General features: G+C 42.6%; 1 protein-coding gene across 5 annotated transcripts; it reads right to left on the bottom strand.

Moving 5' to 3' along the window:
• Positions 1–41,295: 41,295 nt before the first annotated feature.
• On the bottom strand, positions 41,296–128,038 carry PIK3R1 (phosphoinositide-3-kinase regulatory subunit 1). Of its 5 annotated transcripts, none has more exons than XM_042987730.1 (16): positions 127,838–128,038; positions 117,099–117,819; positions 70,798–70,890; positions 70,282–70,356; positions 63,608–63,739; positions 62,590–62,791; positions 62,303–62,382; positions 50,152–50,254; positions 49,361–49,459; positions 49,078–49,258; positions 48,742–48,867; positions 47,874–48,016; positions 47,494–47,670; positions 47,327–47,395; positions 46,519–46,689; positions 41,296–45,605 (listed from the first exon to the last, which is right to left on the bottom strand). In XM_042987730.1, exons 2-16 carry the CDS (start codon positions 117,433–117,435, stop codon positions 45,416–45,418), a joined length of 2,178 nt encoding a protein of 725 aa, XP_042843664.1. In that variant the 5' UTR covers positions 117,436–117,819; positions 127,838–128,038; the 3' UTR covers positions 41,296–45,415. The 5 variants fall into 5 exon arrangements, with proteins under 5 accessions (XP_042843664.1, XP_042843667.1, XP_042843666.1 ...); XM_042987733.1 differs by lacking the exon at positions 127,838–128,038 and adding an exon at positions 127,408–127,607; XM_042987732.1 differs by lacking the exon at positions 127,838–128,038 and adding an exon at positions 126,958–127,352.
• Positions 128,039–144,179: the final 16,141 nt, after the last annotated feature.

Below are 144,179 nucleotides of genomic sequence, written 5' to 3'. Positions count from 1 at the left end.
GTTAATCAGAATACTTTTAGAATTTCATTAAAACCCAAAGCACATTCTTTTGGCTATCATCACAGAAGGGAAGTCCTTATCTTTTTGGGAAAGGCTTACTTCTGTAGGTAACCAAAGATCATCATGAGTCAAGTGTTGCAAGAAAAGAAATGATCAGCTGAGTAAGAACATTTTTGGTCAAACAATGACTAAAATTGATTTCCTGATGTGGCTCTAGAGCAAAGTGACCATCCATCCAAGTTGCCCAAGACTGGGTTTTTGCTGGTTATCCCAACTAAATTATTAATAGTACCCACTGTCACTCTCAAGGTGCCCCAGAGTGTGTGATGAATTATGATATCCTGTCCTGAAAGCAAGTCCAAGTAATAAGTCACAAATGTGTAAGCAGTGTCAAGATTTCAGGACTGAGAACCCAACTTCCTAATATGACTTTTAAAAAAAAATTTAGAATTAGAGAGCAAATGGGGAGAGGGGCAGGGGCAGAGGGAGAGAGAATCTTAAACAGGATCCATGCTCAGTATGGAGGCCAATGTGGGATTCGATCCCACAGCCCTCGGATCATGACCCGAGCTGAAATCAAGAGTTGGTTGCTCAACAAACGGAGCCACCAGGTGCCCCCTAATATAACTACCTTCGAGAACACATTGATAGAAATGTACAAATTCTGATGTCTTTGCTTTAAAAACAAACACAGGAACAAATCAATCACCCTGTACATTTTTCTTGGCTTTTTTGGTAAAAAACGTGAGCATGCAAATAGCAGGCAAATAGAGCTGACGTGCGACAGTGATTGGCAGCAAGCCTCCCTCCTCCCCCCTCACATGCCATCAAGATGAGCTTGCACGACTTTTCCTCCTGCAGATTGCCCTTGATATTATTTACTGTAAGTAGAATTTCTCTCGGTAATAGCATTAAGAGAAAATGAAAGGGCTCATGTAGCATAATGTCCTGGGTCCTGCAGTCCCACAGGAATGGCCTTGAAGGCATGAGTTTCTTTTTGGAGCCAGGATAAAACCAGGAGTGTGCTGATCCGTAACACTGTAAGGCAGAAAGTGTGAGAGCCGTCGCTCTAGGGCGGGGGGGCTTATTCCCATGCATCGCCAACAACTTAATTCCATACCCGCTCTCTCTTCCTTCCATTTGGGGGAGGGATACACTGGCATCCCTGGCATCCCTTCGTAACTATGACCTTACTCATTACCGTAATACACTTTCCCGTAAGCTGGAGAGGGCAAAAAATAACTCGTGGAGACTTGTGATTATTGCTGTAACATCATAAAATTCCGTTAGAACCATGAAGACATAATACTGACACTTCAGACTATTTTGGGCTAAGGAATGTAAATAGACAATGTTTCAAATAGAAACATCCCCAACCTTCTGATATCAAAAATAACAACTTTGCAACAGGCTATCTATCTACGGGTTCTGGCAACGAAGAATCTCAGGGTGGAATCACAAACCATAGTGATGAAATGCAAGAATCAAAATAACACCATTTCATCTATTTTGGGAACACTTTTCTCCCAAGGAGGTCAACATCATCAAGATGTTTGATCGTTTTCCCAAGCCGGCTTTCTTTCAGTAGGTGGTGTAGGCGGGACTGGGTCAGAGGAGGGGTGGGAAAATCAACAATTAATTGATGAGCAAATATTTATTGAGTGACTGTTGTGTGCAGAGCACGGCACAGTGGTTAAGCACATAGGCATTACATCTGCCCCCACGACTTACCAACCTCCGGGGACCTGCCTTAGTTCTGTCTATCCCCTGCTCTCCAACCGAATGTGGGGCTAACGACAGGACCTGCCTCGCAAGTGTCTTGTGAAAATTAACAATTTTAGGCATTTATAAATTGTAATTAGTCATTTATAAAGTAAGGGGCACAGAGCAAGCACTCAAACGTTATGTTTAGGGGCAATAAAACATTTGTAGGTAAAAAATACAAGCGCCAAACAAGGCAGCAATGCGATGGTAAGTAACTACAGCCAATCAAGAGAGGGCAGATGTCCGTGTGTTCGGGTGCACGGATTCCTCCGGGAGGAAGTGGGGTTTTCCATAGCCCTGATGTTCTTTAGGAGAGGAGGTCGGTCATAGGGAGCACCACGTGCAGCATGGAGCAGGTGAGAAGGAGATGCGATCAACAGGGCATTCTGGCTGGAGTAGAGGGTTCATGCAGGAGACATGAAAGGAAAAGTGGTAGATGTGGTTTGGGGGTAGTTTGGGAGACTCTTGGATTTGAGCCCCAAAGGCTTTTCGGACAAGCTCTTGCTTGTGCAACTGATGCCATTGGAAACATCATCAGGTGGGGCTGGCTTGCCGGCCGGGACGAAAGACAACCTATAGGATGCAGTACAGCGGGTCACGTGAGAGGGCCTGGCGTGGGGGAAGGCGGCCAACAGTATCAGTCTCCTGCGCATTCGGCCAGAGGCAGAGGCTTCTGCCTAACTGGAGCTAAACTGACCCCAGGGTTCTCGTGGTGCTCGGGGCAGGCCGCAGGTCACGCAGGTCAGCCTAGGTTGCTAGAAAGAGTGACTGGTGCTTGTACTTTCTTTTTGGTGTTGGACAAGAATATCCTCGGAGTAACAGTTCTCTTTCATCACAAAACAATGTCGGGTAACATTCAGAAGAAACACAAAACGAGTTCTCTAAGAACCCTGAGGATCTCACAACCAGGGTAGGGAAGGGGAGAGGACATGTGTGGGGAGAGGCATTTGTTCAGAAGAAGGCCAGTCACATGGCTTCTGTGTGTTCCAGAATCGAGTCAGTAATGTGAGTAGAGTATGCTCCTGAAGGTCAGAGGGGATTTCTTCAGTCACGGTGGTTATAGAAGGCTGATTTGATGGTTTATTTTATTATAAATCAAGATAGTTCTCATTTTCGAGAGGAAAAGACAATCTTATATTTGGTTAAAGTGGAGAGCAAATTAGGGAAATAAAGTAAAATTCAACAGTATCGCTTCTGTCTTTGCTCTTATGAAGCATTCCATCTGGCTCCCAGACTTGAATGAGAAAAAAAGAGATTTAATAGTAATAGCTAACATTTATTGAATGGCTACTTGGTTCCGGGTGCTATGTGATGCCATTTACGTATCAGCTCATTTAATCCTCACAAACTTTACTAAATAGGTCCCCGTTTTTTTAAAGATTTTATTTTATTTTTTAAATGTTTTTATTTATTTTTTTTAGAAAGAGAGAGAGACAGAGCAAGTGGGAGAGGGGCAGAGAGTGAGAGGGAGACACAGAATCCGCAGCAGGCTCCAGGCTCTGAGCCGTCAGCACAGAGCCTCACGCGGGGCTCGAACTCACAAGCTGTGAGATCATGACCTGAGCTGAAGTCGGACGCTCAACCGACTGAGCCACCCAGGTGCCGTAAGATTTTATTTTTTAAGTAATCTCTACACCCAGGGAGGGGCTCGAACTCACAACCCAGAGCTCGAGAGTCGCATGTTCCACCGACTGAGCCAGCCAGGGACCCCACGTATGCTTTTATTATATGCCTTTTTCAAATGGGGAAAGGGCTGCGTGGAGTCTACTTTGTTCTCCAGATTTGCTTCGCTGTCACATGACCCCCATGATTAGACTCTGACCTGTCCCGTCCTTTGTTTCAGCCACCGTTTCCACCGTTTTTATGAGACTAATAACCTTATGTTTGGGAAGCTTCAACTGTGGGGACCCTTAAGCTCTAGCCGAGGCAGATTTGTGGATTCCCTCTCAGTGTTGTCACCCCATAACTGTCGTGGATGCAGGTGTGTTTGGGCACTTGTAACGGTCTCTGCTGCCAGCGCCACCCTGCGGCGCTCCCAGGCCTGGTCACCTGTGTGCTGCCAGGGACACCCGCGTGCAGGTCAAGAAGCCAAGGGGTGGAAGTCGCTGAGGTCTGCGTGGGTCCTGTGCTTCTTCAGCTCTTGTGATCATTGTTGAAAATGTCAGCAGCGCATCATATTTCAGTCACTTCCCGTTCTTCCACTTATTGGCTGTGTGATCTGGGCAAGGTATTCAACTAACCATCACTTTCCCTACCTTTCACACGAGGATGAAAATGGTACGTCCCTCGTAGCGTTGTGTGGTTAAGTACGTGACCGTAAAGCACTTAGAATAATGCTTGGCACATAGCAAGTGCTCAGTCGGTGTTTGTTGATTACTACTTCCCGAGCTTCCTCAGTGTTTGTGGGGGATACTGGGTGGGTTCAGGCACTGGAATCAATTCATGACTTAGGAACTGTAGATAATTATATGCAAGAACAGGTTGTCGCGTGGTGACAGAACAAGACTGCCAGTTAACTATTTTACGAGTAAAGTACCTTGGGCTGCAACTTAAGTTTCTTTATCAATCAGGAAGGAGCACAAAAGCGAGGACAGACAGCACTGTAAGGAGAGCTTGGTACCTCTGATTTGCGTGTGATGAAGGTTGTCATAGTGCTGATCAGAGTGAAGTCTCTTGCCTGGGTACTTCTAAAAAGGTCAACTCTTGGATCCTGCTGATTCAGAAGCCCTGGGAATTTCTTTCTTCTCTGCGTCTCTCTCTTTATGCCTCTGTCTGTCTGTCTATATCTTTCTCTCTCTTTTAAACAAGTACCCTGGCTGATTGTTAGGCGCTTGAAAGTTTGGTCGTCATTCGTCCAAGGATTAAGAAATGGCATCTCACCAGGTTCAAAGTAGTCATGCAGCTGGGCAAAAGCAAGCCTGAGCCTTGAAGTTTGACAAAACGATCCCAATTCCTGGGCCTTCAGGACATCAATTGACCAGAAAGATAATAACAAACTGGCCCTGTGGGACATTTATTGAGTAAAGAGCATTGATCATCTTATGATCCCACCTTGCCTGATACCAGCTCTGTAGGACACCCAATGATCAAGGGACATGGGGCTTAACAATAGCTGAGTCACAATGACTTAATCTCCTCTCAAAACTCATCCCGTTAACAACAAGAATTACAGGCAACAGCAACACTGTCATCCACATTACTAGAACCCAAATAAAACCCTGAAATGTGAGATACGGGGACAAAAAGAAGACAGAAACTTGGTAAATGACTTAGCAAAACAGTATAGGGTCGAAACTAAAGGTCTACAGAGGAAGAACTAAATCAAGTCAATTCACCTCTAGGACTCTGGAAAGCCATCAAAATTGGAGATACCAGGTATTATAAAAAATGGGAAAAGATTGGGTGGGAAAGGCTGAAAAAAGATGTGGGGGCTAATAACAAAATATTAGCAGAACAAACCTGTTTTTAAATAGATACATTAACCAGGAAGCTTCATTCTCTCTCTCTCTCTCTCTCTCTCTCTCTCTCTCTCTCTCTCTCTCTCACACACACACACACACACACACACACACGCACGCATACACACATGTACACACATAGTTCCTTTTTCTCACCCTCTCAGCTCACAGGAACCACAAGCCATGTGGCCTCCTTTTTGGGATCCCCTGAATTCCAAATAACTACCCTACCCACTTTGCCTGGAAACTATTAGAGGATGTACTGACCAAAAGAGGGTATAAACTAAGAAGGAGGAAGACAGGCTTTTAGGAAACAGGAGATCCACACAGGAAGAAGACGAAGGGAATTCCCTGGATGATAGCATGGGGAAGTCCCTGCACAACAGCTGTGCAACAAGAACAGAGAACAGCCAGCCCAAAGCGGAGCAGGAGAACAGAGGACTCTGGGAGGAATGTCTCCAGGGAGGGGTATTGAAACTTACAGTTATCTGAGGGGGTTGGGGATATGAGAAATGGTATTGAAAGCCATGGTGCACAGCTACAGAGACACATGGAAAGATTTTGCCATTGATTAAAAAAAAAAACTAAGCAAATAAAAAATTAGGTAATAATTAACTTCAGGAAACACAAAAAGTTATACAGTCTAGGGAATGTAAATAGTGTACATTATTTGGCTTAGAAGTGAATAGTCATCAAAAAATGAAAACACTGAGTATGAATTTAACCAAAAATATGATTATAATTATATTGAAAGAATATGAAGAGTGAAAATGCTCATTGTGAGAATTACATAGATTTTCCAAAATTAAAAACCAAGAGATAGAATTATATGAATATCATTTAGAACTACAGTAGTAAATATCCAAAGACACACCCTCAGAGAGTTAAAAGTAGATGCTTGTGAGGAGTAGGACAATGAGGAGAAAGAGAGTGTGAGAGGGAGAGAGAGTTAGGAATCTGCTGCTTTTTTTTCCAAGACTCTAAACTCTAAACTTTTATTTTAAACTTTCTTGAAGCAGAATACCGTAATATTAAATGTACTAATGCCAGAGAAAAACTGTTGAAGTTCAAATTCTAATGCCACTGCTACGTAGCATGGTGACCTTGAGAAAGTTACTTATGATCTGTGTGCCTGCATTTTCACATCAGTACAATGGGAATGACATGACGCGGGGGGGGGGGGGGGTTGAGAATTAAGTAAGATAATGCTTGTAAAGTACCTAGTACAATTCTGGCATTCAACAACACACCCCTATCCATTATCATTTCACTTTTTAAGTGACATTCATGTCTTACTTTGATAAGAAAAAAATTTTTTTTACAAGCAGATAAGACACACAGAGATTCTTGACAAGGGAGTTTGGAAAAGTCTTTCTAGCCACCCCGACACTGCACCCCTACTGCATCCTGATTCACCATGCCGAAAAAGGAGACTCCATGGGTTGTGCTTCCTGTGAGCTGACAGGGAAAAAGGAACTCCATGTTTGTGCACGTGCGTGTGTTTGTGGGTGAGAAAGAATGAAGCTTCCTGGTTAATGTGCCTGCTTCAAAACAGGTTTGTTTCACTAACGTGTTGTCATTAGCCTTCCTCTCCTAAGTCTTCACATGTGTAGAAACATGCGCCCTCCTAGAGAGTAGGAAGGAGAACAGTCTGGCAACTCCCGATGAATTCGCTCAGGCCCCGGCATGGTCCTGCCGTTTGCCTGTGGTGGGCATGTGCAATTCACAGGCCTGGGACAGTGGGGTTTCTTGTGGTGCTGTCTCTCCACTTGTCTAGCTGGGGAAAATGACAAGTGAAGATTGGAGATAGGCCGAGCTCGGGGTTGTTTTCCTGACTGCTGCTACATCAAAACAGCTAATTGGTACCTTTTGCAGCTCACTCTAGGTGCAATTGGCTGAAAATCAACCATAATAGCTGATACAGCTGGAACTTCATTTTGTTTCTCCTGGAGAGGTCTGTCTGCAGGGCTCTTATTAGGAGCAAATAGTGTCTGCTGACTCACTCTGCTCTAAAGTTTTTCAGGCCCGCACCCCCCACCCCCTTTAAGGCTGTCCTCCTGGGGACCCATTACACTGCAGGTGTCTGGAGAACAGCTTCTCTTACTCATTACGCCCTGCAAAGAGGTTCATTGACGTCCATGAAATGCCACCCTTTCACAAAACTCTTGTCAGCCCTGACCACTGGAACGGAGATAACTTCTCACTTCTTCCTGCCCAGGCTTGGAACTGTGGGCCCTCCTCCCTCGCCACCCCCAGCTCTTCAGCCTGGCTCCTCACCTTTCCTGCACTTATCCTTGATTTAAATGGGCCCATTCTTTTTTATCTCTTCAGCATTTCATGTTTAGGTTTAATATGTCGTAGCTTGTCCATGTCTTAGATTGTGAATGCCCAAGGGTCAAGGACTGAATCTCTGCAATTCTCTCCTTTGGGCAGTTGACACGGCAGGAAGGTGCTTCTGTGGCTGCTTTTGTAAATGGGGAGAAGTGGAAAACTTTGAAGCTCAAAGAGTGTTTAGAAGAGTAAGACAAAGTACCTGACTTTTGGGTAAGAGAACACGAAGACCGAGGTCAGGGACCAAGTGGCATTGTGCATTTGGGCTCTTTGCAGTGCCTCCATGCATGTTGAGAAATTCTCGTCAAATAAGGCATCAGGCCGGAGCTGCTGAACCCCTTGCGGGGACAGGTCAGGCTTGGCTACTTGCCGGCCTTCAGCAAGTCCCTCGTGTCTCTGTCCTTAGGTATCCTTCCAAAAACGTTCCAAGACCAGTGGCCAGCTGTAGAGGGTGAGATCAGCTTGAGGAGTGTTTCTGAGGGCCCCTGAGCACGGAGGGTTTAAACCTCCGCAGTGTCATGATTTGGCAAGTAGGAGAGAGAGGGGAAAGTGGAGATTAACTCAAAGGTCGATAGAAGTGGGGTTGCATTTGTGGCTTCAGCCAGGGAAGCTGGGACACCAAGCCAGAGGAAGGCTGGAGGGGGCATGGGAAGTGAGGAGTCCTCCTTTCTGCCATAGAAATCCAGAGCAGAAGTTCCTGATGCGCCATCATATGTCCAGACGAGCAGTAGACACTCCCTTATAGCTCATCACCTGGAGGGGCACAAGGAGCAGCCTTCTGATCCCTGCTGTCTTCGTCTTTCCATAGCTGCTGTAACAAATGACAATAAAGGTAGTTATCTCACAGTTCCGGGGGTCAGATCACAAACAGCTCTACCGTCAAGGGAGAGCTGCCTTCAGGAAAACCTGGTGGAGAACCCATTCCCTTGCCTTTTCCTGTAAAGCCATCCTGCCTCTTTGGCTTGGGACCCCGCCTGCCCATTTCTCTGACCTCTGCTTTGTCCTATCTTCTCTTTGACTGTGGTTCTTCTGACTCCCTCCCTCGTATGAGGACCCTTGTGGCCACATTGCTCCTCTCCCCCAAGTCATTCATGCGAACCTTCCTATCTCAGGAGCCTTAACTTAATCACACCTGGAAAGTCCCTTTTACCAAGGAAGGTAAGTATATTCAGAGGTCCTGGATGATGGAGTAGAAATCTCTATTATGTCACCACACTCCCCAGGGAAGCTCATTCCCTTCATTAACTAATTTTTTTTTTTATAGTGGTAAAACCATGACCCTTTACCAATATAAAATAAACATGTCATAGATGTTATTTAACTCACTAATTAATTAAGGAGCTGGTCACATGACATAACTGTTGCAAAGATTAATTAAAAACCCATACAATAGGGACTCCTGAGTGGCTCACTTGGTTAAGCATCTGATGCTTGATTTCAGCTCAGGTCATGATCTCATGGTTCGTGAGGTCAAGACCCACACTGGGCTCTGTGCTGACACTGTGGAGCCTGCTTGGGATTCTCTCTCTTCCTCTCTCTCTTAGTCCCTCCCCTGCTCTCTCTCTCTTTCTCAAAATAAATAAACTTAAAAAAAAAAACACAGAATATACATAGGCCCTCAGGAATCCTGAAATGAATTTAATCAATTGATATAAAATTGTCAATATAGAACAATAATTGAGTACATCTCCTCATAATCTGCCTGTACATTCTTTCTATGAAGAAAATGGTTTGTATCACTATTTGTATTCTACAATTGACAAGAGTTGTGGTTTCGTTGAAAGGCAGAGATAACCCAGTGTACTATCCCAGATACCCAATCACCTTTTTTTGCCCATTTCCATCTTTCCCACTGTTTCCTGACACCTCCTACAACTGAAAAATTCCCTGTGATCCTCAAAGAAACATGGGGCAACCCCAGATAAGACTTGAAACACCCATGGTGTGGCATCAGCACCTCCCGTCTCCCAGCTGCATAGAACTTCTACCGCCTTCCCACCCTTCTGAAATGCCTCTGTTCTCCCCACCCTTGTGTCACTAAGCCACCTCAGGGACAGGCATTTACAATGACCCAGTACACTCCTGAGCGAATGTAAAACAAACAGGACTTCAAGTATTGTAAATCGAATGCAATAAAGTTGAAAGTGTAGGCAACAGGTTTCACCCTAGTCAGAACTACCTAGAAGATTTTTTTTCTTTTCTGAGTGCAGTGCTGGGATGCAACCTTAAACCAACTGAATCAGCATTTCTGTGGGTGGGCTTGAGCCCTGATAGTCTATTAATCTCCCTGGATGGTTTTCCTGTGAATTCTTACGCGAATCACTGATGTGGAGCTCTGCTAGTTAAAGTGTTGTCCGGACACCAGGGCATAAGGAACTAGAAGTTCATTAGATGTCTCGGGCCTCACCTAGACTTTCCGAATCAAACCCTACAGATTAACACACTGTTAGGTATTTTGTACGTAGGTTAAAGTTTCAAGAACACTGGTGTTGACCAATGGTTCTCAAACTTTAGCCAAGCATGAGAATCACCCAGATGGCTTATTATAACATTGATTGCTGGGTCCCATCCCCAGAATTTCCAATTTGGTAAGTCTCAGTGGGGTCCAAGAATGTGACTTTCTTACAAGTTCCTGGAGAAACACATTTCGAGAACCACTTATATAGAGCACGAAAAAGTTCTGAGGAGGCATCGCTTCTTCCAGGCAAACCACACCATGTTCTTGGCTTATCTATTCCGTTGAGCTAGTTGGTTCTCCGAGCAAATAAATGAATTCACATACCCCAAACTCTTCCGGGTGACCCTAGAAATTGTTGCAAAGCCAGGCAGGGAGATGGTCCTAAGAGCAGGAATGTACAGAATGAATCTTGGGCAGAATTTACTCACCTTCCCCTCTAAAGTCCTTCCATGTCCGTCATTCTTTAGGTTTTCTTGGAAGTAGAAAGCCAATGTCTTCTTTCCCCTTAGGCTATAGTGTAGGAATGACTCCACTTACCTTGCAGTTACCTTAGGGGCACCTGGGTGGCTCAGTCGGTTAAGCAGTTACCTTAGCATTTTAAAAACATTTCTTCGTTCCTTCCTTCCTTCCTTCTTTCCTTTCTTCCTTTCCTCCCTTCCTTCCTTCTTCCCTTCCTTCCTTCCGTCCGTCCTTCCTTCCTCCCTCCCCCCTCTCTTCCCTCTGCTCCACTTCTCTCTTTTTCCTCTCTTCTACTTTTTTGACCACCAGAGAGTCCTAGTTACATCAGAATGGCTTGCAATTAACTGCCACCTTGTCCTGTGGCAATCTCTTTCAAAATTTTCCTGATCCAAACCTCTTCCCTGGGATAACAGCAGCCATAAGTCTCATTTTATAGATGTGGCATCTACGGCTAAGTTACCTGCCCAAAGTTACTTTGCAAGTTGGTGCTAAGGCCTGGTCACTACCCACAAATGCCCCTAAGGGCTTTTCAACAAATAAGCCATCCATTCAGGCTTGCTTGCTCCAGCTGTCCTCCTGGGAGAAAATGTCACTGAGGTAAGTGGAGGAGCCTGGAGTGTAGCTTGCAGAAGTGGGCAAGGAGGAATGGGATTCTGCATGCTTCCAGGCTGGAGCCCACAGCTGCCCCTGGCATCTGTCTAGCAGCCCCCAGGGAAGTGGAATGCTAAGGCTGAGAGAGAGTGAGTGGGGAACTCCAAAGACATGAGGGCCTGTTGGTGGGTCCCAGCCCAGTGACTGCTTTCCAGAGAGCCTGGTAATAAGTGGGTAGCTCAAGGATTTCACTGCCATCAGTCGTGCGTGTTTCCTTTATCCCTTCCTTCTTCTTCACAGAGCTTACCTAAGGCCACCTTCTCAGGATGGTTAGGAGGATAAAGGCTTTCTTCCAGCTGCCCCGGAGAGTTAAAATGTAAACGTGTCAGCCTGGTTCTCCGTTTCTTTTCCCCCTCTTGTTCATTTGGTCTGCTTGCCTTCTCCCACCTGCTGGCTGCTTCCTCGGATCCTCCCCTTACAGGGGCCTCTCTTTTCCCCTTGGTCTGATCTAGCCCTCTTGTAATATTGTGTTGGCTAGAACAACTTTTGATAAATGCTCTGAGTAATGGCTCTTTGTATGACTCTTCCTCCTGGGCACATCTTCACTACTCCACAGAGATGTCTTCTCCGTGTGATTGTTTCTTATCACTGCTACAGTCCCTGGCCACTCTCTGCATGCCAGGCACTGAGCTAAGTTTGTTTGTTTTGTTTTTTTTAATTTTTAAAAAATTTTTTTACCTTTATTTATTTATTTTTGAGAGACAGAGAGAGACAGAGCACAAGCGGGGGAGGGGCAGAGAGAGGAGACACAGAATCCCAAGCAGGCTCCAGGCTCCGAGCTGTCAGTACAGAGCCCGATGCGGGGCTTGAACTCACAAACCGCGAGATCATGACCTGAACCGAAATCCGACGCTCAACCGACTGAGCCACCCAGCCACCCCTGTTGGTTTTGTTTTTTAAATTTTGTTAATATCTATTTATTTTCGAAGGAGAGAGAGAGAGATAGAGCGTGAGCGAGGAGTGGCAGAGAGAGAGGAACACACAGAATCCAAAGCAGGTTCCACGCTCCGAGCTGTTAGCACAGAGCCCAGTGTGGGGCTCAAACCCACAAGCTGTGAGATCATGACCCGAGCCAAAGTCACATACTCAACCAACTGAGCCACCCAGGTGCCCCACTGAGCTGTTTTTTACATAGTTTTGTTTGTTTGTTTCCATTTAATTCTCCTCACACTGCATGAAACAGGGATTATTACTGAACCCATTTCACAGATGAAGAAGAAATCAGAGGGGTCACAGAGAGTTTAAGTGACAGTTTTTTAGTAAATGTGTTATGTTCCAGAATGTTATAGCAGATTCCCATTGAGGAGGTCCTAAGGGTAGGTTACTCCCAAACTTTCGTGTGGTCAGTCCCCATACTGTAAGCTTCAGGTAGAGGGATGACAGAAAAGGAGCTATTCCGAGTTATCTGTTGGCAAGGTGAGTAGGTTATAGGGAAGGCCATACCATGTGTGGGGAACAAGCACAAGACACAGTGCCACAGGCCTCTCGTCAACCCCAGATGTGTCTTGTTTAGTAAAATGCAATGGTTGAGCTATATTACTTCCAAGAATGCGTCCAACTATGAAAGCCTATAAATATACAAAAGCTTTAGAAAAGTAGAAGTCCCGTTTGATCTTAGCTGCTCCCCTTTTGTGTTTGTAAACAGGGAGTCCAGCCTTCCTGTGGACTAGTAGACCAGTGAGGCATATGGCCTTGAGTGACACAGAGGGTGTGGCTGATCATTCTCTGCCATGAGGGGAGTATCCAATGGCAGAAAGGAAAATTTAGCTGAAATGGTTTGCTAACACTCCACTCAACTAAATTCCTGTTTTATAGTCCTGCAGACAGGGATGCTTAAAGCTCTTACCTCTATGTGCCTTCTCTTTTTGCCATGGTCCAAACTGGGAAAACATGTTTCACATCCAAAGCCTTGAGAGCTGTCCTCTAATCAGGGGTTTACAAAGTGTGAGCCCGATCCTGTGGCCAAGTGCCATTTCCTATCTCCTGGAAACTGGGTTCTTCTGGAAATGGAGGTAGCATTGGAAAGAAGCTATGATGGGGAGAATGTGGAAAAAAGAAATCATAGAAAGCATGGGGGCTTCTTCTCTACCCAAAGCTTGGCTCCAAATAGCTGGGAAGCTCTTGAACTGGGTGAGAATGGCATATTCTAATGGGAACTGTGAGCTAAGAGGAAGCAACCTGAGTCATCATCTTTCCGTCTGACTTCAAAACCTTCTCTGGAGAGAGACAAAGATGTCCAGTGGAAGGCTGAGGCTAAAGAAGGAGAAGGAAAAGAAATTTAATTTGGAGATAGCATGTACATTTCCATCACCTAGCTCAGGTAGCATAGCTCCTGTGCTCAGGATGCCCAGGGCAATAGGTGAATTATCTGTGATCCCAGTGAGAGGCTAGAGATCTAAGCTGGTGTCAGCTTGAACCCTACTCAGTCTAGTAGTTACGCCAATGATCCATTACTCAGGGGCAGGGAATGAAATGAAAGCTCTGTTGCTACTCACCTTACACCCCACTGGTTTAACAGGGGGCCAAGGTAGAAAATATCCCAAACTAGAAGTCAGATGACCAGGGTCCTTGCCAGGCACTATCATGCATTAGCAATGTGATCCTGGCCATCCTGCCTCGTCTCTCTGAGCCTGTGCACGCTCGTTTGTGAAGTGTAGATTGTTGTACCCATTCTTCCTACCTCTTATCAGGTGGTTATGAGGTTGAACTTGAAAGGCTGAATATTAAACACTGAGAGAATGAGTATGGTAGTGTCTTAGGATTAGTGGCTTCCAAAAAACAATAAACGTTTATTGTAGTATGCCAGAAATTTGAGGGAAGTTAAGCTGAGTGGCTCAGGTTTGAGGATTCTCAGGAATTTGCAGTCAATATAGCTTCCAGGGCTGTGTCATCTGAGGTTTGACTAGGGCTTGAGGATTTGGTTCTCAGACAGTGTCCTCACATGGCTGGCAAGTTGATGCTGGCTTTTTTTTTTTTTTTTTTTTTGGACAGGAGGCCTTAGTTCTTCACCATATGGACCTCTCAGGGCTACTTGAATGTTCTCGTGACATCCAGCATGTTTCCCCCAGTGCAGACTTCCCCTGGTTACATGGGTCAGCCAGATTCAGTGTGGAAGGGACTACCTAGGACCATAAATACCAGGGGTCAAGAATCCTTGGAACCATCACAGAGGCCATTCTGTAAGCTGGCTACTGCCATTGTCATCAGCTTTATCACTGAGAATATTGCTGTAAGGTGGAACTTTTCCAGCTTACGTGTTGACTTTGGCTAAAATTCAGGCTTTCTTTCAGCACAGCATTTCTTTCTGTTCACTGAACTTATGACTCCAAAATGTATTTTTTATTTATTTATTTTTCAAAATGTATTTTTTAAAGGCCATTTTGAGAGCAGGGGTGAGTAGGGAGGCAATGCAAAGGATGGGAAAGAAAAGGCAAGGAAGTATCATGGATACTTAAAAAGAGCAATGACTAAGGATTGGGTAAAGGGGCTCAGAAAAGTTTCAGGAATGCTAAGTCAATATTGTCTTTGTGAGCCTTCACTGTGCCTACCCTTGAGACAAAGCAGTAACAGAACCAACCTTAACCAATAGTTTCAATTTCCACCCCAGCAAACCTGTGATTAGTTCTGCCAACAAAAGACAAATGCAGGCTTGACTTCCTGCGGTGTGTCCAGCGCAGGCTCCGTAAGCGGTCAGCCATCATGGAAATGGTTGGCAGAAGTGGCCAAATCAGAAAAGAAAGCGTTAGGTTCAGCAACCTCCCTTCTGCTCTGAGAATTGCATGGTTTTTTTCACAATAGTGAAATACAATCAAATCTTGATGGGGGCGCCTGGGTGGCTCAGTCAGTTAAGCATCTGACTGCAGCTCAGGTCATGATTTCACAGCTTGTGAGTTCGAGCCCCGCGTCGGGCTCTGTGCTGACAGCTCAGAGACTGGACCCTGCTTCAGATTCTGTGTCTCCCTCTTTCTCTCTGTCCCTCCCCTGCTCACACTCTGTCTCTCTCTCTCTCTCTCTCTCTCTCAAAAAATAAACATTAAAAAAAAATTTTTTTTAAATCTTGATGGAATTTCTCAAAGGTTTCCTTTCACTTTTTGTGTCTCAATCAAAATGTAAAAAAATAAAATGTCAAAAAAGAATACTCCTTATATTTGTAGGTATTTTTTTAAACTTAATAAATGAATTTCACAGGTATTTATATGATACCACTAATGTGCCCGAGGCCTTTGTGAGAGTGGGGAGGGGGCACAGTGAAGAGAGAATTAAAAACACTGCCTTCATGAAATGTATGGTGTGTGTGGGAATGACAGAGGATTAAACGAAAAGAGCTGAAAGGGACTATGATGCCACAGGGGCAAACACCATTGACTGGCTGACCCAGGAGTCAGTCTAGTACCTTCTCCTTGCCCACCTTCCACTATAGATTAAGAAGTGACGTACTCTCTTTCCTGGCCTCACTGGAAGCTGGGAATGTCCACATAACCCAGTCTTGGCCAAGGAGATATAAACTCTGCTGAAGGCATTTGGGAAAGTTTCCTTTTCCTTTATAAAAGGGACCCAGTGTAAGAAGAGGGCTCATTCCTTCCTCTCCTTCCTGCCTTGAATGTGGATCTAATGGCTAATATGGAGGAGTTATCTTGTGACCATGCAGCATCAAAGATGAGGCCAAAAAAACTATATGTAAAGCATGAAAGGAACCTCAGTCATGGATGGCATTGTTGTATCACCAAACTGACACCAACTGCCTGCCTCCAGATTTCTAGTAATATTTATTTAATCATTTTTTTAATATTTATTCATTTTTGAGAAAGAGAAAGAGAGTGTTAGTGGGAGAGGGGCAGAGACAGGAGGAGACACAGAATCCGAAGCAAGCTCCAGGCTCTGAGCAGTCTGCCCAGAGCCCAAGACGAGGCTCGAATTCATGGACTATGAGATTATGACCAGAGCTGAAGTTGGACGCCCAACCAACTGAGCCACCCAGGCGCCCCTCTGATAATATTTATTGAAGCCACTTTTTAGGTGGCTTTTCTCATATTTGAAAATTATTCCTAACTGAAATGGAAGATAGAACTTAAGGCCAAATGAGAGTGTTAGAAAGTAAATGTAATGAAAAATCAGTGAGAAGGAGTGGAGAGTAAAGGGAGGGCTGGTTAGAGGAATCGGAGTCCATGGGGAGCACTTGGATAGGTGGAAATGTAGCTCAGGGACGAAGAATGGCATTCTAGAATGGATGCACTGAAATCTGTTTACTGTTGTCACCAAATCTGTATCTTTGCAGACGAGGTTGTTGTGAGTCCCTGTTCCCTAAGATGTGATACACGGCTAAAGACATTTCATATAATTGAAGATAATACAGGCTTCTCGTGTCTGAACACAGGCTCTGGCATGAGGTAGACATGGTTTTGGGTCCCAGCTGTATCACAAACTGGCTGCATGAGTTTTTAACATTCTATACAGCCTTGTTAAAGCTTCAGCTTCCTCATCTGTAAACTCCAGGCAAAAAAAATTAAGTAAGGTAACACAAATATGGCACATAGAGCTCAGTACAAAGCAGTCAAGACAATGAGTGGCAGTTATTATCATTACTGTGACCAGATATTATATTGTCCTTCTTTACATGCCATCATAGGGATGCTTTCTTTTTTTTTTTTTCAATATATGAAGTTTATTGTCAAATTGGTTTCCATACAACACCCAGTGCTCATCCCAAAAGGTGCCCTCCTCAATACCCATCACCCACCCTCCCCTCCCTCCCACCCCCCATCAACCCTCAGTTTGTTCTCAGTCTTTAAGAGTCTCTTATGCTTTGGCTCTCTTCCACTCTGACCTCTTTTTTTTTTTCCTTCCCCTCCCCCATGGGTTTCTGTTAAGTTTCTCAGGATCCACATAAGAGTGAAAACATATGGTATCTGTCTTTCTCTGTATGGCCTATTTCACTTAGCATCACACTCTCCAGTTCCATCCACGTTGCTACAAAGGGCCATATTTCATTCTTTCTCATTGCCACATAGTACTTCATTGTGTATATAAACCACAATTTCTTTATCCATTCATCAGTTGATGGACATTTAGGCTCTTTCCATCATTTGGCTATTGTTGAGAGTGCTGCTATAAACATTGGGGTACAAGTACCCCTATGCATCAGTACTCCTGTATCCCTGGGTAAATTCCTAGCAGTGCTATTGCTGGGTCATAGGGTAGGTCTATTTTTAATTTTCTGAGGAACCTCCACATTGTTTTCCAGAGTGGCTGCACCAGTTTGCATTCCCGCCAACAGTGCAAGAGGGTTCCCGTTTCTCCACATCCTCTCCAGCATCTATAGTCTCCCGATTTGTTCATTTTGGCCACTCTGACTGGAGTGAGGTGATATCTGAGTGTGGTTTTGATTTGTATTTCCCTGATGAGAAGCGACGTTGAGCGTCTTTTCATGTGCCTGTTGGCCATCCAGATGTCTTCTTTAGAGAAGTGTCTATTCATGCCCATTTCTTCACTGGGCTATTTGTTTTTCGGGTGTGGAGTTTGGTGAGCTCTTTATAGATTTTGGATACTAGCCCTTTGTCCGATATGTCATTTGCAAATATCTTTTCCCATTCTGTTGGTTGCCTTTTAGTTCTGTTGGTTGTTTCCTTTGCTGTGCAGAAGCTTTTTATCTTCATAAGGTCCCAGTTGTTAATTTTTGCTTTTAATTCCCTTGCCTTTGGGGATGTGTCAAGTAAGAAATGGCTGCAGCTGAGGTCAGAGAGGTCTTTTCCTGCTTTCTCCGCTAGGGTTTTGATGGTTTCCTGTCTCACATTCAGGTCCTTTATCCATTTTGAGTTTATTTTTATGAATGGTGTGAGAAAGTGGTCTGGTTTCAATCTTCTGCATGTTGCTGTCCAGTTCTCCCAGCACCATTTGTTAAAGAGACTGTCTTTTTTCCATTGGATATTCTTTCCTGCTTTGTCAAAGATTAGTTGGCCGAACGTTTATGGGTCTAGTTCTGGGGTTTCTATTCTATTCCATTGGTCTATGTGTCTGTTTTTGTGCCAATACCATGCTGTCTTGATGATTACAGCTTTGTAGTAGAGGCTAAAGTCTGGGATTGTGATGCCTCCTGCTTTGGTCTTCTTCTTCAAAATTACTTTGGCTATTTGGGGCCTTTTGTGGTTGTAGGGATGCTTTCTTAACCCTCTGGAACCTGAATGTTCCATCTATCAAATAAGAATGCCATCTCTCACCCTTTCAAAGTAACACCAGCATTCTTCACAGAGCTAGAACAAATAATTTGTATGGAACCAGAAAAGACCCCAAATAGCCAAAGCAATCTTGAAAAAGAAAACCAAAGCAGGAGGCATCATAATCCTGGACTTCAAGCTATACTACAAATCTGTAATCATCAAGACAGTATGGTACCGGCATAAGAACAGACACTCAGATCAATGGAACAGAATAGAGAACCCAGAAATGGACCCATAAACGTATGGCCAACTAATCTTTGACAAAGTAGGAAAGACTATCCAATGGAATAAAGACAGTCTCTTCAGCAAGTGGTGCTGGGAAAACTGGAGAGCGACATGCAGAAGAATGAACCTGGACCACTTTCTAACACCATACACAAAAATAAACTCAAAGTGGATGAAAGACCTCAATGTAAGACAGGACGCCATCAAAATCCTCAAGGAGAAAGCAGGAGAAAACCTCTTTGATCTTGCCCACAGCAATTTCTTACTCAACATGTTTCCGGAGGCAAGGGAAACAAAAGCAAAAATGAACTACTGGGACCTCATCAAAATAAAAAGCTTCTGCACAGCAAAGGAAACAATCAGCAAAACTAAAAGGCAACTGACAGAATGGGAGAAGATATTTGCAAATGACATATCAGATAAAGGGTTAGTATCCAAAATCTACAAAGAACTTATCAAATTCAACACCCAAAAAACAAACCATCCAGTGAAGAAATGTGCAAAAGACATGAATAGACACTTCTCCAAAGAAGACATCCAGATGGCCAACCAACACATGAAAAAGTGCTCAACATCACTCATCATCAGGGAAATACAAATCAAAACCACAAAGATACCACCTTACACCTGTCAGAATGGTTAACATTAACAACTCAGGCCACAACAAATGTTGGTGACGATGTGAAGAGAGAGGATCTCTTTCGCATTGTTGGTGGGAATGCAAGCTGGTGCAGCCACTCTGGAAAACAGTATGGAGGTTTCTCAAAAAACTAAAAATAGAACTACCCTACGACCCAGCAATTGCACTACTAGGCATTTATCCAAGGGATACAGGTGTGCTGTTTCAAAGGGACACATGCACCCCCATGGTTATAGCAGCACTATCAACAATAGCCAAAGTATGGAAAGAGCCCAAATGTCCATCAATGGATGAATGGATAAAGAAGATGTGGTATATATATGCAATGGAGTATTACTCAGCAATCAAAAAGAATGAAATCTTGCTATTTGCAACTATGTGGATGGAACTGGAGGTTATTATGCTAAGTGAAATCAGAGAAAGACAAAAGTCATATGACTTCACTCATATGAGGACTTTAAGAGACAAAACAGATGAACATAAGGGAAGGGAAACAAAAATAATATAAAAACAGGGAGGGGGACTAAACAAAAGAGACTCATAAATATGGAGAACAAACTGAGGGTTGCTGGAGGGGTTGTGGGAGGGGGGATGGGCTAAATGGGTAAGGGGCATTAAGGAATCTACTGAAATCATTGCTTCACTATATACTAACTAATTTGGATGTGTATTTTAAAAAATAAAAAAAAAAGTTAAATTTTAAAAAAAGGATGTCATCTCTCAAAGGTGCATTAAATATTCATGAAGGTCCTTGTGAAATTGTGTGAAGCAATTTTGCCTATATATAACATGAAATTTTATTTTATTTTATTTTATTAAGTCCTTTAAATACACTTTTGAGCTAAAAATCACTATGTGATTTTTTTTTTCCCCAGCAGAAGATATAAGAATTAGACAAGGAGACAAAGATCAAGACTTTAAACAATGACCTTTAGATTCAGTGAAGGTTTCAGGGTTGCTATAGTCTGAAGTAAACTGTCTTAGATATTAACAGTTTCTAAAGGAGTTTGGACCTCAAGGCATGCTCTGGAAAATTCCGGGTCATGAAGTTGTCTCTTTTAGTAAGACTTTCTTGTATTGTATCCGGGGTTCACTGTTAACAAAAGATGAAGGATATATGGGGAGATTGACAGTAGGAAAAAGATGCCAAGTCAAGAAGAAACCTGGAAGCTGCCATCTGAATGTGCTTTTGAATTCTTGAAAACTCTCCAAGGGTTTCCAGATGATGGTTACTCAGGTAAGTGATTGAACCCTCTGAGCATTAACATGAACAAACGCATACATTTTCTCATCTCCACGCATTTCTTCCACTTCAAACTGGGTGCCTTTCAAAATTTTCCCCTCCTTTATCCATGGTGTTTCTTAAAAGCCTGTATGACACCCCCAATCAAAATGTACTACTTTTGTTCTCCCTTAGATACTTGCTTTTCACATTTCAAAATCCCACAGGTATTCCATGCTCCCTGAAGGAAAATAAATAGATTAAAGAAGACAAGAGATAAAACACCAAAGGCAGTATCCCTCAAATAATTGATAAATTCGGCTTCATTAAAAGAAAAAACTTCTGCTCTGCAGAAGACATTATCGAGAAAATACAAAGGGAAGCCACAGACTGGGAGAAAATATTTGCAGAAGACATGTTTGATAAAGGATTATTATCTGAAATATACAAAGAACCCTTAAAACTCACCAATAAGAAAGCAATCCAACTAAGAATGAAGCCAAAAACCTTACAGACATCTCACCAGAGGAGATATACAGATGGCAAGTGAGCACGTGAAAAGATGTCCCACGTCATATGTCATCTGGAAAATGCAAATGAAGGCAACAATGAGATGCCACTACATGTCTGGTAGAAAGGCTCTTTGCGACTGCCAGCGGTTATGCTGGAGCTGACTCAAAACTCAACTTGCTGTATTTTCACTTATTTCGCAAGCTGGTTGTTCTACACAGCTGTTATTAGAAATTGAAGGATACAAACTTAAAATCAGATAAATTATAATCTTAGGTAACAATTAAATCATATAAACTTATAACCAAATAAATATCCAACGCTCATCACTTCCCCAATGTTTTACTATATGTTATTGTATGTGACCTTGAGGGCATTTTTCACGTGGAGTATCCGTATGGTGACAATGCTCTGTATTAGTGTGCTGCTTTTGCGTGTCTTCCCTATTCCACATTCACTGACATTTGGGAGAGCTGATGGTTGAATATTTTCCATCATACCCTGCTGACCTACCCTTACTTCTAGCCTCAGTTTCTCTGAACTGGGGAGGGGTGGGATATGTTGTGGAATTCTGTTGAGGTTCGATAGCCACTTCATTCCCCGAGACACCTTTCCTTCTAACGCCTTTAATCATAGGCTGGTCAGAACCTCCTTCTACCCTATCCTGTACTCAAAAATTTTTACCAAAATTCTTCAAAAGTTCTACGTATTGATGAAGGCTCTCTCCCCGAACCCTGCCCCCCACCACCTCTCCAAGGAAAAGACCAGAATACTTGGACTTCCAAAGATTCAGGGGTGTTATTGAGCTAAAATGTATCATTGGCATCTATGAGAGATGAAGTAAAAAAAATAATAAAGGTGACGTTAAAGATGAACTGGAACTAGGAAATCCCATGGGAGAATGATGAACAGAAAGTAGCTGCCTGTGGAGGCAGGCTCCAAACCAGACCAAGCTGACGACTAGATAAGAGAAGGCAGTGTCTGGTTCCCCATAGCTTTGAGACCTGCCTCAGCCACAGATGTCACAAGGACCTCTTGAAAAGTTGCATTAACTTTCATTTTGCACTAACATTTATTCCCCATGTGCCAAAAGTAATGTTAATTGGCAAAAGAGATTTACCACTGAGATTCTGGCCTGGAACAGTCTAGGGAATGAGCTGTGGTCTGCAATTTTGTTGGCCTTTCCTCTTGAAGAGCTTTGCAGATCAGCTTTTTCAGGCATGTTAAAGTGAGTGCTGCCCAAGGGTGCTAGGAAATGGACAGGTACCATGAACAGGGTTTTAGAGCCAAGCCAGAGGACCTCCTTTCTAGATGAGCACCAGGCTTCTGCCACAGTTTGAATAAGAAAGCACTGTATGGAATAGTTCTCAGACATTTTTAAATCAAGAACATTGTGTAAGAGCTACTGTGGTTTTTACAAAGGTCCCGTAGGCAGATTCCTCTCAAGTATTATCTGGACAAGGCAGATGCTTAACTCACAATGAACTACAAGTTCCTCTTATTGGAGCATTAAGTCTATGAAACCATAGCATGGTTCTTTTTTTGCTTGGCTGATAGGAAGCTCTGTTTTCCTTTAATTATTGGAACTTTCCTTAGACATGATTTGTTTTTATTCTTAGTAACTTCTCCCTTCTCCTCCTCCTTCACTACTTGTTTTGTGTCTATTTTATGTTGGCCTTTTTTTTTTTTATCTTGTCATACTTGTATTTGTTATATGTTAAATGTTATAGAATATTTTTAAAGGATAATTACGTAATAGAACGGCCAATGGATCAGTGAAGTTAGTGTGTTGGATTATGAGTAATCCAATGTGGGTACCTAAGATCTAATGAAAGTAAAACAATAAAATATTTTTTTGGAAGTCATTAAGGTTGTAAATAAATACTTTAGAAGCTAAGTAAACTCATTTTCAATGGTCTACCGTATGTCCAGCCCAATGCTAAGAATGATAGTAAATCGTAAGTTGTAGATACAGTTTACTGAGAATCTAATTTTATTGGATGGGGAAGTCTTACCAACAATTATAATTATTAGCTTCCATTATTAGATGCCAGCCATGTTCCAGGTGCATTCTAGACATTATCTTATTTACTCTACACCCTCGAGATTCTATTTCAGTAGGTCAGTTTTCCTATTAAATCGCTACCTACAGGCGGAACTGAGAGTTTCTAATCCAGAATAAAAGGAAAAGGTGTAACTGCATGCACTTCACATCCGATGCCAGGCAGAAGCCAGTGAGGCCGTGACATATGCCCATGAATGGAGGACAGCAGCCTGCCTGGAGAGAGGAAAGTATGAGGTCAGCTGATGGAACCCCAGATGGGAACATTCAATTCTGGAGGAGAACTGGGAACGAAGATAATGCCTGTGACAGCACTTAAGGAAAAAGCAAAACCACTTCACCTTAAAAGTGATTGTACTAAGAGGCACTGTGGCCTTGCCGCAAAAATAGTAGCTCTCCTGAAGGCTGGAGAGGAGTGTTAAGGGCTGAAAACCCTAGCCCCCATTGTGATATTTGGAGATGTGTTGCAGACTGAGTCTCGAGTTCTCTCTTGTCCAGCAAGAGAGCGGACACAGAATTGAATAGGGGAGTGCGGTAGGGTCCCCACCCTAAGGAGAGGAAAAAAACCCCCAAACCCTCAAGGCAACCTGGCTATATGCGTAGGTGACAACATCCCTCACAACATTGTAACATGAGACCATTTCATCAGGCTGCATGTTTGTGTGTTACCATATAGGGGAGACAAAGAAATAGAAAATGTATAAAAAAAAAACCCATGCCACATGGCGTTCAGGGCTCACTTCTTTGGGTACAAACCCAGCTGAGCCGAGCTGGCAGGAATAAAGTTGCTTCCTGGAAAGAAAAGCCTCGGTGTCACGACTCTCTGTGTAAGAATCCTGCTACAAGAGAGCCTAATGTCCAGGAGGAGACAAGAGCCCCAAAGCGGGCTTTCATCTCCATATTTATTGAGCTCACAAGATGTTACCCACATGGTGAACTTGAGGAAAACAAGATCTTACACACGTGAACGTGGAGAAAAACAATCAGACAGTAATCATTAACTTGTGTGTGTAAGCAAAGGGTCGGGGGGGGGCGGGGGGGGGAGTGGAGTTTGTGATCAAGGTAGATTGGCGCCAGGTGGAGGGTAATTTCCTGCAGGTGATGTAACAAGTTACTCGTCATCCCATTATAGTATCTCGATCGCTAACCTCAGGCGCTTTCGCCCCATGGTGGCAGCTTTCTGCCCCAAGCTTTTTTCTAACCCGTTTATGTAAGTATAAGGAATTCTTGAACCTATGTCCCCACAGAGATGGACTTTTGGGAGGTAATTAGGGTCAGAAGAAGTAGGGAGATACTCAGGTAGGTGTCCTTTATATAGAGAGACACCTCAGCTTTTGCTCCCTATACCCACGCACACACGCACGCACACACGCATGCGTGCAGGTGCAACAGAGGTTGTTAGAGCATGTAACAGAGGCTGCCTGCAAGCCAGGAGAGGAGGCTTCGTTGGAAGCCTACCTTGCCAGCCTCTTGATCTTGGATTTCCCAGACTCTGGAATGGTAAGAAATACATTTCTTTGTTCTCTTATTTATAAGCTACCCCAGTTATGGTGTTTTGTGATGACACAGAATGAAGACAGGGAGTTTTCCTAAACTAGGTAAGGTTTCAGGTATCTCCTTTCTGAACTTTTGCCTAACTCTTTTCTCTGGCCTCCTGTAACTTACTGTTCATTCCTCTCCACTACGTTTCTTACCATGATGATAGAGTTTGCTTTCACTAGCAGCAGACTGAGATCTTTGATGGCAGCCACCTGTCTTCTTGGTCATTGGGCTTCCAGAAAGCCCAGTGTCCTGAATAAAATAGGCACTCAATAAAGTTTGTCAAATAAATCAGGAAGCCCTCATTAGACCTCTCATCCTCGGCAGTGCAAGGAAACAGATCATCACCATGCCAGCAAAACCTATTTAAAGCCCTAAACCACGTGTTACTGGGCCTCTCATAAGATGACAGAAAATCAGAAGTAAAGTGACCAACACATTTTCTCCAGTGTGATGAAGTTATCCATACTTTTTGGTCTGGAAAGGCTTGGACTATAAATCACTGAACCCTGAAATAAACTCGTAAATAAATTGATTCCAGTAGGTTAGTCATAGAACGTATGGTATATTTTCCAGTCAAACCCATAATTCTCGTGAGCAGTCTTGGTGATGAATGGAGCTGTCCTGTAACTTTGCTCTTAAGGTGATGACGGTTGGTAGTTGGAGGTTGATTGTCCTGTTCTCGTGTTATAGGCCAGACCTCTACATGTGTCAAGCTAGGTGTAGCTTTAGAATTTTTTTATTTAACAACAAGCTAAGTCTGAGGTCATGCTTCAGACAGTTGTGATTGAGTGCTACACAAAGCAGAGAGAATTTCTAAATTTCCTTCTGGAGAGCAAATGCACGTAAGCATGTCGGTGATTACTCATGTATCCCCCTTCCCTACAAAGCCTCTTAGTAGTTTTCTGGGGAGCTGATTTATGACAGCAGTATCAAGCTGGAGAGAACAAAGTTCTCTTGTTCTTCTGTCTGAAGTTTAGATGGTTATCAATTGTATCTATTTACACATAAACGAACACACCAGGATTCTTTTACTGTTTTAGTTTTATTGAGATATAATTGACACATGGCACTGTATAAATTTAAGGTCTACAGCATATTTTGACTTACATATATTATGAAACAATTGCCACAGTCAGTTTAGTTAACATGCATCATCTGATAAAAATACAAGAAAGGGGCGTCTGGGTGGCTCAGTCCTTTGAGCGTCTGACTCCTGATTTCAGCCCAGGTCATGATCCCACGGTGGTGGGTTGGGGCCTTGCTTGAGGCTCCCCACTGAGCATGGAGCCTGGGTAGGTTTCTCTCCCACTTCCCCTTCCTCTCCCCCTCCCCCGTGCTCTCTCTCAAATATATTATATATAGATAATATATTTTTCCTTGTGATTTAATCTTAGGATTTGTTCTTCGGATTTATTCTTCTAACAACTTTGAAATATACCATACCTTGTTAACTCTAGCCATCACATTGTACATTACATCCCTAGTACTTGTTCATTTTATAACTGAAAGTTTGTAACTTTTGACTACCTCATCCAGTCATCCCCCCCCCCCTTCTCTAATAACCTTTCAACAAGTGTGAGGTGATTTTGTGGTTTTGATTCGTATTTCCCTAATGACTAGAAATGTTGAACATCTTTTCATGTACCTATTGGCCATTCATAGATCTCTTTTTGGAAAAAATGTCTATTAGGTCTTTTGTACATTTTCAGTTAGATTAATGATGTTTTGCTATTGAGTTGTGTGGGTTTTTTTTAATATATATTTGGATATTAACTGCTTATCAGGTATATAGTTTGTAAATATTTTTTCCCATTTCATACTCTTTTTTTCTTTTGTTGACTTTCTTTTGCTCTGCAGAAGCTTTTTAGTTTGATATAGTCCCCTTGTTTACCTTTGGTTTTGTTGCTTATGCTTTAGGGGTCAAATCCTAAAACCATTGCCAAGACCATGTCAAGGAGCTTTTTTCCTGTTTTCTTCTAGGTTTCTGATGGTTTTCAGTCTTAAAATTTAAATATTGAATCCATTTTGAGTTAATTTTTGAGTGATGTAAGATAGGGGTCTGGTTTTATTCTTTTACACATGAATATCGAATTTTCCCACCACCATTTATTGAAGATACTGTCTCTTCTCCATTGAGAGTCCTTGGCTCCCTTAGGGTTCTTTGTGGGCTTTCATTTCTGTTCTGTTGATCTATTTGTCTTTGTGCCAATACCATCATATTTTGATTACTGTATCTTTATAGCATAACTTGAAAGAGGAAGTATAACATCTCCCACTTTGTTCTTTTTCAGGAGTACTTTGGCTATTCAGGGTCTTTTGTGGTTCCATATAAACTTTGGGATTGTTTTTTTCCATTCCTATAAAAATACCTTTGGAATGTTGGTAGGAATTGCATTGAATCTATACATAGCTTTTGATAGTATTAATTCTTTCAATCCATGAACACTGATACCTTTGCGTTTATTTTTATCTTCTTTGCTTTCTTTCATCAATGACTTGTAGTTTTCAGACAGAGTTCATTCACCTCCTTGGTTAAGTTTATTCCTAAGTATTTTATTGTTTTTGATACTTTTGTAAATAGAATTGGTTTCCTTATTTCTTGTAAGGACAATCTGTTGTTAGTATATAGAAAAGCTGCTGAATTGTGTATGTTAATTTTATATCCTGCAATTTTACTGAAATCATTGAGGAGATAGAGCAATTTTTTGGTGGAGTCTTTAGGATTTTCTTCATGTAAAATCCTGTCATCTGCAAATGTAGGCAATCTGACTTCTTTTCCAATTCTGATGCTTTTTATTTCTTGCCTAAGTTCTCTGGCAAGGACTTCCAGTATTATGTTGAATGAAAGTGGTGAGACTGGGCATCCTTGTTTTGTTCTTGATCTTAGAGGAAGAACTTTGTACATTTCATCATTGAGTATGATGCTAGCTGTGGGTTTATCATTTATGCCCTTTATGTTGAGAGATACTCCTTCCAAGATATATATTCCAAGCTTTCTGTTGGTTACCATTTGCTTGAAATATATATTTTTGTCTCTTCACTCACAGTTTATGTTAAAATTAAAGGTTATGTTAAAGTTAAAATGAGTGTCTTGTAGGCAACATCTTATTGGATCTATTGTTTAAAAATTGATTCACCTGTTTCATGTCTTTTTATTGGCAAATTTAATCCTTTTATGTTTAAAGTAATTATTGATAAGTAAGGACTTACTACTGGGGTTTTTGTTATAGTGATTGAACATTTCTATACAGTGCTTATCATGATGTGTGTACTGTTAATCCCCTTTATTTTATCACCCCTCCCCCAACCTACCTCCCCTTTGGTAAACATCAGTTTCATCTCTATAGTTAAGAGTCTGTTTTTGGTTAGTCTCTTTTTTCTTCATTTGTTTTGTTTCTTAAATTGCACAGATGAGTGAAACCATACAGTTTTTATCTTGCTCAGACTCGTTTCACTTAGCTTTCTACTATCTAGATCTCTCCATGTTGTTGCAAATGGCAAGATTTCTTTCTTTTTTATGATTAATGTTTCATTGTATATCTGTGTGTGTGTGTGTGTGTGTGTGTGTGTGTGTGTTTGTGCGGGTATCTATCTGTGGGCACTTGGGCTACTTGCATAATTTGGCTATTGTGAATAATACTGTAATGAACAGAGGGGTGCATATATGTTTTTGAATTAGTGTTTTTGTATTCTTTGGGTACATATCAATTAGTGGAATTGTTGAATCATGTGGTAATTTTATTTTTAATTTTTTGAGGAACCTCCAGACCATATTCCACAGTGGCTGCACCAGTTTGCATTCCCATGAAAGTGTAAGAGGTTCCTTTTTCTCCACATCCTCACCGATACTTGTTTTTTTGTTTTTAGTTCAGTCATTCTGACACGTGTGAGCTGATAGCTTATTGTGGTTTTGATTTGCATTTCCCTGTTGATTAGTGATATTGAACATCTTTTCATGTATCTGTTGGCCATCTGTATGTCTTCTTTGGAGGCATGGTCTTCTGTTCATTTTTAATTGGATTATTTGGTTTATTGGTGTTGAGTTGTACCAGTTCTTATATATTTTGGATGCTAATGCTTGGATGTGTCATTTGCAAATAGCTTTTCCCACTCAGTAAGTTGTCTTTGAGTTTTGTTGATTGTTTCCTTTGCAGGGGGTTTTATTTTTTTTTATTTAAAAAAAAATTTTTTTTTATCATTTATTTATTTTTGAGACAGAGAGAGACAGAGCATGATCGGGGGAGGGTCAGAGAGAGAGGGAGACACAGAATCTGAAACAGGCTCCAGGCTCTGAGCAGTCAGCACAGAGCCCGACACGTGGCTCGAACTCACATACCGCGAGATCGTGACCTTAGCCGAAGTCGGACGCCTAACCGACTGAGCCACCCAGGTGCCCCTGCAGGGGGTTTTAATTTGATGTGGTCCCAATAGTTTATTTTCACTTTTGTTTCCCTTGCCTCAGGAGACATACCTAGATAAACGTTGCTGTGGCTGTGTCAGCGAAATTACTGCCTGTGCTCTCTTAGAGAATTTTTATGATTTCAGGTCTCAAATTGAGGTCCCTAATTCATTTTGAGTTTATATTTGTGTGTGGTATAAGAAAGTGGTCCAGTTTCATTCTTTTGCATATAGCTGTCCAGTTTTCCCAACCCCACTGTTGAAGAGACTGCCTTGTTCTTGTTCCCCTTGTATATTCTTGTCTCCTTTGTCAAAGATTAATTGATCTTATAATTTTGGGTTTATGTCTGTGCCTCTATTCTGTTCCATTGATCACTGTGTCTACTTTTGTGCCAGTACCATACTGTTTGTATTATTATATCTTTGTAGTACCTCTAGAAATCTGAGATTGTGATACCTCCTGTTTTGTTCTTCTTTTTCAAGATTGTTTTGGTTATTTGGGGTATTTTATGGTTCCAGACGAATTTTAGGATTGTTGGTTCTAGTTCTGTGAAAAATGTTGTTGGTGTTTTGATAGGGTTTGCATTAAATCTATAGATTGCTTTGGGTTGTTTGGACATTTTAACAATATTTCTTCTTCCAGTTTGCGAGCATGTAACATCTTTCTATTTGTGGCATCTTCAGTTCTTTTTATCAGTGTTTTTCAGTTTTCATAGTATAGGTCTTTTACCTCCTTGGTTAATTTTCTGTATGAGTGTTCTTTCTTGTCCAATTGTATATGGGATTGTTTTCTTACTTTATTTTTCTGCTACTTTATTATTAGTGTATAGAAATTTAGTGGATTTCTGTTACTGATTTTCTATCCTGCAATCTTACTGAGTTTATCAGTTCTAATAGTTTTTGTTGAAGTCTTTAGGGTTTTCTATATACAGTAGCATGCTATCTGCAAAGAGTGAACATTTTATTTCTTCCTTAACAATTTGGAAGCCTTTTATTTCTTGTCAGCTTGCTGTGGGTAGGACTTCTAACACTATATTGAATACAAGTAGTGAGAGTGGACATCCTTGTCTTCTTCCTGACCTTAAGGGAAAAGCTTTCACTTTTTCACCATTGAGGATAATGATGGCTGTGGGTTTTTCATAGATGGCCTTTATTATATTGAGGTATGTAACCTCTAAACCTGTTTCGTTGAGGGTTTGTATCATGAATGAATGTTGTACTTTGTCAAATGCTTTTTCTGCATCTATTGAAACAATCATATGGTTTTTGTTTTTTCCTTATTGATGTGATTTGTCACATTGATTGATTTGAGCATATTTAGCCTCCCTTGCATTCTGGGAATGAACCCTACTTGATCGTGGTGAATAGTTTCTTTAAGGTATTGTTGCATTTGGTTTGCTAATATTTTATTGAAGATTTTTGCATCTATGTTCATCAGAATTATTGGCTTCTGGTTCTCTCTTTTTTTGTGGTGTCTTTATCTCATTTTGGCTTCAATGAAATAGTGGTCTCATACAATGAATTTGGAAGCTCTCCTTCCACTTCAATTTTTAGAATAGCTTGAGAAGAATAGGTATTTACCTGTCTTTATTTATTATTACTAACTTTTTTAGAAGGGTGAGGGGACTGAGGGAGAGGAAGAGGATCCCAATTAGATTTCACGCTCCGTGCAGAGCCTGATGTGGGCTTGATCCCACAACCCTGGGCTCATGACCTGAGCTGAAATCAAGAGTTGGACACTCAAAACTGACTGAGCCACCCAGGTGCCCCAATACTTAATCGTCTTTAGATATTTGGTAGAATACACCTGTGAAGACTTCTGGTCCTGGACTTTGTGTGTTGGGAGTTTTTTGATTATTGATCCAATTTTATTGCTGGTAATCATTCTGTTCAAATTTTCTCTTTACTCCTGCTTCAGTTTTGGTAGGTTGCATGTTTCTAGGAATTTATCCATTTCTTCTAGGTTGTCAGTTGGCATATAATTTTTCATAATATTTTCTTATAACCTTTACATTTCTGTGGTGTCGGTTCTCTTCTTTGATTTCTGATTTTGAATACTCTTTATTTTTTTAATGAGAATGGGTAAAGATTTATCAATTTTGTTGATCTTTTCAGAGAACATACTATTTACCATTTCTTTTTTTTTTTTTTTTTTAGTTCCTGGTTTTTTTTTTCTGCTCTAATTTTATTTTCTTTCTTCTGGTGTTGGATTTTGTTTTGTTTTTCTTTTCTAGATCCTCTAGGTATAAGGATAAGTTGTTTGAGATTATTCTTCTTGAGTAGGCCTATATTTCTCCTTTAAACTGTTCTCTTAGACCTGCTTTTTCACTGCATCCCAGAAATAGTGGACCATTGGGTTTGCAGTTTCGTTTGTCTCCATGTATTTTTTGATGTCTTCCATGATTTTGTGATTGACCCATTTATGGTTTAGTAGCATGTTATTCAACCTCTACATATTGGTGTTCTTTCCAGGTTTTTTTCTTGTGGTTGATTTCTAGCTTCATAGCATTGTGGTCAGAAAAGATGTATGGTCTGACTTCATTCTTTTTTGCTTTTGTCAAGACTTGTCTTGTGGCCTAATTTGTAATCTCTTCTGGGGAATGTTCCTTGCGTACTTGAAAAGAATATGCATTGTACCATTTCAGGATGGAATGTTCTGAATATTGGTTAGATCCATCTGGTCATTCAAAGGCACTGTTTCCTTGTTGATTTCCTGTTTAGATGATCTAAACGGATTTACTGTTTGATGGATGTAGAGTGTTAACATTCCCTACTATTACTGTATCACTATCAATTACTTTCTTTATGTTTATTATTAGCTGCTTTATGTATTTGGGTACTTCCATGTTGGGTGCATAAATGTTTACAATTGTTGTATCTTTTTGTTGGATTGTTCCCTTTCTGATTATATAGTGTCCTTCTTTGTCTCTTGTTACAGTCGATTTTAAATCAGTTGTGTTTGTTATAAGTACTGTTACTTTTTTTTCTCTTCCATTGGCATGATAAATGCTTTTGCATCCCTTTACTTTCAATCTGTATGCGTTTTTAGGTCTGAAATGAATCTCTTGAAAGGAGCGTATAGATGAGTCATCTTTTTTTTTTTTTTTTTTAATCCATCCTGTTACTCCATGTCTTTTGGAGCATTTAATCCATTTATATTCAAATTATTTATAAGTATGTAATTACTGTTTTTTTTTTGTTTCTAGTATTGTTATTTTTGTAGTTCTTCTCTGTTCCTTTCTCATGTTTTGCTCTCTTTCTTTAGTGATATACTTGGATTCGTTTCTGTTTTTGCATATCACTCTTTTTGATTGGTTACAGTTAGATTTATGTATAACATCTGCTTGAAGCAGTCTATATTAAATTGATGGTTGCTTAAGTTTAAACCCATTCTAAACCCACCAAATTTTTACTCCTCAGTCTGCTCCATATATTAAGTATATGGTGTCATAGTTTATATTTTTTTATTTTGTGAATCCCTTGATTGATTTTGTTTTTGTAGATACAGGTAATTTTACTGTTTTTGTGCTTCCTACTTGTCTTAATCCTACTAATGACCTTTTCTTTCCACTCAAAACTTCCCCAGTAACATTTCTTGTTGGGCTGGTTTAGGGGTCATGAATTCCTTTAACTTTTGTTTGTCTGGGAAACTTTTTCTTTCCTTCTATTCTTAATGATAGCCTTGCTGTAAAGTGTATTCATGGTTGCAGGGTTTTTGGTTTTTTTTGTTTGTTTCATCAGTTTGAATATATTATGTCACTTCCTTCTGGCTTACAAAGTTTCTGCTAAAAAATCAGCTTACCACCTTCTGGGGTTTCCCTTCTATGTAACTATTTTCTTTTCCCTTATTGCTTTAAAAATTCTCTTTATCACTACTTTTTGCCATTTTAATTACTGTGTGTTTTGGTGTAGACCTCCCTGGGTTGATTTTATTAGGGGCTCTCTGCGCATCCTCAATCCATATTTCTGCTTCCTTCTCCAAATTTGGGAAGTTTTTAGCTATTATTTCTTCAAATAAATTAAAAAAAATTTTTTTTACATTTATTTTTGAGAGACAGAATGAGACAGAGCGCAAGCAGGGTAGGTTAGAGAGAGAGGGAGACGTAGAATCTGAAGCAAGCTCCAGGCTCTGAACTGTCAGCACAGAGCCCGATGCAAGGCTTGAACCCACAAACCATGAGATCATGACCTGAGCTGAAGCCAGACGCTTAAGTGACTGAGCCACCCACGTGCCGCATCTTCAAATAAATTTTCTGCTTCTCTTTCTTTCTTCCTCCTGGGATCCCTATAATAAGAATGTTATTATGCTCGGTGGTGTCACTGAGTTCTTTTAGTCTATTTTCATTTTTCACTATTTTTTTCTCTATCCTGTGGAAGTTGATTGCCTTCCATTACTGTGTCCTGCTAGTCACTGATCCATTCTTTGGCTTTCTCTAGTTTACTCTTTATTCCATCTAGTGTATTTTTAATTTCAGTTATTGCATTCTTCATCTCTTACTGGTTCTTTGTGTTTTCTATCTCTTTGCTAAGGATCTCACTGAGGTCCTCCACTCTGTTCTTAGGTCCAGTGAATATCTTTATGACAATCAGTATAAATTGTCTATCAGGCATATTACTAATCTCTGTCTCATTTAGCTCTCTTGCTGTGATTTTTTCCTATTTCATTTGGGGCATATTCCTCTGTTTCCTCATTTTGTCTAACTCTCTTTATCTGTTTCTATGTGTTAGAAAAGTCAGCTACATCTCCTACTTTTGAAAGTAGTGGCCTTATAAAGAAGAGTTCTTGTAAAGCCCTGAAATGCAATGTCCCTAATCGCCAGAATCTGGTGCTTTAGGGGTGTCTCCTGTTTGTGTTGCATGCACTCTAATGTGGCTGAGCCACTTTTTCCTTTATTCCAGTCATTTGCAACAGCCCACTTTGTTATGGGCAGGGTTTGGTTCCTTTGTTGTTAGTGGGCTAGTCTGGGGCCACGTTGGCCTTGAGTTGTGTCAAATCGGCCATTTACCAGAGATGGAGTAGCATGTTTTCCCTTGAGATGCTTTTGTTGGTAGGCAGGCCCTGCAGTCACATTAGATGCATGCCACCATTCCACTGCTGGGGCTGCATTTGGACTGGTGTGTGTGGTTTTATTCCCTTCTCCCCAGAGTAGGAGTCACTTTGTAGTGTTTTTGACCCCTGTTGGGGCTGTTTGCACCGCCAGGCTTGTGACACTGCTTTGGATGGGCTCCAGCCACGGGTGCACTGGAGGGGGGAAGGTTTGCAGGAGAACTTGGGAGCAGGGTGGCAGTGTTAGCAAGGTTTGCCCAGGTCTGCTATGGGAGGGGACCTGGACCAAAACCCTGGCTGCAGGGGTCATGGCTGCAGGAGAATGGCAGTGCAGGGCACTATTAACAAGCTAGGTTAAGAGTGTTGATGTTGCACTGGTTCCTGTAGATGTCCATGTATCTAGGCTGGGAGGTAGGGTAGAAGAAGCTCTTTTGTTTTTGGAGAAGGCTCCCAATGATCCCTGCCCCCTCCAGCACATGTTCTCAGATTAGTAAACACACCTTCCTTTCCTACATCCCAGTTGTCAAACTATTGTTTCTATGTTGTACTTCATCAAGACTGTTTGTTGTGCTATGTCTTGAAGGGCAGGGACTCAGTTTCCTCTCACCCCTCAGCTGTCCTAGAGCTGAGACCGCACAATTTTAAAGTTCCTTGTGTTAAGTCTGCGGATGGTAAGAAATCCTGCATGTTGGCCCCTCTAGTTTTCAAAGCCAAATGTTACGGGGATTTGTTTTCCCTGTGCAGGCTCCTCGTGCCTAGGCCCCCTGGTGCAAGTGTTTTTTTTGTTTCTCTTCCCTGCATCCACAATGCCCTTTCCTTCTGTGGACAGTCTCATGGCTCTTTTTAGCTCCCGATGGTGTCTCTGCCCTTCCTACCCACTTCAATTTGGCCTCATCTCTACATGGGAGCTGTGGAGAGTCTGTTCTGCCAGTGTCCACTTTTTTTTCTGGGTTATTTACACTGATGTGGGCATTATGTATTTGTATCCATCGGATGATATGAGCAAGGATCTTCCTACTCTGCCATCTTCCCAGGGAGTTTCTTGTGAAATTACTACAGGTTTTTCCCAAGTTACCTTGAGGTTTACATAAAATATCTTAAAATTAACACTGCTTTATTTTAAACTAATAACAACTTCAATAGAATTCCTAAGCTTTATACTGTTAGTTCTTCTTCCCCTCACATTTTAAGTTGATGTTACAGTTTACATATTTTTTTTAATTTTGTGCAATAACAGACTTTTGTACTTAGGGTTACTTTATTGTATTTGTTTTTTAACTTTTAAATTAGAATTATAAGTGAATTACACACAACCATTACCATATTATGGAATCTAACTTTGACTATGTTTTTACCATTACCAGTAGGTTTTACACTGCTTTCTTAGATTTTTATGTGTTAAATAACATCCCTTTATTTCCACTCAAAAAACTCCATTAGGATTTTTTTAATGTTTATTTTTGAGAGAGAGAGAGAGAGAGAGAGAGCGAGCGAGCGCCCAGCAGGGGTAGAGAGAGAGAGGGAGACCCAGAATCTGTAGTAGGCTCTGAATTTGTGCTTATAGCTCAGAGCCTGATGCAGGGCTTGAACTCACAAACTGCAAGATCATGACCTGAACCAAAGTTGGATGCTTAACTGATTGAGCCCCCTGGTGCCCCTAGCATTTCTTGTAAGGCAAGTCTATTGGTGATGAATTCCTTCAGCTTTTGTTTAGGAAAATCTTTATCCCTCCTCCATTTCTAAAGGACAGCTTTGTTAGGTATAGTCTTCTTGGTTGGCAGGTTTTTCCTTTCAATATTTTGAATATGTCATCACATCATATCCTGTCTAGAAAAATTTCTGTTTAGAGAACTGCTGATAGACTTAATGGGGGCTTCCTTGTCATTCTTTTCCTGCTTTTAAAATTCTTTGTCTTTGACTTTTGACAATCTAATTATAATGTATCTTAATGTAGCCCTATTTGGCTTCAAACTTTTTGTGGTATTTTTGCCTCTTGGATCTGAATGTTTATTTCTCTCCTTATTTTGGGAGTTTTCAGCCATTATTCCTTTAAATATCCCTTTTGTCATTTGCCTTGTCCCTCTGGAATTCCCATGAGAGTAATGTTGCTTTGTTTTTAAAGGTTCTGTAGGCTTTCTTCACTCTTCTTGGTTCCTTTTTCTCTTGGTTCCTCCGACTGGTTAATTTCAAATGTCTTACATTTCAGATTGCTGATTATTTCTTCATAGTTGGGTCTGCTTTTGAAGCTCTTTGTTGAATTCTTCAGTTGAGTAATTATATTTTTCCACTGTAGGATTTCTGTTGGGTTTTTTTTTTTTTTTTGATGGTTTCTATTTATTTGTTTAACTTCTCACTTTGTTCATGCATTATTTTCCTAATTTCATTTAGTAGTCTACGCATTCTTGTAATTCATTAAATTTCTTTAAGAGGATTATTGTGAATTCTTTGACAGTTCGTACATCTCCAATTCTTTAGGGTGAGTTATTAGAGTTTTATTAGTCTCCTTTGGTGGGGTCATATTTACCTAACTTTTGATGATCTTTGATTTCTTACATTTGTATCTGCATATTTGAGTGAGTGTTTTCCTCTTCCGGACTTCACTGGTTCCCTTTGGCAAAGACAGATTTTGACAACCCAGTTGAGTTTGGGTTCTGGGACATGGCTGCCAGTAACGTTCTTGGGCAGATGGGGTCTGGTATTAGGGTCTATTTTGGGGTGAGGCAACTGTTCAAGCTCTGAGGTCATCAGGAGGAGTGGGAGGGATGGTATGACACTGAGAACAGTTGTACAGGACTGCTGTTTTGGTTCCGTGCCCAAGTTAGGCTACAGGATGGGCCCCAGAGTTGCCTGGATTTTTTGGTCAGGCTTATTCTACAGTTGGATTGGGTACTCTACTCAGAAGTTGGTGGGGCTGTGAATTGGTTTCCCTGGCCTGGAAGAGCAATAGGATCGGTCCCAGGGCCTGTTTGTCTCATTGTTTGGGGATCCAAATTAGGCAAGCATGCACACTGAATATCCTGGCCAGGTGGGGCCCTGGTGTTGTTCTATAGACCTAGAAAGCCATGAGTTACGCTCTCTGTGCAAGTCCAACTGTAAGCAAGGCTCTTGGATGGGTTATGCAGCCCCTGATGTGTTTTGGTAAGGTTCTCTGGTCAGGCAGGCTGTAGACTGTATACACCAGAAAGACGGTATATGAATTAGTTTTTCTGCCTAGTGCAGTGGGAGGAGGAAGTCCAAGGCCACTAAAACTCTTTGTGGTCTTGATTTAAGTTGACCTATGCCCCTTGATCCCAATCACAACCCTGACTTTGCTCTGAGGGTGATCAGCTTAACTTGCCTATCTCCTGGCTTGAATGATGCTGGATTATACAGCCTCCAGGTGTTCTCATCAGCTCTTCCTTTCAGAGGGGCTGAGGGCCATGCTCTGCAGTGGATGGGGCTATGACTTAGCCTTTCTGCATAGGCAGACCAGACTTCAGAGCTGGTGAGACCTCTTGTTTGAGAACTCTAATCAGGCAGACTTGCACCCTATTAAGTACCTTGGTCAGACTACACTCCGGCTTGGTTTTGCAGATGAGCAAAACTGCTGGTTGGGAATGACTACTTGGGCTCTACTGTTAGGAATCTGGTCTGCCAACATCCAAGTGCTGGTTGATGGAGTCCCCTCCCCTTTTCTCTGTTATGATTAGATTCCCAGTGTTTACGTCCTGTAGAATCCCCTGTGATCCCTATGGGACAGAACCAGAATAGCGGCTCTCAAGAACTGCCCCCAGTGCTGCAGGGCTGGATGTCACCCCTGGGCTCTCTTTTTCCACTGGAAGAACTGTAGGCTCAGGGGAGATCTCTTGACATGCTGTGGTGCTGGCCTAGGGGAAGGGCACTGTGGTCAGAAGGTAGCTGTTCCTCTTACCCTGGTAATGCAGTCTATCTTGTTCTCTGTGGTACTTGGGGTGCTTTAGCATTCTAGGATTCTTTCAGTGCTGTTTTGTTCATGAATAGTTGTTAGTTGTGACGGGGAGCAAAATGAGGAATGACCTATGTCCCGATCTTGGTTATGTCACTTGCTGATAATAGCATTTCACACTTGTTAGAATAGTAATCTCATTGTGATTTTGATTTATTTCCCTAATGATTGGTGATATTGACCACCTTTTCATGTGCCTTCAGTCATTCATTTGTCTTCTTAGGAAAAATTTCTATTCAGGTCCTCTGCCTATCTTTAAATTGGATTATTTGGGTTCTTTTTGCTATTAAGTTTTATGAGTTCTTTACGTATTTTGGACATTAATCCATTCCTTCTCATATACATAGATTGCAAACATTTTCTCCTATTCTGGAAATTGTCTTTTCACTTGGTTGATACTTTCCTTTGCTATGAAGAAGCTTTTTAGTTTGACGTAGTCCCATGTTTATTTTTTACTTCATTGCTTGCGCTTTAGATGTCCTATCCAAAAATGTATTGCCAAGACCCATGTCAGGCAGCTTTTTCCTGTTTTCTTCTAGATGTTTCATGGCCTCCAGTCTTACATGTAAGTCTTTAGAAAATTCTTATTTTTAGGCAGACTTGAAGGGAGAAGTTCAGAAAAAAAGTTTTTAATGTGTTGAGACGGTGTCAGTTACAACATGACTATAGTCTTGGCACGTCCTAGAGGATTTGGTAGGCCACGTTCTCTGACTCAGTGCTTCATGCTTTGGATAGTCAGTGTCATTTCCCAGTACGGTCACCTTCACGTTAGTGAGAACTTAACTTCCTACTTGGAGTCACCTGAAGTGTAACCTTAAGACTTCAGGTAAATGGACCCAAATTTTGCTAATGCATTCTTGGCCATGGTCACTGGCAACACAAGGGGCCAGTTCTCAGTAAACTTCAGTGATCTGCAGTCACCATTTATGTTGTGGGTTAACGGAAAACCAGGGGATTGAATAGTCTCAGTCTACTAAATCACACCACAGTCTCTGGGACTCCTTCTAGAGCATATTTAGACTCACAACTTTATTTTACAGATGAGGAATTAGAGGCCTACACAGGTGAACTGAGTTGACCAAGTTCCCACAGCTAATTAAAGACCGAAGACAAGACTAGATCTCCTAAACTGAAAATCAGTCTATTTTCTGTATAGACTCTATGCTATGAATGTAAATTATATCATAAAGTAAAAATATGTTTCTGTCACTCATTAATAATAGCAGTGGCTTCTAATGAAAATACTGGTAGTACTATTTCGACAATCGGGTGATGTTAACTAGTGATTCTCACACTTGAGTTTGCATTAAAGTCAGAGAACTGGAGCACCTGGGTGGCTCTATCGTTTAAGCGCCCGCCTTTGGCTCAGGACATCATCTCATGGTTCCTGAGTTCAAGCCGTATGTTGGGCCCTGTGCTGACAGCTCAAAGCCTGGAGCCCGCTTCGGATTCTGTGTCTCCTTCGCTCTCTGCCCCTCCCCCACTCGCACTCTTTCTCTGTTTCTCAAAAATAAACATTGGGAAAAAAACCTTTTTTAAACTGGAGAACTTGTGGAAAAAGGTTGCTGGGCCTACTCTCCGTTAGTAGTTTGAGGGTGAGAACCTCGAATTTGCACTTGGGACAGGTTTCCAGGTAGTGCTGATGATAATGCTGTTGGTCAGGAACCTCTGGTCGAAAGCAAACCTTTGCCATTTCCTGCCATTCGTTACTGGTCCCTTGTGCGCTGTCCACCAGTGGAAACCTCATCTTCAGCGCCTCATCAGGAAGAGTGACCCGTAAACCTTTCTTTGAACTTCCTAGCATTTCCCATTGGAAGGCTGTGACAGCGTGAGGAGCTTTGGCTTGAGTCACACGGCTTAGTGCTCCACTCTTCTAATTGTTGCATGATCGGAGTAAATCATGTAACATGTCTCCTTCAGTTTCTGATCGTAGAATGGAAAGCTTGTCTTCAAACTCACAATTGTGGAAGGATTATATGAGATGATACATATACAGTATTGAATGGAACTTACATGGTTTATCAATCAAAGGTCAGCCAGGAAAAAAAAAAATCTAGCTGTGATAGGAAGAATTGAATGACGAGAATAGGTTACTCACATGGTGGAAGGTCTCAGAAACCAGACAGGTGGGGGTGAGAGAATCCTGAGGATTAGCAATAGCCGATAGCTGCCACCACCCCTGGGGCCAGACTAAACATGGCAGGAGGCACTGAGGCTCTACGTAGCTCAGAAGCCAGAGGCTTCTTCTGAGAGGCAGAGCATCCTGGGGCCCCTCAAACCTTGGTTGGGAGGGTTGATCTGGCAAGAGTTAGTGCCGCGGGAGGACTCAGGATCTAGAAGCCAGATGACAAGAGACCCTGGGAATGTAGTTCTCTGGGATACGGAACCGAGCAGGGGAAAAGCAGGAAGGGAATCAGAGTTCCTGCCATACTCTGTTAGTCATTGTTGCCATGACTGTATTTACGTGCCCCTCTCATTTCCATTACTAGACCACGCCTCCACATCCAGGACCCTTGCTGTGCCTACATGGTGAATGAGTGCCATATACATGCAAAGTAGCATCGCTGTAAATTCACTCAGCAATAAAAACAAATAGGAGGGGCGCCTGGGTGGCTCAGTCGGTTGAGCGTCCGACTTCGGCTCAGGTCATGATTCACAGTCTGTGGGTTTGAGCCCCGCATCAGGCTCTGTGCTGACCGCTTGCTCAGAGCCTGGAGTCTGCTTCAGATTCTGTGTGTCCGCTCTCTGCCCCTCCCCCGCTCACGCTTTGTCTCACTCTGTTTCTCAAAAATAGATAAATGTAAAAAAAAAAAAAAAAATTAAAAAAAAAAACAAATAGGAAAGGTATTGCAGATTAAGAATGGTTTGTATGTATTAACTAGATGCTACAATGAGAAACCTCACTCTGGAGTGTAGCTTTGCTCCCTAAGCCTCACGCCACATCCCGTGTCACACTTAGGCGTGTTGAAGAGTGCCTCAGGCTGTCCTTGTCCTGTGGGTGTTCAATATATGCGGACTGCAGAATAGAGACAAAACCAGCAGGCTTAACAAAGTGGGATGGATGGATGGGGAAAGAATTGAGGGACAGTGGCCATTATAGCAAGAACATGCTTTGCAATGATATCACATCACCTAGAGGTAACTTCTTTTCATCCCTGAGAATATGGTGAAGTTACACCAGTAACACTAACCTATCATTCCTGTGAAGTGGTGTCTTGCGATAATGTGGTAATAGGATGAAAACGGAGGTGGGAAGCCCTGGGAACAGCAGTGATGTTTGTTAACCAGAAGAGCAAGAGAGCAATTTTAGAAACGCTTCTTAGGTGATCACTGAGACTTCAAACCATAACTTCAGTTTCAAAACAACCTTTATTCTGTTTGAAGACCTAATACAATGCATCAAAGCAACTTAAAACAACAAGACATAGCTCCATTGAATCTATAGCTTGAACAAAATGTCAAGGAGGCACACTCCCCCCACCCCCCCCCACCCCCGTTGCCTTGTAAAGGCAAAATTACAACTGACCATGACATCCTCCCTCTCGTCAAAAGACCAACTTTATTTTAACAATGTCATATAAACAGATTTGTAAAAACATTGAACAGATCGTAGCTTTAAAAAATACACACATATAAATGAGTTTTTTTTGTTTTGCTTTTTTTTTTAAATTTTTTTTCTTTTTTTTTTTTTTTCTTTTTTTTTTAATAGCAGCATCCCGGGCAGCTAATGCTATCGCATGGTGACAAGTTTAACCTTAAGTTGAATAGTGTTTCCAATGAACCCAATTCTGTTCCCTTGCTACTCATAATACTAATATTTTATACAACTAGATTTTTAAAAAATAAGAATTTGGTATTTTCAAACTTTGTCCCATGTGAGGCATTGTGCTTTAAACTGCCCCTTTCTTAAAAGGCCCCAAACTCAGATTTCAGGGTCTGTTCTCCAACTACTTGGATACCATGCATAGCAAAAGCACAGGTGTTAAAACCAGCAGAGTTTTTCTCCCATTAAGGAACATCAGTAGGACTCCCAAACACGTCACTAGTTCATAACCAGCTATATGACAAAGCAATTGATTCCCCACAGTGACAGCTCACATAAACACATTGTGACTCGACACACCGAAAATGAGGATTTCCAAGTTAAGTGAGTCATCCAGACCAGCTCCCCCAAAGGAGTAACTTTTAAAAGCAGAAAAAAAGCCAAAGAATTATGAACTTCTCACTTCACTTGCAAAGTTTTCACCTTTTTAAGACAAAGCAACTTCAAAGGAAAAAAAAAAAAACAAACCACCCATACACATACACAAGAATTGTACTAGACATTTGCTTGTTATGTACTTGAACTCGATGACTGTGGATCTGTTGTGGCTGAAAGGTGTACTGGAAACAGTCCATGCACATATACATATATACATATATCAAGGGCCGTGAACTTGTCAGATGTTGCAAACACATGCTTTTTGCCTTTTCACACGGTTCTGATTTTTCTTCCGTGTGTACGATCAGGTCCCGGTGCTCCCACTTGTACAGCCCTATCCCAGCCTCTCTGCAGCTAGCTTAGCGTCTGGCTTTTATCTTTAGGATGTTACATTGGGTGGGGAGAATCAATGCATGCATAAAAGCATGCTATCAGGAATGCCTCTGCTGTATCCATTCATACTCACGAGCCACTCAGCGTTATTAGGAGAAGACTGTCTGATTGAACGCAAAGAGCCCTTCTGGTCAAACATCTATAAGGACGAATGTGGTGGGTATGCTACATGCAATTAAAAAGGCGTTTGGCAGAGATGTAACATCACAGATCTAGTGAGTTACGACATAACAGGGAATGATGAATCCTGCCTCTGCTGTTCAAAGAGAAACTTTCCTCTTGCATTTATGTTTGCGAAACGCAAAAATAAGGCAGGTGCCTGAATACCAGGCCACCTTGCCAGAGTGTTGAACCAGAAACATTAACCAAACTTGGTATGAAACATTCCATCTTCAATCTTGTATTTCAGATAGTAAATGAAAATTATACCTAACAGCATACGTGGATGTGCTATCAAAAAAACCCCACCAAAATGCTAGTTGATAAACCACTCTTAATTAGTCGTCAGACTTCTGTGTGAAGGGGAAGGGTGTTTTTAAAGTTGACACTTACAGACTACACCCAGGGGGATCCTCAGTTGTGTGATGAGAGGGAGGCGGTCAGATCAGTACAGTCAAGTGTGAAGGCTGACAGTCTGGCCGTAAGACTGACTATTGCTCTTGGTATGGATAGCATCATAGCATCATGTAAAGAAGAAAAAAATACATTCTACAGTTGATGAAGTCAGCGGCTAGACTGATTATTTTCAGAAGAATTTCTAAAAGGAACAACACTGAAAACCAAAACAAAAACCCCTCCCCAGTGTCAGAAAGCAAGCCGTGGCTGAACCACTCCTGGGAAAGGAAAACTGTGATTTTTTTAAGATCCTGTTTGAACCTACCCGGAGAGGGACCGTCACACTGATCCTGTGCTGCTCCCCCCGCAAACGGACAGTTTCCGTGGAACAGAATGGACTTTGCATATGTCAGTCAGGGAGAGAGACCTCTCCCTCTTGCTCAGAATTGGAAAGAACACTCTAAAACCTCTTCCTTTCCCCACAGTGACGTGTAACACACACAGTGACTCTGATGAATGAGAAGCACTGTCAGGATTCCTGAAGCGGCCAGGACCTTAACGAGCTCGACACAGCCCAACGCGGTAACGGTGAGGATCCTGTTTATTTGCTTTATGATCTCAATTGAATGGAAAGCTAGGAAAATAACACATGGGCGGATTGAAAATAGTTTTTCAGATCATGCTTCTTCCAAAATGAAGCTTTATGGTTGCAATGGGTAGTCTAACGTTGGAGAGACACATGGTCTAAATGCAGCGACGATACCTTGAAAACAGTGGTCCAAACAAAGGCGGACACTGCCCCAGGAGGCTCCCTTTCTTCCTAAGAACTAGATGCTCTGACCTGCTCCATGGCGTTAGCGTTCCAGTAGGTCTTGTACTTGTAATTAATGTGTAATAACTCGCAGATCCAAGTGGGAAAAGAGTGAAGTAGTTACTCATTTCTCTGTAATCAGGAGAAAGTGCAAACCATCCTAGCCCTCCCTCCCCCCACCTGTACATCCCTTTGCTACCTCTCCCCCCACCCCCACCCCAGATTCAAGAAGTTCACAATTTTTAATGAAGCACACATTACCTGGTACCGTATTTTAAGAGTTTTGAAACAACATTGTTGAACTCAGCAATACTTTGTCATATTCATATATCTTTCTCTTTTTTTTATTGAATAAAGCAGCTTTGAAGCTTATCAGGCACTGCCCAACAAAACATTTAGTCCACAAAAATCTGTTATGAACTTTTTAACCTTGGGCTAACAGCCAAGTACTCTGTACAAGAAAAAGTGTAAAATAATTCATAGTTTTAATTCTGAAGCCATTTTTGTTTTTTTGTTTTTTTGTTTTTTTTACTGGCATCCTGTACACATTTCTTCTTTAAAAAAAAAATCACAAAATGAATATTAACAAAAAAAAATTAGGGACAATAATATTTTCAGGCAACAAAAATTGGGATGGGGTAAGCTTATTCTGAAGGTACATTTAAAACCGAGAACAATGAAAATTAAGAATTGCATAGCACTGTGAATTTAGTCTTCAGGAAAACAAAACAGAAGCTATTTGGTATTGATACAAATCCATCTATTTGATAGTTAGTCATCCATTGTTATGTACATATTTTATATAATGAATGTCCTTTAAAGTCCGGTTTTCCAAGCTCCATTTTTCTGTTGGTGTGGTGGTTTTTAAAGTTTAAAGGAAACACTTTCTGGCATTCAGCTACAACAGAATTTCCTCTGAACGTACGTGAGCGGACGTTCTCCCAAAACGTCTCTGGTGAGCCGAAGTGCCTTTCTGCTACATACCGTTCATTTGTTAGAAAATGAAATAATCCACAGTGCGATGTGTCTGGGTCCACCGTGCACAGCCCATACCCAGGCTGAAGCAGCCCGGCTCGAGCGTCCCCAGGCCAGGGCTCTTGAGCCCGTCCACCCTCTGGTCTACAAGGTCCCAACTTTGAGCTGGTAAAGCTTCAAAAAGCATTAACAAGCACCATGGTTAAAGGCCTCTTTGTCCCTGCACGCAGAGATTTTTGCATTTCTTTTTCTCTTTGTGTTGTGTGTCCTTGTGGCTTTAAATTAAACCAACAAATAAAAAATAAAAAAAAAAAATTTAAAAAAAAGGACAAGGACTCCAGAAACGTGTGGTCCTGGCACAGTGCTAGGCTGTGTATCTTCCCCTCTACTTTTTTGTCGAAAGCTCGAGTCCCATCTGAAGGCAGATGGCTGCGTTTCCTCAGCTCAATTACAGGTCAGGCTGCAGAGGAGCCCTGTGCTTTCCAGAGGCCTCGGGGTGGTTGAGCTCCAGGAGAAGGATCAGAGGACAAGTGCTTCATCGCCTCTGCTGTGCATATACCGGGTAGGCTAGTGTGACGTTGAGGGAGTCGTTGTGCTGCACGAGGGAGGTGTGTTGGTAATGTAGCACCAGCTCTTTGAGGGAGCTGTACAGGTTATAGGGCTCGGCAAAGCCGTAGCCAGTTGCCGTTTTGTTGATGACACAGTGCTTCACTTCGCCATCCACCCTGCAGAGGACAGAGAGAACACGGTTTTCAGAAAAGGGTCCTCGTGAAAAAGTACCCTCTGCGGGCCTTGCTCCAGGAAGGGAACACTCCCAGGGGAGCTACGGGCTTGGGCTGCTACCTCAGCTTCCCTGAGCCACTGTATTCTCATCTTGAAGGTGGCAGACGTGTCACAGGGTGACTTTGAGAAACGAGATCGGGTAGAGGACACGCGCACTACCATCACCGACGGCCCCGCCATGCGAGCAGGGCTCTACGGTTAGCACAGGCATGAATTGCATTCTTGCAGACCAGCCTCTCACGTTGCATTTATCCTCAACTCTCTCCCTCCTGTTCAGTAGGAATAGTTCTCCGGTTAAATGGAGGGAGATGGCTGGGTGCAATTTTCAGAACCTTTCTGTCCCAGAGGATACTCGCTTTTCTTAACTCATAGTGATCCGAAACTTAGTGTTCACAGTATTCCCCAAACACATGGGACATAAACGGAAAACGTGCCACATGCCAGAAAGGTCTTCTCTTGGGTACACTGATCTCAAGGCCAATGACCTCTCTCTCTGGCTGTTGGGCCCTGTTCCTGGTGCAGACTTGACCTGCGGGTGGAGCTCTCGTGTGAATTCCCTCATATTGTAATGCTATTAACCTCAGGAAGTAAAACCCCCCCACCCCGTGTTGCTACTTCCATTTTAAAGATGAGAAGATCGAGACTGCTCATGATGAGATGAAGTAGTTGGTGAACTGAGACCCAAACCCCAGTCTTTGAACTCAACAGCAGGTTTCTATGCTTCTGCCTAGACCTGAAAAACGTTGTATCTTTTTTACTTCCTACTCTAGGTTATGGCACTGTGAGGTTCTTCGAAGCTTGGTTGACTGAATGAAACACGTCCGCAGCTGTCTGACAGGAGAGAAAGATACGTACACTACCGAGCAGGCATAGCAGCCCTGTTTACTGCTTTCCCGGACCAGGAAGGTGCCATCTCGCTTCCCCCGGAGTAGGTTTTCAGCCTTGTTTCTGTTGCTGCTGCCGACATTCCATGTCTTCTCGTCGTGGTGCGGCAAATCCTCATCATCCTCCACCAGCGAGTATTGGCTAAGGAGGCAGGAGAGAAAGGTTTGACATGAAGCCCTGGGAGAGGTCACCTCTCCCACCGAGCCCGTCAGGCCAGCCACCGCGGCTCTGACTCAGGCGGCACTTGGCCGTGGAGCTCAGCCTTCCATGTGACCTCCCTGGACAAAGAGCCCCAGTAGTAAGACTCTTCCTCTTTGTAAGTCAGGAGCTACATGTAGGCAGCTGGGCAGAGGGGAAGGTATCAAACGATCCTGTTTGTCCAGTTCAGATCAGGAAACCGACTGACTAGGAGGACTGCCAGTTTCTCCTGTAATTCAAACAAAACCTAGCCTTAAGCTTTAAAGATACACTGAACAGAATTGTGTCCTTTTTTTCCTCCCGACTGTTCCAGAAACCCACTGGGGATTTTTACAGGTTTGGGGCCTTCCTTCTAGACAGAGTCACTCAATTGGACTGTGGGTAAAAACTAACTCTGCATCCTTCACTAAACTTTCCTTTTTTGTAACATTCTGGATAATGCAATGTGGTTTACAGAAGATGTTCCAAACTCCGTGAAATTCCTCACTTGGTCTGCAAACAAAGCAAGTCACGAGTTCTCTTACCATGAAGACCCCCCCCCCCCCCCCCCGCCAGCCTCCCACCTACGGTGAGTACTCACTCTTCAGTGTTCTCATTGCCCAGCCACTCGTTCAGCTTCTTCTGCCGAACACCTTTCTGAGTCAACCACCTGGAAGACAGTTAGAAAAGGAAAATGCATTAATCATGGATCCTTGGTTTTGGCAACTGCCGGTCATTTGCTCCCAGGGTTCTGCCTCGAGGACTTACATCAAGTATTGGTCTCTTGTCTTTCTCAGCTGAATGAGGTCTGGTTTAATGCTGTTCATGCGCTTGTCAATCTCCCGATACTCAGCTGCCTGTTTCTTCAAGTCCTCCTCCAGTCGTCTTCTACTGTCCACAATTTCACTGATGCGAGACTTCAACTTTTCATAATTATGCATAATCCTATAGGCAAGAGTAAGGCATCGGTCATGACCTGCTTCACCACAATGGTTTCCCACAGCTTATAGAAAGTCAGAAAGAATGCTTTCTCGTGCTGCCATTTTTAAAAATTATTCAAAGGGCAGAAAGCAAGATCATCTTTCAACAGTTCTGGAGGATTTGCATTATTATCTTGAGCACAGGGACAACCCTCATGGTTCACCAACCTTTGTATTTCTTTCTCATTGCCTTCCCGTTTAAATTTTTCTATGTATTCTTTGCTGTACCGTTCTTGGCTTTGGCACTGCTCTTCAAATATTTTTATGGTTTCATTAAATGCTTCAATAGCTGTTCTTTTCATCTGGATTTCCTACAACACAATGTTTAATAAGACAATGTCATATCTTTCACAGAACGGATAATTTGTTATTGTGAGACACTGCCAGGACATTTGATGGTATTCCTGTCTAGCATGGAAGGGACTCTGTTAGCAAGGAAGGCCTCTAATTCATAAAACCCATTAAAATAGTATCACAGAAGCACACATTTCCTTTGGGAATTTTCCCAGTCTATGAAAGCAGACTGCCTAACAATTTCCTATAGTTTTCATTTTAAAAGCCATTCCCCTTTATCAGCAATTTAAGGAATCCATGTTGCCTTCTACTCCCTCTGGTGGTTCTAGATACATCATAGCCTAGAGAAGATTACCTCTCCAGGAAAACACTGCCATAAATGGAGCTTCTATACTTTTTTTTTTTTTTTATTACAGGGCATCAAAAAGTTAAATATTCATTTTGGAGGTCAGACAAGTTTGTGGAACTTTGAGTTGTTACATCAAATCCACTTGAAACTCCCAGCGACCTCTGCAATTATCATCACGAGAACTTCTCATTCTGACACTTACGAGCTTCATTTAAAAGGTTTATTAGAGATGCTATGAATATTAAACAATGATCTGCAAATACATGATCTTTCCCCCCACTTGATGAGCAAAACCTCAACTTTACTTTCTTTTTCCTAAACCGAACTGACACATGTTCGATTCTAGTAACTAAGAGTTCTGAGATTTTAATTTGATTTTAGCAAAAAACTCACCTGGGAAGTACGGGTATAATCTTCATATAATCTATCATATTCCCGACTTTTTTCTTGAAATTGAGTGTTATATTCATGTAATTTTTTCCCTACAGCTTCAATATTATCTTCTTTGACAACTTGATCCTGGAAGAATGAGAGATGAGAAGAGAGAAAACTTCAGTTCATCAGCTATGCAGTCCAGTAACTGGCCATACTCAAACTGTAATTTTGTGACCACAGGTATAAAGTTTTTGAAATTTTATTACATGCAATTCACCTGCTTCACAATGTTTTCTAAGTATTTGAAAGTGTCTTGTCTAAACATTGTAATGTGAGCATTTCAGTTTTGAATACCTGTTGGTATTTGGATACTGGATAAAGTAATTTCACGTCCAGTTTGGGATTATACTGAGCTAGGGACTCATTCCGGTAGTGGTTTATTAGTTCAACCACAGAGTTGAAGGTTAGTGGGTCAGAGAAGCCATATTTCCCATCTCGGTGAAATATTTTGATTAACTTGTTATTTCCTCCTTTCCTGTAAACACAATAAAATAAAGGGCATGATTACAATCTTCTTTAGAAATGTGTTCCAGTGTCTACTTACACACCTCAAGCGTTGCTATGTTCCCGGACTCACCTTAGTGTAAGAGTATAATCACCGTGCATTTTAGTAGATGCATCTCGTACCAAAAAGGTCCCATCAGCTGTATCTCGAAGTTTTTCATTCACTTCTTCCCTGAAACGAAAAGGACACAGGACAAAGCTCACCTTGAGGATTTTTTTAGAGTTTTAGCTTCACAGCAAAATTAAGCACCAGCTATGTAGAGAGCCTCTATCCCCCCCACCCCTTTATTAATTGCATTTTCTGATTATATGTATTGTTTATATAGAAATGTAATAAATTTCATCTCATTACAAACTGGGAGCTAAAAGAAAAAAAAAAACAAAAAAACCTTTCATTACTGGTCTATCGGTGGTCCAAACACACTAATCACTCTGGCCAATGAGCTCACAAAGTCATGATCCTGAAAAGGACTCCTTCCTCCCCTTCAGAAAAAAAAAAAAAAGCTACGAATAAACAGGCCTTTTTCATACGTACAAGATACTAACATTAATTCTTATACTTCTGCCTAACAGAAAGCGACCCTGGACCCTCCCTTAAGGCAGTGGGCCACCTCACCCTGGTGCTTTCCTGACCTCTCTGTCAATAATGAGACTTCTCGAGTATTTAATTTCCTGTGGCATCCAGCACCCAACAGTTCCCCAGTGCTCAGGGACTTCTCTGGTCTTCTTTGGAAGACTACCAACTATGCTTCATGCTTATGTTGGAGGATATCCTAAAAATGGAACTCAGCAAGCTGGTGTGTTTCTTTCTCTAAAACCAGAGCTCTGTCTCTAGCGAAAACTCCAGAGTTTGTGGAGCCTTACCTTGAGATATCTCCCCAGTACCATTCAGCATCTTGTAAGGACATATTGTTATTCATACCGTTGTTGGCTACAGTAGTGGGTTTGGGTGGTTTAGGAGGCAATGCTGTAGATTAAAGAGAAACAAAAAGTTGTTTGCGATCCCAACTACGGTGGAAGGTTGCAATGAGAACTAAGTTTCTTTACAATACTATGAAATACAGCAGTAATTCACAACTCCATGAAACATGATCGTTTGCTTTAAAAAAAAAAAAAGCATCTCTCAGAGCATGGATCAAAAAGAAAAGGAAGTGAAAAAGAGAGAACGGCTTAGAGATGAACAAATAAACCCGGCTGGCCATGTGAGTGTATTTCAGAGTAAATCCTGAGTCCCGGCATTCTGCTTCTAGGCTCTAGTTATATTAAAGTTTCAGGCCTGATCAAATCCATCTAAAATAGGAAACCATGAACATATGAGCAGGAGGAATCACATGGGTTGGCTTTAATTTCCTCCTCTTATTTAATTATAAAAGACAAATTTGGTTTCTGTCCTCCACAAATGCTGTTGCTGTAAGAAAAAAGCTCATCTACAGCAATATGTTTTAAGAGGAGGAATTGGGTTTCTCTAATCTTAGTATTTCAGGCCCTCTTTTGCCAAAAGCCACTTTAAGAAACTCATCTGTGACCTAAATCTCTTTAGCATTCATGTTAATATTCTAGTGGATAGATTGTGCTCTATATGCCAAGACTGATTAAAAACCATATCCCTCTTCCTCAATGTCAAGTGTTTCTGAATTTCTTAATTGGGAGCAGGGCTAATACGGGAAGAAAATTTGGGAAGCAAAATAAGGCTAGGATTTGTAAGTGAATTCTAAGTCGTTAAGTTTTAAAGGACAGTATTTCACGCAAAAATTATTTCAGGAGTCTATCAAGAACACTGTATAAGGACTAGGATGAAATAAGGGCAAGCCAACTCCTTTTCTCAATATAGTGTCTCAATATAAGAGTAGGCAAAGTCTCAGCGTCTGATTTAGAATAGTTTCAGGTCACCTACAACTGAGTTGTAATCACTGCTACATTCTACACGCCTTCTAAAGTACCAAGTGTTATCACTGCAAAGTACCACTATTCCCATCCACTGTCAAAAGAGAAAAGCAGCACAAAGGACGCATCATTTTAATTAAAGGAACAGTATGAAAGATACACAACAATACAACACAAATAGCAAAGGACCTCGATTAACAAAAGACACCAGTGAAAAACTGGAATTCAATTCATATCTATTCAAGTAAGAAAAAAAACCATTTACCAACAGACAGCCTGATCTGCTTGCTTCCACAGGCAAACGATTTAATGTCCAAGCTATGATCCAACTAATTTTTATTAAGTTACAACAAATTAATAAAAAATAGAAAACTCAAGAGGATCGGTTTACAGTAGTTGTCAACCTCCCCCCTCCCCAAAAATCCGCAAAATTAACTAGCTTTCTAAAAGAATACTGCAGTGTTACCTGGTGGATCCATTTCTATATAAAACATCAAGTCTGTGCCACAATTTATATCTGTCTTAGCATATTCTAAATCCAGGTCTTCCATATTCCAAACAGTGTTGTACATTTGTGCGAGAGTTTCCTTGGCTGAGCTCAGTTATAAGAAAAGAGTCCGGCTTTCTTTGTAATGGTGTCTTGGAATTCATTTTAAAACCTATAAGGGGCTGCACTGTAACCTATTACATCACACACCCCAGCCAATCAAGTCAGAAAAATGTCACCAGACCACTCCTGCTCCATCATTTCTCTTCTAGATCCAGTCTTAACACAATCCCAGCCTCAGGAAGAACCCACATTTCATAGAACTGCAATGTATACATGCTCATCGTTTCAAAAAGGTGTTTAATTTGACTCTTCTCCTCCAGCACTGAGTTCTCTAATTCCTTTTTTATTACTCCTTGCAGCATGGTACGCTCCGCTGTTGGCAGGTTGACAAAAGCTGATATGCTGCAGCCCGGAGCTTTTTTTTTTTTTTTTTTTTCCCTAGTGCATCTGGGTTTATGGAGAGCCTGGTCATGCCTTGGTTTAAAAATCTTACAAATGCATCACAATAGTATATTTAAGGTATATTTTACAGTCCTTAAATGCCTCCTGTATATATTAAAAGCAGAAGGGATCAAGAACTCAGGATGTTTAATTTCATTCCTGCATAACTCACTGACAACTCAGAACTTAAACACTGTTACAAACGTACCACATTAGAAAGCACAATTTAAAGAAAAATCTCCTTCTACCAAACATACTAAAGTTAACACTAGCCACTAGGGAATAATAATGCAACATCTCAACAGGAATGAAGATCTGCCTATTATCAGCACACATTTAATGTTACTGTCTAACAAGACTAGTCCAGGTAAGTTACGCCTTCCAAAAAGAAAGGGGCCATATATATCAAGAATGCAGAGCAGAGGTAGGGTTATGTTTGCAAACTATTTGTCACTGAAAAACCCATCCTCCGACTTCTTGTGCTAATACTGCTTGAGGGGAGAGTGATGTAATCACTTTTGGTTGTTCGCCCCCCCCCCCATCTCAAATGCCTTACCCTGGGGACTATTATTCCTGGTTAGCAATATTTAATGTAAAGAAATCAATTCCTCTATAAATCTATTAATTTCAGTTCTCTACAGCCATTCTGCATATAGTCTTCCCATCCTCACTAGAGCTTAATGTACATTTCCATTATAAACCACCTCTTTACATTTACACTATTATGAAGAGGTGAGGAGGAAAAGCCCCCATCCCCAATTAGTAGCTGATTGAAAAAAACTATAGTGGGCTTGTGATCAATGCACTTATGTATGTCACATATTTGTGTGACCATTTAAAGAACACAGAACCCCTTAAAATTTATTGTTAGACCCTCTATCAAATTTAGAATCATATAAAATAGTAGAGCAAAGGCATGTCATTTCACTGAGCACTCTGCTTGAATCCTGTCTAGCTGGATTTATTGTCCCATTGATGAGGAAGGCAGTCTCAACCTATACCCTCCCGCAGACGGCCCGGGCCACTTTTCTATTCCTAAATTCAAAATCACACGCACAAAAATGGTCCAAGTGGTTGGGATATGTCCTCGACTGAGGGTCAGAAAAAATTTTTTACTTTAATAAAAACGTGTTTTCTCTCCCCCAGGAGGAGTCCCGCCAGCAGCTGTGGACAGGCTAACAGCCCAGAGGGCTACCCCATGTCTTTGGGAGCACTTGGTGCAAACCAGTCCTGCTGCTGGATCCCATGTGGCAAACGGACCAGGGGAGGAGGGGAGGGAGACAGGTGATTTTCCACGTCTCTCCAAAGCCTGGCTGGGCACCAACTTCCAGCCAAGCACTTTGTAATTACCTCCTTCCCCGTTTCCAGCCTAAAGCCCATCTTTTCCGCACACTGTGCCCCTCCAGGAAAGGGGGGAGTGTCTCCGCTAATCTCTTATCTGCCCTCCCCAGACAGCACTTCGTCTCACTGACACACCCGCAAAGACAAACTACAGAGGGGAACCTGGCACACAAGCACAAAAGCAGGGCAGTGGCGAAGGGGGTACAAGTTAAAGGCAACTTACTTTGCAGGTTATGCATGTCTGCAGTTTCCCGCGGCCAGGCCGGTCTCCGACAATGCGAACGCCGCCCCCGGCTCTCCCCGCCGCCCCCACGGTGGCGCCCACTCCGCGGCAGCGCTCCCGCCCGCTGAGTGCAGGGGCGGCGGCGGCGCGGGACCCTCGGGCTCGCGCGGCGCAACACGGACGTCGGGACGGGACCGCCGCAGCAGCGCCGCTCACCGCCCGCTCCCCATGGACACAGCCACTGGCTGCCGGTGGTGCCGTACGCGGGAGGGAGAAAGCCCCGGCGCTCGCACGTCTCGCAGATAAAGATCACGGCTTCATGATTAACTTGGGCAGGTTCAAATATTTGCTGAGCTAGGGATTTCGGGTGGGGGAGGGGAGCCCAAGTCAAAGTCAAAGTTGTCATCGGCTAACAAGTGGCCACTGCCAGCCCAACTCGCTCATTTTCGCCAAGGAAATGAGAAGGCCATTGTGAGGGGACCTAAAATAGTCTCTCTAACTGGCTGCGGCAGCGCGCGGGGCTCAAGTGGCCACAGTGAAGCGAGGCACTATGCACGGCCAAACACAGGAAGTGGCTGAGCTAGTTCAGCAAAAATAGAATCAAAGCCTTGCTTGTAAAGGCCTGAACCTCTCCGAACAGCCCAGAACACCGTGCCTTGCTCGTGTCCACCTCCTCCCACACACCAGCACAGACAGCCCCGCAGGTGTAAGAGGAAAGCCCTACGGAGGAACTGAGCAGGGTACAGGGTTGAAAAAAACGTTTGATCCTGGGAGGAGAGTTTGGTGGGGAAGACGTAGATCCCATACGCTCCACGACCTCATGAAGAGGAGCAGAAAAACCCTACTCTGCGAGATACTTTTATGAAGCCAATTTCCACTCACGTTTAACTGGCCCTAGAAGTGTCTGGTAATTAAAAGTTGTGTCTGCATGCAGTTCATGTGACTGCTAAATGGAGCAAAGGAGAGGGCAAGGAGCCCATGAGCCTTTCCAGAGGATCTGTGTCCTTTGAGAAAGTGCTAATGGACCACACTAAAATTTGATCTAAGAAAATTTTCACTCTGCATCAGCATAGATGGATGGCTTTACTAATATCCCAAGAACCTTAACAATGGAAAATCACAGAATCACTAACTTTAAAACCAGAAAGTAATCCAAAGACCACTTCGAGCAAATCCCTCATGCTATACACACACACACACACACACACACACACACACACACACACGATCCTGATCCAGAGGGATCGAAGGGGTTTGCACAAGATCAAAGCTCCGGGGCCACAACCTAGCCTTCTGACATTCAGTCCTAAACTCCTTTTTCTCCACCCACTGGCCCTGTCTTTACTTCCCTCTGCCAGATAAAGTTAAAATTAACAAGTGAAACTTAAGTTAATGTCTTAAAGGCCACATGTGAAAAAATTCACACCTATAACAAAACTGACTTTTTCTGTTCTCTATTTTTAGCTTATTTAAAGGTTTAAAAAAAAAAAAACAACACCTTCTAGTTCTCTTCGAGGCAACAAGGATCTGTCTGTAAGACCCTCAGACTCTGTACAGGAAGGGAACCCCAGGGTCATATGTAGAGAGTGCTAAAGGAAGATCTAGGTGGGGACCATAAAGTCCACGTAGGCAAGGGGTCTTTACAAACTTGCCTTTGGTGTGACTGATAAAGCATGAAAAACCTACTTGCCAGTGGGAAGAAAAGAGTCTATAAGTGAATCTCGCAGCTCCTGCCTGCTGATCACAGGGACGTAAGGCGAGTTCAGAGAAAACCTTTGCATCCTGAGCTGCAGAATCTTGGCCTACTTTTAAAAATAGTCTCTCTAAAGCTAGAAACCTTGGAAACACCGGTCTCTTAAGCATCTGTCTAAATTTACATGATGTTCCATGTCAAAACTTCCCCAAGATTAAAATATTGACTAGTCCAACAGTATTCTGTCACAGAACACTGACCACTGGAAAGCCTAACAGCTTCGACTTGGAGAGATTTGAAAACTCTGCTTCTAATGTCTCACGATATGTCCAATCCTCTACCACAGAGGTTCTATTACATTACTGAAAGTGTGAGCTGAGTTTTTTCCCCGGTTCAATTTCAGTCTTTGAAAAGTCATGAGCGAGACACATACTGCTTCTTTATTAGCTTAAAAAGGGAGCCCTCTGCTGGTAGAACAGAATCAGTAACTTCTCCTTGGGAGAAAAGGATCAACTTTCTGTGTACTGTATTTCATTCATCTCCCACTATGTCCAAAGTATCACACAAACGTAGGATTCACTTACAAATAATAAATGGAACACACAGATGTTATAACAGCTTAGGAAATGTTTTTCACTTTCTTTAAGCCCTTTTTAAATTTTTTTTAACGTTTATTTTTTAATGAGAGAAAGAGAGAGAGAGAGGGAGGGAGAGGAAGGGAGGGGCAGAGAAAGAGGGAGACACAGATTCCAAAGCAGGCTCCAGCCTCTGACTTGTCACCACAGAGCCCCATGTGGGGCTGGAACCCACAAACTGTGAGATCATGACCTGAGCCAAAGTCGGACACTCAACTGACTGAGCCACCAAGGTGTCCCTTCCTTAAGTCCTTTTTAAAAAAAACTTGTATTTTAATGCCAACATTTATTGGAGACCCAAAGACTCAGCCACACTGCAAAACTTACACATGTAACTGAAAACTAACTTTACCTTGTGGAGTCTTCAAAACACTATGTCTTACTACTTTTCCTTTCCTCAAAGTTTTGTAAAACTCATTTCAGAGGCAAAAAGAGGCCACATTTCATTTCTCAGCAGGTGTGATCTTGTCAGGAAAAATATCCTTAATCATTAAAATACGTTTGAAAGAATAGACTGAACACTATCTCACATCGCCATCAGACAGCGACTATCCCACAACCAGCTTGCACCCTGCACAACTTCTTTAAAAAAAAAATGCAGTGAGAAGGAAAAAATAAACGAACCCAAATCTTCATTTAAGGGTTAAATGAATACCTCCCTTCATAATTTTAACTTAACACGAATTAGGACAGAAGAGCCTTTCAGTATGATGCAAATTCTTTACTCCATATCCAGTGCTCTTAATGACCCTGCACTAAGGAAAACATCCATTTGAACTTCTAAATAAATCCAGATTTACATACGATACATTCTACGAAATGTATAAAAGGTGGGACCGTTGCTCAGCAGAATAAAGTACTCCTTCCCTCTCAGATGCTGTCCTTGCAGAGAAAGAGAAGACAGCACTGTGAAAACAAAAGTTGACCTATACCCCACCAATATACACACCCTGAAATGGGTTTCTTTTTCAGAGCACAAACAAAACTTCCTATTTCATGATAAAACCTAGTATGGCTTGCCTCTCTGTTTATTCCAACCCATCTAAATATATCAAGTTTTTTCAAGGTTTCATTTCTCACCTTTGAAACAACCCTCTAATGTCAGACCACATTTTAAACCCAATAAAAAATAAATCAGAGAAAAGTAAAACTCTTTGAAAGTCATTTCCCTCTACCTTAGTGCTTGCTTTAGTCTTGGTTGAAAACCAAGCCCAGTGCATTTAAAACAAGATTTATGAATCAGGCTCTTCAGGATGAATGTTTTGCAATGCGCCAGTGGTTAAACATTAACTCTGACAGGTGTAGAAGGGGCAGGAGGGAAAAAGAGTCATTTATTTTCCACTCCGGGCTTGAGGGTGCAATATTAGACTTCAATTATGCTGCATTAATATTTCTGAATATATCCATGAAATCTGAAATATGTAAATACACTTATAATGGGTTTCATTCAAAGGCACCCTGTGTTAAATGGTCCCAATTTTACCCTAGCTGCCCTATAGAAAGCTGCTTTAGCTACCTAAATATTAGTAGGGTAAACATAACACGTAATGATTCAAGAAAACCTGCTGTTCAGCTTTAGGTATTTTTAAGACTTTTAGTAACAAAGGGAACAGCAGACTATCAAAGTTGTGAGAACTTACTCTCTGTTCCACCTTTCAAACCTTAGTTTCCCTCCAAACATAGGGAAGATCCTTGCTTCAGTTTTGCTGGATGCATTCAATGAGTGGGTGTGCCAAAGCGTGTTGAAAGTTGGTTAGTTTATCAAAACGTTTTTACAAATTTTATTATGCTGTGCTTCGTTCTATGCTAGGAGGAGCTCAACAGGAGAAGCAGCCTTTGCCCTTGAGGAATGTAGCTGAGCAGATGAAAAGAACAGGAAGCACCACAGAAAAGTGAAGTTTAAGAAGACAAGGTGTTAAGGGCAAAGACCTATTTGAATGGGTTTACACTGCACACCCAGCAGGGAGAGACCTACTTGTGAAATGAAGTGGATGGGACTGCTGGGGGCAGGGCGGGGGGGCTGTGTTCAGTTGTGCGTTCTGTGCACTGCATAAGGGCATGTGGCAGGGGGAGCCGGTACTGAAATCCAGGCCCCTCTACTCACCAAGCCGCACACAGTGGAAAGGGCATCATACTAAATAAGGTACCTTCCTCCCGCCAAGCAGTGCAGCCATGGAGCAGCAAATGCCAAGGGAGAGGGTGTCTTTTGCAGATTAGCAGTGAAGCCCAGGCAGGTACCTGGAGGCCTGGCTCTGCTGGCTGGGAATGGGGGCTCAGTGGACAGAAGGGCATGACAGGACTCGGGAGCTGGGGCTGCAGAATGGGGGTGGGGGGGAGGTGCTCTGAGAGGTCCTTAAAAACCAGAGCTGGGCAACAGGAGAGAGAGGCTATAGGGTGGTGAGCAGCAGTACCTATCACCTCATTTACATCTCACAACCACCCCAAGAGAGAGGCATTATTCCCATTTCACAGACTAGAAAACAGTTTGGAATGGCTAACTTACTTGATAGGAACTTGGCAAATGAGTAGCAAGAGCTGAGTCAAAGCAGATCTATTTGACTCACTGTTCTTACCAGTGCAAGGCAGACGGAGCGATTCTGAGTTTTAGCCCCCAAAGCTATAACAACCGTCGTGGGGCTCCCCACTATATGGGGACCCATAGAAGCCAGTATCATCTATCTTTAGTTTCTTTCTTACTGGAAACCTCAGAGGACTTGGGACTAGACACTAAAAGCAGTCCCATTGCTCATGAAGCTTCTCAAAACCCAGGAAGCAGGTGCAGCACCAAGCAGCAGGCTGGGGTGCAGGACTAGGTCCCCCCTGCAGACCTAGCTCGGGCACACGTTACTTGGGTAGCACCAGGGAGAGCTCTCAACCTCTGGGGGCGCTTCAGTTTCCTACTGAGCAAATGAAGCGTTGGACTATGCCTTTGGCTCTAAAATGATGCTTTCCATGACACTGTCATTGAAAACATTTACTACCTCGGGGCGCCTGGGTGGCTCGGTCGGTTAAGCGGCCGACTTCTGCTCAGGTCATGATCTCGCGGTCCGTGAGTTCAAGCCCCGCGTCGGGCTCTGTACTGACAGCTCAGAGCCTGGAGCCTGTTTCAGATTCTGTGTCTCCCTCTCTCTGACCCTCCCCCGTTCATGCTCTGTCTCTCTCTGTCTCAAAAGAATAAATAAACGTTAAAAAAAAAATTAAAAAAAAAACCAAACATTTACTACCTCTTCAAATCTGGTGTATCCAGCCATTATTTTTGTACTTTGCAACTTATTTTGATTAAACTTCTGAACCTCGTCGAACTGGAATACTATTTCCTCTTTCCCTTTTCAAACTCTAGCAGTTCTTCCAAGCCCGTTTCAAGTCCTATTTTTTTCTACAAGCCTTTTCAGTCTACTCAGTTATCCTACCAAGTACCCATCACATTTCTAAAATTCTTTTTATATTCAGAGTAAGCACCCTAGAGCCTAGCACTTAGATCCTGTGTGCTAATGGTCTTATAGGAATTGACACGTTGCCTCAGTCATCATCAGTTTTGCCTATCACCTCAAGTTTTACCAGGTAAAAACTACAAAAGATGCCTATCTATTACATGATAGCCTTGCTTCCCTGTCTCCCCCTAAAATCATTCAAGTACTTCGTTCTTTTTTTTTTTTTTTAATGATTATTTTTATTTTTGAGAGAGAGAGTGCGAGCAAGGGAGGGCAGAGAGAGGGAGACACAGAATCTGAACCAGGCTCCAGACTCTGAGTTGTCAGCAGAGAGCCTGACGCGGGGCTCAAACTCATGAACCTCGAGATCATGACCCAAGCTGATGTTGGATGCTTAATCAACTGAGCCACCCAGGCTCCCCTCCAAGCACTTATTTCTATTCACAACAATAAAGGCAGTTCAAATGAATGATTTAAGACTGTTCAATGGAGATGCACTGGTGTTGCGTTTCCAGACCCCTCTGGTAATAGCACACGCTGGGGCAATGATGAAGGACTCGAGGAAAATGTCGGATTCCCACCAGGCCTAAGAAATCATTTCTCTAACCAAGAGTGCCCTGCCAATCATTTGCGGCAAAGCCACCCCTGAATACAAAGGTGTTCAGGACGACGTTCTTCCTGAAGTAGGTGGTGTGTTTCCACAAGTGAGGGACGACGAAGCCTCTATTTCATTCCAAAGGGCCTACACATTCCTTACAATAGCTGAGAGATACCACACAAAGGGAAAAATAGCTCAAACTAGGGTTTAGAGATTACTCGGGTTCAATTTTCTTGAAGAGGCTGCATGAATCTTGGGATGGTCTCGGAAACATTCAGTGCAGTGTTCATCATTCAACAGCGCTGACAGAACGAACCCGCCTGGGAAACTGGCACACCACTTTCTTGGAAGAATGTACCAGGGTCTATGACACAGCAGGCGGTCCGAAGTGCGCATAACGAAAATGGATGAACGTGAATGCTTTCTTTGGTGGAATCGAACTGAAACGGATAAGGACGTTTAACCAGCTTACACCAGACTAATTAAACTCCACCCGTGACTCTCCCAAGTATGTAGGAGATACTCTTAAGATACTCCGGTTAAATTCACTGGTGGGTATCTATCAAACCTTGTCTGGCTGTTAGCTTTCCTACCTCCCCGTGTCCAGAGGGGCGGGCACTGAGAAGAGCGGCACCACCTCTGGCCCTTTCTACAAGCGGGACTCAGCTGTCCCTCCTCTGAGACAAACCTCCACATGTACACCATGGGCCAGGAGGGAGTGGGAGAGCACAGCCCCGCCCGTTGGCCCAGGGTCCTGTTTTGTTGTTACTAGTCTTCTCCATTCCCCACCCATGTGTTTAGTCTGGGGTGGGGCCTAGTCAATAAAGGACTCAAGTGCCATGTTTCACACCTGCCCCCTGTCCCCGCATCACAGGGTACCTTTAACAACCGACCATGGACTCTTTCATACTGAGCCAAAAGGCAGCCTCTGAACACCAACAAAGAGTTCCCAAATCCATTAACAAGTGCCCCAAGTAGTTACATGAGATGAACCTTCTGGCCACCCCCTGGGCTAAAGTCCTTGGCTATTGTTGACACACTGCTCTGATGCCATTCACCTACAATTCAGAGTATCCCCACTGAACATCCTGCTTGTTGTGATCTGGAACATTTGGAACATACCACACTTGCCCTATATACTATTTTTGCTGCCTCTCTTACCTTTGGATACCATATCTTGAGCCTGCCCACAGCAGCCCTTCCAAATACTTGCCTCGTGAGTGGTTACCTACGCCATCCTTCAATCCTCACATCCTTCAATCCTTCAAGCCTAAGCCCTGCCTCTCGCAATCTGCACCATCCCACTGCGAACAACCAAGCCTGGCTATTTAACACCTATAAAAGCACAACTTAATTTCCCCTTGTTTAATTAACACTGATCAGTGGGTCCCTATGCCTGTTTATCCAGAGATAAATTTGGTAATTTGTATGAGTTACCTATAACGAAGAGTAAATGCATGGTGTTTTATTTTAACTCTGGGCATAAATTAAGATACAAGCCACATTTCGACTGGTCCTGAAACTTCACTTACTGGACCCGAATCGTTATGCTAAATGACCAGCTTCTGTTGGCTAACTTCTAATCAGTATACGGCAAAGGAAGGTTGTTTAGACTTTCCACAGAAGAAAAATACATCAGTTTAAGTTAAATCCACTGCTAACATGGTCTACATTTCCTGCTTTGTTAAATGGCTAATTGAATGCCAGCCTGCTTTCAAAGAAGTGTCTGGCTTGCTCAAACTTGCTGCAGTGAACACCCTGGTTTCATACTGCTTGCATTATTGAAAATGTTTATTTTGACAGACATTTCTCAGCATACCTGCTTCCAAAACACACATTCCAAAATACTTGAAATTATACAGTAATTATAAATCCCCTACTTTAGAAGTATTAGAAAGAAAAACAAGAATGTCAACAACTAAAACGAGCCCCGTAATTTATGCAACAACGGGAGGCATCAAAGCTGACGGGAAGGGGGAGCACTCCCAACAACCCTCGTCTAAGACGGAGGTCACCTAAAATCCACAGACACTGAAATCCAGGTAACATTTACCATGTAGGATACCACTCAGCCATTCTGTCTCTAAATCCCAAGGCAAAACGTTATGGATCTCGTTCTACAAGAAACTTCTGTTACTCCACAGGAGTTCTAAAGCCACCATTTTTCAGGCTCTAAAAAACGAACCACGAGAAAACTTGAGAAGTCCGAAAGGCATTACCTGGTGCAGGCTGTCGTTCATTCCACTCGGTCGAGATTAAAATTTCTATAACTTTTATGAGGTGTTCAGTATTCTCAGAGCTACAAAAACAGAGAGCTTGATTAGAAACCTTTTTTTCTCAACAACGAACTCATCTTCATTTCTACACATTCAAGTCAATGTGTCTGGTGTAAATGTGCCCATGAATCTGTGAGCGAGTAATCTTCAGAATAAGGTTAATGATCAATCGATCCCCTCAGGACTGTCCCCATCACCCCAAAATACATGCTTCTCTCCTTTCGCCTTACCTGGCTGCTGGGAATCTGAAAAGCAGAGGGCTGAAAAGTTCAGAGAGTACTCTTGCATTCAGAAGATTCTTGCTGGAGATTTGAGAGAGCTTGAAGAAATGTTTTAGCAAATACTGAAGCGTAAGCCAATACTGATGAGGTATGTTAGGTGCCCTAATGAGCTTCTTCAACAGCTGGATATATTCTTCAGGGCTTTGTACTTCTACAGAGTTTAAAAAGAAAAAAAAAGAAAGAAAGAAGCAAAAAACGGTAAGAGACTCTAGATCTCAGTAGCTCAACACCTAGAACGTTCTTCTGCTCTAGCTACAGAAGACAAAGTCCTTTAAAACAAAGTCATCAGGAGCAGCAGACAGCACATTTGTTCTCATTACAAAAGGCTTTGTGAGAAAGGAGAAATCTCAAGTCAAATGGAAATGCAAGAAACTTTTGGTGTAAAAAACCACAAGAGGATGAGGGTGTGCTGGCAGAGATCTGCCCTCTATTGAGCAGCTCTCAGTGTGATTGGCTAATTCAGAGGAGCATCAGATAAGTATCACACGGTTTAACTTTGAAGGTTCCGAACCACAATTTCCTGTCCCCAGAGCACTTGAACTGAGCATTAGGCTCCTAAGCCTAAGAGCCCTCCTCTCTCAACACATTTTGTAATGGCCCCTCGAGGAAAATGGTAAGAACATCGCTAGTCAACGGTCCTAGTCCCTGGTTCCCTGAATCCCAAGATGGCACTTGGAACACTGTGGCCTTCAGTGACGTAGTGAACTTTGTTAGTACTGATAAAAGGTTAACAATTAGCCATTTCAACATGTGGACAGCCTTCCTAAGCAAACGAGAATCTGGGTCTTCCATTGGACGCCCGGGTAAGGGAGGGAATTTGTGCCAAAGGAGAGGGTGTCAGGGAAGCGGCAGATTCCTACTAATATTTTCCAAAACAGCTCTCTTTACAGGCAGCGTTTCATAGAGTTTACATGTGCATCCACATCTCACTGTATGTTCAATGAGGTTTTCAGAACAGAAAACAAACCTTGGGCTAAATAAAGCATCTCATTGTAAACGGCTACTGGAATGACAGGATTCGGTAAGTCCGTAAGATAGCGTTTGAAAGCGTCTCCTAAAACTTGCACATCGATCATTTCCAAGTCCACGGAGGCGGCATCTAGGACAGAAACATTTTAGAACGCATTTCAAACATTGTATGCATCGGCAGGGCCAATTTTCTGTATGTGTGACTAAACTGTGACACATGAAAAGTAAGCAGTATGAGGACAGATGTAAAAGATTTCAGTGGTTATCAGCAGGGTTTCTCACAGGGGTTGCTCCTGGCATTTCAAACAGAACAATTTTTCTTTGTGGAAGTCCGCCCCTTAAGTTATAAGCATTTAGCATGATGGCCTCTCCCCAGGATGCCAGGGGCACAGGCCCAGACTCTGGGTTGACAACAACAGAAAAACAATGTCCCCATTATAAGCTGAATTCATATGCTGAAGCCCTAACTCCCACTATCTCAGAAGGTGTATTTCACGATAGGGCCTTTATTTTTTTTATTTTTTTTTTAAGTTTATTTGTTTTGACAGAGAGCAAGCGGGGGAGGGGCAGAGAGGGGGGAGAGAGAGAATCCCAAGCAGGCTCCACAATGTCAGTGCAGAGCCCGATGCGGGGCTTGAACTCACAAACCCTGCGATCATGACCTGAGCTGAAGTTGGACACTTAGCCGACCGAGCCACCCATGTGCCTTCAGACGGGCCTTTAAAGAGGTGGTTTTGTTGAAATGAAGCCATTAGGGATGAGCCCGGGAGGGGCGGAGAGAGAGAGAGAAAGAATCCCAAACAGGCTCCACACTGTCAGTACAGAGCCTGACGCGGGGCTTGAACTTTCAAACTGCGAGATCATGTCCTGAGCTGGAGTCGGATGCTTAACTGACTGAACCACCCAGGTGCCCCTGGTATCCTTGTAAGAAGAGCAAATTTGGACACACAGAGATGCCAGGAGTACACGCATGGAGGGAATGCGGTGTGAGGACACAGTGAGAAGGTGGCCATCTGTACACCAGGGAGAGAGGCCTCAGAGGAAACCAAACCGGCCTTGATCTGGGACTTCTAGTCTCAAGAACAGTGAGAAGACAGGTTTGTGTCTAAAGCCACCCAGTCTGTGGAAGGTTGTCATGGAAGCCCTGGCAAACTAAAGTAGCCCTGCAAATATTTCCAAATACCTTCTGGAGGGTGCTTCTGCTCTGAGAAGAGTTCTGTCTAGGGATGGCTAATCACAGAGTAAATGCTTCCTAAAACCTCCACAGGAAAGCATAAAATGCACATCCATTAAATTTCCTAAATTTCGAGTCGCTAAATACTACATCTCACAATTAATATATATTTAGCTCAACAGAGTGAACAAACAGTAAGATATACAGAATTTTAACAGTCAATCTCAAGAATAGTCATAAAAATATTTATAACATTTTTAGAACACTCCCCCCTAATTCTGACAGAGTATTCTGATGAGGATATGACTCATCTAACCTGTGGGCACTGACCTAGCTCAGAATAAAGAGAAGACAAGCACATCTGTCCAGTAAATTCCTCAGCTGGAAAAGAGGTCAGGCAATTCAATAACGGGGTGATACTAACCCAAACCACTCTGAGTACTCAGGGTAGAAAAAGGTACCATGTCCAGCAGAAAGAGGGGATGCTGGGGCAGGAAGGACCACAGGCATCTAGATCTGAGGAGAACCATCTAGCTGCTGCTGAAAGACTGCACACCCAGTGATGTGACGGCTACCTTGAGGAAGAGTGTCTGGAGATGTGTGTACTCAATGGGCAAGAGGTAAGCTGATGAGCAAAATGCTACATTTTTCAACAGCTTTATTAATTGTGGTGTTAAAAAGAAGTTGGAAAAGGGCGCTGCTGGAAGTGAAAATAACACTTCTGGTAATTCCAATTTTAACGGTTAGAAATGTGTGAGACATGATCAAGAACTAACATAACCTGGTGACTGACTGGATTAGGTTGTGGCCTCGGAGAGAAGGAGAAGGAATCCACTCAGTCCAAGGTGTTCAAGCTGGAGGAGAAGGTGGTGTCCTGGAGAGCCATGAAGGGAGTGTGATACTATCAATCACTCCGGGTTGAAACTGAAGTTACCTAAGGTCTTTAGGCACATCGTTATCATAGACCCAACGCGCCCCACTATGTAGGCAGAACTTACAAAAGAATCACGCAACACCAATGAAGCTAAGAAAATTCCATCTGGTAGAAAATGTGGTAGGGGAAATGGCGGAAAAGAATTATTAATCTCAGGAAGTGGAGAGGTAAAGGCTTATATCACCTAAGTGTCCTACAGAGAACCACCTGCGGACTTACCGCATCTCTAAAAGGGTGGCAGAGACAATATTACGTCTTTGCATAAAGGATCCACATTAGAAGGAACGCAACTACTAGAAACTGTGTGCGCATCACTCGAGGAACATTCCACAGCCTCTGTCCACTTCACAAGCTGCTGGACCCCACACCCTTCACACCCTGTACACTTCATTTACTAGGTCTCTTTGCCCAGAAAATTAAAATTACTTAATTTGCTCATCATAAAGAATGCAATACCATTTGGCGATGTGCTATAAGATAGTAAGATGTTCAGGATTCTGCAGGGCCCTCCCTCAAGGGAGGGCCACGTCTCTTCCATGACACTTCCCAGACGGTACGGTAATTAAATGTCTCCCTGCTAGACTGAGAGCACCTCAAGGTCATGGGCTGCGGCTCTTTCCTGCTCCCCTCAGGGCCCAGCACATAGGACGTGCTTGCTCAATGTTTGTGGACTGAGCTATAAAAAACCTTAGAGTAATGTTAATTCTCCTAAGACCTTCCTGAACACATGAGATGTATTCCAAAGAGCATTTTATAGCCTTTGAACAAAATCATCTTATTTCAAGTCTTGGGAATAGTCATTGGATAAGCTCACCTTATGTCAAATCCACTAGAGTTGATGACATAGATTTTATTTTCTGTTACTGTAGCTTCTAAGGCTCCTTGGAGTTTCTATGATTCTGCAAATCCCCTTTTCTACATTATAACCATCCTAACAAGCTCTTCTAACAGCCACAGGCATCGGTCATGTGATGACTTTTGTGGTGAGCTAGGTGAGAACTACACCACTTTGGGTCTGGGATGGGAGAGCTGACATCCCTCTGCAACCTCCCTTTTCACTGAGTCTGCTCAGGACAGGTAACTAGTAAGCTCTCCAGCACTTCAGCCTCCCTCCCAATGGAATGGAGTCCCCTTCCCAGCTCACCTCTCCCTTAACTTAGTAGTTCTCAGTTGGGGTTTTGAATTGTTGCCCCACCTGAATTCCCAAGAGATATCTGGCCATATCTGGAGACATTTTTGATTGTTACAACTTGGGGACAACACTACTGGCATCTAGTGAGTAGTGGACAGGTGTGCTGGGGCTAAAAAAGCCTGATTTTTTTTTTTTAAATGCGGTATAATTAACATATAACCTTATATATGTTATTAACAACATAATGATTTGATATTTGTTTATGTTACAAAATGATCATTCACAGGAAGTCTAATTAACATCCATCACCATAGTTACAGGGTTTTCTTTATGATGAGAACTTTTATTATTTAAAAGAAATTTTTTTAGTGTTTATTTTTGAGGAAGAGAGAGAGAAAGAGTGTGAGCGGGGGAGGGGCAGAGAGAGAGGGAGACACAAACTCCGAAGCAGGCTCCAGGCTCTGAGTTGGCAGCACAGAGCCCGATGTGGGGCTTGAACCCACGAGCCAAAGTCGGATGCTTAACGGAATGAGCCACCCAGGCATCCCTGTTAGGAGAAGTTTTAAAGAAAAGGTGTGCTTCAGGATGAGGCACCTGCCGAGGTGGTTCAGTCAGTTCAGCATCTGACTTTTAGCTCAGGTCATGATCTTCTAGTTCCTGAATTCCAGCCCCACATCAGGCATTCTGCTATCAGCACAGAGCCCGCTTGAGATCCTGTGTCTCCCTCTCTCTCCTCTCCCCATCCCCAGCTTGAGGGCACGCCCTCTCTCTCAAAAATAAATAAAAACATTAAAAAAAAGAAAAGAAAAGAGGGGCGCCTGGGTGGCTCAGTCAGTTGAGCATCCGACTTCAGCTCAGGTCATGATCTCATGGTCCATGAGTTCGGGCCCCACATCGGGCTCTGTGGTGACAGCTCAGAGCCTGGAGCCTGCTTCGGATTCTGTGTCTCCCTCTCTCTCTCTGCCCCTCTTCCACTCGCGCTGTCTCTCTCTCTGCCTCTCAAAAATAAAGAAAACTAATAAAAAATTTTTTTAAAAAGAAAAGACCTGCTTCAGGTTAAGAGAAACCAAAACAATCAGGAGAAAATTCAAATGAGAACAACAAAGAAACAATTCACTGGGGGTCAATACAGTGAGGAAAAAAAAAAAGAGTATGGACCTCTGAGTTGGAACAATTTGGGTGTAAATCAGAGTTCTGCCATCAGCAATAACTGAGATCACAAGGGTAATATGTAGATGAAATAAAATAACTTAGTAAGTACTAATAAAAGTCGGATGTTGTCCTTCACATGTATCCTTTTCAGACATTGGTAATTCACAAGTTTGGTTAAAAGCCATGAATTCCAGGGGCGCCTGGCTGGCTCAGTCGGTTGAGCGTCCGACTTTGGCTCAGGTCATGATCTTACAGTTCATGAGTTCAAGCCCCACGTCCGGCTCTCTGCTGGCAGCTCAGAGCCTGGAGCCTGTTTCGGATTCTGTGTCTCCCTCTCTCTCTGGCCCTCCCCCACTCATGCTCTGTCTCTCTCTCTGTCAAAAATAAAATAAACATTAAAAAAAAAAAAGCCATGTTTTCTCTCTCTCTCTCTCTCTTTTTAGTGTAAGTGATTACCCTGAGCTTCCTCCAAGGTATTACAATATTTTTATGGACTGAAAAATCCTCAAGCTATAAAAAGTCCGAGGATCTACTCCTAAATTTAGATAATGTTTACGCTTTCTCTTCTCACAAAATTCACTTTTTTCACACCGAATCCAAAGGAAACCAGTTTTCTACCTGTGTGATTTGCTCTCAAGTGGGGCAGAAAAGCTGCCTGTCAAAACATACTGTTGACGTAATTTTGGTTAGGTATTCCATCTCAGAGGTGAGGTGAAGGTTTTTTTTCTCAGCCTAGCCTGCATCATCTGTATTCAGTCACATTGAAAAGCTTAACCACTATTTCTCAAATAACTCTCATTTCATCGGTCTCTGATGTCTAAACATTTCCTGTGACTGTTGTTCAGTTTGACCAATTTTCTGACCAAAACATGTATCTCAACTCCAACCGGCTAAGGACAAAATTCACTGTTTCTTTCCCACTCTGGTCAGGCTGTAAGAAATAAAGGTACATCTTTCACCTACAGCTTTCTGCCAGTCAGCTCGTACTGACCCATTCTGGGGGTGAGGCAGGATTTGCAGCTGTCAGGGGACATGCCCTGCATGTGCGTGACTCTGGTTTCCATGCACAAAATAAAAATGAAAGTTTGAAAAAATTATTTTCAAACTTCAAACATCTGGGTGGTGCATTTCAAATGAAACTATTTACTGACAGAGATAGAATCTTCGTTTTTCCCAGAAACATCTTTTCTAGAAACTTTCATGAGCTGCCTCATTTGAAAGCTGCTCAACTTCAGAGTTTTTCATTTACTACATGCTCTGCACAAGTGTATGTATCAAAGACCTTCCTCCCCAACAGGGTTTCATTCTTTCGGGTTCCTAAATCCAAATTCGGTGAAATGATGTGAGGCCGAAAATTATTTTTCTAAAAAAAATTCTGGGAGGGAATGAAGGATCGGAGGGATTCTACAAGTTGATACAGAAGATGATCTGCCAGAATGATGGCCAGTGAATGTATTCACATTTATAGTTTTATTCGGTTTGGCAAAGGAGAGAGGGAACAAAGAGGAACGCCACCATTGGTTGAATTAATTGATGTCCTTTAACCAGTGGTGTGCAGGAGCTGGCCTGCTCATCGCCAACTACGCTCAATTCTTTCCGAGTTGGAGTTTAGTGATAACATGTTGGCAGCCTGAAACCGACCACGGCGGGCATACTTCCACCACGGAAGTGGGCAACTGGTACAAACCAGGGTTCCCCCACCTCCCTGAGAGGGGTTTACCAGCACACCATTGAATATAACAGTATCATGCTGTTACTTAATATAAACATGGCATGAAAAAGCAAATAAGCATTTGGAAGGAAGGAAGGAAGGCCAAGAAGAAAAAAAAAAGGGGGGGGGAGAGGAAAATGGAAAAGGTCAGAAGAGACATTTGTTAAATGACACAGGCTTATAAATATTTTTTAAGCTGATCCAGATGAATCAGATGTAGCCAAATGCATGGTCAGAGAAAAGATGGTGGATACGCAGAGCCAGAGAAATCCCAAGAGGGTGTTTCTCTCCTCTGCAATTCCTGCAGGGCCCAGAGGCTCTTAGCTGTGATGACAGCCAACATGCCTGCAGGCAGGCACACACACCCCAACTCAGGAGACAAACATCAAAGGTCAGCGCTGGTTTGGGCTGTTACCATAATAGGGCAGAGGGAAGCGTGTGTGATTTCTGAGCTTCCTTCAAACTCAGAACGCTGCATGATGGAGTTCAAATGTTTTTGTGTGCTTTACCTGAAACAGAAAGGTAAGAACCGTGTCTCCCATTCGTCTTTCTAGCTCCATGACACTCACCACAATCAAGAAGCTGTCGTAATTCTGCTGGGTTGCTGGAGCTCTGTGTTCTGTATAAAGTTGAACATTCCAGACCTAAGACACAAAACAGACTGAGCATGCAAAACACAGCTCTCTGGAGAACCTGTGGGCCGGCTGCCAGAACGACATTCCAGTTTCCAGCTCCTATCTATTCTAGATGCGTGCACCAAATATTCTTGGAAGTTAACTCCTGCTATTAATCGTAGCTGGCATGTCAATACTTTTGGTGAAGTTGTCTGGCCACGAAGGAGCAAGTTAATTATATTTATTAAATTGTGGAGAATTTAATAGTTTCCATACAGTAACTACATGTTAATATGGAGTCAGGAATCAGACCAAGGCTGTTTCCCCAGGACACAGCAACAAAGAGCTTATGTGTCTAGCACAAGTTGGCGAGAAGCTTATTTAACGAATGCCCCACGGACAAGTATAAATTGTAATACCCATGAAATAAGGACATAACAAATTAACTGATTCCCTCTATCAGCCGATTACCTTTCTTTTCAATGGCTTCCACTAGCTTCACAAGAAGAGGCGGAGCGATGTCAGGAGGGGCAAACTGCTCCGCAAGATCTGGCAGAGCCAAAGCTGCGAATGAACAGAATCCTACAATTAGATTATGTTTAGGTGGGGGCAAGCAAATGCATTAGACAACAACGAAGAAAACCGAAATACAGAACAGTTTAGTTCTACCTGACACCAGCAAACTCAGGCCTGAGCAAGATGGCGCCCTGTGCTGGGCCCTGCACTTCAGAGGGCTCCTCTCTGGGCCTCCTCCAGCCGTGCCTCTTCCTGCAGTTTAAGGAGTTTTGGGGGCCCAAGGGCAAGGCCTACTTCTCTCCTGGGACACACTCAGAACACTTAGCTAGAATCAGGGAATTCCCTGCCCAATTAGCTTCTCAAGGCCTCTTCCCCAGGTCCATCCTCCCTGGGGCAGACCTCCCTGCTGGGGTGTGCCCCTGGGCCTGAGGCAGTTGGGTTGGGGGCTGGGTGGGCAGGACTCAGGGTAGGATGGAATGTGGATGTGCCAGAGCCCCCGCAGTGCAGGGCAAGACGAGGTTGGGTGAGTGGTCAGCTCTCCCCAGATCACCACACTCCGTGGCAGAACTGAAACCCGAGAACTGGCCACCTGGCCATTATGAAGCAACAACTTCATAATATCCAGGTAGGAGGATGGACCAGCTTTTACTCAACTGTTCATTAACATGACTTAGAACTTTAAAATATTCAGACACAGGGCATTTGCAAATGATCACTGGCCACATGACATTAATTCCAAATTAAGCCCCTGGATTTAATTTAACTTGCTACCGAAGCCTTGGTTTGCTCACATATATTTTGGTCGGTTAGTATCTTCAGAAATGTGATGTTTTCACAAACTGTTTTTCCATGCTTTATTTATGTATTTTACCATTCCTGGTGATTCAAGAAGAAACTAACTGGATAACACACCAATAATGGCCTTGAACATTACATTAATAACTGTATTCTCACTCCAAAAGTACACAAAACCATTTTAAGTAAAAATATTCATCTCATAATATACCAGAAGAGGGAGCTAAATATACTCACCTTATTTTTCTCAAACTGCAAAATACACGTAAATGACAGTCTATATAAAAATACCTACAGGTGCAACCTTTTTGTTAGCCTCCAACATGTAACTTTTTAGACACTTAAGGTTCATCACTGCACCCTCTTTTCTAGGAATAAATCGTTTATATAACTTAAGAAAGATGAAATATTTATAATTTTGTTTCTGGGAGATTTTAGTGGCATGATTATTATACGTCGTTTATTATGCTAAGCAAATTTCTAATGAAGCCCATCTTTCTAATACCAAGAATCATCACGTAACAAGAAACTCACAACACATAAATCAAGTAAAATTATTTTCGATGCTGCCCTCAGAGGGGGACGTATGATTTATGTCGTTTTACAAACCCTAAACCCTGCAGTGTAAGAGCCTGTTAGACTCCAATATGCCCTGGGTCAGACACATGTGGTCTTGCCACTAACCTCTACTGGCCATTTAAGTACTCAGGATAAAAGGATAAGAGCTAAATTATGGAAGAAAATCCCACAGCAGCACTGTCCAGTCAAACTTTCTGGGAATGATGGAAATGTTCTATTAGCTGCGCTATCCGAAAAAGCAGAGACCAGCCAACTAGCCACATGCGGCTAGTGAGCACTTGAGATGTAGCCACTGCAGCTGAATAAATGAATTTTTAAAAATTGATTTAAACTTAAAAAGCTCTATGTGCTAGCGGCCACCATATTAGAGAGCAGGGTCCTGTATGTCCTGAGCTCGGACATATTTGTCAAGAGCAAATGAAAGATTCCTGAGTTGGCTTTGTGCAACTAAGACCCCACCATAAAGACATGCCTGGGGACAGGACATCTGGGCGTAGGGCTAAGTGACATCTGTACTCAGAGCACGAAAAGTCTGTCACAGCTTCCCAGGTGACTCCGTCCTACTGCAACACCACTTAAACATGTTATGGACTTCATAAAGCCAGGACAGACAGGCCACTGACCTTCTAGACCGTTACTAGGCACAGGGCTGAGTGGGAACTTCACCTCTCCTGTGTTCCCTGTACCTACTGGAGCCTATACATCACGTGGAGAACCTGCTAAGAAGAAAGATTCCAGGTACGACCATAAACCCCCAGAATCAGAAAATCCAGGAATGGAGCTACTAATCTAGTTTGGAGTAGTACTAAGTTTTAGGACATGCTATTATGATAAGCAAATTCATGTGGGTAACCCCCTGAAAAAAACCCATCAGTGACATCCCCCAAATCTCTAAATGTTAAAATGTCAGTATATTTGAGAAGTACCGAGAATACAAATCTTGCAAGTTTCATGTGGTCTTTTTCATCAAAAGTATTGTAAAATAAAAAACGATACACCATCAAATAAAAGAGCATACCATTTCATTCTCTCTGATGAACTATAAACTACTTCCTTTTGCCTCAGAAAATTATCAACTCACAAAAATGTCCTCCCCCATAAATGCCTTCTTTGCTGAACCAAGTGATATGTATCATCCCAACAGCACATGTAACAGAGGCAAACCTAAAAGTAGAAATGGTGTAGAGAAATATCAGTAAGAATTCACTGCAGTGTTTCTCCTTGGCCTTCTCAAACTTCTAGTTCTCACTTATTAGCACACGCCAAGATGTAAGAAGCTAAAGATTAACTAGTAAATACACAATCCCACATAGCCATGCAACACTCGCCTGGCTCTGTCCCCGCCCTCTTAAGTTACTTAGGCCCTTTTTTTTTTTTTTTAATTAAAAAAAATCTTTAAAGTTGGCACCTGAAAATGGAATTACTTAATAAAGGTTTATCTCCTTCCAGAATCTTATCAACACAATCATTTCTGCAGGCAAATTTGAAAGTTAAATTAACTGATAATTAAAGATTTCACCTAATTGCGATTCAAATATGCACCCGGCAGTTGTTAGATTCCTGGGTTGGCAAATACGACATATAAAAGGGTTTCCATCTATTTGTTCACTTTGGCTTGAAGAAGAAAAAAGGAAAAAAAGGAAAAACCTTCTTTCCTTAGTCCTTTCAAGGTTTCTTTGGCAAAAAAAAAAAAAAGAAATGGTAGTTTGCCATCAGTATCCCGAGCTACAAAATATCATGTGTTTCGCTCATAAACTGTTACTTCAAGGTTTTGAAAAGCATCATGATAGCCATTGGGTACCTATAACAATTCTGGAACTTTTCTCAAGGAGCACACCACAATATGAAGAACAAAACTAGATGCATATATAAGGAGTATGGGCAGTCTTCTTATAATAGAGCTAGTGAATTTCCCACTGGGTTTTTAATATTGCTAAAAGCTGTATTACTCAAATGTCTGAATCACTGATCCATTGCTGATTAAGCCTTTGCAATGGGAGTTTTAAAAGATAAATTTCATATGGAGAGACCCTATTTTTTAAATAACAATTCAAGGATTTCCTATTCTCTAGTACAATATCTGTGATTCAATCCGTTTCCCCTTAAAAATATTTAAACATAGGGAATGTGAAGTCCTACCCAAGAAGCTTTTCAAGTTCACATTTTCTCCTACAGGTAAGAGGATCAATCAACATCAAAAATCTAAAAAAGTATTCTAAAGCAAACTATTAATTATTTCAACAATCCTAAAATCAATGATTCCTCTAATTTTATTAAGTACACAAGGTCGGTATTTCCTTTTCCATTACATTCCATTTTAAGAAATTCTAACAGGAAACTATAATTGCGAGGCATTGCCAAATTTGGCAAGTTGTTTTCTGAAAGGTGCATGATAAAGCACCACGTTATATACAACAACAGACTAAAACATAGTGGGACTAAAAAAGAAAAAAATACAGAATATACAGATCATCTACAAAACACAAAATCACACAGCATGATCCTCATGAAGGTGATATATACATTTTTATTAGGTTTTATCATTCAGACAAATTTTTTTTAACTGAATTAGGAATGCTTTTTGGCTCTGAAGCCTGCTGTAGCCAGTGTGTTAAGTCTGAGCCAAGCCCACTCTTAAGAATCTGGGTGAATTCACAGATTCCCTTGCGATAGTCCAACACCAGTTTTTGACTGAGTGGAATCATTTTCCATCAAAAGAAATCAGCATTACTTAAGGAGAAAGGAGACAAGAAAGAACAGTAGAAGGGTCCAGAAGTGGTGAAGCAAGACATATATTGTTTCAGAAGAGGAATCAAGTCTTCAACACCGATACAAATACCAATGAATTAGGTGTCCCCGGTTGTAGAAAGAATTTTTTGATGACACCTCAGATGCTGCATTTTCCATTAGTTCTATTTTTCTACCTTAACCCTGGTGACAGCCAATCACATGGAACAGAAGGGAGCCTTCTTTCCAAACTCAGACCCTTCCCAAACCACTAACCCGGACAGGCCTGAACAGTCCTTGGGCACCAGCGGTGTGTGGGAGACAGTGGCATTCCTCACATTAAATGGTGCCAACACGGCTACAAAGTGCAAGATGAAACCGGCACACAGCTGCACCTTTTGGAGGCGGTCTCCATAAAAAAAGATATTTCAGAGTCAGTGCCTGGCAGGGACGAATGGAAAGTTTAAGCTGAAATTCTGGGACTCCAGAGACCGCCCAAGCCAAGTATTTCATTACTTGATGGAAGTAGCTTGGAAGTACATGAAAAACTGCCACTTACCTTTTAAAATGTCATACAAATACGCAGAAAAGAAAGTATATGTGCTAGGCGTGGATCAATATTAAATCAAGATGTGTGCCGATTAACTGTTGTTGAGTCAAAACTTTATTTCGGCCTGAAAGAACTTCTCTCATTGTTTCAAACGAAAAATGTACATTCTGGTGGGCAAAATCTGAAACTTTGCAAAGCACATTCACATTTTATGTCCATAACGGTTAATATCCCGACATTTAAACTTCTTAAGCCCTACTGGAGAAACCACAACAAAGACGGGCTAAGATAGTATAGCTAAAAAACTAAAAGCAAAAAACCAACATGGGTTCCTCAACTTTGGAACGCACCTGTTGAATCAGAAGTAATACAATTATGAAAAGCACACGTTTAAAGCCAAAGAGACTTGGGGTTTAATCTCGGGTATGCCACTTACTGAATGTATTCTTGGGCATGTTAATTAACTTGAACCTCAGTTTTTTCATGTGTAAATGGGCATAATTAAGAAGGTAATAAGGATTAAATGAACAATATAAATAAACATGGCAGGCACAGTGCCTAGTATGTAGAAAGCACAAACTAATGGTTAGGTGTTATTAATTTAGAATTATTTATGTAATCTTTTTCACTACTAATAGATTTTCTATTGTAATGGCAAATTTTAAGACCAGACACTAGTATAACGGAGACAGAATTTTCAATACTTTTTTTAAGGTGGCAAACTAGAAACATTTTGACAGAGTAGATATTTGCATTTTGCCTTTCTTTCACTGAAGCATATGAACGGTATCTTTTCAGGAGTCGTATCTAAAATATCACATTATTTTCAATATGTTGCACTTTCCCCCCAGAAAGTCTCCCCTATTTGAGTTATACTTCAGTTTTCTGAACAAAAAGGAAAAATGAAGTTGGAATGGTACTGAACTTGGGGGAAATAGGGACTTTTTTTTGAGGAGGGAGGAAAAAAAAGGATGGACAAAGAAAAAAGGAAGAGCAAGTCGATGTGGAAATAAATCTCCAGCCATAGCTACATTATTTTCAGAGATAACTAGTCAGGGGGAATTAAAAGACTTGTCAACACATTTAAACAGTAAGTTTGCAAATCTTTTCAGATACTCTAATTAGTCTTTAATATCTTTATCTTTTCCCACTTATCCCTTCTGCTCCACAGCTTAAAAACAAATGAAAGGGATTGGAGTTCTCTGCCCATTTAGTTTTATTTCTAGACCACAGCCTCATATAGGAAACAAACAGCACTCAAAGATCTTATTAAACCTAAGAAGACATTACAGTTTTGCTTTGGATGGCCTTAGCTAAAAATTCAGAGGTAAGAGATCACTGAAATGCAAGATTATACTTAATCTTTGACAGGCTAGCCTAATTAATTGTGATTGTCATCCCCTAGAGTCTGATTTAAAGATTACAATTTATAGTATATAGAAAAAATTAAAATACTGGTCAGGAGGTAAATGAGGAAGAAAGGAACTCATTTTTATACCCCTGAAAATAATTTATAGGTGAGTCCCTGGGAGTTCTGGGACTAATGACTTATAAAAGAAGTTGGTCTTTTGGTCTGTTGGCTTAGAAAGATTTCACGTGAAGTGTGACTGAAAAGCCCCAAAAGGGAAGGAGAGAAAACAAAACCACATAACACACCACAAGGGGTACTGACCATTCGCTGAATACTAGGGAACATCAATTAGGAGCCATATTCCCACCAAGACATGGCATTCATTTTTTTATTCATAGCCATCCAAAGACGCAACGGTCCTTATTATCCCCACTCAAAAGACAAGGAACTTGAGCCTTAAAGAAACTGAGTCATTTGGTCAAGGTCGCCAAGCTCGTAAGCAGTGTCTTGAAGTTCAGTTTGTACCTGTTTTTCTCCCCCCCAGAGCCTACAAGTCCCAGTTGAGGACAGAACCCTGTGAGAAGTTTTCCAGAATTTCCAGCAAGTCTCCTGAATTTAAAAGGAGACTGCGATCGTGAATGGTGTTGCATAATGCACAGATATGTAATGTTCGATCCTGCAGGCGAGGAGCCCCAATACTTGCTGGTGTGCTCAAGTAAACTTATCCTAGCAACACCTGTTTCAGCACTTCCTCCAAATAAGCTAGGGGGCACCTTCTCCCTCACTAGATAATATTTTGAAATGCAGGTAATTAACACCAGAAAGAGAAAGCAAAGAGAGTCCCTTTAGTGAGGAGAGAGGCAGGGGCTCCAGGGAACCTGCAGAGGCACTCACTTCTCTCTCATTTGTGTCTGGTAATAGATTTCACAATCAAACATATAAAAATACCATGTTAAAAAAGCAGGGTCTTCCAATGTAGTCCGAGAAGCCCCCATCTCTCCAGAATTAAAGATCCTCTGATCAGGAGAGCACAGAAGTGAAAGAGAAAATGTAAAGATTTACTTTCCTGGGGAAAGGAGAGAGCTGAAAGAAGCTTCTTGATCCAGGCTGGCCCCTCACTAACCGCGCAGAAGCAGGCTGCTGGAGGTCCGAGGCGTAAGTGCCAAAGGAGGGAGGAGCTGCCACAGAGGCAAAGTCGTCCAGTCGGGTGGCACCAGCTTCCTCACAAAGCCTGGATGGAAACCAGAGGAAAGAACCACCAGACTCCATTCTAATGACGACAGAAAGAGGTGGGCTTTTTCTCTGACATTTGAAAACATACCAAAAAGTTGAAAGAATTGTACGGTGAGTGCCCACGTAGTCTCCTCCTAGATTCTACAAGCAACATTTAACTAATCTGTCGTATTACCTATTGATTCATCAATCCACCTTTCTTTCTGGGAAGCATTTCAAAGTAGGTGGCAGAAATCAGTTGCTGTGGACTGAACTGCATGGGGCACCCTCTCCCCTCATCCGTGTGATAAAGCCTTAACTACCATCAAGACAGTATTTGGAGATGGGATTTTTGAGAATTAAGTTTAGATGATGAGGTCATGAGGGTGGGGCCATCATGATGGGATTAGTGTCCTTCTAAGACTCCAAAAAGCTTCCTCTTTCTCTCCCTGCCCTAGGAGAGAGTAGGAAGAAAGGCCAACTGCCTACAAGTCAGGAAACAGCCCTCACTAGAACCCAACCATGGTGGCCCCCAGAACTCAGACTTTTAGCCACCTGGACGGAGATGAACAAATAAAGGCCTCTTGTTCAAGCCATTCAGTCTATGGTATTTTGTCATAGCGGCCCAAGCTGACCAAAACATCAATACACTACACCCAAAGGAAGCAAGGAAACCTTAGGTCTAGAAAAAAAAAAAAAAAAAATCAGTGGCAAAGGCTAATTCCGGAGAGTTAGTAAATATCTTCTGAGTGTCAGAATATTCACAAGGGCACATGCTTCCTAAATTTTACTGAGCATACTAAAAGCCCAATTCAGACAGATCTGCGTGGGCTTCAGGATTCTGCATATCCGACAAGCTCCCAGGTAAGGCCCATGCTACTGGCCCTCGGAACACACTTTGAGCAGCAAGGATGAGCCCACCAGTCCCAGAGAGAAACTCCAGATCACGGTGGGACAGCGAATCCCAACAGCTAACGTTCCACACTTGATACTTATTACCAACGCGCCCTGGGCTTCAAGGGCTGGTTTTATACCAGATCCCAGGAGCCCAGCATCGAAACATGTGTCGGACAGATGACAGGACTAACTCAGAGCTTCTAGCTGTCAAATCTAATTAGAGCTGATATCATACCTAATTACACATCCAAAGAGAGATTAGCAGTAGAGGCTCGGCTGCTCTGTGCGCCTGGGCACTGCTTCGTGTGGGGGGAGGGGTCACGTGGGTCACGACTCGACAAAGTCCCGCAGTAAATTCAGGCCAAGAGCTAAGAAGTACCCACCTCCCCTGACGTCCCCAAGAAAGCTTTTCCTAACTGGTCACATTCAAGAGGACTCAGGTGTTCAGATTTTGGTTGGAGGAGAGGAATAGGAAGTATTCCTACAAACACTACTATAAGCCCTACTACTGCTACTACTTCTACTACTGATAGTACTTGTGTACTTAACACTTAGTTTTGGAAATTGTGCTCAGGGCTTTGTGGGGTTTATCTCATTTAATCTGCACAACCCTGTAAAGGATTATAACCGTCCCCACTTTACAGAGGAGGAAAGCGAGGCTAAGAAAAATTAAGCACGTTTTTTTGTGACAGGAGTAAGTGGTAAAGGAATGATTTTATAGACCAAATCGACTTCAAAGCCAGCAGTAACCACTCCAGGCATCTCAGGTGCCTCCTCAGGCAGACGCACTGCAGGACTCCATTCTGGGGGTTACAAAGCCCTGAGCAGAGAACAAAGATGGAAAAGCACTCGTCAAGAGAAGACACGCACAGTGACAACCCCTGGTGACAAGAGGTGGCATGGGTTCAACCTGAGCTTGGGCTGGCAGGCCAGCATCTCGCCATCACCTCTGCTCTATCAGGATTGAACCCTTGCCAGTTCACTCAGCCAGGCTAAATATTTTGAGGACAGCATTTATTAAATATTTTCTCATAAGGCTAAACTAAGCACATTCTTCCCCAAGGATGTAATGGGTTTTATTGAGCTAAATATAGTTGGCTAACATATCACTTTCGGCAAGGTACAGATGGACCATAAAGAGCCCAGCAAATAATTTACAAATACACATACATTGTCTCAGGGGGATACAAAAAGAAACGGATGAGCTGTCCATGGGATTGCGAAGAAAAAGAAAATAAAGCAAAAAAGAAAAGGGGCCAGAAAGTACTGGACGGAAAATTCCTTATCAGCTACTGCAGAAAAATTACATAAGAACATGTCTATTTGGACAGACTAGTTCAATTAAACATATTTTTAAAAAATCACTGATACATAAAACTAAGTTATCCATTTATAATAAAGCAATTGGTAACAAATTTTAACAGTAAACACAACCCTTAATAATCATGAGCAACTGGAATTAAAAAAATAAAATAAAGCAATATCCTTTCACTACCTCAAATGTGATTAATTCTGGGGGGCTAATATGTTCCCCTATCTCACAATATACTATGATCACTGTAAAATTATTATTCACCTCTCAACTACAGAAATTCATGGACTTACGTTGGCTGTGACTTTCCTTTTAAGGGTAACAATTTTAGATGGTTCAATTTGGGCAGCAGTTGGACCATACCATTACATTCTCAAAAAAGACAGGACAATACATAGTCTTATATGCTACAGAGACTTATTTTTGCCAGACCCAACTACCTTGTTTTAAAGACTGTGATATACAGGAGACCCTACAGACAGAAGCAAAATATAAAATGCGTTATCAATTACAGAAACAAATCGGACCATGTTCCTACAAAGATTCTCAGAAACTAAACAAAACATATAGATGGGTAATGTATGAAGAGTGGGCCTATTTTATAATTGCTTAAAACAGGGGGATTAAGGGGACCACGTCAAATACACGAAGAGCAAAACAGTCAAACAAAAGAAGCGACATCAAAAATTAGGCTGGCCCCAGATACGAAACTATTCCATCAGTAATTCTAATGAACCCCTGAGGTTCTTGATAGAAAATACACTGTAACAGTCTGTAGATTTCACACTGCTGAAACTTCTCAGGCACAGTCCGCATGGTAAAGAAAATGTGGGCTGCCTATAACGGAAGTCACTGTGATGTTGTTAATGAAAAAGTACCCCTGGAAGATGGACGCCCTGGAGGGACTAGCAATCCCTGACCACAAAGGGGTGTTCCTTTCTGCATTCTGGTCTCAGAGCCACCTCTGTCCTAACCACCGTGACGACCTGTGCTCTGCTTCTCTGGGAAGCCACTTGTATCTTCCGTTGGAAGGGAAGTGATAGGGCCTGAACCATGGGACGAAGTTTTGTACATTTTGTTCTATCAGATCAGGCCTCAGTAACTTTATGAATTATGAGCTGTCAACTTTTTTTCATCTGCTATAGAATATGCTTCTTAGAAATCGGTGCTATAAATAACACAACAGATGTTTTTTGCTGGCTTCAACAGGAGCTTGGGTAATTTTTTTAAAAGGGGCTAGAAGTTAAGCGAATTAAGCCAAAAGGATGTACTAGGTTTCCCCCTGTTGGTCACTCTTTGCATTATCCTTTTGAAGTCCCAGATTCAGTGTAGCCCATAAAATAGTTTTTGGGGCCATTTCATGTAACCTATTGAAGAAATCAGAAAGGGTTTTAAAACATACTGCATACTTTCTGTGGCTTCTTCTATCTCAGAAAATACTATTAGGTCCTATGCTGGATTGTTAATCGATGACATCAAAACAATTGAAAAGCTACTGTGCAGCAGCAGACAGCGGGTGCAGACATGAGTTCTAGATGGCTCTATCAATAATAGGTTGGGAACTCGGAGGAAAACATTTAATAGCTCTGGGTCTTCAACTGCATATCAGTGAAGTGATAAAGTTTAGCTAAAGAATTCTAAAACAACTTTTGGTTCTTAAATTCTGTAGTTGGAAGACAAAAGTTGAGGTAATCATTGGGCCAACATAAAATCACTCAATTACATTTCAACATGAATTGCTTTAACAATAACTCTATTCTTGGGGCATCTGGGTGGCTCGGTCAGTTAAGCATCCAAGGTCAGCTCAGGTCACATGATCTCACAGTTTGTGAGTTCAAGCCCCACACTGGGCTCGTTACTGCCAGCTTGTCAGAGCAGAGCCCTCTTTGGATCCTCTGTCCCCCTCTCTCTGCCCATCCTCCACTTGTGCTCTCTCAAAAAATAAATAAATATCCAAACAATAATAATAGCTTCTATTCTCTTCAGCCGTTATGTTATTGCATGGCTGGCAAAACTTCCAGAGGAAGGCTGGACTTCATGCAAAAAGTTACTTCAAGTAAGGGGAGGGAGGGGAAATAAATTAAATGAGTTAAATTAAAAGAATGGAAAAATGTCAAAATTGAATTAGATTTCATTCGGCTACCTTAACCTGTAATTTCTGACACACGATGGGGGAAATTTTTTTGAAGCAGTCTTTTCGAATGAGATACAACCTTTCACTTGGTCATTTCTCCCATTTCTTTGTATGTGGATCTAACAGAAGGACAACAGACTACATGCTCTTAAATGCATCCCAAAGTCCAGACCCGCTACAAATCCGAGCATGCAGTTTCACCTAGGTGTCTATGTAGCAGGATTGGGAGGGACGGGGGTAGAGACTCAGAAATTCAGAGCAACATTAAAGTCAGGCCAAGAGAAGGAAGGAGGGAGAGCAGAGGGTGAACAGTCACTGGCCTAGACACCGCTCTAGTCACTTAGCTTATTTCCATCAGTCACGCTAACAACCTTGTGAAGGACATCAGTCTTGTTTCACATGTGGCAAAGACTGAGAGGTTAGGCGACTGCAACAAAATCACTTGGTCAGGGTTTGGCAGATCAGATACCAACAACCCACGTCTGTCTGCACCTAAGGGCAGTGCTCTTTCCACTTCAACCTTTGTTCTACAGGGAGGTATTTCTCCTGTGTTCCTTCTCCTGAGTTTCTGAATTAAGTTGCTTGTAAATGCAGCCCCTTTTAACATTTTGGCATTTCTGACCAACGCGTGCTGGGCTCTAAGAGATAGCAAGGAGGGTCCATGCAAAAGTGGCTCATGATCTACACAGTCAGTGAGTACAAATATCCATGATAAAACACATAAAGGGGTTAATCATAAATAATGATACTCATGGGAAAGTGCTCCATTTCCTAAAACCTAGATCTCTGTAAGTTTATCCATTTCCTTCTGAGGTGATCTGGCATTCAGTCACTTGGAAAATGACATGCTCTCGAAAATGCAGTAGTAAGAAATAATCTCAAATCAAACAAGACCGGAAATAATACACCAAGGCCTGCCTTTCACATTTGAGGCTCTCATTACCAACATGCTAATAATAATGGCTAACACTTACGATGCACTTAACATGTGCCAGGTCCTGTGCTAAGTTGCTTTAATGAAATTATCGCATTTGGGGGCAGGCTGTCTCATCACTTCCATTTTGCAGAGGTGAACTGAGGCTCAGAGATGGTAAGTGATTTGTCCAGGCTCACATGGCTATACCAGTCAGAGCCGGACTTAACTGACAGGGGTTATCTAGTTTAGACATAAAGGCTGCTCCCTTCCAAGGGATCTTTATTTAGTAGTGGAGTGTCCTCTCACTGAGTTCCTTTAGGGCATATAGTTTCCTTAAAGACTACATCTTTTTTTGGTCCAGCCCAGGGCACTACCCTGGCAACTGGGACTGCTAAGAGCCAGACAACAAAGTTAGAAAAAGAAGACTTCTCTAGGTAAAGAACACAGGTGGAAAGCAGAGAGCTCAAGAAGGGCCACTCAGGCTCCTTGACTGACCCATTTCTGTATTTACTATATTCTTCCAATTCTAGAACATTCTACAAGATGTTGAGCATATCAGATCTACACCTACTAAATGAGGGCAGAACTTGCCAGGCAGAGGGACAACCGACCTTCTCAAACCCGTGAAAACCACAGAGTGATACCAACCATTTCCATGGTCCTGTGTTCTATCAGACGATCGTTCATTTTGAAAGAAAAGGCAAAAATATACATGAAAGGAAATCCAACGAAATTTATGGGAACAGTCACCAAGTACAATTTGAAATGCAGAGAAAGAATGATTTTTAGGACGCTGTAATGATGGGGTCCAAATATAAGCCATATATGTAATTTAATATCTTCTAGGGGCCACATTACCGGTAAAAATAAACGAGAGAAAATGTAATCTTTTATTTAACTCTGTTTATCCAAACTATTATCATTTCAACATACAATCAATATAAAGGTTATTAACGAGGTATTTTACATTCTTTACCTCTTCTTTTACACTCCTCGCACATCTCGATTCAGACTGGCCACATTTCAATGGCTCAGTGTGACTGTGGCATGTGACTAGTCAATGTCTCCTGGACAGCACTGCCCTAGAAGACACAGCCTTTCGTTTTCCCTCAGCGTGCTGCCGTCTGCTGACCACAGCCAACAAAAGGTTCCATTATCAAGGAAAGGCTGCCAGAGTCCAGCTATTAAGTGAGACAATCTAAGGTCTGCTTAGGTTCACATCTTGACAGTATGATCCTCAATCATTTCATTTATAAGATTAGTGATCATTAACATGTCCAATATTAGCTACCAGACAAATGAACATTAAAGGGGTGGAAGGGCAGCCATGTCTACTGAGGATTGGAGGCAGAGGCAGAAGGAGGTGCCTGAGGGTGCCCTGCCTATTTTTAAAGCGCAGCATCTTCAAATTCAAGGCCTTGAATACAGCCATCTTTCCGAAACACGCAATTTAACCAATCTGTTCTTACAAAAACTTGGAAACTATCGCTCGACTGTGTTAACCATACAAAGCACGTTCTGGGATTCAAACTCTTGCTACAAAGGCAGCATGGCATGGGGCTGTGGACAAGGTTGGAGCAGCTTAAGTGACATCCCGTTCTGTCAAATACCGTCTCTCCTGCGACAGGTGCTTGTGCTGTTTGCTCCCAGTCTTAAAACTTGACTCTTTCCAAGTAATGGAATGTGAAGCTTAAACCCAGCTAATAACTGACACTTCTATGGGGGGCGGGGAGGAAGGAGTTTCACAGCTCACATATCTGCTTCCCTTTTGGACCCCAGAAGAGAAACTCATTCCTTTAAAAAGTCAAAGCTGCTATTGTTCTCCCCAAATGTAAAATGTTTTAGAGGTGGCAGAAGCTGGAAGTGGGAAGCGGTTCCCAGCTCAGATTAGATGATAACATTATAAAAAGTATAAAGGCACTGAATCAAATATCATTATTCAGGAAAGGCAACAAGAATGGAGACTGACACTGTGCTCCTCAGACCTCGGGGCTTCTTCCAGGAGGAGGCCTCAGTCTGAAGGCAGTGGGGGTTACCACGCCTGAATTTCAAAGGCGATGTTTACAAGAGTCTGCCCTTATCAGACACTTGACATTTTGACAGAGTTTATCAAGTGAACATGGCTCTTGAGGTGTCAATTTTAATGGTTTTAGCACTTGACTATGCAGGTCAAACCTTGGTATAATGTGCTACTTGATGATGACACCCAGGAAATTGGGTCTCGGGAGGAAGTATGCGGTCTGTATAGTGTGTCCACGCTGCCTGCATTGAACAGCTTAAAAAAGATTAATTTTAGATGCAAACCAATGTTTGAAGAAGGGGGCTCAAGATCGCCATGAGAATGAAAACTCTGGAAACTCACTCATGGAATTCATCGCATACCCACTGCACCAGCACGCAGAGGATGTGATCGGTGAATACAGGTTGTCTGAATGCACGGATAAAGGAGTCCATTACTCCCAAAATGTTCAAGAATTCTTGGTCTAAGAGAACAATTTGAAGATGAAACTTACGACAGACTATGACCCATGTGAGATTCTTAATTAAGAGCTCTTACTGAGTTTAGTTAATATACATGAAAGCACAGGGGCACCTGGGTGGCTCAGTCGGTTAAGCGTCTGACTTTGGCTCAGGTCATGATCTCATGGTTTGTGGGTTCGAGCCCTCCATGGGGCTCCATCCCTCCATGGGGCTCCATCCTGGCAGCGCAGAGCTTGCCTGGGGATTCTCTCTCTCTCTCTCTCAAAATAAATAAATAAATGTAAAAAAAAAAAAGTTTAATGAAAGAATAATCACTTTGGAAGTAGTGATGCTACATTCAGATGCTGTTTCTTTGCCCCTCGGTGGTTCAGTGTCTCCAGAGCACACATGTAGGGCAGGGATGTTCATTACTGCACCCTGTGCTTGGTGGCGTGCCTGACACAGGGAAGTTTTTTCATGAATGTTGGTTGGGACTCCTCTAAGTGGAATCTTTCTGGACCTTAGTTTTCTTGGATACAAGCTATATGGACTGAGTTATCATTTCTAAGATCCTTTCCAGTACTCTATGAATACTGTGAATTGAAATTGCTGTCTGAAAATAATTGAGCATCCGCGTTATATATTTCTGCCAGCAATACTGAATACAAGCCCTGACAAAATGTATCATCGAGATTTTAACACCCAGAAGTGGCAGCCCTTTCCTTACCCAGTACTTGAATATGGTGTATGAATAATTCAGGGATTACTGACAAACAAAAAAGTATCAGGGGGTTGGAAAAATCAAAAACCAAAACGAAAACCCCAAATAACAGACCATGTACACTGAATGTCTGAACATGTTAATTAATCTGTTCAGGAATTGTTTAACAAAGTAAAAAGAACACCGTTTTATAGGACAGATGAAAAATTATTAGCAGAACAGAATAATTTCAAGTGTAGTACGTACCTTTTCCCCAACCACATGACTGTATTACTCCTTGTGGAGACTTTCCGACAGATAGTAAGCCAAAGGCATAAAGGGACCACTGGAGAATCACTAAAGGTTAGCCCCATGTTAATAAGGGTCACTCCTTCATGGTTATATCTGCCTTTCAGCAGGCTGTTCGGTAGACTGGACAAAGGGGGGTGAAATTTGTGGGAAGAGGCAGCTTCTTTCATCCAGCTGCCATATTTCATTGAGTTATGAACTCCTTTATACTTGTTCCTATTATTCAAAATGCTGAAGCGGGAAAACAACCCGAAGTAAAGGTAAGTGACTGGGCAATGGAGCTCTCACTTCTGGTTCTCCCACCTCAGACTGTGGCCCGAGCAGCATCCTACGTCCCTTATGGAACACCTCACAGCAGTGGGCAAAGAGGCCCCCATAAAGCACACTGTCGCTCCCTCTTGTGACCACGCCCTCAAGAGGAGGCCCTCTACCACAGACCCGCACAGGGGGTACCCTGACCCTGGCTTGGTGGGTCACCACGCTACAACTGGCCGTGCGAATGCACGGACCTCCTTCAAGAGAGCCAGACCTAGGATCAAGTGAAGAACAGGAGACTTCTCTTGAGCATCTCCATTTTCCTTTCCCAAACCTTTTTCCCAATGGGGCAATATTCTTTCTCTATCATCTCACACCCTTACTAATCCTCCTCCCCGATCCATGAGATTGCTCAGTGCCTCATGGCCTCTCTGGTCTCCCCCAGGCTCAAAAACCAGCCTCTTACAGAAGGGTCTGATCAATGATCACAGTGAAATGGGAATAACCAGCAACGTTTCATGTGTTACCATTCCAGAGGTATATGGTTGATTTTAATAGGGTCCCTAGCCACATTCTTCTAATCGTAGAATTCCAGGCGTAATCTTCTCTGAAGACACACACCCACATATATGGTTCCTTAGTATTGTGCTGTAAATGAGTCATTAGAATAGGTCTCACTAAGTTCATTAAAATGCTCTGTTCAGTGGTAGATTTTGCAAACCCGAGACCAGATGATCATTTAGGACACCAACCGTGCTCACTGTGCTTCAACAACAATCAACTTCATACTGCCACGATAAAATTAAGAAATATTACAATAATACCTTAAATGTCTGTAGCACTTAAAAGATTACAAAATGCTTTCATACCTTTTTTTTTTCCTGACCCTCAAAATAGAGGGGGGGGAAAAAAAAACCAAAAAAAAACACACACAAAAAACAACAACTAGTCAAAGAGAAAAGCAGAGGTGGTGACCAAGGTAGAAAAAGACACAGGTTAACAAATAAGTTCAGGCTGTTTTCATTAAAGAACAGGAAAACATCCAGTTGGGGTCATCAAAGTTGCTTTGAACCATGTCTTATTTTGAATAAACAAGATACTTGATTTTAAAGATTTCTGTGAATACGCCCTTATGAATTCTGTGTCCGCCCCCCTATTCCCCACTTGCAACCAGGTGCTTCAGAAAAAAAAAGAATAAAAACCACACCAGAAAGGCACTCGGTTACCACGCCTGCAAAGCCCATGTCTCTGTGGTTTTTAAAGATGTTATCAGCATTTTAATGTGAAATGCCTTGCAGAATGAAGTCCCAAGCAATCACCGCTTCTCAGGAATTGTGCGAAGCATAAATAAAATTCCAAATGACATAACAACACTTATGCATGTGCATATTACAATCTCTCTATTACAAGCTTTAATGGGAAGAGATACCAGTTCCAGAGACGAATTATTTCAGTGTTTCACACTGACAGCCAGTGGGTTTCACTTCTGCCCTCTGATCCCCTCCCAAGAAGAGCAGTCAACTAGGATCTTAAAAGAATACTACAAAAGAAGTGAAGCCACCAATCAAAATAAAGGTAAGGTTCACTGTTTTTCCCAACACCACTGTCTTCATAAAATTACTAGCCCATTTTCCCTAAGGACCATTTTACAGAGCATGGCTTCCAGTCAACGCTTGGTCCCTAAGGCAGGTCCATGAAGAAGTAGCTAACAAGTGACATTTGGTTACCAGCCCCTTGCTGAAGTAGATGGTGTGTGGCTGAATGAGAGGCTGACCGAGATAAAGATGCTATTCACGTACAGCTTCGTCAAGAATGAATCCTGCCAAAGACCCCAGAGAAGCCCTGAATTCACCATTTGTTCCCGTACAATACTAACTTCCCTTTATCAGCAAGAGAGGGTTATTTCTTCCACCTGTGTGGCATGGAAAAATCTTTACCTGACAAAAATTTCGCAAGGACCAAAAAGTGAGTACTTTGCAAATCAGGGGATGAAACAATTCTCCTTAGGTAACTTTAGAAAATTAGATGCTGTTAAATTTTATCACTCATTTAAACATCTCAGATGTTAAGCTCTGTGAAGCTTCTGGAGCAACCCAGTGACTAATGCTGCAGGCCAATCCAGAGTTACGTCCCCCGAAAGATTTCTCTCCCCAGCAATTACAGCTTCGGAGCAGCATCAGGTCCATTCATGGTACAAATCGTGGCCTGATCCATGTCAACTGGGGACAAAGGCAAGATAAGGATTTCAAGGCTACTCAGTGGAAAATTTAGGAATAAGATTCCAGAACCTCAGAAAACCTTGATTTAACTTACAATACTACTTAATTTGCCTCAATGGGAGGAAAAAAAAAAAAAAAAAAAAGACTGTGCTCAGGCAATCTACTTCCCTGTATTATATAAAGTTTTAAGACCTAAAAAGAAACAAGATTATGGGTACGAACAATAGCTAAGCACTTCCAAGGAAGGCTTCTCTTCAACCACATTGAAATTGTCAAAAGTAAGTTGCCAATGGTGACTAAGGAAAACTCATTAGTCCATTCAGGCCAGCTCCAAGAGAAGGGACTTGACTGTACAAAACGAATAAACATCTACACAGTTCACATTTAGATTTGGGATGCAGAATCATTCTTTAGTCCCCAACAAATTTCTCCTGGTCTAACTTTCCATTTGGTAACAGTGCCAGAAGAATAGAGTTCACAGAGCTACCAGCTGACGTTTGCTCAAACATGGACTGTGCAACTGATCTGTAGAATATTCAAGCGTGCAGGCTCACATTATGACCAAATGGCAAACATTTAAAAATGACTCAAGACTCTGGAAAGGTTATAAAAATACCAAAAAAAAAAAAAAAAAAAAAAAAGAAGAAAGAAAGAAAAAAATAAAGGGATTCATGGGAAGATAAAATGTAGATATTTAATAGCTCCTGGAATGGATATAGATGGGTTTATAGTTCATTGTTTTCAGTAATTCCTCTGACTAAATAAACTTTCCACCTGCTTAGTCAAGTGCTGAGAGAATAGGACTACAGTGATGTATGTAAGAAGCATGCATTTCATTGACCATAAACGACTCTAATAAGGCAAATGTGTGCAGCTGGAATTAACCTGTATCACATTTCACCAATCTCCCATCTCCCTGTAGATATTTGCAAACACCTCTCTAAGTCCCAGCTGCTTTTAGTTAATAGCTGATGTGGAGAGCATCTTGCCGAACTTTCCAGACGATCGTTTCATGAAAAAGGATTTTGAACTTTTTTTAAAATAAGGATCAGATCAATTTATTTTCAAGTCAAACGTATGACCCAAAGATAAATTTAAGTTTAGCTCTTTTAAAAAAAGAGTAATACTTCACATTGAATGTGCTCCTGAGGCCAGAGGAAATGTTCTTTCCTTTCCTAAAATTTCTAGCCAAGTTCTAACAAACCCAGTTTCTTCCCAAGAATATTTGTTTTCTATTTCTCCGAGTCTAGTGTAAAAGGACTGGAACCTTTCACAAGACAGAATCATTCCATTTGCTAGCTGGCTCTTTCTCCGAGTCCAGTTCCAATCCTATGGGACACGTAAATCCTCAACTGAAATGTAGGGTAAGTGTCAAGAAACATACTTGGAAACTGGGAAACCACCGTTCAAAGCACAAACACAAAGACAGCAGTGAAGACCCACTTTAAATTAAAACTCTAGCAAGCAGAAATACCACTAATCGTTAATTCTTTAGCCAAAAAATAAAACACGTTCAAGGAAAAAGTATGCAAATTATTACTAATGGGTGAACAGTAATGCAGATTAATCATTAGTATTGCTTGGAAGGAGGGACAAGGTAAATAAATTTACATTTACGCTGACTTACTTAAGCCGGACATATAGCTCATTGCTCTCATTAAATACTGTGTCAGGCAGTATCTGGGGTAAAACACAAAACTGGGAGCAACAAAAAGGAAGAGAAGGCAGGAGGAGGCAGCTTTCACAGCTACTGTGCTGTGCAGGCAGCTGCCACTGGATGGCAGTGGGGTGTCACACAGGTAGGTTGCTAAGTGCTGGGATGGGTCACTCAACACTCCAGGTTCTGCGCCCGTAACTCAAAGCCTAGGGAAATAAAAAGAAGCTCCTCTCCACAAACAAGGTTGGGGACTTCTGGCTTCGGGGTCTGCAAACCCTCATTCTGATCATCACCAAGTGCCTTGAAAAACACCAATTTACTGTCAGAGTATGGCAGGGAGGACTGAAATAAATTAAATTCTAATTCTAAATAACATCTAGGATTCTGAAATTCAGAGAACGAACACACACTCCACACATACACTCCCTCCGGTTTACTATTGAAACATCATCATCCCAAGCCCAGGACACCAAATTGAAACCACATTTTATTCTACTTTTTCTTGTTAGCTTGATGGCTTCACCACACTTTTAAATGCTACACACTCTCCTCCCTCTCCCTTGGCATTTGATCCCTTTTTTTTTTTTTTTTTTTTTTTGGTGAAATCAGTAATCTCACCAGTGACAAGCTTTGCTTTCACTAAGTACATCTGCCAACTTAAACAGCATCTCCTACGGCAACGGGATAATGAAAGACACATGTAGGTACTTGCCCATCATTAGACACCAACTCCTCAAGTCGGCCTGAAATTGGGCCTGTAATTCTGTTGATCGTTGGGCTCAGGACAGCTGTAGAGAGTGGTCTAAGATAGTCTGGATCTGAGTCTCAGCCGCGAGTGAAAGATGCAAGCAGCCGACCTTTCTCATCTGTGCGGGACTCACCGTGAGGCAAGTCCCAGCCCTTGGGTTCAATGGGGGAGATGTGAAGGATTGCTCAACACTTGGCAAATGGTGAGGTCTCAAGACATCAAATCGTGAATTCTGCCTCATTCCTGCTAGTTGAACTGGAGGCAGTGTTTTCAAGCCCAAACTTATGATCCAAGCAGAACATCTCCAAGGTCGGCCATTCCTTCCGCACACAGCCAAGGCTCCACCAGCTCCCAACCAGGGCGGGGCCTGCAGATCTAATCTAAGTCCTTCCACGGAGGACACCCAGTTCACTCCTTTCTCCCTCTCTCCACAGTGTCCACTGGGCACTTTCCTCTATCGATACTGACAGATTCTATTATAAAACGTACAAAGTCTGAAGAATGGACTAACAAAAAGGCTGGAAGATTTGAAAGAAAGGACCTGGAGTTCTAGTTCACAAGAAAACCTTCCTATTTTCTGCAGCTGGGTCCCCCATCAGGAATCAGTGGCTGATTAATCCAGGCCTACAGGCACCCACCCCCCCTCCCGCCTTTCTGCATCCCCCAACCCCAACCCGGAGACTGACTTAAGCCCCTTTTTATGCACTTCCTTTGGGAGTCCATCAGTGGCTCACAAATGTCGGGCCCCCTTACTTCTACTCAACAAGTAAAAACCTAGAGGGCCATTGGGCCTCATAAAGACATGCTCATTATTCAAATTATTACTTTTTTTTTTTTTTAACATAACAGTACATTGAAAAACTGACTCAGGAACCGTTGACATCTTTCATCTTCTAAACCAAGAATCTCTGAGTCATCTTATGCACAGCACGGCAGTGAGAGATGTGTTGCAAAGGTTCTATGAAGAATACATTTCCCCTCTACATTAAATAGCTATTTTAAAATCAAATCTAGAATGCAGGAATTTTAACTTCCATAAGGACAAAGGCAACGTTAGACAACAGGACCACTGTATTACCTACTTAAAAGAAGCTCTTTGGCAAAAAATAGATAAAATAAAAAGTAAATCCAATGGTAGTTTAAATGGAATCCTTATCTGAAAGCAACAGTGGTAACCCATGGCATGTGACTAGGTTCCGAAGATAAATCTTTAATAGCTAAGAGTTGATTATTGTGTCAGGAAATTAATCATTTCCCTCACTTCCCTCCTCCCTTGGGGAGTCCCAAGGCAACAAGCTGTTGGAGCACCAGGTTAATTTTGGTAATATGCATATAAGGTAATCACATATACACTTTTGATTTAAAAGGGCCTTTTAGGATATGAATTAGGTTTCCTTTAGCTCAGTGGCTCTGGTAAGCACATTTTGAAAATGAGTGACTAACTTCCAAAATTCCAAGAGAGTCAATTCAAACTCCCAGAGCAGCACAGAAGTCTGGGGATATGGAAGATCTAACAAAACTTTCCTAGCATGGCTAAATATCAACACAGGAAGTCTCCAACTTATATAGGGATTAGGTTTCCAAAGCTCATTTCTGAGTTGATTGTGCAAAACTCAGAACGCAGGAATATCATAAAGGGTGGTCAGGTCCCCAGATCAGACCGCCCAAGTCTATTTCACAGAAGTTATTTTGAATAACTACACTGGTGATGACTACAAATGGGTTTATTTCAGTGACATTATGGGCAATAAAAATTTTAGTATGTAAATATGGAAACCTAAGGCACTTAAGATAATTTCTGTATCTAAGTATGTCAAGACCCATGGGAGTAACCCAATCCACCTCCCTTTGCAAATGATGTCAGAGCCAAGGGGGCAGGCAGAGCAGTGGGAAATACAAGGGCTAGGAGGAAGGAACACAGGAGGTATGGCAATGCAAGGAGAGCAACAAGGGGCGGGGTGGGGGGTTCCCCTCGCCTTCCTATCCTCTGCTGGGGCCTGTCACTGAGATCCCAGACCCTGTGGGAGGTACCCACTTCCCTCCTCCTGCTCCAGACAATCTGAGGAGGGGGCAACACAGCCCCAGCACCCTGAGAAAGGGCAGTGATGCAAAAGGAGGAGGGCGCGGTAAGGGTGAAGGAAGGTGCCTTGTCCTGTTTCCAAGGCACACCATTGCTCACCCGGCTGTAGCCGGAGCTCAGCTCACACACTCTGCTTCCCTCCACCAGGGTTTGAGCTTCACAGATAGCAGAGGAGATACCCTATTCACTATGTTGACCCCCACATCCAGCCCAGTAAGTGGCATACAGTAAGAATGTAACAAATGACTGTGAGTAGGGGTGCCCAAGGAACTGCTTCCAAATCTCCAGGGCAACAACGTCAAGACACTGGCCTATTCACCCATGTATTGACTCACAAGTACTCTATCGACTGCCTTCCTTCCACGTGGAATGTTCAAATAATGGCCCAACTGAGGAAGGATCTGTGTTAACTTTTCTTCCTAGGAATTCCCATTCAGAGTACTTGAAATGCTTGGTAAGTGACACCCATAAACACCTATTAAAACGTAGCTTTATGGGAGGTTAAATCATTCTTGTGCTAGCCCAGCAACAGGAGCTACACAGGGCAGCAGTATTCCCAGAATGGTCTGTTGAACTAACCAATGTCATTTGGGGGGGGGGGGGGGGGGGAGGTTTAGTTATGAAATCCAACTGCCCAGTACAATATTCTGAAGTGATAGGGTACATAATCTGTCTGGGCAGCATTTAAAAGGCCCAATGTGTCTGCTTTTATGGAAACACACTACAAAAAGACCAAGGAGAGATACCACAATACACAGTTGATGGATGAGAGTAGAATTTAAAAGGGGAGAAGAGCTGGGTAGTTGAAAAAAGCAGAAATTGAAGAGAGAGCCAAGTTTCACATGCACCTAATTCTACTCTTCTTTAATGTTATGAATAAAACCAACCAGAACAGGAAAATGACTCTGAATTTTAAATAGTGAGTAAGCATATATTCCTTTTCCTAAGGAAGGGACAAAAATAGAAGAGAAAGAAGGTATCATTACTGGTAAATGGGCAGGTCTTTGCAGAAGGAAATGACACAGACTGATTATAACAATGCACTTCAACTTTCCTACATAAAATGCTCATGATTTAAAACTTCTGACAACGTTCACAAAGCTACCTTTCCTCCTCTATCTCAACTCTTCAAATTACACCGCGGGCACCAGGTACGAGCCTCCTGCAGACAGCCACAGAAATCTGCTGGAAAATAGAAATATATTTTACTTACCTCAGAAAGCATTTCTTGATTTATTATGGACTCACTCCGATCACTCTTGTGTTTGGTTTTTGCTTTTATCGTGCCTACTCATTTAAATTCACCAATATGTTGCTTTATAACAGTTTATATATTTTCTTTTCACACATATATAGGTGTACTATATAAAAATTAAAGCAAATAACATATGGTTCTCCCCATTTTCCTTATATTACCTCTTCCTTTAGCTGATAGAGTACTAAGTTCCCAGGGCAAAATCGGGGGAGGGTTGCGGAAACAATTCATTTGGGGAATATGTAATGCCCCCAAAGGGTATTAAATAATTATTTGGGAAATAGCTAACATCAAAAGGCTTAAAATTCCAAATATGAGTAGACATGTGAGCAAAAAATAAGGACACAATACAGGGAGAGCGGTGGCTTTATTCCTAAGTTTGGTAGGATATATACTAACACATACATACACACACACAGTCACAAATAAAACAGTAATTTATGTAGGTGTTAATTTTCTCAAGATTTGAATGAAGCGTGTTTAGATATTTGGGATACGGAGGAAAGGTGGATTTAAGATAATACAGCATTAACAATAAAAAAAACTCTACTGCACTACCGTTTTATATTTGTATCCAAGGATTCTTAATAACTGAATTTATGTATCAATCTTAATAGTGGGGAATGATTTATTAAAAACATTTTCCAGAGACGCCTGGGCAGCTCAACGGGTTAAGCGTCCAACTTCGGCTCAGGTCATGGTCCCACGGTTTGTGAGTTTGAGCCCCACGTTGGGCTCTTTGCTGATAGCTCAGAGTTTGGAGCCTGCTTCAAGTTCTGTGCCTCCCTCTCTCTCTGCTCCTCCCCTGCTCATGGTCTATTTCTCTCTCTTTCTCTCTCAAAAATGAATAAACATTAAAAAAAAAATGTTCCAAGTTTGTAGACATTTGAGACTTTTCAAAAAAAATCACCTTTTATTATTTTATTATTATTATTATTATTATTATTACTATTATTATTATTATCAATGCACCTTTAAGATGTTCAAAGACTATGGGGAGATGGCATCACTCAGGGCAGTGCTCTCTGTCTAGTGTTCATGATCTAGAAAAACAGATCCTGGCACCAAGGCACAGAACGCCAATGTCTCCAAGCCCATCCCATTTTGGTTGGACAGGAAATGATGGATTTCAAAGGTTGGAGTGAAGCAAAGACCAAATTAACAATAAAGTTAGAAAAATGTTTTCAAAATCAAACCTCCAACATTTGTCTAATTAAACATGCATGTACCCATTAACAGTCCATTAAAGTGGAATTCTGACCATCTCTAAACTATGCTTTTAGAAAGGGATCATGAGAGCAGCACACCTCCTCTCCATCAATATCTACTATGATTTAATGAGACAGGGTATGAAAAAAAGAAAGCACAGAGTAAGAATTCCTCATCAAATCACACGTTTTCAAATATCTCAGCTGAAAGCACCATCAAAGTAATTCCGTTCTGATCACACCCACTATCTGTTAGATGGGCAAACATCTTTTAGCTTTACTTCTTTTTTTAACCAATAGGTGGCAATCTTTATTGCCAAGACTATTTAAGCAAATCCTTCAGTGTAGAAAGATTGTTTTTCCTCCCTCCTGTCAAGACTCAGAACGTCTTTTACCAATGAGCTATCTAATAAATGATTATTAATCATAAAGGCGAAATAGTTGTGATTTATTACATTACTGTAATTTTGGCTTGGTAAGAAAAAAAAAAAAAAAAGACGACGACCTGACGATTTTTTCAATTAAGAAACATACCGAACAGAGGGAGCAAAATGACACTTTTTTCCTGGGTATGTTTTTGACAGTGTTATTACACCAGAGGAAGGCAGGTAATAAGTACAGAATACACCCAAATGGTATATAGGTCATGAAGACGCATAATGTAAAAAGAATACATGAGCTGACCAGAGTACATCTTCTAGGGGATCAGACTTGGTAAGCACACACGAAGACACTGTTGTAAGGAAGAGAGCACTATGCCAGCACACAGGTGTTTGGCGAAAGCGCTGCCCCTTTCCTTGGAAGCAAAGACAAGGTTCAAGAATGAGTCTCAGAAAACTGGTCAGTGCCACAGCCAGGGCTGTGTAGCTTCTGTCATTTCTGCTCTCATTTAACCTCATTTCTTCTTGGGATAGCCACAAAGAAGATACAAAAGAATCGTTTCATAAATTTCCAGATGTTTAAATCGGCTCTAGGTCCTTATTTCCTGTGGCTAAACAATTCCAATTCTTCTCATTCCCTTCAGATCTAAACACATCACTTAATTTCAAGAACTTCTTTTGTGTGCGTGCCAAACGCGTTTTTAAAATTTTTGAATGGTATCAACGAGTTGCTGATTTTTGCCAAATACTAGGTTTTTAATACTCTAATTTTTCGGGGCTTGGTTGTGACCACGATGCCTCACCAAAATCCTCTGCTTGGCGGAGCGTCATTAAATTCTATTTTACAGATGAGAAAACCAAAGTGAAGTATGTTACCATCTTGACGACACACGGCAAATTAGTCTCAGTAATTAGGACTAACGGTTGGCCAAGGGCATTGTTCAAAGCCCAGCCTGTTCATAAGTGTTCTAACATAAGCAAGAACAATGAAAAATGACGTTGAACAAAAAAGTGCAATGGTTGCTTCGGTGAGCCTACAACATTAGTAACAAACTCCTTCTCCTATACATCTTCGAAATGCCCACAAACACCCAAACTTACAGGACATTCCAAACTCAACCAGCTTGAAATCAATGAAGAAAGAAAGCATGTTTATCAGAAGGCCTAAACTTTCCCACAGGTGCAACCACTGTTAAACAGATCCACTTACAGTACAATAATTATGAAATAGGAATTTGCTCATGTACAAAAGTAGTTCACAATCTTCCTCAAAACAGGAGGCAGCCTCTTTTGAATAGGACACAAAGAGAGTTGGAAAGACCCATCGCGTATTGTGTGCTATGTTCTTTTACGATGCTGAAATGTATTTCTTCCTTTTGAAGACAGCAGCTGAGACTCAGAGAACCAACCCGAAGTGAGTGATTTGGATGCCTGATTTAATCCGGCAATTAACTGTGAGTCACTTCACCCCTGGTTTGTCCCTTCAATAACAAAAATAATTCCTCATGCCAAACGGATGCAGGGAAGTTGATTAAACTATACACTGCTTTGGGTTTCTTTAGAAATTGTCTATACAACCCATGGGGTGTGCTAGTCAACAAAACATTACACAACTGGAAATGAGGTTCAGTTAAAGCTGTTATTTCTTACCTCTAGTCCCACTGACTGCCACATGAGATCTGAGTTCAAAGAGGTACGTTTTTCTAATGCCTAGGTTGTCTTACGACTAGTATTAGAAGACAAAGGGAGAAAACTTGGAATTAAGATGGATCTGACCAGTCAACTATTCGGTGAACGGCGGCATTAATACATTCTGCCTGACCTACAATTATGGTTACAGCAAATACTCTTCACCCCACCGCAGAAATTTAACTTGGTGCTCGATATGAAATATGCAGTCAAAAGACAAGTTTTCACAAGGGCCACTGAGTGAGCTTAATAATCCAATGAAAAGAAATACATCCTCAAGTCTTTAATTAAGACCCATTTAGGTAAGAAACTTTCAACGCGTGCTTTCGGCTAAGTCCCACTGAATGAAAGAACAGAATTTCCTCCTCCCCTTAGTCCTGCATCCAATGCAAATGCCCTCCTTGCGACTGTGTTTCAGGCTCAAATTCTTGTTTTTCTTGTACCTAACTGGAAGAAAAAAATCAAGTCAAATTCTTTCAATTTTAAAAGGTTTCTATGTATAAATAAAAGATCACCAAGGATCAGTGATTAACAGAATTTCGGTTTGCTCCTGATAAAGCTTTGGTTTGCATATACGCATCTGTCAAATCCGCAGGAATGTCATCTTAGTAAAGATATAATTAATGCAGCCACACAACACTCCAAATTAATGCTTTAATTTAAACTACAGCTGTTTAATCTTCTCATTGTAAGAGACCAGAATAACTAATGCTCGATTCTAGAGGAGCAGGAAGTAAACAAGAGTAAAAGGAAACTGAAGTTACTCAATTGTCCATGAAGCTTAAGGAACCATTTTATGCAGTTTCAATTAAATAGTCCCTTGTCACTCTGGTCCACGTGACTGGTGAATGGCAGATGTCTCGGAATCTGAATCCCAAAGCTAACTTGTCTCTGCCCCTGAGCCACCGAAGTTAACTAAGCGCATGCTTTATGTTTACAGTCCTGGGCCGGGACCTAGTCCCCAACTACACTGCCTCAAAAGACAAAGAAAGGCTGCGACTGGACACCTGTGCCTGTCACAGCTGTTCACCCATATTCTCTTCAGTGAACATTTTGAGGAGGAAAGAAAGGTAGGACCATTGGTACAAATTCCCAGTGGGGCCCCCAGGCTACCTCTCTCCTCCACTGTGAAGGGACATCAGTGACGTGTGTAGACAAGTTTGCAACAAACTAGGGGGCCTCCGGAATCCAGGCTGAAATGGTTTCTTCAGCTACAGCTGTGAGAGAACAGAACTTGGAGCTTCCTAACTCCGCCCTCTTTCAATTCACTGAAACTTCCTTTGAAAAATGTTCTAGGTTATGACCTCCACATAGATGATTCTTCCCAGAGGTGGATTTTCTCTGAGGGAAATCCTCTCAGCTAGTCGGAGACTGTAAGAGAGGACACGTTTTTTAAAACAGGAAACACAACATCAAAACCTTTCTAAGTTTTATGTGTCTAATCATAGCAGCAAACAAATCTTTTCTTCATCAAAATTTAACCGAGAGCCCAGGTTTTACATGCCTATGAAAGGTTCAAAAATAACAATTCTTCTGATACCAAGAACAGAAACACAAGTGTGTTTCAAATAACACAGAGGCAAAGGCCTCAAAATGGGCCTTCCTCTTTCATCGTGGCCTTTTGTAAAAATTGCGACAGTGCACCAGTGGGAATTCTGGCAGGAAAAAAGTCCCATCAGAGACTGGCTTTTTGTTTTAAGGAAAAAAAAACAAAAAACAAAAAAAACATGCTTATGCTGAAAATTCTTGCTTTTTCCATTATGTGGTGTCTGGGGGAGGGTGGGAAGAGGAAGGCTTCTTTCTATATCTGTAGAGCACTGTAATTTAAAATGAGTCATGTAAAACATAAATGAAAATGTTAACCTCTCAGACGGGGGTCAGCAAATTATATTCCTGCTTAGATCCATTTTTTCTCTGGCTAACTTGACTAATCCCAAGCCAGGGGCTTTCCCTATAGACATACTCTAACGTACCTAGAAAACTGAGGGTTAAGTCTGAAAAATGGCAGGCTTGAGGAGGAGGCCTCAAGGCCTTAAGGATTGAGAAATCCTTGGCCACAGCTCAGCCTTGGGCTATCCCTACACTACCTCTCAGCCCCAGATCCCTCCCATTTCACAGCAGTGAATTTTCCCAAACAGGTATAGAGAGGAGACCCTGACTCCTATGAGGGGTGGAATTATTTGTCTTTGTGTCACCTCCCGCTTAACCTCTCTCTCCTGGACCGGTCCTGGGAAAGCATCTGCGTGTCTGTCTACCCACAGAAGACTTCTCTTTCTGGGCATGCCCCTGCCTCAAATCCATCTTGACGGTTTAATGGGATCACCCAGCATCGAAAACTTTTCTTCTGCCTTCACACATCACGAGTGGGACAGGAACCCAAATATGACTGCTGTGCTCTCTGAGCAAGACTCAACATGGGGTCACGTGGAGAAGTGCGGACGCCTGATCCCCTGTCCAGCCTCACCTGCTCTTCGTCAGCGCTGCTCTCTTCTTGAAGATTAAACTTTTACTAAGTCAAGTAATTAAAGCACCAACATTCTTCTAGACTGTATTGCTATAAACGAGTCCAGGTCTAGGTTCAAACACTGATAACGTTCTAATAGCACAATACTTTCACCTGGATGGAATGAGGTCATTGCTTTAACTTGCAGTATTTCAGAGTCTTCCCTCTTTATTGTAAGAAAACTTTTAAAGAAATTGATGATTTTGTACGAAGAGTCTCAACTAAGTCTCCGGTTTGATATACGGTTCACGTACATGATCTTGATGGAAACAAGATACTGGCTAATCAAGCATTTTTTTAAAAGACTTTTTTTTAACGTTTATTTTTGAGAGAGAGAGAGACAGACACAGCGTGAATGGGGGAGGGGCAAAGAGAGAGGGAGACACAGCATCCGAAGCAGGCCCCAGGCTCCGAGCTGTCAGCACAGAGCCCGACGTGGGGCTTGAACTCACGAACAGCGAGACCATGACCTGAGCCGAAGCTGGACACCCAAGCGACTGAGCCACCCAGGCGCCACTAATCAAGCATTTTTAATACCTATATCTTGAAGATTTTTAAATTAGTTCGAGGGTAACTGAAAATGACCAAGGATTATAGAGATGTGAGACCCTATTTAAAGAGTCCAACACATAGGCCACTTCTTCCTAATATTCACTTAATATTCGCTTCCAGAATCAGTGCTAGGTTTGATATGACATAGCCTCTGGGTAAGTTAATGCTGCTGGAGGTTCCTTTCTTTATCCGTTCCACTTTGAGGGTGGAAAACAGTGTGATGTTGGAAAGCACCCGGAAGTCAGAGTCGGCATGCAAATCCCAGCTCTCTACTATTTACTAGCGTTTGCTTCTGGGCATGATTCTTTCTCTAAGCCTCAACCTGAAAAGTGGAATAAGTGAGATAATGTGGGCAGTGCACACAGCATGGGTGCCTGGCTCAAAGCAAGGGCTCAACGCATGCCAGCAAACTTTAAGAATCATGGTGAAGAAATTTCACTTTTCATCCCAGGGGTAAAACATGTCATCTTACACGTGTTTAAGAAAAAGGCAGAAACCAGATGCAACGAACTAAAAAGGGTAATATGAAAAAATTGCAAAGGCAACCTTTTTAGCAAATCAAAAATTCATGTCATCATTCAGTGACATGCCTGTAAATGAAAGGTCCTGAATAAGGCAACGAAATTAATCAGAGCCTACAATGCATATGCCTAAAACATTAAATATCAACTCAGTGAGATAGATTTCTGGGAAAAGGCTAAACCAATCAGTAATGATCTCTTCAACTTCTATAAGCAAAGGATTTTTGCCTTCATTTTAAGAAGCTTTGGTTGCTGTAACTATTAACTCCCAGCCTTCTTCATTTCCTTCTCTTAGCAAATTATACATTAAATGTGAGACAACATAATTTGGAGATTACAAACTACATTTGCTGGGATATAAAATTTGAAACGTTTCAAAATGTGAACTAAACATAACATCTGAGGCTGGCTAAAGATGGTCCCCTAGAGATCACTTGAATCAAGAGATTCTTAAGCAAAAGCTTTAGTTATATTTCAAACGTGTTCTAGAAAATGGATTGCATGGGGGATACCTACGAGGTGGGAGGGACAGTGTTTTGTATTTTGGGACAAAAAGATGATTGTAAAGCTGTCCCCATCTTTCTTTTTCAGAGTATATGAAAGGCAACTAGTCCTACAGCCAGACCATAACTAACACTACCCCCGCACCTCCAAAATGTTTTTTCACCCTTAGAGCTAAAAATACTCAAAATACTAACTAAAGGATGGAACAGCGAAGTTGGAATTCGCCAAAAGCAGCTAAGGGGATAAAATAGTTATGTGATTAGACAAATTCCCTTATTCGACCACGCTGCCATTGGATAGGCAGAGGTCTTGGGGTCTGCTACACAGGCTCCGGAAGCCAACACGAGTAAACATTCGGTGCATCTTATGAAACTTGTCCTGAATGCGGGCCACAGTTAGACGATTCCATTTGCAGAAGAGTTGGATCCATGTGGTCTGACAGGAAACGGAGTTTCAACCTAAACAACCATGAATTTTATGCTCCAATGTTTAAACTTCCTCTCAATGTTAAAGCTGACCGGGTTTCTCAAGTTTCCCTTCTGGGGAAGATTAGACCACAAATGACAGTTACAATATAACCGTACATGTAACTACAAGCATCTGATGGCTAGGGGAGTAGCAGGCTACAACTAACTTTCAATCCTTTCAAGCCGATTTTAGTGAAATTAGCAAACTCAATCACAAAGGAATATTTGCATGATTGAATCAACAGCGCCTTGTCTGTTTTGCCTTATACACTGTGCCATCAGGCATGTTTATATATAGCATTATATACACTGTTTGATATATGTTACCCCATTTTATAAATATATAATGTCATATATATGTAAAAAACATTTTGAGAGGCGCTAGTCAAGTGAGTGCTAACTTAAAAGTTAATATTTTAACCATTTACATCCCACAGATTCCAACATGACTTTAATGGCCTCCTCCCAGCCTCCTGTTCTGATGAGGTTCTTCTGCCGAAAGGGAGAGTAACTCACACAACTGCTTCATCGTCTTTAGTTTTTCTTGGGTCTGTTTCCTGCAAGTGGAAAAACCTGGTTGTTCAACTCATCGCCTGATACCAGGTCACGTCATCATGTCACAGGTCCCTGGCAAGCCAGGGGATCATCTTTGGCTCAGGGGTGCCCTCCTGGCCGATGGGCTGTGTCCAGGAATGTAGCCTCGTCGCAGAGCACAGACATCCCACCCGAGGGGCTTTCAGCGGTATGGTAGAGCTGCTTAAGCACAGTGGGGCACCAGGCGGACGGTCTGGGGTCAAATCCCAACTCCTCCACTAGCTGTGTGAGCTTGGGCTATCATTTAATTCAACTTTAATTTCTTTTCCTTTACAACAGGTATAATAATAAGGCCAATGTCCCAGAATTCCTATGAAAAGTAACAATTTAACATAGTAAAATGTTATTAGCACAGCACCTGACGCAGAACTAGCATTTGCTGAACACACAAATATAGGTACGTATAAATCCACACTTCTAGATTTGTGTGTGTATACACAGGTACCTATGTATGCTTATATATGTATTTCCTTAAATTTTCACACAAGGTAAGTATCTTCCCCACGGCAATAATATTTTCACACTGTCTCTGTAGGCTGCGTTTGAGAACATGCACTTTATTTCTAGGTATTTGGAAAATACACCCCTGACAGTTTTATCCTTTGGGTAACTGTTCTTCCAGGTAATCAACCTCTGCCTTTCTCATTACAAAGTTTAAATGAAGAGCAATGTTTAGGTCCTCCCAAGTGAGACGAGAAGTTTCGTGTATGTTTCTGGTCTCTTGCTGACAGCATAAAGAGTGTCTGTCAATTGCCTTTGCATGTGAAATACGAAACAACACCCTAAATTCTCAAGCTACCGTCTTTGTCCTCAAAACTCTAGTGACAGCAAACTACAATCTTTCGGCACGTACAGCTACAAAGGAGAAGGAAGCCTGGTACTTAACTAGATATTTTGACTAGAGGCTTTAATATTTTTACACTTAAAACTTTTTTTTTTTTGGCCAAAATGTATCCAGAAGAGGCCTTCCACTGATTTCATACCAACAATGTGGAGAACACTTTCAAATGTGCACACATGCATGCAAGGTTATTTTTATTATGTTGCTCTTTTTCGCTTGATAGGATTTCCTGTTTATCAGCACCTGCAATTCTCATGTCATATCTCCTTTCTATGCATCCATCATCTTTCTCCCTCATTTTTCTTTTTCTTTGGATGCCAGAAGAGCTGTATCTGCATTTCTTCTTTACGACACTAAATTTCTTTTCAACTGCGTTAATTCTACTCCTAATGGCCTCCCATATGGATTTTAATGTACTATCACATTTTTAATTTCTTTACGATCACTTTTTATGGTTTCACTTCCATTTCATCCATCCCATCGTTTTTTGTTTTTTGCTTTTTTTTTCCAACTCATGAACATCTAACTGCTTTCTGCCCCTCTTTCATCAGGGCCGTGTCATTCTGAAGCAATAAATCATTGGTGGAGGTCTGTTCTTTCTTCCAGTCTTCTATTTCATCTCCCCTTTCCTTTATGGAGCAACCCTGTTGATCAGGCTAAGCTATGTTTCTCCTGTTTTGTGATCACAAAGCAAGGAGAAATCTACCCAGGCCTGGTGTTTACTCTGAGCTACTCCTGATCCACTGGGCACTGGCTTCAGAACTGGAGTCGCCTGTCCGGTTGAGATGAACAGTTCCCAGGCCAATTCCCAGTGTGGTTTTCGTTCCAATGTCATTTCCCTGGCCTGAAAGAAAACCTTTTTCTGCCTTCACTGCCTGGCTTCCTGAGGTGCTGAATGATGGAGAACTCGATCAGAGTGCTCAAACCCTCAGTCAATGCAGGTCTAACTCTTCCCCACCTTGGACACTTTACTTTTGTGGAGGGACAATGGCAGGATGTAACAGTAATACCCCTGTCCCAAGATCCCAGCTTCGCCCCATTCTTTGCGGAGCTAGGACCTCTTCCACTACATAAGAAAGCACCTTCGGGTGACATGAGAAAGAGGAAGGGAAGGGCACTCTAGGGACAGATGCATGAGCTCCTTGTGAATTACAGGTGGGGGGTGGGGGGGAGCACATAGCCCCACCCAGCTATTTACAGGGGGCCAGGACTTACTCTCTGCTTTGAAACCCAGTTCTGTTTAGTTTACAGTAGCTCTTTCTCATTTTTATAAAACTCCAAGTGCTTTTCTTAGGAACTCTAAAGAGAAGTCTCAAGAGGCTGTGTCCGGACCACCCGGCAGACACACCTTTGTAAATCAGGAAACTTGCAAATGTTTTCAAGTACAAAGACATGAGTCCAAATAAAAGTATCCAAGAAGTTTTGCTGGCACTCATTGCCTCGGAGAGACTATCTCTATGCAAGATCACATGGTCCTTTTAAACACCCAGAAATAGGGGCGCCTGGGTGGCTCGGTCCGTTAAGCGTCCGACTTCGGCTCAGGTCATGATCTCGCGGTCCGTGAGTTTGAGCCCCGCGTCGGGCTCTGTGCTGACCGCTCAGAGTCTGGAGCCTCTTTCAGATTCTGTGTCTCCCTCTTTCTGACCCTCCCCTGTTCATGCTCTGTCTCTCTCTGTCTCAAAAATAAATAAACGTTAAAAAATAAAAATAAAAAAAAATAAACACCCAGAAATAAAATTCACCTGTGCCTTTCACGTGCTCTCACCTACCTTCCTGTCCTTGGGATTCTAGAAACAGAAACACAATGTTTATGTGAGAAACTTGCCAGGGACTGACTGACTTTCCTGAGAAATAAAGCTCGACATTCAAAGGAATTCAGTCATTAGCCAGACTTTAAAATGGCGTTTACTGCTAACTGTGACACAACTTAGGTTTAAGACTTCAGATTCATTTGAGTCCACTTGGAATTTCCTGTACTTCTGGATTTCAAGCAGCCAGCATCCATATGCCAAAACACCTAATTCTTATGCGGGACACACTCAGCTTTTTGGCTTTTAAACAGGTAATAACCAGCCAGTGCTCCATTTCAATTAAAATGATATAATTCTAAGTGAGAAAGAAGAAAATTTCAAATTCAGGTAAACACCTGAAACAGACATAAACTTCTTCCAAAATAACAGATATGGAAGTAAAACCATTTAACCATGGCACATAACTTTGGACTATCTGATCAAGGTTTATTTCTTCCCCCATGAAAACTGCATACACACACACAGACCCAAAACTTTGTCTTGGTTCCCTGGCCTCATCAGTCTCCTTGTGATGCAACCCTTGAATGTATTTAACAGACATAAGAAAATGCTGTGAGTTGTATGTAAAACAAAGGTAATTTGTTGTGTGGCCAACAAAGGTAATTTGTTGTGTGGCCGTATGAATGTAACAGCCAATGAAACTTAACTGATAAAACAAACATAATTGAAGACCACCCAAAAAGCTGCAACTATCTGGTTTCTTCAGTTACTGATAACTTCACAAAGGACTGCTTACCCAGAACCACACAAGGGCTTGCTGGAGTGTTTCTGAACCCTCTGAATGCTCCTTCTATGGAGCCCCCTCCTTCCTAAATATTTGCACAGTCCCTTGAGCTTTACCTTCTTAATCGGGAAAATAATGGTCATAATGCAATCTGTGCAGGGTGGATATAAGAATCAAATGAAAAATATCTCTGACATGTCTAGCAAAACGCCTGGCAAACACTAAGTCTGCAAACTTTTCAGGTAATTTTTTTTATAACAAAGTCTTGATGATATTTGTTAATTTAAGGTACATTTTGAAAAAGGCATTTTCCACATTTAAATACAACCATGGGGAAAGTGTGGTACAATGACAATAATATATACTTTTGATATGTCCTAACCAAATGCACTAAATCTCACTCCTTGGTACTCAGTAGATACTCAATATTATTTAGCAATAAAGTCTTTTTGCTCTAACCTTTCTGAATCTTTCTCCTTCAAAAAATAGGAAATTTATTTTTTGGCTACCTAAAAAAGCAAGTCAGCAACGTTGTGAAATACTTTCAAATTATAAAGTAATGATACAAATATTCAACTATGTTTCTACCATTAGGACACGGGGATGGAAAGATCTATTTCAAATGAACTGTTCACTGATAAAGACACAACATTCTTAAACATTAAAAATTATTTTAAAAAATAGGATAAAAATAAACCCAGGGGTGTTGAATGTGGATTCACAATAGATGATCTTACAACTTTAAGTAATTTTGAAAAACGAATTTTCCAAGAACCAACAGCAAGTGGGAACCAGTGTGAGGGCTCCTCGCTTTGGCAATGGTACCGTGTGCCGAGTCTGAGTTGTGGCGCCATATGGCAGCTTCCTTCCTCAGGATAAAGCTTGTAGGATGAGGACGACCCCAACAATCTGGCTGACTTTACAATGCAGCCTTGCCCAACGCCTATGCTCACGTGTTGCCTCTTGGGCACATAGTCTAATAATTCCATCACATAAATTTGAAGAGCTCTGAAGAAACAAATCTTTCCAATTGGAATAGACAAATGTTAACACTATCACCCTCTCTACCTGCCTTGGAAAACTTAACAAAAAACCCACTAGACAAATACTTAAGAACTCTGAGCGCCTATCATGTCAACACATTGAATTACACCACACACACACAGCGCAAGGGAGGCATTCCATGAGTGTCTCTTAATTCACTCATGAACTACAATATGTCACAATGGGAGTCACAAACTAATTTAGATGTCAGCCATTCCTCAGCGACCACCAACAGAGGGAGAGCATAAGTTCTCACACTGGTGAAATATATCTTAAGATCATACAGTGCACAGTTTTGCAAAAAAAACAAAAAAAACAAACAAACAAAAAAAAACAAAAAAACCCTTGGTATCAGTGTGGCACTTTCATTAGCAATAATCCCATCTGATTTCCTGGCCCAACCTCCATATCAGATCTTGCAGGGAGGTCACGCGAGCACATGTGCCCAATCATCCCAGCTTGGGTTTCCATCCAAGTCCCTTTGCCATTTACCCTTCTTCTGGATTCTGGGCTGAAGTACTAATGAACGACTACTAGTGACAACTTAAGTTTTCTGGGTTTTGTTTCTCCAGCAATTCTTATGAGTAGGAATGGACAAAGTTTTACTGACCAAGTGTCAGTATGAGGTTAAAGCAAAAAATACAGCCAAAACTCAGAAGAGACAGTATCTACTTTTTTTTTTTTTAACATTTATTTGTTTTTGAGAGAGAGAGAGAGAGAGAGGGAGACAGAGTTTGAGTGGGGGAGGAGCAGAGAGAGAGAGAGAGAGAGAGATGGACACCGAATCCGAAGCAGGGTCCAGGTTCTGAGCTGTCAGCACAGAGCCCCACGGGAGGCTCAGACTCATAGATCGGGAGATCATGACTTGAGCCAAGTTGGAAGCTCAACTGACTGAGCCACCCAGGTACCCAGAGACAGTATCTACTTCTTATTTTTACAACTAGACAACACTAGGATGGGGAGGGGCTCAGGAGGAGGAGGAGGAGGAGGAGGAGGAGGAGGAGGAAGGAGGAGGAGGAAGGAGGAGGAGGAAGGAGGAGGAGGAGGAGGAGAAGGAGGAAGAAAAAGAAAGTGAGGGAGGGAGAGGGGGGAAGAGGAGGAGGAGGGGGAGGACGGAGAGGAGGAGGGAGGAGGAAGAAGAAGAAGGGAGGGAGGGAGTGAAAGAGAGAGGGAGGGAGGGAGAGAGGGAGGGAGGGGGAGGAGTAGGAGGGAGAGGAGAGGGAGGAGGAGGAGGAGGAAGAAGAAGAAGGGAGGGAGGGAGGGAGGGAGGGAGGGAGGGAGGGAGAGAGGGGGAGGAGGAGGAGGGGGAGGAGGAAGGAGGAGGAAGAAGAAGAAGAAGGGAGGGAGGGAGAGAGAGGGAGGGGGAGGAGAAGGGGGGAGGAGGAGGGGGGAGGAGGAGGGAGGAGGAGGAGGAGGGAGGAGGAGGAAGGAGGATGAAGAAGAAGAAGAAGGGAGGGAGGGAGGGAGAGAGAGGGAGGGGGAGGAGGAGGAGGGAGAGGAGGAGGAGGGAGAGGAGGAGGAGGGAGGAGGAGAAAGGAGGAGGAAGAAGAAGAAGAAGGGAGGGAGGGAGAGAGAGGGAGGGGGAGGAGAAGGGGGGGAGGAGGGGGGAGGAGGAGGGAGGAGGAGGAGGGAGGAGGAGGAGGAGGGAGGAGGAGGAGGAGGGAGGAGGAGGAAGGAGGATGAAGAAGAAGAAGGGAGGGAGGGAGGGAGGGAGAGAGAGGGAGGGGGAGGAGGAGGAGGGAGAGGAGGAGGAGGAGGGAGAGGAGGAAGAGGGAGGAGGAGAAAGGAGGAGGAAGAAGAAGAAGAAGGGAGGGAGGGAGAGAGAGGGAGGGGGAGGAGGAGGGGGGGGAGGGGGGAAGAGGAGGAGGGAGGAGGAAGATGAGGGGGGAGGAGGAAGGAGGACGAAGAAGAAGAAGGGAGGGAGGGAGGGAGAGGGGGGGGGAGGAGGAGGAGAAGGGAGAGGAGGAGGAGGGAGGGGGAGGAGGAAGAAGGGGAGGAGGAGAAGAAGGGGAGGAGGAGGAAGAAGGACTAAGGAATTTAGAGGAAGCAAAGTAGAGTGGAATTTCTGACTCTAATAATGTATCATAGAGATTTATATTTCACTTATACCAACATCTTTACTATCTTGGATATCACATTTGATCATCAAATTACCAACAGTCTCCTACAATACACTGTAATAAATTCACAGTCAGAACTTCAGTATGCCTCAAACTGTGACAGGATAGATGAATCCATAGGCACCGCATAATACAAGCTATCAACTGAAAATAGATGAACAGATGAATGCAAATACCTCCAAGCAAGAAGTATCCAGAAAAGGTATTCCTGAAAGTGACAGCCATGCTTTCGATGGCAGAAAGCCACTGGGACAAAGTTGTGCACACATAATTAAACAGGAAGATCTGCTGCTTGTTTTTGTTTTCAAGTGCAAAGTTCTATTTTATCAGAACATTTTAACAATGTAGAGTGCATGGAATTATCATAGAAAAACAAAATACTGTGGTCGTTTATAGAAATTAGTAAGAATAATACATTTATAAAGTATTCTGACAGTTATCTTGTTAAACTTGACATTTTAGGGATTATACCCAAGAAATGAAAATAAAGCCAACTTCTAGTGCACCTTGACCTTCTCTATTTAGATTAGTTTCAGTGAAAGCCTAAGAACTGTTTTGGTACTCAATGCTATAAAACTGACCAAGACCTCGAAACATTAGATATAATCCATCATGCAATTATTATGCTTCTCGTTTCCAGCTATCACACCAAGTTATTTTTCCCCCTACCTCAGCCTTCAAACCAATTTTGTGTCATTCCTCATGGAAATGTGTTTGCAACAAAGATACACATACAAACAACAGTCAGCTGTACTGCTAACATCTGTTTTACAAAGAAAAACATGGATATGTGTATGGCATCACATATTTGCTATTCTTTCTTGCCAGATACAAAATTCTCCCCTTTCTGGATGCTACTTAGCAGATGCAAGGCACCATTTGTTGTTAAACTTAGTAATTTCAATTATTTTCTCAAACCCTGACTTTGGGAAGAAGTACTTATTAATCAGCATTTCTCCTGTCTTCGACAAAGATGCATTCACCTAGAAACCAGAAAGATTGACCTCAAAGTTATCAAAGAATCTACTGACTAAATGCAAAAGGAAACATTTTCAGAAGACAGAGTTCTATTTTTATGATAAAGAAAATTTCATTAGAGCATCACCATTAGCTGGGTGGCTAGGACACAGAGAGGCTCACTCCACTTGACAAAGATCCTGTCTGAGGCAGAGGTGTGGAGGCTTTGTTTAGGTTGTACAGATAGGGACACTGGACGTTTTACCCATGTTGGAAAAAAGAGCACATAATGAAATGTCGATAGCCAGAACCCTTGAGGAAATCATCTGAACATATATCTCACCTAAGAAAGTATCACTTCCGTACCAAAGCTCTGTGATTCTACATGACACAGGTCATGGTAACACGGCAGGAATCTTTTCCTCAAATAATGTCTTATCTGTAACCTTGAACTTAACTGTCCTGGAAAAGAGAAAACAGAGCCCTTCTGGTCAAATAAGAGACTGGAGGAAGGAGGGAGGAATGTCTTCCTCTCTGCCTGGGGGTACCAAGGGATGCTCCCTACTCATCTGCCATCAGGGTTTGCCTAGAGTTCCGAACATGGCCAGCCAGCTCCCCGCAGAACTTTTCTGGTAAAAAGCAGCCAAGGTGAGAAGCTTTTCTCTGTCAATTTTCTTCTCAAGGATATGGAAATTGTTCATTGGGATTACTCTCCTTTCTCTTCATATTTCTGGGGAGACAAATAACTAAATTTCAAATTCGCAGGAAAAATGTCTTAAAAGTCAAGAATCTAGCAAAAAAGAACAGCAGTGCTGACACTCAAGAGGGGAGAACTATAATATGTAACTTAACACAGGAGTAATATATTCTGGGATCGTAAGAGAAGTGGTCAGGCACATCTGATCTTATCAGAAATAATTAGCACATTTGTTTTCTCCGGACCTAGTTTCCAATCAATTCTATTGATGATATCCTTTGGAAATGTATTTCATTTCATACTAAAACACAGAGGTCAAACACTTAAATTTTTACACCTGGCTAAAAATCTCTAGCATGCTGACTAAACTTTCCAGTTGGTCAGAAGTCAGAGGCAGAGCTCTACAGCCTTCACCTTCAAATACCCTCTAACCAGCCTTGCTTTCTCACACAAGCAGCATGGACAAAGCCGGGTGGGCAGTCAGCACCAAAAGTCGGATGTGTTACCCCACCATTCAGGGGACATCAGCAGGACGATGCTCTGACCTCACAGCCAAGTCTCACTTAAGTAGGAAAAAAGGTGCAGAAAGTTACGACAAGGTCTAATCTCAACTGAAACAGAATTCATAAAGGCAGGGCTTTGTGAAGCAAAGCCGATTGCTTTCACGGGTACTATCTGGGGGAGTAACAGCAGTAAGTTATGACCACGAGTCTCAGCAAAGGTGTGCAACTTGGGATCAGGTCGCTATCTTCTGTGACCTCCGTACAGTATAGTCAATTTATGTGATTTATTACAGCCTTGCCTTCTAGACAGGGAATGACAACCAGGGAGGGGCACTCAAATGCTGAGTGTGATAAATGTAAAAATAACATGGCTGGGGGAACCTTGAAAGCAAAGACAAGTTAGAAGCTTTTTGCTTCTTCTGTTTAGAAAGAGTTTTGATCAAAATTTAAAATCGGTCTTACCAAATGTATGCTTTATGTTTTATATGTGGAACCAGCTGGCACCTGGGACTCACAGTCAGAGTCCGCAATGGGGGTGGTAAGTGGTGTGTAGATGGGGGATAGAGATGGGTACAAACTCGGACCCCTAAGTGACCTCGAAAGTGAGCAGATTCCAATGTTTGTTCTATTCAAACTAACATGGTCACTAGTTTGTAGAGTAAACTAGATTCTAGTTTGTCCCTGGGATCTCACTAGTCTAAATATTCTACGTGACCGTGACTTTATAATTAAAGAATCGCAAAATGCGGTTTCAAGAAATAGCCCCGCGGCACGGTTTACTTATGTAAGAAAGGAATACATTTTCATTCCTCTATCCCTACATCTCCACCTCCACCATTTCTTGGTGTACCAAGAAGTGGGGACCATGGCTGGATGGGGCTGTGTGTTCAGGAATGGAATGCCAGTGTCTGAAGAGCCTAACGCAGAAGGAGCCAGTGTAGTCTTTCAACAGCATGGCGCCCCCAAGGACCACGTGACACCCATTTTGCACACCCTTCACCTGTTCGCAAGGGAGTTGTCTCTGAAGGTCAAACAGGGCTTGACTGCGTTGTAGGCAAGTGTAATGTGACACTCTCGTTGGCAATTTTAGCCCCCACGCAAAGGGAAGCAGATGAAAGCAGGGGAGAGGGAACAAAATCTGTGCCTGAAGACACTTGCTGCTTTTGACACATGTTCTCATCACTTTGCTTAAGTGGCTGACAGTACCCACTATCAGCTTAACACACTTCCCCACTAGCAGAACTACCTATCCCAAGCCCTGGAGTATTAAATAACAGCTTTGGAGACATGGCATGCAACGGTCACGGCCAAGGCTGCAAGGTTCCTCAGACGTGAATGGTGTGAAAGAACAAAGAAACTGTGATTTCTAAAAACAGGATGGGCTGTCACCGCCTTGTGTGCCTGTGTAGAACACACAAAGCACATGGCTCCTTTCAAGTCACCTGGGATGTGAAACAGCTAGATGATGAACCTCGGAAGCAAGCCTTTATCCACTTACTGAGAACCTACTGCACTGTTCTAGATGCTTGGGATAATGGAGGGACAACTAAGACCCTCGCCCTCATGGAGCCTACAGTCTACCAGAGGGAACAGATGATAAAATATCAACATGGTAAGTAAATGCTTTGTGAAAGCAGAGGGGCATGTCGCCACGTGAAGTAAGGAGAGCAGAGCCAGCCTCCGTGCGATTTGAGCCAAGAGCTGACAGTAGGTCACCCAAGAGCTGCCCAAGCGGAGGGAAGGAAGCAGAGTCCTGAGGTAGGAGGAGGAAGGCCAGGGTATCAGAAGGCATGCTCTCCCTCTCAAATCTAGATGCCGATTTTCATCACTACTTTCTGGCACAAAACAGGGATGCAATTCATGGTGAATGAATGACTCGAAGGCCAATCAACACAACAATGTCCAATTCACACATTTAATTCAATCCACGGGTTGGGCTTCCTCAGACACTGTACGCAAAATGTACTGGTGAAAGGTTTATCAGATTTTCAAAGGAATTTCAAAAGCTAACCTTCATACCTTTATTTCCAGGAACATTCATGGAAAGTGGAAAAGTGGGTTCTATTATGTAAGAAGGAATCCCTCACACAAAGTCTACTTTTGGCCGAAGCTCAATGACAACTTTCTTTTAAGAAGAGACAGGGCACCTGAGTGGCTCAGTCAGTTAGGCATCCGACTCTTGATCTCGACTCAGGTCATGGGATCGAGCACTGACTGGACAGCACAGAGCTCTCTTGGGATTCTCTCTCTCTGTCCCTTCTTCACTTGCATGCACAAGCTCGCTCACACTCTCCCTCTCAAAATAAACTTTAAAAAAAATTTTTAAAGGGTGCCAGGGTGGCTCAGTCAGTAAGCATCCAACTTCAGCTAAGGTCATCATCTCAGGGTTTGTGGGTTCGAGCCCCACATTGGGTTCTATGCTGACAGCTCAGAGCTTGGAGTCTGCTTCAGGTTCTGTGACTCCCTCTCTCTCTGCTCCTCCCCTGCTTGCACTCTCTCTCTCTCTCTCACCCCCAAAAAAGAAAAAGAAATAAAAATAAAAATAAACATTAAAAAAATAAAAAGAGAGTACGTTGCAAGAGCAGGAGACAAGAACCACACAATTAGTAGGCAGGCAGGCGTGAGCACCTTCTATCTATCCCATTCCCATTACGGGGTGTGCCAACTCCCCACGGCACACTATCTCAACTGGAGGCCTGCATTTGATCCTTAGACCTCAGGGGTGACCTTCAAAATAAAATAAAGACAGTCCAACACGAAAAACAGGTTAAATCAAGTTAGGAGAGGGGAATAAAAGGAAAAAAGGGCTAAAGAATTCAATGACAGCAAGAAAAGAACTATCCTCTCTGTCCCACAATCTGTCACTGCAGAGCCTTCCAAGTAAACATGCACGTGGGCAAAAAGAAAGTGGAATCCCATAGTTGTCCTCACAACTACTTTCCTTGTCAATGTGACATGCAATTACTAGGAGCTACTGAATTCTCACTTCATAGCAGTCATATGTAAATGAGACTAGAAGGTTACATTTCTGGAAAATCTACAGTTTAGTACCAAAGCCCCCTCACAATCTCCCATTTCAACTGCCTATTCAATCTTTCAGTTACTCCTAATGACTCATTTCTATTTAGGCCAGCTCTTTCTAATATCTGAATGCACGATGTCATGGCTTCTTTCTTAAATTCTGCTAAAAATTTCATTTAGTCCACTTTCCATGTAGTAAAAAGAAAAAAGGAAAAAGCTGTTAAAAATCTCTATTGTCACCACATCAGATGAGAAAGCAAGCATTATAAAATAGGTTCGGACTTAAAAAGAGAAAATCACTTTGCTTATAATGAAAAGTTATACCTAATGGCAGTTTTCAAATGCAATTTTGCTTAGAAATTATTTTTACAAAATCTTGTGTCACTAATCTCAACACGGTATCCCTTTTTCCACTTTTTAAATTATCTTCTCTGGTAATCCAACACAGATACTTGTAGGATTCTGTAATCTTTTGTATTCTGGGACAAATTAAGTAATTTTTCCTTTTGAATTTTTTTCAAAAAGTAAACAAATTAAAAGTATGTAGTTTGGAGGTGGGGGGGGGGACCCAATTGCATGTATACTTTCTATCTGCTAAATGAAACACAATGGTTGACAAAACCATATATACATATGCAGAGTCAATGTTTTATGTTTTTGTTGCACAAAAAATTAACTTTTGCTTTGGAACTGTATAGTAGAAGACATTATCTGGACATGACTTATAAAGTACGGTATAACGTTCATCAAACAAGTATCCCTGTTGGGTCGGGCAGGGGAGGAAAGAGCACATCCTTCAGGTATCTCTAGGCAGTTACCCTTGACTTTTAAAAATATTCCCTATCCTACTGCTACCCAATGCTAAAAAGCAGCTATTTATCCTTGCATTCTGCTCCTTTATTCTTGTTACCTCATTCATATGTTCTAGAATAAGCCAACGTTCAAGAAGGCATGATTGTATCAGAATCCCTTCCAGAAAGACACTGTAATGCCACAGGCAGTTTTACTCAACATGCAACCACGGCAAATGGGCCCACCTGTTTTAAACATACCTTGCCAAACCTTTCTCAGTCTGAGAAAAAAAAAAAAAATTATGTAGGAGGAAAAAAAAAAAAGAAAAAACAAAAAGCTTGAAATTTACCGATGAAGAAATAAGTATTTAACAAAGGTGATAACAGCAAAACGGAGCAAAGGGCTGGTCTTTGTGTGAAAACGAACAGAAGAAAAATCTTAAAACGACCAGCTGTGCACAAAGCTAGAATGTGGACCATCTCCAGTATCAAGGAGTGGTTTTTGAATCAAGGTGGTTTCCATTTAAGAAAAGTATTCAGTAAGTTTTTTCTTCTCATGAGGGCCAAGCACCGTAGAGGCATTAATGCTACAAATGACATTGCCGATGAAAGAAGGGAACTCCCTCTACATCTAGACTGAGTACAGGATTAGGTTTCAGCTGCAGCCACAGTGTTTCTGGAGAGGAAACCCAGAGGTAGATACCAGGTTATAAAAACAATGGTTTCTTCTCTGCTGAGTTCTGGGGTCACTTTATTACTTTCTACACTTCTCCATACCAATCAAATTAACGTTACATCTACTGACGTTAGACTTACCCTCTTCTTTCCTTAAAGGATTATTTATATGTATTACGAGCAATTAAAGAATAAGGATGCAAGAGATGTTTAATTCAATGGCAACTATAAAAACAGGGTTTCAAGACACTGACCAAGTTCTCATACACCATCTCTGTCTTTTGACAACTCCCTACCCCACAAACACAAATTTCCAGTCTTGTAATGGTTGACCCAGTTTTTATGTACCATATATAAATTGAGGTAAGGCTGTCAGAGTAAGTTTCTGCTCAGAGCACACTACGGTCCGACGCAAATGGTAGGCTTTTCCTTAAAAAAAAAAAAAAGGGGGAGGGGGAGCGGGGGTGCACCACGAAGCAATCGCTCATTAACACTGACCTTGTTGTTGCTCACTGTCTGCTTCAGCTTTTGAAGAACCTGGTGCAACAGGAAGGGGTCGAGGTGGTCGGGGCTTTGGTGTGGGAGGCGAGATTTTTTTCCTTCCAATATATTCAACGTAAGTTCCTGGAAAGTCCCCTCTTTCCCCCGTGGTTTCATTATAACCATTTAACCAGCCAATTTCTTCAGGCCTGGCTTCCTGTCCGTCACTGAATCCAAGAGCTACTAAAGACCCTTTATTCACAGTCAATACATCGCCCAAGTGCAAGTCAATATCTTCTTCTCGTTCCTTTTTGTAATCATACAGCGCCCGGTACTGGTAGCCCTCGGCACTCATGGTTGCAAACCTGTCACCATGCAACAGACGTCTCGTTACACACTGCAGTCTGATTTTACGTTTCTATGGAAAGCGAATTCAGAGAGTATGTTAAGATTCCTAATATGTGTCCAGCAGAGGACAAAGGACAACTCTCCAAAGGTTTAAGAGGAGAGGTGACTGGATGTCCGGCTGTCCATCTGTCCTCCATCAATGGTGTGACTGAAGACAGAGTGCCACTTCCTCTGCGGCCCGCAGTCCTCCCACTGGCTTCCTTTTCAGCAACTCGTCAACACTTGGCCTCCAGGCTGACTCTCACAGCGAGGCCCAATCCTTTCTGACATTCTTGTCACACTGTCCATCTGGCGTCTGATTTTACTGCTGCACTCCACACGCGAGCTTCACCTAGCAAAGGAAAAACAAAGCTTATGAATGAACATCACACTTTGCCATCTGTGTGAATTTGAATTTTTACTTCCATTCAACAAGTATTTAATCAATTTGGCATACATGCACAGGCCGGTGTGCTATTGCTCAACATGATACATACAACAAAGATTAGTAAGAACACCAGGCAGGGGTGGGAGGTGTGCTGGCATGTGGCAGCGTCTCAGAGATAAGAAGGGTAAACAAGGAACCATAACACTAGGTCAGTACCCTAAGACAGGCAGAGGCTAAGTGCTATTGGGTTCGATGAGGGAGGGACCACATCTAACTGCAGGGATCTGAAGACAGAATGGAATGTGGAGCATGATCTTAGGTACAGATGTGACTAAGCAAATGTCATATTCTGGGAAGAGCTAGAACAGGCAGTCCAATCCATCTGAAGCCAAAGAGGGAACACTGGATCTGGATTAGGAAGATAGGTAGGGGTTATATGACATGATGCATGCCTGCACTGAGTTTGTGAGTCATGTGGTCCGATTTAGGGCGCCACCGAAAATCCGTGGAGAGAGGGGAGCAGCAAGGTCAGAGATGCACTTAAAGAATCTCAATCTAGTAACAGCGACTAGGACAGATTGGCATAGGGATAGAAGAGGTGAGGAAAGGTGTCAACCGTGTTCTGCAGTGGTCTGGGCAAAAGGGTCCTGAGGGCATGAACCAAGGTGGCAGCAGAAGGTATGGAAAGGAGAAGAATGAAATAACAGACGCTGCCGAAGAAGCCTGAGTGGATGCGGCGATGCTCCAATGTGGGTCAGGACAGCAGCAAAAGGCCTGAACCTGAGTTCGTTAAAAGAATTTAGCCACGGGTATCAGGCAAAGGGAAGCCAAGAGGACTGACAGGCTTACAGATGCAAGGACGGTGGGAGGCAGGGGAAAACCTGGTCTGGGACTCTAAGACAGGGAACACACTACAGATCTGGTGATCAGCTGCAAATAAGGCAAGCCTGAACTCAGCGGAATGGAGGAACTCACAAGGAAAAATATTAAAGGTTAAAAAATGATCCAAGGATCAAACACTGGGGTTCGCTGAACACACCTGAAAAAGCAAAGTCACGCTTTGGACACAAACCCTATGTGCAGGAAATAATAAATTAGAGGGTTTTGGTGGGAAAAGCGAATCCCTGAGACCAAATCCCACAGGGGCCTCCAGCAGGGAGGAAAGTGAGGCAAGGCCAGGTAACCTGGGCTCTGCCCATCACCGCATCATCACTGGCTTTTGGGAAAGCAGACCCCGGTCTAGAGGTATTGAGGATACTAACTAGAATTTGAGGAGTTAAGGAACTGAAGAGAAAGCAGAGATGGTTGTGGGAGATCACCCTGGAAAGACAGCCCCAGTGTCGGGGAAAACGAGCAGTTGCAAGCTTTTCGCTTTTTTTTAACATAGTGGAGGCAGAGGGATTCCAGACTCTCGAGAGGGAAAGTCAGCAAGGGGCCTGCCTGCCAATAGAACAGGGTGTCCATGTACATGCTTTGCACCCTAGTTGTTTCTCAATGCTATCTTTATTACAAAGAGTAAAAGCAACCTAAAGGTTTCAGTTAAGCTGGCCAAGTCACAAAGCCATCAGCGACAGCCACAGAATATCAGTGTTCTATATCAAAGACAGCTTGATACGTTTTAACGAGTGGGGCCACTATAGATGTTTAGTATTAAAGGAACTCATCGGCGTATGCATCTTAAGAAGTAAGATCTAATCGCAGACAGTAATGTTGGCATTCAGAAGCATAAAGCATTCAACTTTACACGGTTATAGAGCCTCTTAGCCATAGTACAATAACACTCTTAGGAGAGTTAAAATTAAAAGAACTAAAAAACAAACACTGGAAACCTTTGCTGAGTAAGAATATTAATTTGAGATAGATATTCTACTTTGTGTTTCAGTCATCGGATTAAAAAAAAATTAAAGCAACCAGCAGGGTGTAGGAGAAAAATAAACTATATTATGTTTGAAGACAACCTCTCCTTTTGATAGATCCAGGATCAAATTAAATATTCACTGCAGAAATTCACACAAAAATGTAGAACTAGCAAATTTCGTTTTTAGTACTAATGTACTCTGTACAAATGAGACACAGAACTCTAAAGAACATGAAAATTTACATATCCCTAAATGCCTGGAAACCAGGCAACATGCCTAAGAATAATTTAATTCCTCCAAATCTGCCTTGAAATTTTTGTTAGCTTTTCCTGGCAATGTAGGTCTTTATGGAAAAAAAAAAAAAAAAAAAAAACATCTTCAACTAGTAGGTTGGAGAGATCTTCCCACCAGCTGCTGCCTATGGCTTCCTCTATTTCAACAACCCAGTGGGCCAGTTTGGTGAGATTCTTCACAGAATGGCGAGTATTTTATGCTCCCTCTCTTCCTCCCTTTCTCTCTCCCTCCCGCCCTGTCTCTCTTAATCACTCTCTCCCCCACACAGCCCTCAGCAGCCACCAGGCCCCCCATCACAGCACACCTCTGTAGATATGCATGTTCCTCAACAGAGGAGGCCACACTAAGAGGCTCCACGTGTGGTCAAGGTTTTACAAACCTGAAAATTATACTAATGTTGGCCTGAGGCTAAATCTGTGCAAAGAGGAAAAAAACCCTGAGGAACTTGATGATCTCAAGAAGGCCAGACCTGAGAGTTAGCAATTCCCACCCAGGTGCCAGAGACCCATATATCTCTACAAATTCCCGTCCCTCAATGTTTGTAAGGAGAACCTGACTTTCCCTGTTAGAAGAATCCTGTGCAGAATTCTGGGCTTTAATTGGATTTTAAAAAAAAGCAAAAAAAACAAAAAAACAAAACAACAAAAAGCCACATCTTCTATGATGCTAAGATTATAAGAACACACCATTCCTGTCTTCTGGGACTCAACAATGCCAAGGCCACGAAGATCAATCAAAACAATTCAAGGTTGGCCAAGATTCAGTGCCAACAAAGTGGTTGGAGAGCAACCTTGTAAGAGAAGAGGGAGAGCTGACTAGTCATGTGGGTGGGGACTGGATAGTGTCCTGTCCCTATCCTGTCTTGGCCAGGGAGAAGAGGCAGGCTCTTCTACCCTGCTGCACAATACACAATTTCTCCCGATGGCCATCCCATTTCAATGACGGTCACTGTCATATTGATCATCATGGGCATCATCTAACACTACTGGAAGCTGTATGTATACTAATCTATCCAATCTTTTTCCTCTTCCTCCTTATCTAATACTTACTGGGAGCTCTGTGTGTATTAACTCATTCAATCAGAATCATCTAACGCTTAATGGGATCTATACACGGCCCAGCATGTTGGGTCAATACTCAGCATAACTCTGAGGCAGCACTATCAATATTCTCATTTTGCAGAGGAGGAAACTGAGATAACAAAGAATTTAGTACCTTGGCCATGGTAACACCGATCAACTGATGGGAGGAATCACAAGTCACCTTCAAGTACTTTAGCTCCAGGTCTGACACTTTTAACACCACGAAAACCTACTGCCCAAATTCAACTTGCTTTGATGACAAAAGACAGCCCTGGTGGGTCCATGGGGTCAATGATGCAGATTCCTTGCCTGCATACTCTGGCCCCCCAGATTAACCTTGAATGTCTGCTTTCTATTTACTCTCTGTGACAGTGGCCCTACTGATAGTGTCTGTGGCTCTTTCACAAACACACCTGCCAAAAAAAGCCACTACAACCTGGCAGCAGTCCCATCAAGTTCAGGACCCAGTATCTTAGACAATGCAAATTTTCTTCCAAAGAGACTTCAGTAAAATGCATCCTTGCCAAAGAAGTCTATAAACTATGAATAAAAGAATACTGGGCACATCACTTCTGGAAGGCTGCCCACTTCTGGAATCCTGCCCACTTCTGCTCTAAGAGCTTCAACTACTGCCACCTGTACCCCTCTTGGCATCTATGTCCCCTACCGCTGTCCCAGGCCCCTGACTACACAATTTCTAACAACTCAGCTCCTCCTGAGGGGGGATATGGGAAACATTAAACCATAGTCACGAGAGCTATCATATCTTGACAACTGGCAAGTTTTTTGTTTTTCGTTTTTCCCTTACCCTCAAATTCTCCCCAGGACTGCAGAAAACTCAGCAGCCTGAGGCATCGGCATTGCCTGTGTAACATAACCCTCCTAAGATCAATTTGGAGCCCAAACTACCCAGATTGACCGGATACATGTTGCCGAGATTCACAAGATTATGGCTCTAATCTCCTTGGCTATGTTCACCTGTCCAATGAACTATTTCCACCTAGCTCCAACATAATTGCTAACATAGTAAAGGTTTTATATGTGAAAAATATCTACCATCCATAAATTAATGTTTTCAAATAAGTAATGCAGTTTTCTAATCTAGGCTCTAAGCTACTGTACATGTAAATTACTGTAAAAGGTATAAAGAAATCCCATCAACAAATAACAAACTTACTCACATAACATCACATGTAATAGTTCAAAATTTCTTTAACAGTAATTATTGTGCTCCAGTATTTCAATCTTTTCAAAGATTGCCTGTCACACCATTTATCAGAAGTATATTTTCTCTCTTTGCTAAGATACTGATCTATTCTTATTCTGTGCCTCAAAATAAAGTTGTGTCTGATGTCTGACAATCAGCAATCCATGACTTCTTAATGTTCAAATGCCTCAATGTAAATTTTCAATTTAACACTCTAACCTGCAGGCATTCTGGCAGAGAACCAAACAAAATTCTTTGCAAAGTGCTCTGACTTTGTGTTGACTTACTCCCCTTTTACAAAGGACAAGGATTTACCAAACTTAATGGGAGGAAGGAATATAAGATATTTTAAAATCACTTGAAATAAATCAAGAATATACTCTAATCATACAATTCTATCCTGTGGTTGAATTAGCAGTTTGGCACTGGGTCCCAACACGCATTGGATCTTCGACTCAGATGCAAAGGCCATGGAGGGTTCATGGACCCCGACCCCCACTTCCCTACATTCCATTTCTCTGTCCTCCCGGTGCTAGGTCTGAGTCTAGGGCAAGCTCCCAACCTAAATTAAGAAATTATTTACAAAGCTTTCCACCTTTCAAGTATAGTGTTCTGGAAATCATAAAAATCAAAGTCAGAGCAAAGTTAAATTGAACCTAAATCAATAGTCATCAAACACCCCCATTCATTTTCAAACCAACCAGAACGTGCTGATGGTTGCAACCCTCAGGGCTTAGTCCCTACTGTGGGCAAGCAGGGTGTTTAGATGAAGACTCCTGCCTGCAAGCCCGTTTGGCACCCCAAGAGCAGTGAGGCCAGGAGGGGTACGGGACAGTACAGGGGTACTAGGTGAAATAACCAGGAGGCAGGACTCTGCAGAAAACAAAGTGAGGACACAGAGCCGGAGCACCTGAGGAGGGGCAGAGAACAGAGACCCAGGTCCAGCTGGAGTCATCACCAGGAGGCTGGCAGAAAGATGCCGATGCTCCTCCAGCAGCTTCTGAGGGGCCTCAGAAACATATGCCATCACCCGGGAAAGGCCAGGGGGGTGACTATTCTGGTTCTCTGCCTCATCACGGTGAACAGGTACTGAGGAAAAGGCCATGGAACGAAGAGGACTAAGGAAGATGATCTGAACTGGCTCCTCTTGTGAAAATGCAGCGCTATTTTGCAAAAGTCTTAGCAAGAAGATTAGTATAAGCACTGAGCTTCAGACGCAGGCAGCTGTCCCCATCACTGTCTGGATTTTTAACCTTGGGCAAGTTACTCAGATCTCTCCATGGCACAATTTTATCATCTATGAGGCAGATACAATAAGCAAACCTGCACCTTACAGGGTTACTAGGACGATTAAATGAAATTACATCTATAAAGTACTAAGCTCTGTGCTGGATAATTAGAGCTTAATACAATTAACACCAACGTAGTGTTTACTATGGATCAGGCACAGCTCTTAAGAGTTTCGTATATATCAACTCATTTAACCCTTACAACTTCCTAGATACAATTTGTATCCCCATTTTACTGATGAGAAAACAAGCACAGAAAACTTAGATAATTTGCCTGACGTTACATAGCTAGTGAACTGCGGCTATGTTATCATTGATATCATTATTATTATGGCTACTAGTATTCAACATCCCTTACTTCCAATTATACACTTCCTACCTGAAACAGGAAAATTTGCTAGGAATTTGTGTGTGTGTGTGTGTGTGTGTGTGTGTGTGTGTGTTGCCTCTAAATGCTTGCAAACCCTTGTAAATGCATCCTGAAGTTAGCCAAAATAAAAGTCTGCTGTCTACTTAACTTCTTTTCAGACAGACACATAAAGGCAGCAGGTGGACTTTGCCCACCTAGTTCTCTCCCCGCCTGAGGGAGAGGGTGGCTCTGGAGAGACCAGGGAGGGGCCAAGACTTCTCCAACAGGATATGGTGATCTAGCTGCCCTCAAAGAGAAAAGATGACAGGCACTAACACAGTCCTCCAGGGACTAAAGGGAGCTTCGTCCTTAGGTTGCAGCCCTCGCTCCTCCCAGGGTCTGGACCACCGGTGTCCAGCTAGGGAGGGGAGGGGCAAGGCATGCCTGCCCAGGGACCTCGCTTTATTAACTCACTCTGCACAGTGCTGGGGTCTTCTCACACTTTGCCCAAACTCCTGTGATTTCAGTACTTTCTGGGGTGATCCTTAACCTGAAAACTATTTTCACTACAGATGCCTGTGGGTATGTATTTTATTTACTTTAAGGAGGACAATGCTGGGAAGATAAAATCTCCAAAGATGTTTTTATAGCAGGATTTTTTTCTTCAGCAAAAGCTATGCTAAGCTCATTGTACCCTTTCAAAAAAAAAAAAAAAAAAAAACAACATAAGCCAAACAGACAAGTTTATGAGTAATTATGTAGTCTATTTTTCAGCTCATTTGGCATAATGTACATGAAATGGCCTTTAATTGCCATTCTTTTAGGCAAGTAATTCCAATAAGAGCGTTGGCAGAGGCATAACAAGAAATCACATTAGGATATAGGTGGAAGAGACAGAGAAAAAAAGCAATAAATAATACCGATATTTTAAAAATTACTTACAACCTAAGTCTTTTATTAATAGTTGTTACACAATTTATATTGTGCCTTCTAAGGCAAAAAGCTAAATTGATAAGCCATTCCCTCCACTGATAAGCAACCTCATTTTCTAAGAGCTTTACTAAGAGGCTCCATTCTCTTGCCTTCTCTGGCAAATCCCTGTGTCCTCCAAAACAGGGAGATCTGTGGGGAGCCTATTTAAAATGTATAACGTACAGAAAAAAACACTTCTCATTTTCTGCTGCATGGTGTATGCCCCACAGGTGAGAGAATTAAAAGCAAAACTCTAAATGCAACCATTATCTCAGCTTTCTATGATCTAACCTAACCATTAAATCACTTTCTTTGAATCTGCTCCTTCACCATCGCTTTATGCAATAAAATGCATTTTGAAAATCACAAAATGCAAACACAATAAAAGGTGAACTGAAATTGTTCCTGTTTTAATGAGCATATGGACAATCTTTCAGAGTGGATGCCTTTTTAGAACCTGATCCCTGAACTATCTAAGAAAAAAAGGAGATTTTGACCAACACACTAATTTAAAAATCACACGGCATTCACGGAAGAATTTAATTAAAGGTATGGTCACATGTTTAACAACACAAGATTTGGGTAGGTAGGTGGTGTATCTTTGCATTGAAGATACAAAACCCTTCAGAAATCAGCTGAGATACAATTGGCATTTCCAGAAGATAAACGCATACTACCAGAATCACTACCAACAACCAAAATATGTGGTAACTGTAACTTATTGTACCACTTCATTCCTCCAAACCAACTTTATGCTGTGCGGATTTCCTGATCTTAATAAATTAAACAAAAAATAGCTAAGAAAAGACAATATAATTAACCAATGGGAAGGGAAGTGCTTTTTCACACTATCAGCATCATACGTGAGAAAAGACACAGTGATAACATCATTTTACAAAAGCAGATAAAACAGCAGATAGACAGTGTGCACCAGAGTTCTGTTATGCAACTGACAAGAACAGGTCCCAAAACAAGATGGAAGTTAGAAAGCAAATGCACATAGCACTTTGAAAGCCAGTTTGAGATACACAGAACTTCCTTCCAATCATAAAAACCCATACATTGTTATGGAAAAGTATGACTATCTACTACCTGCCTACAACTAGCATACAAAAGCTGAAGAGGCCAGCAGTGACATAACCCAACAATTCTGTAAGGCAGGTAGGTCTCCTCCACTGACCTTTCCAGTTTAAACCTTGATTCTGAACCAAACACACCTTCTAGAACTTTACAGGGACCCCCCCCCCAAAAAAAAAGAATTACTCTTAAGGTATTTTCTTTGTAACAACCAAAAAACACTTGCTTCCCAAAGTTTAAGCAACTTTTGTTTCTAAGAAGCTATCCTCTGAGTTTTAACTGTTAATTTCAAGAAAGGTGAAATGTATTAAGGAACTGTGGGGGGGGGGGGGGGTTATTTTTCTTTTTTAAGATTAATATTTGCGGCCTTCTGTGCAGAATTCCCCAAATTCCCAATTATTTGCACCCTGAAGATCCTTTATTCTGAGAGCATACCTCAGAAATAAACATGTCTACTCCGATCTTTTCTAGCTTACCTACCCATCTTTAAAGTGGAAAACGCAACCCAAGCTAATGAAACATTAAAATGCAATTCCAGATAAATGCCTAGGTCAATAAGCTTGGTGAAAGTCCCGCCTAACAACTAAAACTTGAACCTCCTTACGCTGAAATGACAATCTTAGGCTGCACTCAAAACCCGGAACTGTTTTATCCAGTCGTACTTCGCACTGAATGACAAAGAGAAAAAGAACAGAACAGGAAAAGAAAAAAAAAAAAAAAAAAACCAACCCCGTACCGCTTCCAAAGTCAACCCCCGCCCCCCCCCCCCCAAATAAAGAGTAAACTCATACTCAGACACCAACAGTGCTGCAGCTCCACCAGGGATTAACGGTGGAAGGGAGACCTTTTCCATGTTAACTGCACTCAGAGAAGCCTAAGAATTTCCCCAAATCCAGTTCACACACATTCTGCATTCAACATGTAACAGCCATTCCACTCACACCCTTCTAGTTCATGCTCCAATTCAGGTTACCAAAGTATGTATCGGTACTGGAGTGCCTGGCCTGAGCTTTCCAGTTCTCTTTGTCTTGCGATCTGCGGGGCAGTTTCTGCTCTTGGGAAGTGAGTGTTAGAGCAGCGGTTGCCAGATAATTCCCCCACGATATTTTAGCTCGGGCTTGCCACACTCTCTTGCTCTCCCTAGCCGGCTCCATATTGCTGGGCAGGTCCCTCCACTCTCGCTCCGCGCTACAAAAAGCTGGATTTCCGGGCTGTTGGAGGACCCGGTTAAATATGCCTCCAACAACCTGTCCAGGCCCGGCCGGGACTAAACGCCGTTAGGGCCCCAGCGACCAGCCGCCCCGAGGCGCACTTCCCCCACCCCGGAAGAGGAGGAAGACAAACTTAGGAGGGCGGGGGCTCGGGGCGAGCTCCGGGGACCACCGCCGCCCCACCCGCTCGGGGGAAGGGCCCGAGCAGCTACCCTGGCTGCAGCCGAAGGACGCGGGGGAAGGCTTCGCTCCTTCCCGCTAACTCAAAGGCAACGGTTTGGGCGCTCTGTGAAGGACCCCGGAAAACTGCAAGGCGACAGCAAGGACCCTCAGAAGTGTGCGGTAACGGAGGGGTGGAGACCAGCCCGAGATCGCCTGCAACTCAGGGGACGAATGCGCCCGGCGGCGTGCAGCTAGAGCCAGCTCGGAAGAGGACCGGGGAAACGGGAGCTCTGAGGCGGCCGGGAGCACGCAAAACGCTGGCCATGAGCCGGAGATGCCGGCGGCCAGCCCGCTCTCCCCCGGCTCTGCTCTGCAGGAGAAGCGGCTGCTGGTGACAGGAAGAGAACGGCGGCAGCCGCGCGCGCACGCACTGCCTCCCCCTCCCGGGCACACACACCCGGACCCGCTGCCGCCGCCTACCTCCCCTGCCGGCCGGCTTCCTTCCTCTGCGGGGCCCAGGCTGCAGCGGCGGCCTCCGACGCGCCTCCGACCCGGCCTCGAGCCGCCCGCCGTTCCCGATTCGAGCGCGGCGCCTCCAACCCGCTAGCCCGCAGCCCTCGTCGCGGACGCCGCTTCCTCCAACTCCGCTCCAGCTGCTCGCGACTCCTCTCCGTCAGCCAGCAGCTCCAGCGCCCGGCGCCGGCCCCGCCTCCGGCCCGGCCCAGCGCGCCCCGCCCCCGAGCCCGCGCCAACCAGCGCGCACGTCTCCGCCCCTCTCCGCTGGCGCCGCGCCCTCGGCCGCCGCCACTCACCGTGCCGGCCCTGGAGCTGGGCGGCCGGAGGGGCGGAGCTCCGGCTCTGCGGACCCTTCCTGCCGCCGGGCCGGCCTTCCGCCCCCGGCCGCGGGGATGCCCCGGGCGGCCGGGCCCCGCGCTAGCTCCGCGGCGGAGCGCTCTGGATCTGCGCCAGGCCGCGGCACAGCCAGCTGCCGGTGTCTCCGGGACCAGAGGCGGTGGGGCCGGGAGAGGTGGGGGATGATTTCAGACGTAACAGGCTGCGTCTCTAATCGGAGGGTCTGGAGCCGACCCCTATCCTCCTTCGAGCCCCCAGTGCCCCAGCGGAGTGCCAAGGGCGGGGAGGATTCGGATTCCTGGGCTCGCCAAGGCGGGAGGCCCTGCAATTCCCGGCCTCGCCAGCACAGCCTCGGGAGTGGGCGGAAAAACCACGCTATCCGCGTGGCGTCCCGGGGTGAAGGAAGGGTGAAGGGGTGAGCCGGAGAGGCTAGCGCCCGCAAGCTGCCACGAGCTCCAGCAGCCTGGCACCGCCGCCGCTGGGAGCCAGGCGGGCCCGCGACTGGGGAAGAGAGTTTTATGAAGAGGGCGCACGCTAACTGATCCCTTCCAGCCTTGCCATGACGGAGCAAATGTAGGTCGCTCTGGCGGACCACGGCCCCTCGGGTAGGGAGTGGAGGCTCACATGAAATTATACTGTCTCTTAAATGTTAGTTTTCAAATGCAGATTCTTCCACTAAGAATCATTACTTAGTTGCTGAAGAAAAATCTGATGTTGGTTCAGACCTTCCCAGGACGGGTGAGATGGAATGCCAGCAACTTGTGTTCTGCTCTTTACTTATTAAACCGTGGAGGAGTCCGCTTTTTAAACATCTATTCGCAGATCCCTCTTTTCAGCAGTTTTGAGATCTGCACGCGCCCAGCCTGCTTGCCCTAAAGCCCTTTTACAGCTCTTTGCCAATTCCCTTGCAAGGATTTTCCTTTTTTTTTTTTCTTTTCTTTTTTCTTTTCTTTTTCTTTTTTTTTTTACCATCACTTAAGACTTGTGTCAAACTTTGAATTTGGTGGTTTATTCCTTGGGTGTTGGAAGTAGAGGACATCCTGAAATTGAGTATCCTCAGAAAATAAAATCATTTTGAAAGGTGACTCACACTCTAATGGAAAGAGTTTCTTCTATTTTAGGTTTCAGGTACTGACCTATTATTCCAACATGTCTCTTAAAGTGGAGATAGAGAAGTAGAGAACTACCTACATGTTTAAGAATCCACTTTACCGAAACTTTACCAAGCAATATCCTTTCCACCTACTCTATGAAATGATGGGCTTCATCTATTGTTTGCCTGAGCTTGGTAAATGAAATGAGGTGTCTCAGCCTGGAGTAGAATTACCTTGACCCAGTCCAATAAACTGAGCTCTAAGTGCTGTGATATTTGCACTATTTCCTTTAGGCTTGGGTCTGAAGAAACCTTACCAGCTACCCTCTCCTTTTGTACACGATGAGTTCCTGGAAAGGGACTTACATACTGTTACGATGGGGTTCTATTCCCTCAAACCTAAAAAAGCATGAAATCCTTAAATTGAGCTTCCTCGTTTTTAGGTGGTCTTTAGCAATTTATGTTGTATATTCTTTCATTTTTTCCATCCTATGGAACACACAGCATTAAGTCCCATGGGAGGAAAATTATGCTTTTCTTCGATAAGCTGAATAATTTCAGTCTTTGTTTCCTCTGTAATGATATCTGCCCCCACAGCACTAACATTAGCTTTTATATTTTCATTTTCCATTGCTGTCTATGAAATAACAAAAGGCAACAAAACAGTAGTAATCAAACTTAAAAATAAACCTTTTTCCTAAATAAAATCTTACCTGGACTCCAGAAATGTAACTGTTACAAGAAGCCTTGTGGTGAGGTCAAGGGAACCTCTAGGCCTTTGGACAAGGCAGGTTATTATCTCCTGGGGATGGGTTGGAAATGCAAATTCTCTGTCCTTACTGCATCACAAATGCTGGGGGGGTGGAGCCTACCAATCTGTTTAAATAAGCCTTCCAAGTCTTCCGTGCACACTAGGGGTTGAGAGCCTTTGCCCTAGGCCTAGGGCAGCTGGGAACACAGACGGAAAACCACTGCACTGAAATGCTCAAATGGGCACAGAAACACCACTGTTCAATCAGTAGCAGCCAAACTGTTGGCTGCCAGGTGGTGCCACCACTGAGGAGCTCAAAATGTCAGAGGATGTACAATTTCCCAAAGGAAGATGGGTATGATGTGCACAACTGGTGATGGTCAAGGGGGTTTGGAAGTCAGACCTAACAGAGACAAGGACCCGCAGGACCCTGAAAGGCTTTCAGTGGCCACAGCAAGCCACTTTGGGGAAGAAGTGTCCTCCCCAAAGAAGACTGGTCAGATATCCTCATTGGCCCCCATCACTCCAACTACTGCAGTGATGTGAATGCTAGAACACAATTCCTTTAGACTCAAAACCCAATGATGTGGTTTAGAGTTCAAACAACAACACAAGTACAAATGCCTTAGAGCCTTACTTTGCCAAGAGAGGTGCACAGACCAGCAGCATTGGCACCATCTAGGAGCTGGTTAGATATGCAGTGTCCCGGGCCCCATCCCAGGCCTCTTGAATCACAGTCTGCGTTTTAACGAAATCCCCAGGTGACTGATGTGCAATTTAAAGTTTGCAATGTACCGTCTTAGCAGGGGTCCTCAGTTTTGGCTATGGCACTTGTCATTGGCTGGGGAGCTTATAAAAATCCCAGTGCCTGGTCAGCAGCCCAGAGAGATTATATCAAAACTTCTGTGGGTAGAACAGAGGCATCCGTGGCCTCTATAGTTACTCACGTGTCTCCACTGTGAAGCCAGGGTTAAGAACCACTGCTCTGGGGGATCCAGGTAGGAAAGGTACCATCAGGAAGGCCAGCTGGGAGAGACTGGAGCACAAATGGCTGGTCTTACAGGAAGCAGCTGGTACTAGCATTTAGCTGATCGTCACCACATGGGAATGTGAGCCCAAATTTACCAAACCTTCCAAATTTCAGAGAGGAGCTGGAAACCCAGACTTTTATGGGCCATTTCTCAATGACTAAATGCTGGCAATTAATTCAACATTTTTTGAAACCTGGGTTAGGCCACATAAGTGTGATGACCACTGGTTGATGGTTTTATGATGCCTTACATCATAAAATTAAGTGGACCTCAACAACAACAAAAAGGACACCCAAGAGGACAACTAGCTTGTTGGAATCTCAAATTGCTGGTCTAAAGGCCTCTGTATTTCCAATCTTCTGTTCTCCATGGCACCAAACACTGCAGGCATTCAACAGCTGAGAGATGGTAATGGGTGAGAAACGAGCACCACCAAACACTAAGGAGTTTTGCCTAATAATTTTATTTTTCCTCTTTCCTGCCCTGATAATGGAAATTCTGGGGGGGGGGGGTGGCAATCAGTCCCTGTATTACTTAGCTTAAGATTTTTCACTTTTGTGAATGACTAGGTTAACCACAGGTTAAGGGAAACATGAAAAAAATGGCTGGAATGCTTCCTAGCAGAGTGAAAATTCTTAAGGCCACCAATACTGTACTTCTCAGTCTGGTGTTTCTGAGCCTGAACAAGCTGTTAACCATGTTGAAGTCCTACAAAGAGTGACAACATTCCGAGTGTACCCCCAGAGAACGTGTCAGATCATAATCGCTCATACATACCCTGAGTTCTCTGCTCACAATCCATTCTGTGGACATCCCTGTCTAATCTTTTAGTGTCTGAATCCTCATCAACTGTTGAGGATAAGACTCGACAAATCAACCAGTATGAGATACAAGTGAATAAGCCACCTGTGCAGTAGTTTTCAGCCACATTCTACCCAATGGCTGCCCTCAAAGTCCCTTGAAATAAGAAGCTGTACTTCAAAAAGTTACAACACAGTAAACCTCAGTTGAGGTGATAAAATGTGAAACATAGAAGCAAATGTTTGTGTAGCTATTTTCTTGAATGCAAGGGCCACGTTTTATTTTGGGGTAACTCCAGCAGCTCATGGACTTACTGGTACAGAGAGGGTACTCCGTAAGGGAGAAAAGCCTGGAAGTTGAAAGGAAACTCAATATAAATTCTTAGATTTGTGACCTTTAGAGCAATAGTGTGCAAGCACTCTCCAGAAAGAGCCTCTGAGAGTTGGAAGAAGTCAAGCCAGATTTGGGGACAGAGCAACAGGGCCACCAGGAAGCCAGTCTACAACTGGTGCTAAAACATCAGCAGGCATGGGGCAACTGGAAAGCCACGTCCACGGAAAAATGAACTTGGGTGCTGATATCCCACCATATAAAAAATTGCCTGGAAATGAATCATAGACCTAAACATCTAAGAGCAGACACCACAAAACTCCTAAAAGAAAATATAGGTTTAGAAGAAAAGATTTCTTAAAAATTAGGACACAGCTACGAAAGAAAAAAAAAAAATCAAAATCAAACTGAACTTCATCAAAACTGCAAAGTTTTGCTCTTCAAATGACACTGTTGTGAAAATAAGAAGCCACATCTTGGGAAAAACATCTGCTGTTAAACATATATCCAACAAAGGACTTGTATTAGAATACATTAGGAGGGGCACCTCGGTGGCTCAGTTGGTTAAGCGTCCAACTCTTGATTTCGGCTCAGGTCATGATCTCACGGTTTGTGAGTTCAAGCCCCACGTTGGGCTCTGCACTGACAGCATGGAGCCTGCTTGGGATTCTCTGTCTCCCTCTCACTCTGCCCCTCCCCCACTCACAATCAATCTCTCTCTCTCTCTCAAAAGTAAAATAAATAAACATTTAAGGAATATGTTAGGAACTCTCACAAGATGGTAACAAAAAAGCAAACAAACAACAGCTTTTAAAAATGAACAAAAGCAGGGTGCCTGGGTGGGTCAGTCAGTTAAGCATCCGACTCTTAGTTTCGGCTCAGGTCATGATCTCAGGGTTCATGAGTTCAATCCCCGTAACAGGCTCTGTGCTGACAGTGCAGAGCCTGCTTGGGATCATCCCTCCTTCTGTCTGCCCCTCCCCTGCTCATGCTCTCTTTCTCGCTCAAAAATAAATAAAATAAAGATTTTTGAAAAATGGACAAAAGAGGGGCACCTGGGTGGCTCAGTTGGTTAAGCATCTGACTTCAGCTCAGGTCATGATCTCACAGTTCGTGGGTTTGAGCCCCACAATGGGCTCTGTGCTGACAGCTCAGAGCCTGGAGCTGCTTCAGATTCTGTGTCTCCCTCTCTCACTGCCCCTCCCCCATTCAGCTCTGCCACTCTCAAAAATAAAGAAAAACATTAAAAAAAATTTTTTTAATGGACAAAAGATTTAAACGCTTTACCAAAGAAGATATGTGCATGGCAAATAAACTCATGTATAGAAGCTAAACATCTTTAATTATTAGAGAAATACAAATTAAAACCACAGTGAGAAGGGACCCAAATAGAAACTTGCATGCCAATGTTCACAACAGCATTGTTCACAATAGCCAAAAGCTGGAAACAGCCAAGTGTTCAGCAATTAATGAATGGAGGTACAAAAATGGTAAATCCAGGGGCACCTGGGTGGCTCAGTCATTTAAGCAACTGACTTTGGCTCAGGTCATGATCTCACGGTCTGTGGGTTCGAGCTCAGCATCAGGCTCTGTACTGTCATAACAACTTGGAGCCTGGAACGTGCTTCAGATTCTGTGTCTCCCTCCCTCTCTGTCCCTCCCTGGCTCATGCTCTCTCTTCCTCTCTCTCAAAAAATAACATTAAAAAAAAAATCTTTTACCAAGCTTACAGGACACTTAGCCTTCAGCTTTCTGAGCTAACATCACATTCCAGGTTTGCCTCTTAGAAACTAAAACTTAATCACCTTGTTTAGACTTGGATGATACAAGATTTTCTGCATCACCATTTACAGACACTCTCTCTCTCTCTCTCTCTCTCACACACACACACACACTGCTACATCATGTGTTAATTGTTAATTCTGATTTCTTTCTCAGAGGATCACCTTTTCCCAACCTTCTGGAGCCACCTTACTCCAATACAAGCAACCCACTTAGATCCATAAGCATGTGTCAGTTGAGCTAAGAAAACAATTCTGAAACATTCTACCATCGATTTTTTTATTTGAAAATGAGCTTGCATTTGAAAAGTGCCAAGTGTAAATACAATAAGAAGCAAGCAAATAAACTATATTTCTTGGTGATTGAAATAACTGGAAATTTAACCCATATTGATTATATTCCACACCCCAGTTTGGAGCCCTGGCACAAATTGTTAGGGTGCTGTTACAGCTGTCTGGGTAAAAGGATTTGCTTAAATATGCTCGTGTTGGCCCTGCCAGCATAAAAATTAAGGGCAAAGTCACACCGACAGATAATGAGCCCTTTATCAAGGAAACTGTGTTGGACAATCTCGCTGCTCAGAAAGAATTTTTCAAAAGAAACCCTAGCCTTTGTTCCCTCCACTGGAGGAGATCCAGAACTGTCAGAGCTTCTGACGGAACCTAGCCCGAGTATTCAGACAGCCTCGGAGAATAAAGGAAACACATTACCCTCAGCCTCCCCAATCTAGCTCCAATCACACAGCCTTTTCTCTGGGTCTTGCCAAGCTGTGTAGGCAAAGGAAACACTTTAGATCAGGTAAGGCTGTCTTCTGACAGTACCCATTTTTCTAAAATTGGTTAGAGTCGTATTTTAACACTCAAAATCCTTGGTGGGTGGATGTATCATAATGCTAACAAGCACTTCCTTTCTCCAGTTATGAATAAAATGCATCCTGAAGGAACGACTACTCATAATTTAGGATGTTTTGCAGTGTATCAGTTTCTTTAAGCACTCATGTCTTCTATTTTCTGCTTTAAGGGAGCTGTGTTTACGATGGCTTTTGTATTGGATTTCAATGTTTCAAGAGGGCTTGCACCAAAAAAAAAAAAAAAAAAAAAAAAAAAAAAAAGAGGGCTTGCACATGAACTGTTCTGTGAAATGCACTGGCTCTGGGTTGTGGGTACAGCACGTGTCGTGACTGCCATCTTACAGATGGACAGACAGACTGAGAAAGGCTTTGTGATTTGACCCGGTCCCATCCGTGATGAGCACCAGAACCAAATCTCCACTGGGGCCCTTTTGCCTCGAGGCAGCCCCTGCTGCCTCACTGTTCGCTGATACCTTCCTGCTTTCCTGTCACGGTGCCCCTTATCCTGAATTTGTGATGTGCTACTTCAAGGCAACTTTCAGCCTAACCATTGTGATTATCAACTAATCTATTGGTGACCACCAATCACAGAGAAACTCTGATGATTTGGGCTCATCAATAGAGAATTTCAGACCTTTGGGACCTCCCTGGTCTCTCTCTTTGGGGAATCCTGAATTAGAAAGCTGCCTAGTGCCTTATGCCTCTAGCTTACCTCTCCCATTTTCAGATAAGGACACTGAGTCCTAGAGAGGTTAGATAACTGTCTCTGCGTTACCAATTTAGTTGATGCTCCAAGTCACCAGCTGCTGAGTGACAGCATCATGACAAGTACCTAAGCCTCCTCCAGTCGGCCACACTGTTGTAGCTTGTGGTCTCAGTGGCACCATCCTGGTTTAGCTGGGGCCTGGTAAATACTGGCCAAACGTTAACAGGTACTGTGGAGTTACTAAAGAAAAGATTTACGACTTTTATGCATGCTTGTGGGTCTGTCAACAATGCCCTTGTAAAAGATTACTAAACTCGTGCATAATTGAGGCACCCTGCCACTTGAAAAACAGGGGAAACTATGCAGGCTGATGATGCAATCTGAGGCAAAACAACCTGAAATTGCTAAAAAATAATTGACCGTGCAGTTCTGTGGCGAAGGAGCTGGCGATTCCGGCTATTTTTGTTTGTTTGTTTTTAATCATGGAATGCAAAGGGAGAAAAGAATACACGTCTGTTCCCAAGCCATTTCCCTCACAACGAATGTCAGCACACACAACGACCCCCGTGCCCACCAATACCTCCTTGCTACAATCCACCTTGGACCCCATTAAAACTGTATCCTAATGTTCTCATTTGGGAGAATGTTCCCTCACCAGTCCCTGCATGAAACTAACAAGCTAGTGGTACTAAATCTGAAAAACTCACTCTTTTCCCTAACACGAGGCTCAGCCCTTTGACAGAGGTGGTTATGCCACGCTTTTTTCTTATTCATTCTTTCCTGGAAGGGGGCTCAGAAGCCTCCGGGCTTACCAACAGGCTACCATGCGGAAGGCTACAGGACGATTTCTGTTTACATTCAAAGCCTATCACGCAAGTGAGGGCTAGAGCCGCAAGTGTGAGGCAGGCTAAACTGATGTGCTTTTGCTCTGGTAAGAAGCTGTGAATAGATCTAGGACTGTCCACCAGTGGAAACTCCATGAACAGGAAAGTTTACTTACAAGGATATGTCTTTACTCACCTGGCACTGAGTGGCTCTTGCCCCATTACCACCTCCCTGCAGAAGAGGCCGCTGGGCCAAGCTCATTGACAGGAAAATACTGTGCCGAAACCCAAAATGAAGCTGACGAGGGGGAGAATAATATAGTTAACGGCACTTAGTATAAAGTGAGCACTGGTTCAAGTGGTTTACACATGTGAATGCATTTAGTCACCACCGCCACCCTATGAGGTACCTGTAGTATCATTTCTCTCATTTTACAGAGGAGGTAACTGTGGCCTGAAAAGGTGGGGTAGGTGGCAGAGCTGAGCTTTGAACTCAAGCAACTTGGTTCCAGACTGCATTGCTAAAGCAGGGGTGTGAAAACTACACCTGCAGGCCAATTCCAGCCATCAGCTATTTTTGTAAATAAGTTCTCTTGTCGATGGCTGTTTTCACACTACCATGGCAGCGTCAGTGGTTGTGACAGGGACTATACGGCCCACAAGGCCTGAAATATTTACTCTCTGGCTCTTGATAAAAAAAAAAAGTGGGCTGACCTTTGCTCTGAATTATACCTGGGGAAGAAGAAAAGACTGTCCATCTCACACCTTTTAAAGATACAAATACATCTGAAGGCTGTTGTTATAGAGGCTAATGATTTAATATCTGGAAGACAGTGTAGCATCGAATTCTTTCCTATGTGTTTTAAAGATGAGAAAATGGAAGTCTGGGACATGACGAAATTAGCCCTAGGTTACACGGAGCGATAACAGCAGAAAAAGGTCTACAATCTGAATCCCCACCACACAGTTCTGCTGCGTTTGAGGTAACACCTCAACTACCAGTTAACCCCTTACCAGAAATCAGGTGAAAATGAGTGGAGAACAAGAATTATAGGTACCGTCCAGCAGATAGAGAAGGAAGTTAAAGGTAAATATAGAGGGTCCAAAAGAGGGAAAACACAGTCCTTGCTGATGAGAACAAGGGCACCCAAAGCAAAAGATTGTCTACTGGACACTAGATTCATTTATAAACATTATTAACCATGTTATTTCTTTAGCCCTAACTAGATTATACATTTATGTCTTGAGGGAAATTCCAAAGGTCATGACCTCACAAAGTATAGAGTCTGCAAAGAAGGCCACACCCTGCGAAGTCAGAATGGAAATACCAGCCGGATTATTTCCTAGTGGGTTTTCAATACCCATCCATGAGATAGCTCCTGGAAGATCTTTATTTATGATCACTTTCATCACCAGTAATGTGCACAGCCCTCATCTTATCTTGGAGCTTCAGAAGAATACACTGTCAAAACCAGCTTCTTCATGACTTCTCTTCTATCAAGTTCTCCTCTATCTCTTAGGAAACAAAGTACATATTTTCCCAAACGCAACTGAAATCTGAATCGTGCTACTTCTATTTGGGCTTTGGGGAGTCTCAATGTTAATCAGATACTAATGAGAATCAAAGGAGCTAGGATTTGTTATGTAATTTTTCCACCTAAAGAAATGCAAATGATATTTAAAATCAGTGTAACATCAGAGCTAGTAGTGCACGGCTTTGGTGAATCAGCTGGAAAACTTCCTAGTCCAAATAATATACAAGTCTCCTAGCATTCCTCCCTATCCAATATAAGGTTTTAGAAATTTTGGAGACTTCAGATTCCATAGTAACAGCAGTCTAGAAAGACGGGATACTTTATAAAATTATCAACCTGCTTAGAATTGTTTTCAGTTAGAGCTTGTGGTTTGCACATTTTAATATACTCAACTGGGATGTCATGGCAAACCTGTGCTTTTCCAGGACTTGCAACCCTAGTCCTACCACATTTACCGAGGACTATCACTGAGAGCATCCAGTGCAACCAGAGTTAAGTGGGGTAAATGAATCAATGTGGGCTGATCATAACCTTTCCTTCAGATCCTACTTCCTGGCCACAGGTAATTGGTCCAAAGCAGGATACCTGGCACATTTGGCCAATGAGTTCCTTCCTCAGGATTCCGGAGTTTGTAATGACAGTCAGGATAGCCTCCCTTAAAGTCTGAGCTCAGAAGCTCTGTAAACCTATCAGAAGCTATCAGCTGCCAGTTCTTGTATGTTGACAGCAGAAGTGATGGAAGCTGGTTTGTGAGGAGACAGAAGAAGGAAGGACAAAGCAGATAGGCAGAGAGCCAGAACTGAGGAGAGATACCATAAAGTCATGAGTTCATGATTTTAATTTTTCTTGGAACCTGGCTGCAAATTTATCTTTGTATTCCAAGTGATACTTTTATAGCCCTACAATAAAATGTTCTTTTAATTTAAGCTTCTTGGAGTGAGGTTTCTGTCATTCAGCACCAAACATCTCAAGGGATCTGCAACATGAAAAATGCTAATGAGAAGATGGAAAGGAGACAACTTTGCTAGGAAAATGTGTGTATTTACTAGAAAGGCTTATTTACGCGTCAGTAAGCTTCTTCAAGTTACCATCCAAGGCAGATCAATCAAGCCAATGACTTGAATTTAGTGTTTAGTAGTTTTCTGTTGTTGTTGTTATTGTTGGTTTCAATACATAATAAATAGCAAGGATTTGTGGGTGACACCTTGAAGGCCTAGAGAAAGGAGAAGTAAAGCACAAGATGAAATGAAGGCCGACTCCACCTGCCAAAACTGAAGCCCGGCCATCACTCTAACCACGTCTGGTTCTGGTCCTTGCTGCTATCCCAACAAATAGCACAGTTATGCAGCTTGCTGTATAGGCAGAACCCTGTTAACCCGCCTCTCTCTATTCCCCTACACTGAGTCCATGATTTCAGCACTCCCCAACCCCAGAGGTTTAAACAAACAGAAATCTCTCATATTTACCCATCTCTTTTCATCTCCATGGTTGCTACCCCACCCCCCCCCACCCCCACCCCAAACTTGCACCATTCAGCAGTCACTGAACTAGTCTCCCTTCTGAGGGGAGACCTAGCTTTGCAAACTCCAGAGTTCTGGCCACAGGATGCTTTCTGCAATGTAAATCTGATGATGGCCTTCACTTCCCCCTAAACACACAGAGTACACATCTTCTCTTTTAAACATCTTGTGGCTTCCCAGGGCCGGAGGGTCATGATTTCCCATCAAATCATCTGGAAGCTTTGAAAACAAAAAATGAAACACAAAACAAAAAAAACCTGATGCCTGGGTCTCCGTTCCAGTTCGGATTTAATTTTCTGGAGTGGGATTCTCTTACCAGTGTTTCTAAAATGCTCCCCACGTTTTTCTGATGAGCAGCCAGCGTTGCAAAAAATGTGTAGGTATACAGGCTGACATCCTTAATGTGGGCGGTGCAGTCTCGTCCCTGCTTACTCTTCTTCCCTCTTCCTATACCACATCCCCGTCCTGTGTCCTCCAGACACGCTGGCCTTCTTTCAGTTCCTCAAAATCACCACGCTCCTTCCTGCCCGGGTGTAGGGACTCTGAGCAGGTTCTTGGGACACAGTCTCCTTTTTCTCCAGACCTGCACTTTGTACCACACCTCCCTAGGGAAGGCTGCCTGGGCCTCCCTGATTAGGTCAACTCCCCACTCTGGACTCATCAAACACTTCTCTTACAGCACCAGTCACAGTGTAGCTTTATAGGATGTGTCATTCTGTGAATAATGTTCGTTTCCCCCAGTAGACTATCAACTCCGTGCGGGCAGGGGCCACGTTAGCTTTGTTCACCATTGCATCTGCAGTCCCCAGCCTATATACCAGGAAGAGAAGGCCTTCTTTATATGGGCATAAGGACCAAGGAAGAGAAGGGTGACAGTTCCTGAGAGCAGGCTGTGGAAATGAAAATTCTACACACAGATTTTTTTTGTGACAAAGGTAGCAGCAACTTCAAAGGGAAACCCAAGTCTTGAGTGGAAAGGACAGGACTATATGCCAAGGGGCATGTGGTTGATGACGGGTTGGAGGATGGGGAGGGTGGGGTGTGAAAAAGTCTCAGGACAGGTGAAAGGTCTGGAGGAGAAGCCTCTGACCCTTCCATGTCTGGTCTTCCAGTTTATTTCTCTAAACTTCTGCCAGGGCTCAAGCAGCATGGCCTGAAAACAGAAGAGAAAATATGCCCAGCAGTCCTGTAGGGTCATTGGAGTGGACTGCAGGTTTGGGTGGGTGGCAGATAGAGAAATCACCCAATGGACATCTAGTTTGGTGGTTAGACTTGAAGCAGACTCCCCAGTTTCAAATTCCTGTAGGGAGCTCTGCTGTGTAACCTTAGAACAAGTTACTTATGTTCTCTATGCTTCTGTGTCCAGACTGTAGCACAGAGACCCTAACAGAACGTACCTCACAGCAGGTATAGAAGATTTTATAATCTCTTTAGCCTGGTAGTTACAAATGTAATGGATTCTAGCTAATACAACCACAAATTCCAGCTCGCAACCCTTCTTCAGCCATTGTTTTCATAATTTTATTCCTACTCTAAGAACTCTCTGAGGTTCCCTATTTTTGCTTCTGTTGGCAGATGTGCAGTAGACAGCCTGGTAGTTCCATGTCCTTAGCTGGTGTGGCACACAGCCTCCATCCTGCAAGCCCAACTTTGTACTATCAAGTGAGAAAAAGCTACCGGTTTCTGAATAAAATCTAAGGGCGGCACACGTATGATTTCTGAATTTTCAATACACCATAATCACACTAGTCACATTGAATTGGGAGGAATGATGGTTCATTTTACGTGTCAGCTGAACTGGGCCATGGGGTCCCATCTAATCAGTGAGGACCTGACCAGAACAAAAAGGCTGACTCTCCCACCAGTAAAAGGGAATTTCCTCCTGCCTGACCACCCTGAGCTGAGATGCTATCTTTTTCCTGCTTTGGACTCAAACTAAAAACGCTGGCCCTTCCTGAGTCTTCAAGCCTGCTGGCTTTTGGACTGGAACAAGACTATTGGTTCTCCTGTTCTCAGGCTTTTGGACGCAGATTGGAACTAAACCATCAGCTCTCCTGGGGTCTCCAACTTGTCAACAGCATATCTTGGGATTTGTCAGCCTCCAATATCACATGAGCGAATTCCTTATAATAAATGTTTTTCCATATGTGTATGTGTGTGTGTGTGTGTGTTTATTCTATTTATTCTCTGGAGATCCCTGACCAAAGAGAAAGAACTTAGGAGAAAGCCTTTTCTGCCTTAGTAAATTTGGGAGGCCAAATGCATGACTTCTTTTCTTGCTAACTAATATTCAGAGGATTTAACACAAATACTCAGCATTGTGAACATGAGTCACTCACTATTCAGTGCGGTGGGAAACAAAAGGGGAATTAACATGTATGAAGTACTCCTTATAAGCTAGTTGCTTCCACAAACAGCACTTCAATGAATTAAAGCAGTATCTACTGACCTAAGAAATTAGCTTAAGAAAAGGTCCCAGACATTAGTTCTATGATTTGTCTTTCCCAATAAATATGGAATTTACTAAATTGGAAAAGCCTCTTACACAGCCCAGACACAGGCTAAGGCAACAGCCTTCTCTTGCTTAAGGAAACTATAGAAACTTCAAAGGAGAAGGTGTGATTTCTTTCCTTGTTAAGTAACTGAATGGTAGTGTTAAAAATGCCATTCTTTCTGACAAACTGCATCTTTGTGATGCAGAAGAGGTGGCTTGATATTCAGCCTTCAAGACCCACAACAGCTAGGATGACTGTTTTAGCACATCACAGTACCACATGTGGTCACCCCCCCCCCCCAACATACAATAGGACCCTGTCCCAGATTTAGGCAGGCCCAGGGACATCTCCATTTCCTCACAGGCCTTTTGTAAACCACAGGAAGCCTTCCAGACTCAGCAATGCCCCTGATGTACAACTACAAGGTTTTGGTGGAAGACATGAGAAAAGGTTCAGAAAATTAGTTTTTCTGACCTGTATCTGAAGAGAGCCACTTGGGAGTCTTATGGCTGGCGCCATCTTTCTGAGATTTTCCGTGTCTGCCCAATGGAGTGGGTGGAAAGGACAAGAAGGACACAGTGTCTCACTGACCTCAGCCTCATATATAAAAAGACCTGAACCTCACTGACCCTGCAATTTTTGATACAGTCATAACTGAACACTGACCGGCAAAAAATGTTTTATAATGGAAAAGATGCAATGGCTAGAATTTTACAAATAGAGACTCTACCTCTATTGTTTAGTTTAAGTCACTTAACTTCTCAGTGCCTCAGCTGTAAAACTGGAGTGGGGTGAGGAGGGCTGGGAAGGTGTGGGGGAGGGTGGGACCACATGATTTCTCAGACTCCCTGACCTTTAAAAATCCACGTTTCTCTGTTATCTCCATATTTGAGTGGTGTTATTGGCATGCTAACCCTTTTAACTTAACAAAGGTAAGAATTTGTTGGCCACAAAGTACCTTCTTCATTTGGATGGCAGGGTTCTGAGCTAGTCAACCCTCTGTTTAGTTTAACAAACACTGTGGAGTATCTGCTAGAACAGAGAACCATGCTACCTTCTGGATGTACAAAATGAACTCACAAACTTGTGGGGTCTTAAGGAGGATCCAGATTACTGGTCGAAGATAATACACACTAAACTGTTACTCTTAAAGAGAAACACAAAACCACACGTAGGGCAGTTTAGGAATGTCTGTGCTATCCCTTCTACAAAAGGGGTCAATATTAGCAAGTCATTTGTAACCAACGGAGTCTTGCAGCAGTCATGTTCTGTTATGTCAGAGGCTAGGGTGGAAAAGGCTTCTGCCTGGTTCTTTTGGGACAATCATTGTGGCAGGAGCCATTTACCAGGGGGCAAGTCTGACTACCCTGAGGCCGCCACGCTAATGGAAGTGCTCTGTTACCTACCACTGCTGAGGTCCCATGGGACTCTTCAACTGTGGGGCTGTGAGAAAGCTCCGGGGAGCCTCCGATGACGGTAGTATCTGACCTGCCCACACTGAGCTCTTCCTGAATTTCCAGCCCACAAGACGGTGAGCAGAATAAAGTGGTGTTTGCTGCTCTTGGTTTGGAGTAATTTGTTATGCAGCGAGAGTAACCAGAACATTACCCTCACCAAAGTTACTCTCGAGATAATTAATCCAAAATCACGGTTACCACAGAAACACTTACATTACAATAAACTTTTCCAGTGGATATACAGTCCATGCTTCCGGAGAGAAAGAACAATGGCACATGCCACCTAAAACCTTCACGAATGGAGTCATGCCATGTTCTAAAATACTTTTTTTTTTTTTTTTCTTTTTTTAAGTATAGCCTTGAAAAGTAGCCTGTTTGCTCAAACTAGGAACGCATGCACGGAACATTATATTCTAAAAAAACAAAAACTGAAGAAATTTGAAACCAAGATGACCCTTTATTGTTATTTATTTATTTTTTTTTTGTAAAACCGAGATGACCCTTGAAATAACAACTACAGTTGTACTATTTCACATTATCAGTGCTCCTCAGGACAACTGAATTTTTTGTTTTTGTTTGAAAAAAAAAAAAAGTCATTCTGAGTCTTTATTTACTCTAACCACAGTGAAACATATTCTGGCCTGGTGATCAGAGGAAAAATACAGGAAGATAAGAATAGACTCCCTGCCTCCCACCCTTCCAGCTATATTTCATGGCGCACAATCCTCTGATCAGGAATTCGCAGGCATTTTCAACACCATCAAGATTCAAGTACTCTAGCTCAAGGGGGGAGTG

Source organism: Panthera tigris, chromosome A1 (assembly GCF_018350195.1).
Source record: "Panthera tigris isolate Pti1 chromosome A1, P.tigris_Pti1_mat1.1, whole genome shotgun sequence".
Lineage (NCBI taxonomy): Eukaryota > Metazoa > Chordata > Mammalia > Carnivora > Felidae > Panthera > Panthera tigris.
The sequence above is the reverse complement of the archived record's forward strand: the minus strand, read 5'-3'. Positions and strand labels throughout refer to the sequence as shown.

Coding starts and splice junctions, on each gene's coding strand:
- PIK3R1 (XM_042987730.1), bottom strand. CDS start 117,435: ATGAGTGCCGAGGGCTACCAGTACCGGGCGCTGTATGATTACAAAAAG. Junction 50,255..62,302: donor TGAACGACAGCCTGCACCAG/GTAATGCCTTTC, acceptor TTTAATCTACAG/CATTGCCTCCTAAACCACCC. Junction 49,460..50,151: donor TACTGGGGAGATATCTCAAG/GTAAGGCTCCAC, acceptor TTTTCGTTTCAG/GGAAGAAGTGAATGAAAAAC.